The 143,534-nt window shown below is 41.5% G+C and overlaps 8 protein-coding genes across 16 annotated transcripts in view; 5 read left to right on the top strand and 3 right to left on the bottom strand.

Moving 5' to 3' along the window:
• klhdc8a (kelch domain containing 8A) overlaps positions 1-14,710 on the top strand; it is a 22,927-nt gene extending 8,217 nt beyond the window's left edge. Inside the window, exons 4-8 of the mRNA XM_072451673.1 lie at positions 1-62; positions 1,062-1,280; positions 12,864-12,965; positions 13,584-13,732; positions 14,501-14,710. The exon at positions 1-62 is cut by the window's left edge and continues 103 nt beyond it. Coding sequence (XP_072307774.1) covers positions 1-62; positions 1,062-1,280; positions 12,864-12,965; positions 13,584-13,732; positions 14,501-14,554 — 586 coding nt within the window. The 3' untranslated portion in view covers positions 14,555-14,710. The remainder of the gene's footprint in view (positions 63-1,061; positions 1,281-12,863; positions 12,966-13,583; positions 13,733-14,500) is intronic.
• Positions 14,711-23,466: 8,756 nt separating this feature from the next.
• slc41a1 (solute carrier family 41 member 1) lies at positions 23,467-36,035 on the top strand. Its single transcript, XM_072451669.1, has 10 exons — positions 23,467-24,507; positions 28,540-28,647; positions 30,947-31,018; positions 31,639-31,783; positions 31,863-32,009; positions 32,668-32,815; positions 32,892-32,971; positions 33,055-33,189; positions 33,290-33,438; positions 33,515-36,035. Exons 1-10 carry the CDS (start codon positions 24,022-24,024, stop codon positions 33,698-33,700), a joined length of 1,656 nt encoding a protein of 551 aa, XP_072307770.1. The 5' UTR covers positions 23,467-24,021; the 3' UTR covers positions 33,701-36,035.
• Positions 36,036-37,701: 1,666 nt separating this feature from the next.
• Positions 37,702-41,324, bottom strand: LOC140366286 (EF-hand and coiled-coil domain-containing protein 1). Its single transcript, XM_072452954.1, has 9 exons — positions 40,703-41,324; positions 39,917-40,334; positions 39,673-39,807; positions 39,249-39,316; positions 38,740-38,881; positions 38,561-38,663; positions 38,061-38,159; positions 37,921-37,990; positions 37,702-37,841 (listed from the first exon to the last, which is right to left on the bottom strand). The coding sequence occupies exons 1-9, from the start codon at positions 41,274-41,276 to the stop codon at positions 37,702-37,704; spliced, it is 1,749 nt and encodes a 582-aa protein (XP_072309055.1). The 5' UTR covers positions 41,277-41,324.
• A 6,737-nt stretch (positions 41,325-48,061) lies between these two features.
• etnk2 (ethanolamine kinase 2) lies at positions 48,062-56,158 on the top strand. Its single transcript, XM_072451663.1, has 8 exons — positions 48,062-48,364; positions 49,573-49,710; positions 49,799-50,061; positions 51,586-51,728; positions 52,481-52,564; positions 52,714-52,874; positions 53,129-53,202; positions 53,500-56,158. The coding sequence occupies exons 1-8, from the start codon at positions 48,218-48,220 to the stop codon at positions 53,570-53,572; spliced, it is 1,083 nt and encodes a 360-aa protein (XP_072307764.1). The 5' UTR covers positions 48,062-48,217; the 3' UTR covers positions 53,573-56,158.
• A 313-nt stretch (positions 56,159-56,471) lies between these two features.
• On the bottom strand, positions 56,472-88,609 carry sox13 (SRY-box transcription factor 13). Of its 4 annotated transcripts, none has more exons than XM_072451662.1 (14): positions 88,435-88,609; positions 70,872-71,061; positions 70,549-70,636; positions 68,522-68,608; positions 67,082-67,254; positions 66,924-66,992; positions 65,877-65,979; positions 64,343-64,413; positions 63,644-63,809; positions 62,603-62,694; positions 61,139-61,238; positions 60,157-60,324; positions 58,963-59,179; positions 56,472-57,965 (listed from the first exon to the last, which is right to left on the bottom strand). In XM_072451662.1, exons 2-14 carry the CDS (start codon positions 71,058-71,060, stop codon positions 57,695-57,697), a joined length of 1,794 nt encoding a protein of 597 aa, XP_072307763.1. In that variant the 5' UTR covers position 71,061; positions 88,435-88,609; the 3' UTR covers positions 56,472-57,694. The 4 variants fall into 4 exon arrangements, with proteins under 4 accessions (XP_072307763.1, XP_072307760.1, XP_072307762.1 ...); XM_072451659.1 differs by lacking the exon at positions 88,435-88,609 and adding an exon at positions 78,435-78,550; XM_072451661.1 differs by lacking the exon at positions 88,435-88,609 and adding an exon at positions 78,435-78,550 and having other exon boundaries at positions 60,157-60,267.
• A 20,488-nt stretch (positions 88,610-109,097) lies between these two features.
• Positions 109,098-111,748, top strand: snrpe (small nuclear ribonucleoprotein polypeptide E). Of its 2 annotated transcripts, none has more exons than XM_072452809.1 (6): positions 109,098-109,137; positions 109,210-109,264; positions 109,488-109,514; positions 109,592-109,654; positions 111,045-111,123; positions 111,584-111,748. In XM_072452809.1, exons 2-6 carry the CDS (start codon positions 109,211-109,213, stop codon positions 111,637-111,639), a joined length of 279 nt encoding a protein of 92 aa, XP_072308910.1. In that variant the 5' UTR covers positions 109,098-109,137; position 109,210; the 3' UTR covers positions 111,640-111,748. The 2 variants fall into 2 exon arrangements, with proteins under 2 accessions (XP_072308910.1, XP_072308911.1); XM_072452810.1 differs by having other exon boundaries at positions 109,126-109,144.
• A 488-nt stretch (positions 111,749-112,236) lies between these two features.
• Positions 112,237-118,112, top strand: cdc42 (cell division cycle 42). Of its 3 annotated transcripts, none has more exons than XM_072451656.1 (6): positions 112,237-112,347; positions 114,095-114,228; positions 114,338-114,410; positions 114,492-114,601; positions 114,701-114,898; positions 116,631-118,112. In XM_072451656.1, the coding sequence occupies exons 2-6, from the start codon at positions 114,124-114,126 to the stop codon at positions 116,718-116,720; spliced, it is 576 nt and encodes a 191-aa protein (XP_072307757.1). In that variant the 5' UTR covers positions 112,237-112,347; positions 114,095-114,123; the 3' UTR covers positions 116,721-118,112. The 3 variants fall into 3 exon arrangements, with proteins under 3 accessions (XP_072307757.1, XP_072307759.1, XP_072307758.1); XM_072451658.1 differs by lacking the exon at positions 116,631-118,112 and adding an exon at positions 115,721-116,161; XM_072451657.1 differs by having other exon boundaries at positions 112,268-112,365; positions 114,115-114,228.
• Positions 118,113-126,753: 8,641 nt separating this feature from the next.
• Positions 126,754-140,159, bottom strand: wnt4 (wingless-type MMTV integration site family, member 4). Of its 3 annotated transcripts, XM_072451655.1 has the most exons (6): positions 139,679-140,155; positions 129,465-129,546; positions 129,208-129,361; positions 128,537-128,668; positions 128,310-128,452; positions 126,754-128,110 (listed from the first exon to the last, which is right to left on the bottom strand). In XM_072451655.1, exons 1-6 carry the CDS (start codon positions 139,858-139,860, stop codon positions 127,640-127,642), a joined length of 1,164 nt encoding a protein of 387 aa, XP_072307756.1. In that variant the 5' UTR covers positions 139,861-140,155; the 3' UTR covers positions 126,754-127,639. The 3 variants fall into 3 exon arrangements, with proteins under 3 accessions (XP_072307756.1, XP_072307755.1, XP_072307754.1); XM_072451654.1 differs by having other exon boundaries at positions 128,310-128,668; positions 129,208-129,355; positions 139,679-140,159; XM_072451653.1 differs by having other exon boundaries at positions 128,310-128,668; positions 139,679-140,158.
• Between the last annotated feature and the right edge of the window lie 3,375 nt (positions 140,160-143,534).

Genomic DNA, 143,534 nt, shown 5'->3' with positions numbered 1-143,534 from the left:
CATGCCCACGCCGCGCTACGATGCTAATGCTAACCTGCTGGGAAACAAGCTCTACGTCGCAGGTACGGACTTAGCATGAGAAGCAATGCAACGGGGTCCACTTCTTTGGCAGTTTGAGTGATGTAAACCAAATGTGGCCCAGGATGGGACGAGACCCGCGATCGGATCCACGAGACGACATCATTTAATAAACAAATTGCGCTCATATTATTTATTATTTCAATTATTTTGTATTTATAATTTAATTAACTCTTCTTTTCATTGGTACCCTGTCGAATAAACAATAAAAATAGAACAAAGAAACACATGATTTCCCGATAAAATGCAAACAAAACATCCAATAAATCAATCAATAAAATTAAGAAATATCTAAAAACACACTTACTAATGCAAAATGGGATAAAATCATGCAAAGCAAAAGCACAGGAGCAGATAGTCTCTAACCAGCGCGTTGAGTTCTTTCAAAGGCTTGAAAATAATTGAATTGAAAAAGTTGTTGTGTTTTGTTCCATAGCTCGGGTGCAAACCTTTCCCCCTAGCTCGGTGCGACTGTAAAATAAAAAAATGTCCTGAGATCTTAATCAACAAATCGCTGATGTGATGTTCAGCAAACTTGTTAAATAATCAGGCAAAATCCCACTGAGAGCTTTAGAAATAAACAAAATACTCAAAAGGATACTTGAGGACTCCAGGATCAACTTTGAGGATAAAATGTTCTGTTATACCAAAATAGAATGTGTTGTTAGCGTCTTGACAGTGTCTAATCAGGTGTGCCGCGATATACCTGAACACAACCGGCACGGAAACAAAGCAAGAGCAGCTTCTCTGTATCGACACAGAGAGTGAAGTGTAAAAGGTTAGCTGCAATAAGACAGACTACATGTGGGAGCGAGGCAGATGGCCCAGAGTAATTGAATATGCAGCGACGAGGCATAACAGAGGACGGCGCTTATTAGATGTTTGGAGCGAAAGTCACAGAGGTCATATTGTGATAGTTTAAGCCATTCAATTTAGAAGTACATTCAAAGTTTGACGATCATTCTGCGACTTCTCTTATTCAGGCGGGCGTCAGTGCAAAAGGCCAGTGAAGAGCTTGGAGGTGTACGACACGGAGGCGCGCAGCTGGAGCACGCTGCCCGCACAGCCCTGTAAGCGGTCCTACGCCGGGGTGATATGGGACCCCATGGGGAGGCTCTGTCTGCTGGGTGGACTGAGGCAGGGGGCCGGACATCAGAACTCCAAATTCACCAAGAACGTCAACATTTTCGACACCAACCAAGGTACGTGCACTGAAAGTATTTTTGCCTTAAAGGGCCCGAAGCATTTAGGTTCCCGATAAGTTATTTGTAAAGTCTGAATTTGTTCTTCTGATATGGATTCCTCCGACCTAGAGAAATGGTGAGTGTCAGTCCATATGCAGATTAGTTTGTTACAATGAACTCAGAATATGGATCTTAATCTGATCATATTTGACTAGTTTTGATTCATTTACCGTCTTTTTTGGATTATAAGTCGCACCAGCCAAAAAAATGCATAATAGAGAAGAAAAAAAACATATATAAGTCGCACTGGAGTATAAGTCGCATTTTTTGGGGAAATTTATTTGACAAAATCCAAGACAAAGAACAGACATTTCCTCTTGAAATGCAGTTTAAAATAATAAAAGATTAGAGAACATGGTGAATAGGTGTACGTATGCTAACGCTAACACCTTCAGCTACATGACGCACAGACAGAACTGTGGTAAGTGTTTGGTATGCTAACGTAGCATATTAACAGTTATTCAGATAACTATAGCATAAAGAACATGCTAACAAGTTTACCAAAGCATCAGTTTTACCCCAAATCACTAAATCTATTACATTATTCTTCCTCTGTGTCACTTCTAAACAACTCCACAAACTCCAGAGGTAGAGGAAGTGCAGATTCTTCTGAGTCGCTTAGAGCCTAGAGCGCCCTCTTGTGGTTGCCAGGGTGAAAATAACCAACATGTGGTTGCCAGGGTGAAAATAACCAACATGTGACATGTGGTTGCCAGTGTGAAAATAAAGAATAATATCACATATAAGTCGCACCCCGGCCAAAACTATGAAAAAAGGTTTGAATTATAGTCCAGAAAATACGGTACTTGATGGACATAAATTATGACGCATTTCATAATGTTTCTGACTTGTTTCAACATATTGCCTCATTTCAAGTTAATTCAAATCTGCCATTTTGGTGAGAAAATTGCACCTCATATTAAATATTTTCATACCCTCTGGCAGACTTTCCTTTTTCAAACTAACTGATTTTGCAATATGAAATTAGATAAATCCTCTCAGCCATATTTGTATGTAAAGATGGGTGTCAGTCTTTGATACTGCTTGACACTGCTTATCCAAACTTTTAAATGCACATTTTTAACATTCATTGATTTTTTTTCTTGCCTCATTTCACATTTTACCAAAAAAAAAGAAGATCAGAAAATAGTAATCAAGCTATTTCTAATGTTTGAAATAGTTTACTAACTGTTTTTCATGTTTTAAGACTATTTATGTACTGGTCAGAGAAGTATTGGCGACCAGCCGTATGCGTGTGTTTAATGTGACGAACGCTAGAAAAACTAAGAGGAGTTTGAAGGAATTTTGGGGGGGGATTTATTTGTAGACTCTGCGACAAGTGCTCGCAGCTAAAATCCATGCGCCATCTAAAATCCATCTTTTCACTTGCATTTAGCTTCAAATCTAAAAAACTCTCAACATGTATCTTTTATCCGCGACAATAACGCACTGTAATTGTCTTCACTTTAGCCTTGTGCAAATCAAACCTCTTTCTTTGTCAAAACGCTGTAATAATCCAGTCTGTTGTGACCACTTATGTGATACCATGTGCTCATGTTGGGTTCAGGACTATAGTTTTTTGATAATTATGAAGAGCTGTCTACCTGACTCAATGATGGGGCGGGGCAGGTCCGATTGGTGCGAATGAATATTTATACGCTTTCTCAAATCAGCGCTGATGAGAGTAGCACTATGGCGTTGCATTGATCCATTATGACTGCGTGTTTCAGTACCGATCCCTCAGATAACTAGATTATACCATCAAAACTTCTCATAACAAAAGTATTAGAATATTCTGAATTCATGTTTTTTAAATGCATCATTCCTTTTGTGAAGTCCAGAATGAACCTACCTCTTGCTATTATAGTAAAGTCTCTGTACATTCATGACATTCTACAAAAAACAAGACTTTAAATAAGATAAATTGGTTGTTTTTTCTGCATTCGTGCAAAACTTGCTTTCCAGATAAAGATAACATTGAGACCGATGCTGCAGAAACTGAATGAAACAAAGTACAATCCAATAAGCACAGAGGACAGTCCCGTATTGGTATTTTTTTTCCCATTGTCAGTTTTTACAACAAATGCATGCCTCTTCATTTAAGCAAAGAGAAACCCGTGACAGAAAGCAACACTGACTTGACTGTGAAAAATGGCTTTCTGCTCAGACAGCCTCATTCCTGTCTTAATTCTGCTCAGGAGCCCGCGCCCGGCCTCACAATAGAATGACTTATCCTTCCCTCCGCCAAAGGCACCCCCGAGTAACAGGTGAACAAATTGAGGAGGGACCGGAAGGAGATATGGGGAGGAGAGAAATCGATAAGTCATTTTCGACAGCCGGCTTTTCGCATTCACACATCGGGCGCGCTTGGATGGAAGACAAATAAAGCAGAACATGAGGGCGATAATGTTAATGTATGGTAATGGAGAGAAAGTTTGCCTATCCCGGTGCTCGCATACCTGCACACACCGCCGCGGATCCGAGCGCGTGCACATCCGGGGGGTCGGGGGCGGCGGGCGGGGCGAGCGCAAACCCATTCCTCCGATCTAATTTGGCGGAGATGAGATGGGGAGATGGGCTGCGGGGCGAGGGGGAGGGAGGGCCAGGGAACGAGCGGCGCTTTAAATTACAAGATCCAGAGACAGATTGCTTTATTATCCATCTCCAGCAATATCTCGGCACACACTCGCGCAATCAGCTGTCACACGCACAAAAAACACTTTTCCATTTCAGTTCTATTACATATGACCGGTATAAGGACGCTCGCCTGTTAGACTTCTGCGGTATTGTATGTCGGACATTGGCCAAGCGAGATGGACAAAAGTAATATTGGAAAGAGTTTGACTCGTATCAGTTGCTATCAGCGCGGCAGGTTTAGTGATATCTTTCTATTGTTGTCGTTGCGGTTTAATAATCTGCCATTGAGAAAGATACAAAAGTAGCAACTCCAGAAAAGGTGTCATTTCAAGCTTATGTAATACGTATTAGAGTTGGGTCCCGAAATGTTATCCCACTTTTTTGGGCCGAATAGGTTGAACAAGGAATGTGATTAAATTGAATTGAATACAAAAGGAAAGCTACTCAAGACATGTTTGAAGGCGATTTACAATACAGATAATGCGTAATATTGTATGTCCATGTTAAAGGACACACATTATGCAAATTATATGCATCAAAAACATATCTGGAGTTGTATTTAGCTTATTTCATTTTTGCATTTTACTCTTGAGCCTCAAAAAGCACACAGTTTGAAATTTCAAAGGTCTTCGGCACTGTTTTTATGAAGATAAGTTTGTTATCTTAAGTTTGGGAGCAGGACCACACCCCTTTCACACCCCTTCCTGTGGCTACACTATTTAGTCATCCAGGTCCCACACATCAGCGTTCGTGACTTTGTGCCCCTCCCTCCCACCCTCTTCTAATTACTCTAATGTATGTCGGTATCGAGGCCCGGGAGCCTACAGCCCACATTGCCAGAAGCCCCAAAGCAGCATCAGTTCTGTACATTCGTGTTTTTCATGTTTCACGTATGTTAATGAACACTTTGCGTCGTAGCTGGGGTTGTGGTTCTTGCAAGTGAAAAGTCCATAAATCATCACCAGACTCATTCTGTGCATCTTTGACGTCAAATCGCGTTCATCGAAACAGTGTGCTTACAATCGCATGTTGGAGGCAAGCTAGCGTTTGTTTATTGCCCCATGGTTATGCCCTCTGCTGCCAGTAGATGAGTATTACACTGATTGTGATGAAGAAACGCAGAATAGTAAATTATGTGTAGTTTTCAATACAATTTTTTTTATTATGTGTTCTAAACCTTTTTTGTTGCTGTTGCTTTGCCTGGAATGTTCCACAGTAGGGCATTAAGCTTACCTGTCCCCATGAATACAAACAGGAGATGCCACAATGCCAAGGTGCAGGTCACATCTGCGGCGAGGCGCCCCCGCTCACAGTGAGATTGTATATTTTTTTATAGCAATACATATGAATAAAAGCAAGATGGATGCCCTCAATGCCATACAGTGGAACATTCCAGAAAAAAGCAATAACAACAGAGACAAGTACTATGCGACCCCTGTACAGAAAGATTACATAGTGCACCTTTAAATCTGATTACATCTGTACTGTGGCGCTTTAGTGCTTCAAGTGTGAGTGTTCTTTTGCATTGTGCTTTTTGCCTTTGTCTCCTTCAATTGATAATTCAAAGTTGTTATATTTTTTATTATGCAGTAGATTTGAGTGCTCTATAAAGCGCATTCTGTTTTAACTAAGTCTGGTCTCTGAAGAAAATGCACACCTTTTGTAGCTCTCCTCGCTGTCTGCTCCCCATCTGCCACTGCACTTTATCATTTGGAGTTTTTTTAACTCAAACAAGCTCGCCGCGGTGCTCCAGATGTGCACTGTCGTGTCGGTCGTACTCGTCACGGCGTTTATCTCGTCTGTACTGTAAAAGCGGCGGTATGACAAATACACGCGTGTTTACAGAGACCACCAGACACGTTCACTAATTAAAAGCCTCGGCGACGGAGGCTGAGTGCAGGCAGGAGAAACCACAAAGTATCTGTCCCCTGTGGCTGGACACAAGCTCACACTTTCATCTTTTAGTTTTTAAATCACTTCTACCAAACGTGGCCTAAAAGCAACACATATTGGCTATGCAATACAAACGGGACAATGTTGTGGCTGTTGCTCAATTAGTCACGCATGCAAAAGTTTTAGGTTTGATCCCTGTTGTTACCGCTGCGTATTGTCATCGTCCTCGGGCAAGACTCGACACCCAGCGTTCCTTTGTGTTGATAGTCGGGGGGTTTGTTGGAACAGCAGAAGCTACAGAGGGAGTTGACTATCTACAATGAGCGTAGACGAGAAAGAGACTAATGCCTTCATAATACAAATGCTGATTGTTATCAATGCTATTTTTATAACGTCAATAGAGAATTCATCCCAAAAAACAATCAAATTATCAGATCTCTGGTTGTAATAATAAAAAATCGCACATATACTGACAAACAAAGACAAAAAAGAAAAAACAATGTGCACTCAAAATAAGTACTGTTACCGTGTTTTCCGGACTACAAGTCACACCGGACTATAAGTTGCACCAGCCAAAAAATGCATAATAGAGAAGAAAACAACATATAAGTCGCACTGGAGTATAAGTCGCTCTTTTGGGGAAAATGTATCACTAAATCACTAAACCCATTGAATTTTTCTTCCTCTGTGTCACTTCTAAACAACTCCCCAAACGGTAGAAGAAGTGCAGATTCTTCTTCTGCGTCGCTTAGAGCCTAGAGCGCCCTCTTGCACTTGTCAGTGTGAAAATAACTAATAATATCACACATAAATTGCCTGAAGTACTTTACAGGAGTAGGGATTATTTTTGGTACCACGCCACCCTTTTGTACCACAGAAATAATATCAAAAATCTAACCTACCTCACTTCTCAAAAGTGTTATGTCATAGACTTATGAACGCTTCAATGCCCAAGGGCCCCGGAGGTTCAAGCCTGTATTGTATAAGTTTACGTAATGAGATAACTTTGGCTTTTATTAATATATGTGGGTGTACTTACTGTCACTGGACCACTGTGAGCGCCTGAGACAAAAGCGGAATCCGTGTCCTTTTGATAGTTTTAATCACGGAGCGGCTTCACAGAGGAGCTGGGTGGAATTACCCACACATACTACAAAGACTGCCATCCCTCTCATCTCATTGTCAGCCCTTCTCTCACTTCACACTTCCTCTGTCTCATTATCCGCTTCTCTTCGCAGTAACAAGCATCTTCTTTTTATTCTCAGACCAAAGAAAATCTTGGCATGAGTACTAAAATGAGAAAATCCTTTTAGAGCAACTGAGACTGAGGATTAAGACTGTAGTGTTTTTGGAGCAATTGAAAATAGGGGAAAGTAGGGAAAGTAAAGAACGTTGTTTTATTTGTGTTTGTTTCTGTTTCTCTGTGTTTTTTTTATTTTTTTGTTTTTTTACTCCATTGGTTAATCTGCCTGTTGATTACACCCATTGTTATTAATGGTTATGTTCTATACATTGATTGTAAAAGCATGCGACTGCATCTAATGTAGCCCCTGAGTAAAGCTAGCTCAGTGGATGAGTCTGACAGGTTTCCCCAGTGGCAGTGAAGGATGGGTTAAATGCAGAAGACAAATCTCATAGGGATCAGTAACGTCTACTTTTCCCTAATATTTAAAGGATTACACAGACAAGGAAAAAAAGCAGAAGTGAATGTAAAACAAGCTTATTTGGATATATTTTAGAACAATTCATTATAGTTGTGACACGCTGTAATTTTACATTTTACTGGTCAATCACTGCTTGCCTTGATTGCCCTGATCCTTACATTATCCACCCAACCAACTTTCATTTTAAATTATGAATTGAAAAGAGCAGCAGAGAAGGCACAAAAATGTTGTCGATGTTGAGAAAGCTGGATAGAGGACGGCATAATCATGGAAGAGGAACAGATTTGTGATGAGATGTGAACTTTGGCTTTTCGTATTGACGCTGCTTTGTCCTGTTCTAACATTTTAAAGAGGCAAGGCAAATTAAAGTAACACGTCGTCCTCAATCAATCTAGAAAAATCGCTGCCAGCTACGTTCCATGCACGTGTCTTTAACATGACTTAATAGAAATGGTTTGTAATAGTCCAAGCCGAGTGCCGAGACAAACCCGGCTCTCAAAGGAAATGCGTTCTGTTAATTTGTGCTGCAGAATACACTGTAGACCTCGTTGCTGCAGTGGCAAGTTAAAGTAGCACAGCGTCTCCTCCTGGAACAAAGCATGCAACATTCATGAGTCTCACATTAGATAAGAAATGCTGGACTGCATCAAGAATGACTTCAGGGATCTTTTAAGCATTCAAATCAATATAAAGACTCTTGCATTTTACACATCTTGAGAACTACAAGAAGAAATACATACTAAAATAAAAAGTATATCACATTCAACAATTAAAAAATATATGTGTTACGATTGCAACATGTTTATTCATATTGATAGCGACACAGAGAAAATGTGTGGAATATTGTATAAGATTCAAATATATACTGCACCATAACTATATCACCTTCCAATTTCAACACAGATGGTGATTTAGGTCAAACGGGATGCTCCCTTTTGTGTTTCCGTCCTCAATATATTAACAATGAATCGTGCCCCAGCTTAAGTTGTGATCAAAGAGGGTGAATTCCAAATATCCTTTTCGTTGCAAACACATTTTTGACTCTAAATTTCCATGAAAATGTGCAATTGATTTTGGCTGTCAACAGAGCTTTCATATTGCCCCCATGTGCACTTTTGGGGTTCGTGAAATTAAACCTAACTTAAACTGTACTTTGTGAAGTAAGTGACCCCGGTGCCAGTTAAAACTCTGTGCATATGTAAGGAGCGTTCACTGTGCCGTGCATTGTGGGTGTAGGGCTCAGACGGCTGCTATAGCGACTGGGATGTGACTGGAAAGCCGGCCTGCTGTGATCTATGCTTTGTTTGCCTGTGCGCTAAACAAAACACAGCTCTCCATTACGCATTGATGCAACATGCAGCCAGTGATTCCAATCGGGCGATCACCTTTTCTGCCTCTCTCTCCACTTCTCTCTGTCTCTCTCTCTCTCTCTCTCTCTCTCTCTCTCTCTCCACCTCCGTTTGTTCCGCTCCTCTTCTCAGCCTCTGCCTATTATTTAAGACCAAAACAATAAATAAGTAAGATTGAGTGGGAGCAACAGCCAGGGGAATACGACACAAGGGCGAGAGAATGAAGGAGAAAACAAAGATGAATATATAGCAGAAGCACAATGAAAGAGGAATTTGGTTTGAAAAGAAAAACAGCCACAGAAGGGAGGAAAAGAACAAGATGTTATGGTGTACTTTTTTTCTCCTCTGAGTGGATTTCTGCCTGTTCCTCTCAGTCTAATGAAGTTATCGCTCATCCTTTGTCACAATTCTCACTATTGCGTTCTTCGGGAAAACCTGGCGAACAGAGATTAGAAGACTTGCACATAAACAAGGGGAGGAATAATGCATTTTAATATATTTTTATCTTATTTTGCTTCATTTACTATTGTTCAGTTATACCAAAGCTACAGCACTATTTAAATATTCGTTCATTTTTTACCGCTTGTTCCCGTTAGAGTTCGCAGGTGACTATCTTTGGAAACTGGAGCCCATCCTACCCTACTTTGGGCCTTAGGCGGGACAGTCTCAGTTGGTCACAGGGTTAACACAGAGAGGATTTGCAGACTCTACCCTGAGAGATCATGTGATGTTGGTTCGGCCCGGAAATCAAACTCACAAGCTCCAATTGCTGTTTTTTGCCGTTTAAAAAGGTTTTATGTTGACTAATTTGAAATAATGTATTATAATCAATGTATAATGAGGTTTGGTTTGTTTCCACATTGCCGAGACATTTGGATTAGAGCCAATGAACAAACTTGGTCAGACGCAGTATTAAAGAACACAATGCTAACAGATGCTTTGTAAGGACGGCAGTCGGGCTGAAATAACACAAAGTACGATTGGACGCGTTAGAGTAATTCATTTGAGAAGAAATCTACTAGATCTTGTATTTTCTTAAGGTAAATGTATCAAAAGGTTGGACATTTCCATAGAAAATGTTAGTAGTTTTTCTGAATTAGTACAAACAAACACTAAAATCATTGCAGTTTAAAGTTAGAAGAAAGGATGAATGCAAAAGTGATTACAATGGCCCGCTCAGTCTATACAGTGGCCCTAGAGGGATGCTTGGTGGAGCATATTCCTCCTCCACAAGTATCTTTTTGTGCTGACAAAGACAGAAACAAAGCATGTGCCTCCGTTCTGTGCCATTTTATGAAGATTAAAGCAGCAGTAGGTTGCTTTTTGCTGCACCGCTGCACACAGCCCGTTCCTCCAAGGGTCTATTAAGGGAGCTGTTATGTCTTTTTTGTTTTTCCTGTTTTACTAATCTCTTTTCATTTTTGGATATAAAATAAGTATTGATAATCTCAAAAATAGCAAGTTTTAAATATGATCTGACAAAATAAATGTTGCCAAAAATGTGCTATGTATAATACAGTATAGGGTCCACCTGGAATATTATTGTTTTTCCTGGAACATTACACAATATGGCATTGATTCTGATCGCCTCCATGGAGACGAGCAGGTGACACTGCAGGCTAGATAGAGATCAAGTATTCTTCATTGTAAGAAACATACTTTTCAAGGCGATTTGTCACACAATGTAGTGGAATTATAGCAGAACTAAGCAACTTTAGCGATAGAGCTTCCCCTGCAGTTCCCTTGTGAAAATACATTGTCAAAGAATATACCCATAATCTTTTTTATTTAAATAAGTTTCCCCGGATAGTCGTCTTCGGGTCAGAGACAGCAGGGGGAGACAACGGACACTTTAATACATACATGCATATTTAACCGCCAATGGGGCTTAAAAAGACTTTCAATAAGGTCAAAACATGACTTAGTTCCCCTTTGATACAAGACAGATATGTTTAATGCCATATGATGTAACATTCCATACAAGGCAATAACTTTTCCCCCAAAACAAGAATAGCTGTTGTGTTAGTAACTAATTGGGAGTAGTTTTGTCTGAATATGAACATTTCACAGTGATTTTGATACTAAGGAAAATGCTTGATTCGTGATATCGATTTTGATGCGGCATCGTCAAGGTTCTAGACAATGGACTGACATTTTAAACACAAAATAATTGCACTTTCTTTCTTGAGTAACCCCTGTGGTTTCATGCTAGTTCCGAGAAAGCTCAAGATCATTCTAAAGCTGTTCAGTAAAGGTCACAATTTGCCCCGTGAATTTTCTTTTCTTTTTTTAGTATCAATACCTCAAATGCGTATCTAGTTTCAACACTAGTTTCAGTGTCGATTATCTGATTTTCATTCCATTTGACAGCCCTGATTGGCTCTAAACACAAACACGTCCGTGATCTGTGGACGGCGTGGCATGTGTGTGCTCGTCGCACACGCAGGACTCGTGCGACACCGGGTCTCATTTCAGTCACGGCCATGAGCTCTGTCACCGACGACACTCACGGTGAAGTACATCTGGCGGCTGCGTTGTCGTCTGGCGGTAGACATCTTCCAACACGACAGCCCTGACAGCGGAAAAACCTACGTGTTGTGATTCGCGAAGAACCGATTTTCCCAGTTTGATAGAGTGCGCCGCGGAGTCGGGAGTGATGCATAAAACACACTGGAGGTGACAGATGTGGCCGTGTGATGAATGGAGCCCGGGTTATTGCGGAGTTTTTTGAGTTTTGTGAAGTTTGAAATCAACCTGCTTCTGTTTGTGTCTGCGCTGTAAGTGGACTTCTCATTCGTTTCGCTCTAGAGGTGGGCGATATGTCGGTACATTTGGATAATGTGGCAAAATTTGTTTTTATGGAGTATTGCAAAATTTGCTCAGAAAGGGATAATGGTATAAAGTGATTTTTCTGCACTTTTATGGTTAATTTTATGGTCCATTCAGGTTAAGACTTGAACCTTAACCATGACACTTATAGACACATTTGACCAGATTCTTGATGTGGAATGAAAAATATCAAGATATGCATTTTTGTTCACCCACCCCTACTTCAAAGAGAATACATTTATGTACTGTCAACATCATCTGAATATATTACCAAGTGATTTAGGCTAGCTTCTATCCCTGTCTTCTGATTTGTGTGTTGACCATTCAATCAATCAATCAATCAATCAATCAATCAATCAATCAAATCTTACTGCGTTTATTCCCATGAGAGTGAACAGTTAAGAAGACAAACACAAAAAGACCATTTTCTGTAGCTCAGTAGTTGCATAATCAAGTCGACTTTTGATTACCGTATTTTCCGGACTATAAGTTGCACCAGCAAAAAAATGCATAATAGAGAAGAAAAAAAACACCTATAAGTCACATTTTTGGGGGAAATTAATTTGGCAACATCCAAGACCAAGAACAGACATTTCATCTTGAAATGCAATATAAAATAATAACAGATGAGAGAACATGGTAAATAGGTGTACGTATGCTAACGCTAACACCTTCAGCTACATGAGGCACAGACAACAAACTGTGGTAAGTGTCTGGTATGTTAACGTAACATATGAACAGTTATTCAGATAACTATAGCATAAAGAACATGCTAACAAGTTTACCAAAGCATCAGTTTTACCTAAAATCACTAAATCCACTGAATTCTTCTTCCACTGTGTCACTTCTAAACAACTCCACAAACTCCGGAGGTAGAGTATTGTGTTAATAATATCACGTATACCGCCATACTATGAAAAGGCAACTTATTGTCCGGAAAATACAGTATTTGGGAGTGTGTTTCAATCGGTCACAAGTATTAATGACCATTTTTCAAGTCGCCGTTTTCAGGACACAGGCTTGCCTATGAATGTCACTCACACACGACCTATTGTACTTCAGATAATCAGCTCAACAGTTTACCCAATATTCCATAAATTTGCGTGCGTTTTCATTGTGAACTTTACCTTGTCCAGTGCGGTGCGTTTCATTCTCGTTTGCGTCGGCAGGTGCGTGGCTTAAGTCGGAGGAGACGGTGGCCATGAAGACGAAGAGGGCTGATTTCGCCGCGGCTTATCTGCGCGGACGGATGATCGTGGCTGGAGGCCTGGGTGAGTTATGAGCGTTATGAGCTCGCACGGCCGCAACCAATATAGCATTGAACAGAAATGTTTACTCACTACTTCTGTTTATTTGATTTGCGCATGTTTCTGCAGTCGACCTGTTCAGCTCCTTCTGCTTTTAATGTTCCTAAACTTTCACAGACTCGCTTTTGACTTTAACAAGTTATCAGTATTTAACGATTGCAACTATTGGGCAGCACGGTATAACACGGTATGATGGTTGGACTCCCTGGTTGGAGTTTACATGTTTCTCCCTGTGTCTGGGTGGGCTTCCCCTGTTCCCCCCCCCATCAACCTAAAACATGCACAATGGGTAAAACGGGACGCATTTCCTTACACAATGAAGGGCACAATGAAGTGTACCTTATTCATTTTGATGTCATACAAACTTCCTCAATGCACTGTGCCACTGTGCCACATTCTACAGGAAATAACAACCCTCATAACTGGCCTTATAACATCCTATGGCAAGCCAATGACAACTGATGCATGCGAGCGTTGCATTTAGTGCCAGTGAAGTCTCAAGGTTTTTATAAATGCACCTTTTTTGGCATTAGATTGCGATCGGAAACATTGTTATTACCGTGAGTGTTTCCGTGTGATTAGGCCATGAACCGTCAGCGCTGGACACAGTGGAGGCCTTCCACCCAGAGCGAAAGAAGTGGGAGAGACTGGCTCCCATGACCTTTCCACGATGCTCAGCTTCATCCATTGTCATCAAGGATCGCCTTCTGGTGGTGGGAGGGGTTAACCAGGTAACCTTATTTAATACGTGAGCTATTTGGGATCAGCGAGTGTGGATCTCAAACGACCTTCGTGTTGAGAATTAATGCTCATAATCCCACCATAATGACATCCACCTTTGTTATGAAGAAGTGAGTAATTGTATTACCCGACATGTGATGCTCCTGTTACAGAAACTTGCTAATGGTAGTAGCTGTGACAGATTTGATTCCAGTTTATCAAAGCATAAAGGCAAAGTAATGCATTTGTTATGATATGTGCTCAGTATTAGATTGAATTCACTAATCATCCCCATCGCTAATCAACACCAGACAGAGACGAACAACAAAATTAATTTTCCACGTCTCCACTGCAGCAGAACTGATACAAGGTGGTGTGCGCGCTGAGACACAGGAGTAAACCAAGAATTCCATATTATGAGGGATTTAATAAGTATTTTATTTTTCATATTTTACATCTGGGTCATGTATGATTATTTATTTAAAACATATTTTTTTAGTCACGTCTGGTACAACATATTTGTAGAAGAATAACGTATTATGTGTGTGATTATTTGTCGAAGAATAACCAATACAAATGTTTGAAGCGTTTATGTATTCATGGTGTGACAAAAAGATTGAGGAAAAAATACAATACAATATGTGCCAAATTATGTGGCAATGGCACAATTACATTTTATAACCCTAACATCCAAGTGACCATGTGAATAGAAAAATAGTATATAAACCTTGTTAGTCCAGCCTTTTTGAGTTGCCCTGTGTTCTTTGTTCTGTTTCCAGGTTCCCAGCTCTGCCCATGAAATTCTTTATGTAAAGGAAGAAGAGAACCTGTAACATGAAGTGACTGACAGCCTGAATGCATCCAACCAGCAGCTCCTCTGTTCATGTCCCCTAAAGCCACCTCTCCTGCTTTGTACATCCTCACAGCCCAGAGAGGATGGGGGCGTGCCAATGCAATGACATGTTACAGGTAACAGTGCCCCCTGCTGGGCAACTCACTGAAGCACACAAGGAGGAGCTGGCTCTTTCTCAATAGTTGTAGATGTAACGTAACACTCCTGAACTGTATGTTGTAGTGCATTCATGGAGACTATTTTGTAGCCTATAACTCTCAGCATATAGAGTTAATAGCACATATGCAGCCCTCCTCAACTTTTTATGTTTATTTGTGAACCATCTGTGTGCTGTTTTGGAGCCTGAGTCGTCGCCATATGAAAATAAAGCATATGTTTCCTGATAACTTTCCTCTCCAAGCGCACAGTTTTATAAATGATTGAAGACACAAGTGTTCTAAATTATTATTATTATTATTATTATTATTATTATTATTATTATTATTATTATTATTATTATCATTATCATTATTATCATTATTTAAATATTTCACCGTTAAGATGGGTTTATGTCAAACTGACATGTGATTTGTTGATAAGATAATACATTATGCATTATGTGTGTTGTGTACAAGAATGTAATATCAAACCCTATTTAAAGATGCACCCATATCATTTCTGTTGGAGGGTTTGTCACCCAAAGACTTTGTCACAAACCCAGCTCGATTAGGGAAAGTGTTGAATGCTGATTAAAGTGATTTAATAAATAATAAATGTAGACAAATTATTATATTAACGTTTACACAACAAACCTGACTCTACTGGAGCATTAATGAAGCTATAGGAAAAAATATAGGGCACTGGTTCTATCTAATTGTTTTATGGTGGGTAATCGATAGCATTAGCATCAAACACTGCATCTCCTTTTTACACCACCTGTTTGTCACCATGGAGATTTTGCATTGAATGTTCCACAGTCAGACATTAAACTGATCTATCTTACACTTGTTTAATAACAGATGTTTTTAGCACTCGGAAATCATTCTTACTGAGAGCAGGGAGGCTAAGCCCAGTCTGTCTCCATGGAGTTACATAACTGTGGGACTTGTCTCCATCTCCATGGAGACAAGGTGGCACACCCTCCACCAGGAAAATTCCATTGTGCACCTTTAAAGATGGGGTGGATTTATGAGAAAACCATATACCATAACACCATTTGTCTGAAGTTGCTGATAGTTAATAGAATTCTATTAATATGCATGAAAATATGAAAAGTTAAGTTTGCAAAGTAAATATATAGATGCGTATCGATTGTAGTGAAACAGACATTAAAAGTAAGCACATTTTGAATACATGAGCTCCATTTGGTGTAGTGTTTTTGTATCTGTGACAATCACTGTGCAATCAATGTCATCCATAATTGTAAAAATATATGTATAATAAGAAGAAGAACAACAACTTGTGTAGGAACTGGTTGTTTTCACATTATTCTTCAGCAATACACTTATAGTGCTGTGAAATGTGTAGTACTAAAAGTTGCCCACAGTTTCCCTCGAGTCGCCTATTGGACAAGTGTGGGCCAATATTGTGGCACATTCAGTGTACAGCAATTCAGCTTCCAAACTTTCTTGTAACTCATGCCATACTTTCTCACAAAACTTGTACAACTCAGAATATTAAGTGATATTCTGTCCAATAAATACAAGGTGTTTGTATACTTGGTGTCCTGTTTCCCGGCCAGGACAGTACGGCTCAAGCATAGCCCCTCTCTGGAGGTCTGAGCAGAAGACTTGTGTAAGACCATGATTACCAGGAAGCACCTGTGCCTCCGCAGCACGCCGCTATTTTTACTCCTGGACCAAAAAGAAGACTATTTCCTTTCAGTATTGTCAGCCACGTAAATACAATATGAATTTTTGCAGCAAAATTGCAGTATTTTGCATTTTATTATTATGTCAAATAAATGTGTTTCCTTTCCCATTATTGAAAACAGGAGTGGACTGCATATGGTCTCAATACTCAATGAATATACATATTTGACAACCTACTCACTAACTACCTTATTTCATACTGTACATCAGAATAAAACTGTAAAATGTGTTGATGATTTCTACCTCTAGTAAAAATCCTCTCATCCATTCAAGTCTCTTTAAGCTTACCCATGATTTCCGCTAGGTGGCAGTAATCACACTTTGGAAAACACTGTGATGTCATACCAGCCATAGAAATGATCAATACTGTTATGGTTAGACATCATTCATAGCATAGAATCAAAGAAGGTAACTGGATTTTACTTCACGGTTGCAAAATAATGTCACTTTTTGCAGCAAGGTTAAGGTTAAGCATCCTCTAGTGTCACACATGTTACATAATCAACCGTAAGGCTCTTTGGATAATAGTTTTTCCCTGTATAATCTGGTTACTGTAATGCTGCATGCCCTGGAAAAGTGATACGGGACACAATTGCAGAAAGTAGTAATGAAGCCTGCGTAAATTCAGCCTGGAAGACCTAACTCCACCCATCTACGTCAAGGCCACCATGGAAGGACCCCTCTCCCCAGCGCCATCATCGCACTCAAGCGGGCACCCGCCTGTCCGTCTGCGAGAGTCACATCCCTCACTTCACCATGGACTCTCCCATTTTTCTGTGCTTATCCCAAAGAGGTTATGCAGTTTTTCCTGACCAAAGAAGTAGGGTGAAAGGTCAGGGGGCATCTGTACCATGGCCCTCGCACCTGCTCCTCATCCCCAATCAACGCTCCCAGTGACTCCTCCCCGCTCCCAATCAGCGCCCAGGCGGTCGCATTTAAGCGCTCAGGCAGATGGCTCGGCCGCTCAAACCGTACTGCGACCCACCACCTCCCCAGCTCCTCCTCTACATTCCCCTCATTATCTACCACCACCAGTCTCCAGGCTCTGGGGGAGACATCTAATACAAATAGATCATGGAGTGCCCATGATTGCAACGTCTTCCGCCGGGGTCTGAGCGCAAAATAACTCGCGAATAAAGCTTGCTAAACAGTCCATTCTCTTGGTCTCTTTGTCTCTCCAGGGTGAAATAGTTTAAGCAGTAGAGAAAAGAGTAAATAGAGTTTGGATTTACTGTAAACCTGTGTAAAGTGAACATGGCAAAATAAAAGTGCTTTACCAACATTATAGAGTGTCTATAGTTTAAAACTGCGCTGGAGAAAGAGTTATATTGTGGGATTTGCTGTTTAACCGTCAGATCGTGGCTTATATCTGTGCAATAACAGGAACCAATGAAACAAAAGCTGACACAAAGTTCAAAGTCTTGTCAAAGTCAGTGGGAATAAACAAAAGAGAAGTACGTTTTGTCCACACAATAGCTTTAAAAAGTGGTGCCATTATCCCACCCAAAAAATGTGATTGTTATCGGTTGAAAGGACTTTAAACTGTAAGACGTGTGAGGAGCCGTTCAAGGACAAATGATATAAAAGTTCAACGTTTGCGAGTCACAAGTTTCCCTGCTTTCCATTCCATCTGAAATTATGAGCATTCAATAACGTGAACCTGTTTAAAAAAGACTCAAAATAACATACTGTAAAAACTAAAAAGCAGCTTAACCGTGCTACACTTTTATATTTGTCTATTTAAATTATTCACATCGTTTTTTGAGTGGTAATTGTACTCTTCTTACTCTGGTGTTGTACTTAAAATGCCAGAACTATTAGTTGACAATTCTATTATAAGCTACATTTTCCTTATATCTGTTGTGCAATTTTTCTTTGATGGGCTGAAAGTCTTAGACCGGCACCAGAACCTCATCTTGAGACTCCACTTCATGCACTGTTACTTCAGTTTTTTGTTTTTTATTTGCTAAAGGTGCAAATGTTTCTGTATCTGGCTGTATCGTTGCACTTCTATTCTCTACAATGTATAATAGGCAGACTTCAATAAATATTGGGAAATGCTATAGTCTATTTAGTCTGTGTATTGATTTTTTTGTGTATGTATTTCGACTCCTGTTCTAGAGAAAATGTTCAGTTTCCAAACCTCTTATATAAGCGTATTTGCACAGTCTACATTAACAGAGTGTAAAGGCTTTGGGGGTAAGTCAAAATACCGTGCAATAGATGACAGAAGAGACTTTTTGAAGCATTTCTCTAAATAGATGCTGAATCCTATTTTTTTTCTCAGAGCCTTTATAGAGAACCAGTCACAATGTGTTTTATATGGCATTTCAACTGTTGAGTCTAAGTCTCAGTCTAATTTAAGTCATATCAAACTTGCTTATGAAAGGAAAGTAGTGTTTGGCTTTTTCCTGACCGAAGACAAGTGTCCAGGCAGTGAGGGTGCAGTGAGGGGGCAGTGAGGGGGCAGTGAGGGTACAGTGAGGGGGCAGTGATGTCTGCTCGGGGTAATGGGTGAGCCATGCAGATGTGCCTGAGGTTACTCTTCACCTGCCCATGGAAACACATACAAATCCCCTGTTATACTGACACGTCCCAAGGGTTGATGTTTCAAGTCCACGTTACACAGTTCGCCACTCAATAAGTAACCTGCGATTATAACATACTCCTGTCCGTCCACTGTGGTCCTGCAAAAGTGGACCGTCTCTATTATGTCAGCCTTGGGTCAGAGGCCAGCACACTTCCGTCAAAATTTTCATCATTTTAATATAAATATCTGAAGGTAAAGCTTTTCTTGTTGCTGTTTTAGATTGCATTAAAGGTGCGCTATCAGCATCAGCTCAGCATCAGCAAAAAAAAGTGTATTCAGTTCACAAATGTAGAAAAGGAGCGATCAAACAAGAATGTATTGTATTTTATAGATTAGAAAGCGTTTTGACTGAAGCCACTGCAGCCTGTCTGAAATATAAATAGTCTGCTCAGTCATCCTCTCTGCCCTGGCCCAACACATGAGAGATTAAACCATGCCAGTCGCATAATTCCAGCCACATGATGCCGGGTATGACGTTGTGATAGGAAAGAGTTGGCAACAATAGCTCACGCTGCACTGTGACCATCACCTGCAACCAAATCCCACAGCAGCACAAAGGCCTGGAAAGAGTGTTGCACCAGAGCAGCGCCGTGAGTCTGAAGTATACAAGATAACCTTTTATTTCAACGTACTATGGGGCAAGAAAACCCCGTGACCTTGTGCAAACGCTGCTCTTCCTTTTGACAGATACAATTCTAGGTTATGAGTTCCTTAACCACACAAAACATGACTACAAAGTGATGCATACTGTGTCCCGGCACAGAGCGAGAGGGACTGGAGCTGAGAGACTGAGGAGAGTGTGTGGACAGCCATTCATCCTGAGTTAGGGGAACACATCCAACTCTCCGACATTCTTCCAGGCTCAAAGAAGCCCTGGGACACAAGTGGCCCAAAACTGGCAGAGAGCGCCTGACGTTGCCAGGGACAGCGGCTCTACCCAGGCGCTGCTGGGGCCCTCGTGTTTCAGGCTTTCCTTCTCACCTCACTTCCTGGTTCAGGAGAGGGCGCCAAGAATATTGTAGTGTTCTGAAATAACTATGTTTGATGTTGAGGTCTGGACGGGTATTGTAAATGCATCTGAGGAATAAGTACAACAGCTTAAGCCACTTGCTGTGGGGAAGATCTATAGCACACATGGGCTGGTCAGCAGGTCTCCACTGACTGTGTCCTTAATCATGATATTGATATTAACCTTCAAATACCACCTTGCCATTGAGATGAAACAGCACCTGCTCAATAGGAATCCTCTTAGCCTCAAATCTGCTTAAGAACAACCCGTGAGTTTCTCCCTGACAGCGTTCCAGCACTCAGGCCTGGCTGTAGCATTAGTTTAAGAACATTCAATTTGTTGTAGGATGCTGATACAAAATAAAGGAAGATTTTACCATGAAGTGATTAATTAAAGCACTTAATTAGGATATACATTTTCACTTATGTAGCTCATATCAGAATGAATAAAAACTCAAAGTATTTTTATATCGGAAATCTTGTGGTCTTTAAGTGGTGGATGTGACATATTCTTTTTTCATTTGCCAAAACGTCATCGCATAAAGTTCAAAGGAAACTATGAGCCTCATTCCCCCAAGCAATGAATATATAGAATACAATAAAAGCATGACATATGACATGTCTACATCATGTGCTGTGATGTCATGTGCACACATTGACCCTGATAAAGATGGATGGGATTAAATTGGAAACTCAAGTTAACTCAAAGGTTTTGATACAAAGATGGTTTGGGACTAAAGTTCAAACTTTACTGGGACAGTTGTAGGCCAACATTTATTTTAGATAATAGATTTTCCTTGTAAATAATTTACACATCACCGTACATGAGTACAAATGATGAATCTTTTGCTTGGTTACATGTATAATGGAATAAACTATGAGTATTCCATATATTGTGTAACGTGTTACTTTAGTAGGCTACCGGTAATTATATATATATATATATATATATATATATATATATATATATATATATATATATATATATATATATATATATATATTAATGTCCAAAATTATCTTACAGAAACATGATGTGAAATGCAAACATTTTATAGGGAAATATTATTCAATCCAACCTTTCTTTTAAATCTGAAATCATTCAAAGCACTCTCTAGTAGTAGTAGGCGCTCTCGTACCCTGGTGTCCCGGTAAAACTGATTCACAAGAGTCAGTGTCACTGTGCGAAAATGCATCCACTTTAGCTGTTCTCCAAACACAAAAGGGATGTCTTCATGTGTGTGCACAGGCTGCACATGCAGCAGGTTTGCATCTCCTGGGACATTATTATCACTGTGGATGTGGTCGCAGTATCACTGGGGTAGTGAACATGAACATGGATGTGTGAGACACTGATGAGAGGGAAGCAGGCCTATAACTGCCTTATCATGGACATTTCTTACAGCTATTTGAGTGAAAGTAAGTCTCAACATAAAGAGTGAGCTCCACATTTAACTGCAGTCTTCAATGTTAAAAGCAGGGAATGAATTTGAGGTAATACATTATTGGAACAAGAGAAGACCCCATAAAATAAATACAAGAATACTGCAGGCTATGAGTGAAATATTGTAATGAGGTGAAACCCGACATGACCCTGTATAATACATAGAACTGTGGAGGAGAAGAAGAATTAAAGTGTGCAGTACATATTTGAGTTAATGTGTCACCATGTTTCCTCTTCAGGGTGTTACTCAGTCAGCCTGTAAGTTCATCCATTGAGAAATCTCGGGCTATTGTTAAATTAAAACTGATGGTTCATGAGAGTAAATAAGCAGCTTGTGGAGACATAAGTTTAACACATGGGACAGAAACAGAGGCTGAGCCGTGAGGGCCGGAGGAGGGAGGGCTGTACGTCAGTGCAGAGTGGAGGGAGGGCCCGCCTTGTGGATTCGTGGCCCCCTGCACCGGACGGTGGTACCGTAGATGCGCAGGAACAAGCCTTGTGGAGGGGGGCACTGGCCTGTGCAAGGTAACGGCTCTGGGACGAAGCAAGAGGGAGGGTTAACCATTAACTGCAGAGAAGTATTAAGGCAGCTGTTTGGAGCCGGTCCTTAGAGCGTGTGTGCACCGGCTTCCACTTCTCATCCGTCTGGAGGCTATGCAACACCGACACGCGTGGATCCAGCTGCGGACACTTTACTTTACTCCAGGTAACTACAACTGCTCATTTCATACAGTCACACATGTTAGTCCAGGCATCCACAGGAAATGTGACATTTGATTGAAATAATGCAGTGCTATAGCTGGCAGATCATGTCCTATAACGTAACAGGCTTTATTCTCATGTGTTCAGCACTCGTGGGCCTGTGGCAGTGACACGGACCCCAGCCGGTGCTGGGACACAGGGCCCTCTGGCCCCGCTTAAATGAGCAGTAGAATAGAAAGGAGAGCTTGCCTATTCAGCGCTGACCAGGGGAGCACTAATTTACGCCTTTGCTATGTTGAGTTCGGCCGGTATCGGTCTTGACTACTAAGCAGAGGATTGTTTCAGCGGGGAAAAGCCGAGGCTGCGCGCGGATGTCGCAACATGCGGCCAGCGCAGCGTCAAGACGCGCGGTTCAGTCGGAAGCACTTCAGGCTGTATTTCAGTATAGGACGTCCACGCGCTTTAGCAGGTCAGCGCGTGTGTCTGTACATCCTAATGCATTAGAATCTTCTCTTTTTTCTGTTGCCTTGTTTCTGTGTGTTTTTTCTTCCAAACCGCGTTTTTGTTTGAGCGAAATAGAGAAATGTTCCTTCCGGTTTAACGTGTTTCAAACTTCACTGTCTTTACCACCGGATAGAATAAGAAGACAAACACTATGTTTAATCCAATAGTTGATATTAATGATTAATGCCTCTGGTTAGTATAAGAAGCAGGTCCACAGTTTTATTTTTAAATGACATTTGCCTTTGTGAATTGGTTGATGATATTATTGTCACTTTTCCAGAGGATATAGCGGCATGTGTTATAATAGTCCCCGTGTGTTTCACTTTATATTCTTCTTCTTCTGTGTGTTGTTGTTGTTGTTGTTGTTGTTGTTGTTGTTGTTGTTGTTGTTGTTTTATGGCGGTTGGCATCCGAGTGTTGCATTACCGCCAGTGTCAGACTTTATTCCCCTACTGTAGTTTGACTCACTGTGACTCGTTTGCTTTGTGACATCACTGTCACTAACTAGTAAAGCTTTGGCTTTGTTCTGTCACAAAGCAATTTAAAGGCTTTGTGTCAGTATAATAAGTTATGTAATATTCTTTTTACTTTAACTGTATTTTTAGTGACGAAACACAAACCACCGTTAACAACCAGAGAAGAAGAAAACACATTGAATGTTAAAAGGGGCATCAGTTATGGGAGAAACTGTGAGACTGAATCACTCAAACTCTTCATCGGCTGTAGTTTCCAGCCTGACAGACCTATGCTTCAATCAGACTAATTCCAGACCTTTTTTTTCCAGGAGACTTCTCCATGTGTTCGGAGGCCAACTTTTCCGCAATTTGGTAATTCAATCCTGTAAGCCTTTAAATATCTCTTGTGAGGACCTCCCAGCGGCCACGTGCTGCAAGGTGAGACACTCCCTGTCGCCCATGCTCACGGGGCTGAGAGCTGGACCAGCCTGTCAGACCAATCCACATCTGACTCGGCCCGGGTTGGAGTGACTGCAGGCGATTTCTGCTTTTGAGACCAATCTTCCTCTCAATCTTCATGCCTTTTTGTCATTGTGGCCGGCCCAACCAGTGGATCTTGCAGTGAATGGAGAACTTACTGGTTCTACTGCCGAAGCACCGCCAGGAACACGGCAGATGCTCAACTGCATGTGCCTTACAACAGGTGTTTTTCCACAGAGCCCTCTCTGTCAGAAGTGACCATCTCGACCATTAAGCTTTTTAATGGGATAAATCCGTTTGAGTCGCCAGGTTCAAAACCAGATCAAAGGGCCAGAACCATCCTCGAACTGTCAACGGGCTGAGAAGGTGAGCGTGCCATTTTGATTTAGCAAAAAGTTTCCCAAAGGCTTCCGCATGGTACTTTGGTCGAAAGATCAGGACAAACTCCCCGACATGGACATGTCTTCTGGGGCCATTGACGTGAAAAAGGAGGGAGGCGCGCTGACACCAGCCTACCTCAACTCTAACTGCTCAGTCCACCCGGTCATCCTCAACAAGGACCCTGACGAGTTGGCCCCAGAAACGGGGGACCAGTTTGAACTCAAAGAAGTCACATCATTCCCTGAGCGAGTCAATGAAAATAAAGAGGATGAGGAGAAGTCAGACATTGTGGTGGCCATGGAGTGCCTGGCCAATGCAAAGGGCCAGCGGGAGGAGGATGCTTTGTTAGAAAATGCCAGCCAGAGCAATGAGAGTGACGACATCAGCATGGACCAGAGCCCCGAGCCCTCAACACCCCTGAAGGAGACGGCCTTCTCCATCGGACTGCAGGTGGTCGTCCCTTTCCTGCTGGCCGGCTTTGGGACAGTGGCAGCTGGGATGGTCCTGGACATTGTACAGGTGGGTCATTCACACTTCCAAACTAAACGTGTTCAGTTATAATGGTCAATGGCAATAGGTTAAGGCAACATGATCAACTTCTTTGTTTAGTGGATGCTTTATTTGTTTTATTATCATTTGTAATTCAAATATATCTGTATTTACACAACTGTATGGTAGCATTTAAACTTTTTCATCCATAGTTTTGGACACTGAGAGACATTCCATCACATTAGGCACAGGTTAAATAAAGCATTTAGCGTCGGCTCAGGTAAACTGGTTGCGCGAGCGGTTTTATTTACACGTATTGTAATTTGACACATCGATATACGTCTGTCTGACATGTCTCATTGGCGTTAGGAATAGGGGGTAATGTTTGTACTGATATGGCACATTTCTCTATTTATTATATGGAAATAATTACACGTGAGAACTGTCGGGGACGCGAGCACAGTGTGTCCGGGGCCAGTCCCATGGAACAAGCTGTTGGTGACTAAACTGAGAGGTCACGAGCGTGTGATGAAGATAAATCCGTGAGTGTCAGCCGGCTCTCAGAGGCAGAAGTGGCACTCTGTGAGGAGCGGCTTCCAGAGGGGAGAGTGGCTTTTGCACACCTGATAAGACAGCCCATAGCGTCGGACAAACAAACAATAAGGGTGCATGGCGGCGCTGAAGCCTGTGTCACCGTGTGGTTAGGTATTCTCACTAATCCAGGAATGCAGAGGTTTGAGGTCAAAAGTGTTCACAGTGTCTCCACTTAGACACCACGCTGCTCCGGTCGCTCCAGTTTCCAAAACACTAGGACATTTTGTTTGGGATAGTAAAAGGAGAAGTTGCTGTGCCCACCGTTACACTCCAGCCCACTGCTAAATAAGCCCCGCTAGTCATGCACTTCTTCTCTTTGAGTCAATTTCATAATTATTATCTATGTTTTATTTGTTTGTATTCTGTTAAATGCTTCTTTTTCTGTTCTGTAAAGCACTTTGAATGACTGTTTTATGAAAATGTTTGCCATGTCCTGCCTAAAACACATGTTATTACCCGGTAATAACTGCTCTAATCTTCCTGACCTTGCAGAAAAATAATTATCTAACTAATTTATCTGTTGCGCGCGCTTACTGTCAGAGGTGGGTAGAGTTGCCAAACATTTTACTCCAGTAAGAGTACCGTTACTTCAAAGTAGAGTAAAAGTACAAAGTAGCAATCCAAGAAATAACTCTTTAAACATAACATGTCATTTTAAAAGCTATTTCTGAAGCACAGACACAAATTGAAGAAACAAGATCTGGAAACACTGATCATTTAATATTGTCAATGTAAATCAATTGTGACTTTTGTAGATTTACTCTGTGGGAAGAGGAACCAAAACCTTTACTCGTAGTGTACCTTTACTTCAAACAAGCATGCAGTTTTGGACAGTCCGAAACTACTCCAAGAAGAACTGTTTCAAAAAAGTGTCCTTAGTAAATGTAACTGAGTACTACATACCTCTTCTTACTACTTTAGTTGGGTCTGACCTCCTTATAATCTTTGCAATTTAGTCTGTAGTATCAGCATTTCACCCTGGAGAGACTCAGACACAAAAGCAGAAAAGATGTTTTAGCGAACTTTATTGCAAAGTTTAATTGGCGCTCAGACCCCGGTGGAAGGCGTAGCGATCATGGGCACTCCATGATCTGATTGAATTAGATACCTTCCCCCCGGAGCCTGGAGACTGGTGGTGGTAGATGTGGAGAGAAGGTAGAAAGAATAATAGATACAGAGGAGGAGCTGGGGAGGTGGTGGGTCGCAGATACGGTTTGAAGCGACTGAGCCATCAGCCTGAGCGCTTAAATGCTGCCGCCTGTGCGTTGATTGGAGCGGGGAGGAGTGACTGAGCGTTGATTGGGGATGAGGAGCAGGTGTAGGGGCCATGACGCGGACGTCCCCCGTCCTTTTACCAATCCTTCTTGGCCGGGAAAAACTGCATAACCTCTTTGGGATAAGCGCAGAAACCTGGGAGAGTCCATGGTGAAGTGAGGGATCTGACTCTCACAGACGGACAGAGTGGGTTCAGACTGGTATGGAGAACGGAGGTGTCCGCAATTGTGCTCAGTCTTGGCAGAAGACTGACCTAAAAGTATACACTCACAGCAAATGCCACCAACACACATGAGACTCAGAGGTTACTTCAGCCAAAGGTTGCACATTTTGAAGAGCATGTGGTTCTTTGTGAAATATTTTGCCTCATTTGTGCTATAGAAAGACCATGACCAAGAAAGTTAAACTGTTTGCATTACTGTCAGTTGCTCCTACCGCCCTCTTTATGTGTTTGCCTCAAAATCGACATGTTGCTGTGTCTTGACCTAAAGCACCCAAATAAGTCTCAGCCTCAAAAACAAACCAGGAGGGGACCAGTAAACAGGAAATCATAGTAGACACAAAGCTTTGACACCACTCAAGCCTCTGCTACCCACTAGACACTGTTTATGTCTGACCACATCCACTTGGAGGCTTCGTGCAGGAGCCACTGTCAAACCAGAGCGTGGGCCAGGTCTTTGCATAAGGTCTACAGCTACTCAAGTGAAGAAGACACCAGTCTTCTACTAACTGGTGGTACAGGTTTCTGATTTGGCATCTGAAAAAACGATTAATAATATATGATCAGCTCATCACAAGTGTAGGCCTTCACGATGAGAGTGACGCGGATGCACTGGACACTTTGAATGTTTGCGATCTGAGGCTTGGCTTATCTTTCACTATCAAACATCTGTCTGGAATGTGCAGGGTCACATGTTAACTGTGTACAATGTTAAGCTTTTATAATGTTCACATGTTAACTGTTCTACAATATAGAACACCAATTATGTCAAGTCATTGTAAATGTTGTAAATTGTCCTGAACTAAACTGTTTCTACTGTCAAATGTAAATGCATCAAGTAGCCTACTGTGCGTGACATGATACATATTAAAATATGTGTTTATTTGGGTTTAAAATGTTGGTGACTGCTCACAGAGGTTAGCCCAAATTCCACTGCTTCTTTTGCAAACTTAAAGTGCAGATGACACCACCCTCTGTCCTGTGACGTCCGTACCAACCGTGATGCTGCCGCAGTCACACTTGCATTGCCTACCATCAGTTTCAACTTCCCACTCTGAAGGGCATGTACAGTCACCACATATAAAACAGGGACATGTTACACAACTGGGCAACTTGACCCTAGCGGGGCGTACATACCAGAGCTCCTATAGGTCTGCATACAGAGGGGCTGGGGTTGACCAGTCAAGTTCTTAGAACGGAGGAGGTGGCCATGGGAAGGGAGGGCTGAGTTGGCCTTTGGCCAGCAGTCCATGGAGACAACAACATATATCACCACAGGGAGCAAAGAGGGAGATGGTGCCGAGGCCGCAGTAGAGAGGCACAGAGGAAGGCTGAAAACATGTAACACTGAAAGAGAGGAGAGCCGCGCATAAGACTGCTTGGTTGACTTAACATTTGAATGAGCTGTGCATAGTTTAATGATGTCAGGAGTGCAGCTTGTAGGACAAAACTACTAATACAAACAGTGGAGAAAGTGGAGACAGGGTGGGCATCACAGTCTCACACGTCACATTCTCTTTTTCCACACACTCTCCTTCTCAGTCCTTGTGTGTCATCTTGTCTGAATATTGATTTAGCTCAGAGTGTACTGGACAGTAAGTGCTGTGGGCCTGTGAGACCTGCTCTAAAGACCAGCTGGACTATATCAATTACCTATGTATCTACAAGCGCTTAGTGTTTGGCCACTGCAGACCACAAACCTGCAATCTGCACATGAACTCTAATCTGCTCATCTGTAGAATATCACAGATTATTAGGTCTTCTAATATTTACCTCCAGTATTTATCTCTCAAACTAAGCAGCTGACTGTGTTCTGTAACTTTAAGTGTTTGTATTATTTACAGTACAAGTATAATGTTGCAGGTGCTGTAGGTCTCTCTGTAGAAATGCTCTGTGCTTGATGGTCCACTCTGAAGAACAAGGTTGAAGACATCATACTTATTTTTAATGTTTAATGTTTCTGTTCTGTGTAGCACTGGACCGTGTTCACGGAAGTGTCCGAGGTGTTCATCCTGGTCCCGGCACTGCTCGGTCTGAAGGGAAACCTGGAGATGACTCTGGCGTCTCGACTCTCCACAGCGGTGAGGCTCAAAGTTAGCACCATCTTCGGTGAACGTTACCCAATCTGAGTAATACAACCCCCATTCGGGCTGCAGGGGTCAGACTTTGTGTAGCCACAGGTAAACTGGCTTTTGAACACACTTGATCGAAACGTCCCGCTTTGCATTGACCATTGTCTTCACCTGGGCTCCCGGAGGTGCAAAAACTAGTCCTTCATTCATATTCCTAAATTCTATACATATATCTGTGGTTAACTCGCCACCAAACCGGCCTCTGAACTTATTTCAGCATTAAGGTTCATTACAGGAGAGGGATACAGAACTCACCACTGTCAGTTACACTCTAAAGTAGGATGCAATCATTTGATGCAAGAATAGAACAACACTGCATTTTCTTTGTTTATAAAACTCCCATTGAAATTGTGCCTGATTATTAAACATGTTTCCTGAACTTCAGGACATTTTTATTTTACTGTTGAGTCAATACTACGTCAGGATAAAGGCCTTCAGATACTTTGCTCCCTGTCTGTGGAACAAATCACTATTTAAATTAAATTATTATATGCCTTTTGATCATTTTATAAATGAAGCTCTGGTTAGGGACTATGTGCTCGTGCTCTTGTTTGATTTTATCCCACATTGTATGTGTAAGTGTGTTTTTATATATTTGTTAAAACATTTTTTTTATTGATTTATTGAATGTTTTATTGGCATTTTATTTGACTATCCTGTTTTTCATTTGTGTTTTGTTTTTAATAGTGTACTCATGGAAAAGAGGGAGTACATTTTTTTCTCATTGGCTTTTCCCTTTATAAATAAATTATAAATAAATACAAATCTCCACATCAGCGCCATCACAAACACATTTGAGTGACTAATGGCTTCTGGTTTTTGGATTTGCTAAAGATGTACTTGTAAAACAAGTGGACATAAGCACGGCCTCTCCTGTCAGGCAGCTTTACCTTTCCACTTGGGGCAGAGCGTTTTTAAGCTTATTCCTGTTTCACATTGCTACAGGTAAAGAACAGAGTTAGTTAAGTGTTCATGTAATGCACAGCAATCCTCACATTCTTTCCACTGGCTTGTGGAAAACAACTGACAAAGCTGATTAGCATTGCTAACTGTGGCCCACAGCATGGGTCCACAATTACCCCATTTGCACGAAAACTCTCATTTTCATTGGCAAAATGAAAGGTACAAGTGTAGTAGTCTATGAAATCTGAATGCAGTGCTTTTTAAGTAACTGAATACATCAAACATCATTTACAAATTATAATTGAGTATTTCTCACGGATGTGTTGTAAACATAGTTTATTTTTATACCCAAAACATGATGCCATTGTAAAGCAGGTCAGAATCAGAATCAGAAAAGGTTTATTGTCCATGAAGGAATGAATGAAGGAACTTTCTTTGGTGATTTGGTGCAACATAAAACAATTAACAATAATAAAACAACATTTATGAAATCAAAAAGCGCCTTCATTAAAGAAAAACAGTTAAATCTACTAAAGGATAAAAGTAAAAATAGGTACACAGATTTACAGTTAAATTTACAGATGTAGTGCAGAAATTGAACAGTGCAGTGAGTGATTGATTTAATTATAATTAAAGTGACAGGTGTTTAAGAAGTGGATCATAGCCTCCTTCCCTTTTATTAATAAATTATAAATAAATACAAATCTTCACAGAAAATAAGCACATCAATCTTTACAGCCTAGCCTCCTATTTTATATATGAAAATATATATATATATATATATATATATATATATATATATATATATATATATATATATATATATATATAATCAATCAATCAATCAATCCATGGGTTTCAGAATGATGAAAACTTGAATGGTGAAGAGTCCTGTTAGCTATAGGTGCAGCACTTCCTAAAAAGTGAAATGTATGAGATATAATAAACATACAACAATAAGTAGTATTTTGGTATTAAGCAGCAGAATATGTATTTCAATACAAAGCCAGTATGTGATGGATGTCCAGATGCTGCAGTTCCTAATGAGCCGGAGCAGCTTCTCTGTTAGTGTGATGGTGGCCGGCTGGTGGATCAGTGCTCTGGACAAACAGTGAGCCACTGTAGCCACAGCCACTTGAGCATCAGACCAGAGCGTGCGCGAGTGTGCCAGAGGACAGATGAGATAAGTGCTGCTGGCCGCATCAAAGCATCTTTGTCCTGAGAACTGTCATGTCATTGTTCTGCCGTCTGAAAAGCCAACAAACAACAAACCGGCCACTGACACTGGTGAACATGGACGTATGCATGCTGCAGTGTCTGACCCATGTGTGCTGCTCTCTTCCAGGCTAACATCGGCCAGATGGATACCACCAAGGACATGTGGAAGATGATCATGGGGAACTTGGCCCTGATTCAGGTAAAAGAGTTCTTCTGTGGAGTCTGCTGTATAATATGTCCGCTGCACAAACCTAGTTACACTCTCAAATGAAGTTAGAGCAGGAATTACATAATGACTTTATGCTGTATAGGCAGATTCATGATTATACTCGATTACACGCAGAAAGACCGCTAATAGAATCTCCCCTCCACCTTTATAATTCAAAGTAACGGGTCATAGGCCTCAAATCTGGGATTTAGGGTCTCAGAATAGAACAATATGATCACAAACTATACCCAATATACTTGTTTGTTTACAATTAGTTTAGGCAGAGTTTGACACGGCTTTACACAGAAATTGTTGTTGTGCTTTCCAACTCACCCTCTTGTCCTCTACTGCACGATTCCATCATGTATATGGTCATCTGTTAAGTAGTCCTCTGATGTGCTTTGGTGTTGTAGTTATATAATCTCAGCCTTAGTTCCGAGAATACTTTTAGCAGACTATTTTGGGTCAGCACGCAGTCTCGTGGGGTCATGTTGCTGCTCTTATTACTCTGTGATAGTCTAAATGTGTAACACTTGAAGCAGTAAAATAGCCAGATGGGTTTTCCATAATGCCATCACGTGTCACTTTACTGAGCCCGTGATACTGTTCAGGTTCAGGCCACAGTGGTGGGCTTCCTGGCGTCCATCGCTGCAGTGATCTTCGGCTGGATCCCGGAGGGACACTTCAGACTGGGCCATGCTGTGCTGCTTTGTGCCTCCAGTGTGGCCACTGCTTTCATCGCCTCTCTGCTGCTAGGTAAGTCTACTTCTGCAGCCATCACACGGCTGTAACATGAGGGAGAGCATGCATTCACTCTAACACTTATGTGTCTCAGGTCTCATCATGATCGGAGTCATTATTGCATCCAGGAAAGTGGGCATTAATCCGGACAATGTGGCCACACCCATCGCTGCCAGTTTGGGAGATCTGATCACACTGTCCCTCCTGGCTGGGATCTCCACTGGACTGTACAAAGAACTAGGTACAGACATGAACGTGTCAGGAATCACAATTCAACATTTCTACTTAAACAACAATGTATAATATTTATAAAAAATATATACTATAGTTTGACGAGCAAATTTATGGACTTATGCTTTAACACATTATTTGTCGGCCACTATAAAGAAAGGCAGCTTGTAATACTGTGTGGCTACTAAGCTGAACATGTATTTCCATCACAATTTCTTGTTTTTCTTGTTGATTTATGGTTGTTTCCCTTTGTCCACTAAACATTGTAATTTCTCTGAAACCACAAGCATACTTATGTCTCAGACTTTAAAAGATTGAGACCTAAATATTAAAACTCCTCCTTCGATGCAGGAGAACTCATGCCACAGCGAGGCCCTATATTGAGTTGATTTGGCTTATTTTGGTTCAGACACACAAAAACACAGCTGGTGTCTGAGTCTTTTGCACATTCCCTCGGTGGTCTGTCTACTTATGAGGCATGAGGCACATTCATAGTCAGCGTAGAAGCCATACTGCCTCCAACAGGACAGTTAGTGAACTTATCTAATTCATGTATTTACATTTGATTTATATAACATAATGGAATAAGCAATGAAACAACCATACAAATATCTGAACATCATGACAAGTGAGTTGTTCATGGCTCGTATATGATCTGTTTCTCACAGAGTACAATGACTACGCCAATCCTCTGGTGTGTGCGGCATTTGTGGCCATGTGTCCGCTGTGGATTTTTATAGCCAGGAAGACCCCGTCCACCAGAGAAGTGCTCTACTCCGGCTGGGAGCCTGTGATCATTGCCATGGCCATCAGCAGGTACAGTGCAGCGAGGCCTGTGGCTTCAAATCCAAAAGTCATCAGTTTGCATAATGAATACATTTTTTTTTCTTAGTGTTGGGGGTCTGATACTTGACAAAACCGTCACTAATCCAAACTTTGCCGGCATGGCAGTCTTCACACCTGTCATCAATGGTAAGTGGCTTATAACTTCAATACAACAATGTAACTTGTAATGTGACAAACGAGTCTGTGACTGTGGGTTTGATGTGTCCCAGGTGTGGGGGGAAACCTTGTAGCGGTCCAGGCCAGTCGGATCTCTACATTTCTCCACATGAATGCTTTACCCATGGGGGACCCAAACCCTACCCCCAGGAAGTGCCCTACACCATGCACTTCTTTCTTAGGCTCCAGTGAGTGGGGAAAAACTGTTTTTTCTGCATTACACACAAAGTGAAGTATCGGTACAAGTGACTACATGTGAAATAACTTGTTGGTCGTGTTTTTCCTCAGCTGTGAACTCCCGCTCAGCTCGAGTGCTCTTCCTGCTGGTTGCTCCCGGACACCTTGTCTTTCTCTATACCATCAACTCTCTAAGGGGTGGACACACCACACTCACGCCTATCTTTATCTCCTTTTATCTGGCTGCTGCCCTGCTGCAGGTACATGTGTGCTTCCTAGCTCATCAGCCACTGTCCTTGATATTGGTCTCATGGCTCATGTGCACTTGTGTTTCAGGTGATCATTCTGCTCTACCTAGCTGACTGGATGGTACACTGGATGTGGGGGCGTGGGATGGACCCTGATAACTTCTCCATCCCATACCTCACAGCTCTGGGTGACCTGCTCGGGACTGGCTTCTTAGCCCTTTGCTTCCACATGCGCTTCTTCTTAGGAGACAAGGACAGCAATTTGGGCAACTAAATGCACGGATATGCACAAATAATACATTTAAATAGATGGGCTTGCATGAGAAGCAACATTGCGGATGCTTTGATTAGACCTTCTCACAAAAGGGCTTTTCTTCAGCAGGTCTCTGGTGGAAGTGCGCTTCCGTAGTGCTTCTTTTGAGGATCTTTATGATATCAGGGCATTTGACTGCACTATTCATGGCAGAAGCCACTGGGTCCAGCCCACAGACTACTTTTTATTTGTTTATGGCCTTTTAATTGTACAAAGGTATGATGTTGATTATGTTTTGGGCAAGTCTTCATTATTTTTCAATGGGGACAGAAGCCTATCTCTTTGAATAATAACATATGGACAGGGAATGCTTAATCACCAAGTGCTATATCTTTCAGTAGAATTCTAAGATGCAGGAACTGACGCTCACAGTTTTCTGGTTGAGTTGATTATAGCTATGTACCACAGTGGACAAGGCACACCAACCATGTTGGCGGAGCCTAAATGATTTCCTAATGGGATTTGGAGGGGGAAAAGTATTTTTTGTGTTATAATCATTGTCAAAACTGTGGTGATATCTTAATATGAAGATGGTTGTTACTGTAATACCAAATTTTTCTTTTGTTTCTTTAACAATCAGTGCCACCCACTAGAGGTTTAAATAGATTAGAACACCCCTAAAACAATAGTGTTTTGTCTTTGTTTAAAACAAAAATAACCAAGCAGACGTGTGGATACTAGCATGTGTAACAGATACAGTGGTTTCACTGGTTGGGAACATGGTGTTCTTCACTGTTTGTGAGTGCTGAAAGGGCACAGTACTTAACAGTGTCACAGGCTGTCCCACCTGAGGACAGCTGTAGTCCCAGGTTACCACCAGGGCATGTGTTCTCTTGCGCAGAGCAGAGATCAGTGCTCAGCCTATAGATATGTTTCTGTCAACTGACAAAAGTCAGAGCCAACAGAATTTCTATGCAATTTTCTGGTGCGCCTTAGATGGTATGTTCCATTCATTTTGCATTTTGGCCATAAAGGCTTAGCAAAGGTTTTAGTGGGAAAACTGTAATTTAAGTGACTTCCATCTGTGGAACTTCCTGGTACCAGAATGTGTGAGTGAGTGTGAGGCAAATACATTCAGTGGCAGTGAGCGAATGTTACAGCCATTTACCCGACTGTACCAAGTACAGCTTTAGGCCCAAAGGCAAAGTCTCCTTAGGAGAACTCTGCATGTGATGCATGGTTATAAATACTGCACTGGGCTGTTTTTATGGGGCCAGAAAAAAGCATGTGCAGGGTACATAGTGTGAATGTGCGAAACTTGAAAATGTTCTCTGAAATCAAAAGAATGTTAAAAAAAGAAAAAGAAAAAAAAAGTTTTAAATAATGATTTTCTATTCCGTTCCTTTATTCTTTCCTTTTTGTCTAATCTTTCTAATTGTGTTTTAAGATTTCATGGAAAAACTATTAAGACTCAGACATAAGATACACTATGTACTGTACTATTTCATCTGGACACTAGAGGACGCTGCTGTGACACAAGTTCTCTCCTGTGAAAAGTCAGCTGCTTCAGTACTCATAGACATTATAGACATTATAAATACATGTGTTAATATGCAGATCTCTATATGGACTGGGCTCATGTGCACTTCTGTTCATCACTGACCTGGAGCCAGCATTGCGCCTCGGTCCGTGCATAGTTGTTAATACTTTCAATAAGAGGCAAGTCATGCATTGTCTATTTATTTTTGAAAAGCACACAAAGCAATTTGTAAATACTATATATTTATTATATATATGATGTTGTTTATTTTGACTTTTCCTTTGTCACAATTTGATTTCTGTTCACATTTCTTTTATAGCTGTAATGTTTGATAAAGGCCAGTGGCGCTTTTGTGGTTGCTGTAATAGATTAGCAAAAAGGCTAATGACTAGCACAGTGCCTAATACCAATCTTGCCACTCATGCACACTGTTCAAAACTATGGCCTTAACCCGTCAGTGTCCTCCCTGAAGCAGGGCTCACCACAGCGTAGCATAGCACTGATTACTAATAGGTGTACAGTGGTTTGATTATCATATGTAATATTGAATGTTGTAATGATCAAACAGCTGTAAGTAAAAGGTTTGATTCAAAATTACTTGGACCAGCAACCACGAGTCTTGGTGAGGTTTTACAAAGTAATGCTCTTTACCAGTGTACCACTTCTGCCTTGTTGACCCCTGAGCTTGAGACCCCTGCCCCTAAACTAGTATTTGACACTGATGTCAAATGACCATGTGGCCTCTTGATGCAACTACAAATGATCTTTCTGCAGGAATTTGTAAACTGCTGGAAATAAAATTGTATTATTTCATTATCCATGTTTTGGTCTTTCTTGTAAAGTTTCTTTTTCATTTCAGTATATTGTGTACTTTTCTCCCACTGTCCTAAGACCTGCATGTGTTCAGTAAATCCAGTGTTTTTTGCCCATTTTCAAGTACACTCGATCTATAGCACACACTTGGTTCTCCAGCTGCCCCCAAGAATAAGCAGGAGATGGATAAACATACAAATTTAATAATAAATATACAATCATTATACAGGAAATACTATACAGTGATATAATGTATAAGGCATGAATGTCAAGGAACAGCAGTCGGTTCCACATATTGCATTACAGAGGTGGCTGCTCCGCAGGAAATAGGAAGTGCCGAAAGGAATGAAAAACTTAAACGATTCATTTCCACCGTCAAAGCCATAATCATCATCATTTAGATAAACTTCAGGGGGGTGATTTGATATGCAGAACATGCAATGACTCTTTGCAGGATCATTTAGTAAAAATATTCTTTGAAAAGTTAAATCACCACAGAGTTACACAACTGCTAATATACTGTATGATGCATCCTCGTTCTATACATTGATGATGTTATAATTGCAGATAGGGATATAGGGATTGGCTCTTGGATCTTGTCAAACTTAAAGCTCAAAGCACTTTCAACTGACAAGAATCACTACTTTTATAAGTTATTGTGAAAAACATAATTTCACATACAGCCTGTTTTGTTTCACAGGAATAGGCCATGTAATTACAGAGATATTAACCATAAAACAGATCCAAATATCAGCCGTTATTCCACCACAGAATTCTGACCTGTCCTCAAACTAATAATACATTTAAGCATTCTATGTTTTTTAAGCATTCTTAAGTCATAATTAACATTTATAGATCCTTGTAAATGCTAATAAGCCATAAAAAGATACATGAGAGCTTTGAAACCCCTTTTACTACATTCAACCATAACTGACTTGTGCCAAACTCAATTCCATTCATATATTTTACAGCTTTTTATGTACATTTTGACAATTAAACCTTTTATATTGTGGAGTTTCATTTATATCATTATTACAGTCCATGCTTCAAATCAGGGTACTGCAACTTATTCATGCTCTTAACTTACAATATTCTACATGATTTATTAACACAAGAATATGTTTTTTTAATTGTGATCGGCGCTTGATTGAACATTGGCAACAATCTGATCATTATCTGATTTCTGGAGGTACTAGATTATTCAAATGTGATAAAGACAAAACAAGAGTTCTTTTAAAATCCATTGTACCGGTACTTTGTCTTCAGAATACACTTACTTTACACACGACACCAATGTTTTTGAGGATCAAATTTCTCTTATGCTGTTAACACATGCCAATGTGTTAACAGCATAACAGCAAATTTGCTTATCTGATTATTCTACTTATCTGGTTGTATCTTGCGTGCCCCTATTGAGCATAGTCTATACATGTTTTACTATTATTATTATTATTATTATTATTATTATTATTATTATTTTTACTATACATGGTTTTATGTTGCACCTTAACGCTGAAGCATGTTCCTAGTTTGTCATTCTAAACTGGCCATTGTAAGGTACTCACATGTTAAATATGTCTAACAAACACAATACTTTGTTAATAGTGTTCCTTATTTTAAAGCGGTGCTGTAAAATTAAACATGATCTCTTATTATTAAGTGCTAGTTGTTAACACGAGATGACGAGCGAGCTGGTGCTGTTGTTCTGACATGGGGTGAGCCCTGTCCCTGCATCCTCCGTCATCAGGAGCTCAGGTGATGACAACCGCGCGCACAACGCCTCGGCCACCTGCAGCACCTGGGACGGGCCTGTGACATGACAAACCACAACATATATAGAACAAATCCCCCAAAACAAAACACAAAATGTCCCGTGCGATGTAGTTACCGTCTCCTGTCCTGCTGTACACGTCTAAAGTGTCCAGGACGATCTTCCCCAAGGCTCGACCGGAGACGTTCTATGGACGACCACACACATAGTCAAAGTGGGAACTTTAAAGTGCAAGACAGTTCCAAAAACATACACACCTTGTGACGTAGTTGGAGCAAAAGTGTGAGTGCATCAGTGAGCTTTTCCTCCAGTAAGAACAACCTCTGCTTCTGCATTTGATCCCCTGAGTGAGGAGCCTGTAAAAACCATGAGGATCTTGTTATTTCCTATTGCTCAGTGGGTTGATACGATAAGATAAGATAAGATAATTCTTTATTGTCCACACATGGGGAAATTTCATTGTTGCAACGCAGGTAGATACAGAGGTAGATACAGAGGTAGATACAGAGGAAAAGGACAGATAACTTATAGGAAGTTTAAAAAAACACTCTTAATAGAAGATCTCCTATAAACAAAAACTCCTGTAAACAAAAACTCCTATAGACAAAACCTCTCATTTCCTAATAAGGAATGGAGAAAAAATAAATAAAAAATAAAATAAATAAAATAAAATAATATAGTATAAAAATTTGTAAAATAAAACAGCTAGTGTAAGACAAGATAATACTAATGACAGGCATGTTAACAGTAAGTTTACCTTCTCTGGTGCATTGCCCTCCTGGTTTTTCTGGCTCAGGCTGGATTCTCTCTGCTGCTCTCGGCCTCTGGAGCTGTTCACATCTCTGTCCTGACTCTGACATCTGAGACAAGAGTTACATAATGTTCAGCCAAAGAAAATAAACCACTGATCGTGTGTTACACCAACCGAGAGCTGACCCTTTTCCACAGCTGTGTATTCTACTGCAATGCCCCCTTGTGTCCAGCAGGCAGCGCTGTCTCTCTTCTGCTCCAGCTCTGTCATCTTCTTCCTCATCTGAAGCAGCTTTGCCTTCCACAGCCCTCTGAAGACACTCTGCATCTGGAACATACACAATACAACACAATTTAAATATGTATCATCTGTATGTATTTGTCTATATTATGTTGCTATCTAATCATTTTCTGATGTTTTATTTGCTTCTAAATAAAGAAAAAACATTCAATGGTTTCATATTTCGTTTATTTTCTAACCACTCCTTGACTTCAGAAGACTTCCTTAAAGCTTTAGACTACTGAAAGCATGTTTGAGCCAAAAAGAGTATTAGTTCAAAGGAAGCACACAGAACATTTGCCCTCACAACACTTTACTTTCAATATTCTCAGCAGGGAGAAGGAATGGCTTAAAGAGGAATGAAGGACAATTGTTAAAACAAACATGACATTTTAGAAATAACCAGGCCACAAACCGGTCATCTTAGAGTCCTCAGCACCCAGTGGGTGAGCCCAGTCCTGGGTCAGACAGCTGCAGAGAGATCTGTGGTCAGAAAGTGACATAAGGTTTCAGTGAAGCCTTTGTTTACAAATATTATTTGTATGGTGTGTTAATAGAGCCACATGTTCCTCATCTATCCTCAGACTTCATATAACCGAGGGAAGAACAAAGGGCCGTGCACAGACATACAAAGGAACTAGCTGAATTTAATGTTGTTGTTTTTTTTACTTGTAACAATAGTGTCATAAGAACAATGTGACTGGTTTGCATTGACTAATAAATTCAAAACAGCTCTTGAATTCAAAGTGCAAGTCTAGTGCTTGGGCCCAGTGTGAGCCAGTTGTGTGACCAGTGTGACCAGTGTGAGCCAGTTGTGTGACCAGTGTGACCAGTGATACCTGTGCTGCTGCAGCTCTGTCTCCAGGAGCCTGATCGTGGCCTGCAGCTGTGGCACACTGTGAGCCTGCTCCTGGATGAGGCGCACTCTCTCCAGTCCCACAGTCAGAGCCTCACGAGCCTCCTCTGCTCGACGCCTGCTCCACCCCACACACATGACCACCCCATCAAAGACAGTCTGAATTCAGTCTAAACAAAGGACTTTCCAAACCCTCTGTTCATTTAGAAACAGAGGTCATTTCTCACCTGATGTGAGCGTTCTCCTTCCTGAGCACTGACTCCAAAGCCTGTAGCTTGCGCACCTCCTCAAATGCCCAGCGCAGTTCCTTCTCCAGTCGCTCGTTGAACTTCATGGCTTCTTGTAGCTGACCATCCCGGGATGAGCGGATGAGCTTCAGCTCCCTGACCACTGGATCTCTGGCCTCTCGTCTCCTGATCGCAGTCCCACCGGAGCCTCCCTTAATCCTGTGAGTGGGCACTAGTTTTCCCTGGATGAAGCTGATGGAGGAGGGGGTGGACATCCTGGGCTTGATGGTGGTGGGTGAGGCCAGGCTGCGGGTGCGCTCTCTCCTTAAGGCCACCTCCAGAGCCAGGCAGCGAGCATCACTGCCCTGCAGCGCAGAGCGGAGGTCCTCCACCAGCTCCCTCAGAGCAGATGTCTCATCTGCAACAGTCAAGAGCATTCAAATGTGTGAGAGCAGGTGCTTTTTACTGACGCCATATGGCAGCAGGTCTGCTGACCTATTGTTCAGGTCAATAGTCAAATATTTCAATCAAAGAGATGGTCCCTACGCCTACAGCGTTAGCCTAAAAGGCACTTTAGGCCCTAAATGAATCATGTCATGTTATTGGTCTGAAAATGGCAATGGCATTTTTATTGACACATGCACTAAAACATCAGCATGACTTCTAACTCATCTGAAGGACTTAATTTGGCAGGATAACAATGTTATTTGGGTTTAGGTTTATACACAGTCCTGGGACTGTGTTGAAGAGAAGATAAAGAAATAGTTGATAGAAATAAGCCAGTACCTGCCTCTTCGGCGCTTGTGCCTCTCGGGCTTATGGTATTTCCAAACTGCTCACGTGTCAAGTCAAAACTCACACACTTTTTTCGTCTCGATCGTGGCCACCTTAGTCGAATATCTCTCTCTACGAGCTCAGTGTCCTCAGTGACGGGCAAACGCCACGCGCACTCGCCACGACCTTTGCGTGCACCGCGCACTCGAAAGAATCCGCACAGGCGAGCGTGAAAGTCTTTAAAGGAGAGCTGTGCTGGTAACTCCACGCACAGATCCTCATGCTCCTCATGCTCCTCATGCTCCTCATGCTCCTCATCCTCCTCAGTCCCCGCTCTCAGCCCCAGCACTGCGCACAGAGCTGAGAAGTCTTCTGCGCTCACGGTGTCCTCCCGGGAGGGACGGGCCAGATGGTGGAAGACCTCCTGGAGATACTGATCTATGCCTGTAGCGAGGACCACTATTTCGTTGTCCACCCCGGGGTCAGGGCGGTGGTAATGGGCCAACGCGCTCCGTAACCACTCACTTTTACGCACAGCTCGTGGAGAAGGCTGGATACACCGCGCGGCAGAAGCTGTGCGCTCCATGCGTCCTCCTGGAGCAGCAGCTTCACAGAGCAGATGGAGCAGGTATGAAACACTCCACTCACAACAGAGAGTTTGCACTGCGTGAATGTCCTCCCGCCCACCCGTCCTGCAAAGACCCACCCGTCCTGCAAAGACCCACCCTCTAACCGCAACAGACCGATCAGAAGACAGGTTGGGTTAAGTGGAACCGTCTTTGATATTTGTTGTTTTGAATGAAATGCCATAGCCTTAAGTGTAATGTATTTTTACTTTTAAAAAACACAAAAACACTGGATGTCTAATTTACGCCAGAAAAATACATGTTAGTATTACACTGAAGTCTGTATTCTTTCTCAAAAACATGTTGGTCTCTAGTCAGATTTGGGGGTACAGTATTAGTATAAGGTGAATTGTAAGTTACAGAAGTGCAGGATCACGTGACTGCCCCACTTTACCCATGTTACCTGACCATATAGAAGCTTTTGTGTATTTAAAGTCGGGTTTCTAAGTATTATATAAGTTGGGTATTTGGGCATGGCACTTGAGTGCACTTGGGCACCATGTGGGTCGTGCAGTATGGTCCAGGTACGTACCCTCCCTTTAAACTGAAGCCCATGTATATCAAAATCCACTTCAATATATTTATAAGCAATCCGTTTTCGAAGTACATCAAAATTTTAACCTCACCCATCCAGAAACGATACAAATCAGTCAAATAAAAGAACGGAATTCTTAAAATGCCTGGATAAAATGAACACACACAACTCACACAGAGATAAAAGCTAAATGATAAAAAAAAAGAGAGATCTAAAACTCCCCACCACTGCATGTTTGAAAAGCAGTCTTAAAAGCATGTAAAAGCACAGATAAATGAGACTGTTGACAGGTTGATTCACAGTTCTGAGGTATAGCACACGCCTCACATCACACACTGTCATCCACTTCCTGTAACATGAGCCCTACCCACAGGACCTTTACCTGCCCATGGATGACTCCTCAGTGCACCTTCACTCACCTGCACACTCTCAGTAACAAGAACACATGATAGAAATAGAAGCAAAAATGTGCACAGAATCAATCAAAACAGATAGTTGAAGAAAATAGCTATTGGTAATAAGTCAAAACATTGTTGGCATCCATTTCAAGAGCAGGGGAATATGCTGAGAGCTGCAGGCTATCTCCAAATGAATAAACATGAAGAAAGATTAGAGCTTTGTCAAAGAATTAGAGACAATGTGACCAGACCATAACCTTTAACCAAATAATAATAATAATAATAATAAGATTGTACCAATTCATGTTCATTCAATAAATCTTTTTTTCTATAATTTAATGATCCACAAGGGACATTACTTGAGCGTAATGGCTGAAAGAATAGAAACCTTTACAGGAGAGAAAAATACATACAAATTAGAATGTATGTATGATGAAAATATGTAACTATAAATCAGGAAGTGAAAGAAAATATAGTGCAAATATTAACTATTGCAATTAATTTAAACCAACATATATTGTAACCAATACCTGACGTTTCGTTAACCTGCTGTGTAGTCATGTAAGCGTAAGAGTCATGTGACGAGCTCCGTCAATGTTATGTCTTTGTTTTGGTCTTGAGTTTGTACAAATGTGACTCATCTGGGCTTTTACCTCGAGCTGCCTGTATTTGGTTTCAGTACTTTGTACTACAAGCTCATCCTTTTTCACACAGGCCTCACCTGAGCACAAGCCATAAATTGTGGTCTAGAGATACGATAAAGTCGTGTTTCCTTCTCTCTGGCAGAGACATGCAGAGGCAGGCAGAACCCTCACTCGTGGAAACTATGCTGCCCCTCAGGCCTCTGGGAAACCTGGAGATGACACTGGAGGTCAAGGTGTGCTCCAAGCTGACCAGTTACGATCATCATGACAGCTTTATCCATAATGTTACATTTGCACCAAACACTTATTTATCTATTTATTTATTTTTGTCCCACCAATCAGTCACACACCACATTCATGGGCAAAGTGGGGGAAGTGTCTTGCTCAAGGACACAACAACTGTATGCACAGGATTCAAACCACCAGCCCATTTGAGTGGTTGGCGAAGCACTGCTACCATATTATTTATTTATTTATTTATTTACAGTATACATTTTCTTATCAAGATAGAACTTCAACTCATGCTTCAGCAAATCAGTTACTTCAAGCTGAATGAGATTTTTAGCTGAAGACCCTCAATGTTTTGGACACATACTGCACTGAAAACAGTAAACAGGAGATTTACACAGAGACCATGGTTCTATGGGAGACCCTCTTCTAAGATGCACCCCTGTAATACATTACATTTACTTTGAGTGAAATACCCCTGCATTACACTGGCTTATGTTGTGTTTGGGGAAACAGTGAGAGCGAGTCCTCCAGCTGCCCGTGCTCAGAAGAACAGATCTGGGGGGCGGCGGCGGCGGGGGGGTGGGGGGTTGCCACGTGGCCTGCAGTTCACCTCAGAGGGAGGGGAGCAGTATCATCAGTAAAGATGCGAGTTTGGTGTGGTCTTTGTTGGTGACCATATGCTCCCCTGAGGCTGGGCGGAAGAGAAATGGAGCCACAGCTGGAGAATACATATTATGAACATGTTTCAAGCGGAGACAGTGAGAAGGGCGACTGTCACTGCTCATCCCCGACTGATCTCACCCAGTGGGAGGCCATCTCTCCAAACAACACCACATATTGAGCAGAAGTCTGTCCTTTGATGTGTTGAGCTCGTTTTAAGTTACATTTAACTGTAGTACCTGCAATGTCCTGCCAGAGAGCTTTGATTACATTTCACACTTTTAAAGAAAGCTTTTATTGTATGAATATACGCAGCGTTAAACATGGACAAAGTGTGACTAGCACATGTTCAACAACAGAACACTGCGTGGGTTCAGATCGAAGAGACAGTTCATGCCAATGTTGACAGCTCCATGCAGCAGAAGGACAAAGTGTCTGGTTGGATCATATGTTTGCCTGTGTTTTGTACTGTAACGGGCAAATCCAGTTACTTTGAACAGCCTCTCTCTGGCTATGTGTACTCAGGTGTGTCTATGTGTTTGAGCTCTGCAACAATCATCGACCTCAATCTCCAGGATACCAGACTAAATACAGACCAGAAATGCTGATAATGTGGTGCATGGATGTCATTTCTCCTTCTCATGCATATTTCAATGTTTAGTAACACAACATAACAGTGGACTTTGCTGCCTAACACGTCCGGACAAGTCGTCTAACTCTCTGAAGCATTTAATCCAAATGTCAATCCCTTTTGATGCGTCCATGGATACACAGACACAAAGCAATTTACAGCGACACAGTCAGATTATGGCAGTTATTTGAAGTAAAACATGATCCACGGTGTTTCCTCTGCAGTGTCTCAAAAGCGCTTGAGGCTCCATCTGGCAGAGGGTGTGTTTCATTTGACCAATTACCCTATAGGTCACTAAAATCAATCACTTTCCAAGAGCGGCGAGCTGGATTGCTGCAAGATAAAATGCTGTGCAGTGATACAAGTCAGTTCAACTTACTGAAACAGAATGAAAGTTGACCAAAAGATTCAACTCTAAAATATTTTTGCTGAACAACACCGCATAGAATAACTATAGTCGCACCTTTGTTCATAGTTTTGTCCGGGGTGCGACTTATACTTATATTTACACTTTTATACTTTTTTATACTCAGGAGCGACTTATATGTGATATTTTTTGTTATTTTCACACTTGCAACCGCATTTCATACTCCAATGCAACTTATATATGTTTTTTCTTCTCTATTATGCATTTTTGGCTGGTGCGACTTATACTCCGGAGCGATTTATATGTGATATTATTTGTTATTTTCACACTTGCAACCACATTTCATACTCCAGTGCGACTTATATATGTTTTTTTCTTCTCTATTATGCATTTTTGGCTAGTGCCAATACTCCGGTGCGACTTATACTCTGGAAAATACGGTATAGTGTCCGGCATGGGTTACTAACAATTCATGAAGGACTTTTACAGGTTAAAATGAGATCCAATTTGGTGCAAAGAAATCCTTGGTCTACACATAAAGTCTTTTCATAGTCTCAGAGGTCTGCAGCGCGTCCGATGGCCAGACGTCCTTGAACGACCCCTCCCTCACTCAGTTTCGGCCCATAAAGCACGTTGAGCCGCTGTGGACATCTGTCAGCGCAGTGGTGTGGCCCCCTCTCGAGGTTGGCGCATCAACAGTGTAACTATGCAGCTTGATAGATGAGTGTGAGAGTCAACACGGGGCCCGGAGCGAGGCAGAGGGGACGTATCGGACGTGATTTGTGTGCGTTCCGAATGTAAACGGCGGTCTATTGTGCGCCAGTGTAAACATTTCCTCATTCCCGAGATAGAGCGGCCCTACCTTTGAGCTGTCCCACCTGTGGATGGGGGTCAGGCCTGAGACAAAGTGCACAGAAAGTAGGAGAGGCACCAGAACTTAACCAGCAGCTGCATTTCCTCATACTTTCAGTGCAGAGACAGAAGGGGTGTGAGCGGAGGAGGCATGTGTCTACAGGTATCACAGGCTGGGGGCAACACATTTTCAATAAAAAAAATTCTACCAAAGAAATAATCTAAGGCGATGTTTACATGCTCCGTATCTGATTAGAACTGTGGCGAGCTCAAAATGGAATGGTTTGGCACTCGTTATTACGCTCCTGTTCGATTCTATGTCAAACAACATGTTCTTTTTCTGTTTCTGCATCTTTCTGACTATATAGCCTATACAAAAAATATGCAGTCCATCAATAGTCAGTTTTTAATTGTGTCTGAACCTGCTTTAAAGTAACCCTTGATCACAGGAAAGGCTCAGGTGATTTCCCGCTCAATAAAACGTAAAACCATCAAGTGCTTGAAACAAGCCAAACATTTGTTCCTTGGGGCAATCCTCATTGTAGGATTAAACAATAGGATGCTTATTTAGGTTTTACTCTTGTATAATGTATAGCCGACAATTAAAGGCTCAATATGTGAATAAAACATAAAACAACGAACAATAATACAATTATAAAGTATAATAGACTAATAATAATTCTGTATTTTTAGCCTATCCAAAGTCTGACTCCACTAATTGCTTTGTTATTTAGCCGACTGTGTTCTGTGGGGTATTTTGCCATCCGTGCTGGGATCATGTTGGGAAGTATAAATGCAGTTCTTATTCTTTTGTTGTTGTTGTTGCTGTTGTTGTTGATGTTGTTGTTGTTGTTGCAAATGAATTCAAGTTTCCAATACATTTATTCTTACCAAATATGTCTCTTGTCTTTCTAATCCAATCTTTTGCAACATTTCTAATTGCTGTAGGCTACTGGGTGTTTAAGACCAAAAGACAGTTTGCATGTTGTAGAAGAATTATCACATTTATGATTTGTAAAAAATATAATAAAATAAAAAGAAACAAAAACACTTTAAATATGACTTTCTACAGCAATTACTTTAGTGATTTGACTTAAGTAATATTCTTAACTAGATAATGTGCAATGGCTGAAGCCATTGTGAGTGTCTGCATTCTTGCGTAAAAGTACTACATGTGTGGAGTAAAGACTTTACTCTTGTTTGGCTCGAGCCATGGAATCAACATTGAGGATGAGGAGGAAGAGGATATTCTAACGTGCATTGAACTCATTGGATTTGAAACACCAAAGTAATGGGAGGCAATGTAACACTTGGATACCAGCCGCCATAAAACAACAACAACAACAACAACAACAACATGTAGTTTAGTTGTGTAAAGAAGTGTAATGTGCAAAATTTGTGGAAAAGGTACTGCGTTTGTGTGAAAGTACTGCATGTGTGTAACACATGTGTGTCAGAGTACTACATGTGTTGTTGAAAATGTTCAATATTTGTTGAAAAAAATTCAGCCTTCCTGCGCAGACGCCTTCCCGCCCGCCCATGTTTTCTGCTGAGTTTTGCGGCATTCTAATGACGCTCAGTAATTCACAGTTGATGATTGCGTAGTTTGCTTGTTGTTTGTCCTGACAAATTGCAAGATTGTGCTGAACGCAGACCTGAGCAGGGAAAATGGGAGAGAGAGCCTCGGTGACCCGGCTGCACCCCTCCTCCCTGTAGAGACGCTTATGCTAACGCTAATGCATTAGCGTTAGCATTAGCAATTTACTTTTGCAAATACTGAAAAATATTTTGGTATGTAAAAATGTCAAAAGCAATAGCCTCCCTAAGACGGTGAAAGCGATCGTAAAGAGGTATAACTTGTTGAAATCGGTGAAAGTGTCAAGGAGTGGAAACACGTAAAAAAATCCTCAAGAACATAGAGCGTCTGCTTTATGACATCATAAGCAGACACTCAATGAGCTACTTTTATTCATGTGTACTGTACTTTTACACAATAAATGCAATGTAGTACTTTGACCACTCTTCATGTCAAGAATTTCTACTTGGGGATTAACAAAAGCAATTCTGAATGATAGGAGACCAGCCTCTACACTGTGTTTACATTATTACTAATTTATTTCGGCTGCTATACTATTTCAGGCTTCCGTAGTTGTCGTTTTAATGGTCAACATTGCTCGTGTACCCTCTTATACTGCCCTCTACCGGTGGCCCACGATCACGAGCGCGAGTAACATTCGGAGTACATCGGGTGACTTCGGAGGCGCTCGTGCGAGGGGCGTGGCCGGGGCTCCGCCAGCGGCACAATCGGATGATCCACGTGTGGGCGGAGCCAAGCAGGAGGAGGAAGTGGACTCGCTGCTCCAAGAAAACCGGTCACCAGCAGCAGCAGCAGCAGCGTCCGTAACCCGGCTATACGCGCACTTCTCCGCCGCCAGAGCTGTCCACGGGACCCACCTCACCGCCGATCCTCCACCCGCGCGTACTTTACACTCCCCGTTCGCGTCCGGGCAGCGTGTTTATGCCACAAGGGCTAAAAATATCCGCCTTCTAGGACCTGTTGGAGATTAGCAGCTGAATTATACTATGGAGACGCAGATCCATGTGCCCGTAGGGTCTCCGGCGATTACGAAAATACCGATTTATGTGGACGAGCACGACGTCACGGAAGGCGCGCTGAAGCTCATAAAGGAGCTGCGACCGACGTGGGACGCAAGTGATGTAAAAACGAAGGTAAATGCCCCCTGAGCTAGCTGTGGTGGGCTAAGCTAAAGCGAGAATGACAGCTCCGCAGCAGCACCTGTGCAGATGGGCGGGCAGTGCACTTCCGACGGGGTGCATTTCGTCCCAGTGCACTATCTTGTAGGATCCTAATATGAACTGTTATCGCTCTCGCACCGCTGTTTTAGGCACTGGGGATTTCCTTGTGAGAGATTTAACCGAATATAGCGGTGCCAAGCCACGCTGTCATCCTTCAGTGTCACGGGGCAGCTGGCGGTGACGGGATAAAACAGAATAGACACTGACTTTTGTCCTATTTAAAGTTAAAACAATATGTGTGACTATTAACATCAGTTAAAAAAAAAAAAGGATACAAGTGAAGGGAATAGACGTGCAGATTTCTTGGGAAAACGCTGTCTGTTTTGCATAATAAACCTATAATGTTTTTACAGGGACTTTTTTTCCCCTCAATGACCAAACAGGCTGTGTCCTGCAGAAAGGAGCCTGAGCTGAACAGCCCTGAATGGAGGGTGCTTTAATTCAACATGCTTATTGCAAGTGCTGATCTAAAAAGAGAGAAAACAAACCCAGTCTTTTATAGTTTATACACTGTTTTGGATCACAGCAAGACGTGTTATGTGATAAGGACAACTGCTCTGCTACACCAACACTACATGCCAATAACAACATTGGCATGTTGTTATTAGCACGTTATCTGCTGCCAATAACAACGGGTTTCAAATCTTTCCCATAGTATACGCTGACCAAGCCCGGTTTCCATGATCCATTCAGAGTTTTTGAACGCCGCCAACATGGCTGGATGTTTACGTCTGTCTGGAGGCTTATTTCTGCACGCCAATGTATTGATGACTGGTTTGAGCTGCATATTGTGAGGAAGTAGAATGGGTCAGTCATGTGGTGGCATAGGCAAGCGTGTGTGCGGTCATAACAGGGATGCCTGCCCGCCCATCTTTGTGGTGATTTGTGCGTGGAATGTCAGACACGTGTGTGGGTGTCTGCGCCGGATCACAGTTCAACTACATGCATTTAAACGTATATATATTCAAAATACACTAGTGTCCCTTTACCTGAGAGATAAACTACCTTGGTACTTTGAATACAATTTAGAAGGCAAATACCTCAAATCTCAAACTATGCAAAGTTCTGTTTATAGGTGTTTTCCAAATCTCTAATGAACTATTATTGTCCATCTGTTCCAGCTCTTCAAAGACGGTACTACTAACAAGCTGGTGGGCTGCTACGTGGATGACAGTCCCGAGGATGTAGTGCTGGTGCGAGTTTACGGGAACAAGACGGAGCTGATCGTGGACAGAGATAATGAGCTCAAAAGCTTTCAGGTAGAGAATGACTATGGCTCTATGCACACTTTTATCGGCTCTTATCGGGCCAATGTTTAACCAATACGCACGTTCTATCTATCACAAGGTACTACATGCAAACGGATGCGCGCCGCGACTTTACTGCACCTTCCAGAACGGCATCTGCTACGAGTTTATGGAAGGAGACGCCCTGGGGACACAGGACGTCCGAGACCCGTCGCTCTGCAGACTCATAGCCAGGGAAATGGCCCGTATCCACGCCATCCACGCGCACAACGGCTGCATCCCCAAGCCCAACCTGTGGATTAAAATGCGTCAGTACTTCTCATTGGTGGCAACGGAGTTCACCGAAGAGGCGTCTAATATCAGGTGAGCTCCTCTGATGATAATGACACGGATGGTTGACTGTCGGAGGCCTCGTTTCACTCAGAGCCTTGTACAGTGTTATCTTATAGTCATGGTTTGTTGGATAGTTGATAGTTTGCGTTATGTTGCAATATGTTACGTCACATCATTCAATATAAAACCAGAAAAGACCAGTGAAGTCTCTTATACACGAGGTGGCTTCCTTGAACTCTGTGAGAAGGGTCCAGACTCTATATCAGAGGTAACAGAGGTATGCTGACTGCTTGAAAACCAGGGAAGCTGCTTCTCTGTGACGTGAGGATTGCATTACAGTGACGCTTGGCTGAAGTTGCTGAGTGGTTTATACAACTCGACTCTCCTGTGCATAGTACTATGTAAATGTCCAGTACAGGCTTGACATGAGGAGTCTGTGGCATGCGGAGGCCGAGTGGATGTTTGCTCTGCTCATCAGAGCCTGGTCTCTCCCGGCGACAGAGACAGCTACACCGTATGTCCGACTGAGAAGTGAAGGCCTGTTCTCTAAAAGAGACATTTTGTACTTTTCCAACATACTTCTATTGCATTATAACATAAGTAGATTATCATTTTACCCTTTGTTAATTGTAAATCGCAATTCTGATATAAAGCAGTTTAGTCGTAGAAATGGGTCCATTGCCCCGCCCTTCACTGGGGCTTTTTACAGTGACAAGCAGAAAATGGGAGACTTAATACAGAGATGTGGGCATGGATAGGGGGAAGGTGAAGACGGGTATTTTTGGAGCACTCAAGCCTCAGTTACAGGGAAAAACAGGATTAAACTAATGATGATGAACACTCTTTGTATAATATGTCTCCTTTTTAAAAGAACGGTCCTGTGTGGTTCTTTTGACGAAATGCACTCTGTAAACTTGTAATCAGCAAGATGATGTTGTTTGCTTGCTGATTGTACAAATGAGCTGCTGCAATAAAATCATTTCCTGAAAAGGATTAATAAAGTATATCTAATATCCTCAATAGCACTTTTCTATCTGGATGAACTCTGTTTTACTTTGCCTGACTGACTGTCACTTACTGTATGTGGATTAACTCCCATAAGCCCCTGGGCTTTGCTCAAGGGTCTCTGTCTAGTTAGTCAACAGTGAGTTAACACTTTCGACTCTGCCCTGAAACAACGGTGAGGCTTGAAACCTCTTGTTTCCACAATTTAAATATGATATCATTACGTTTATGTATCTGCCTAATGCTTTTCTCATTTTAAATCACCCAGTGGAGCATTTGGCTTGAAAATGAAGTCATAATTCTTGACCATTTCCATAGTTACTTGCAGGTGGCTGGATGCCTGTTGTTTTAGCTGTGACCCTGGGACCCTGCACCCCACAGAGCCCTTTCGTCTGTGCTAGTGGCCCTCATCAGTATTCAGTATATATGTACTCTTGTCGTAATGGCCTCACCAATATTACTGTACCAGCACGTTGCGTTAACCAAATGAACAAAGAATCTTTGCCAACGTCAGGAGTTCTCCAATGCTCGTCCTCTTGTGTCATCCAGAATCCAGCAGGAGGTCCCGAGTCAGGCCGTGCTGGAGCAGGAGATGGCGTGGATGAAGGAGCATCTGTCAACACTGGGCTCTCCTGTGGTGCTGTGCCACAACGACATCCTCTGCAAAAACATCATCTACAACAGCAAAGAGGGTGGGTACTTCTCATCACGCCAGAACACCGGCCCTGTGTGGAGAGCGCTGTGAAGGTCTTTATTCTATAGATGAAGTAAGGCTCCCGCTCGCCCAGTGCATTCTGCTGTTTAACCTACCAAAACTCTAGAAGTGTGAGTTTTATTATTGTTAATGAACCAGGGATCGTGCAGAGAATGCATTCACATTCAAGAGCGTATGACGGGCATTTACGATGTTCTAATTTTGGTTTATCATACCTGTTGCACATATAGAATTATAGTCTTGCACAAATGGAGCAGGTATATGTGGAGAAAACTTTGAAAAATCATCTGTAGAAAAGGAGAGGAAGTGACATCACACTAGGGACACTCATTCCAGTCAAAGTTTATGCATAATTTACAAAAAGAAACAACTTTTTTGACTCTCTAAACATTTATTCAAGAAAATAAAGTTGCTCTCATACATTTTTATTTGTCGAATAAAAAAAAATTAGACATTAGATGAGTTTTTGCCCAGGATTCGCGGGGTCATTTCCTAGTGAGATGTCATCATTTACAAACAGGAAGTGAAATTATAAACTTAAAAAGTGCTATTCTATGGTACAGTATCCCCCTGTTTTTTCCATTTTTTTTGCAACGTTCAAACTATATTTACCCTAACTGCATTTTAGTTCCACGAGTTGCCCTGAGATCCGTCATAGGCACCTAAAGAACAGATGTTCCAGGTAGCGCGTTATGCTCCGTCTAAGATTGCTGTTTTTGTCTTTTCCAGGTCACGTACGCTTTATAGACTACGAATACTCCAGCTACAACTACCAGGCCTTCGACATTGGCAACCACTTCAACGAGTTTGCAGGTTTGTTCAAATGCAGCCCAACATTTCCAACTGAACCTGAATTTACATATTGCATATTTATGTCAAAAATCCTGCGCGTCTCATCCCGCCCGTGTAGCGTGTGCGCTTTCCCTCCGCGCACTTTGCTGACTGTTTTGAGCGTATTTCAGGTATGACCGAGCCGGACTTTGGGCTCTACCCGGGCCGGGAAATGCAGATGGAGTGGCTTGAAGTGTACCTGCAGGCCTACAAGTTCTTCACCAATAAGGGCGAGGAGGTCAGCCAGAAGGAGGTGGAGACGCTTTACGTACAGGTCAACAAGTTTGCTCTGGTAAGTCGGGTCGAACTAATTGACAGACTGTTTTATCGCTTTTACATTTGCTGAATAACCACAGAAGCAATACAGAGTGACAGTATATTTATACACATGGATTTCAACACATATTCACATTCTACATGGTTAGATTTTACTCCACAATATTTGCCACATATAACTTAAGTGTGTGTGTGTGTGTGTGTGTGTGTGTGTGTGTGTAATCGTATTATTGTTTTGTTATTGATGGTGGCTTCACATGTTCTGCCCAGGCATCTCACTTCTTCTGGGGCTTTTGGGCGCTTATCCAGGCCAAGTACTCCTCCATAGACTTTGACTTTCTCGGGTAAGTGCATGTCTGTGGTGAAGTGGTGTGTGTGTGGGGGGCCCCCTCTGTGAAGGCCCTAATTTGAGTGAAGCTGTAAGTGAATGGTGTCTGTCAGTAAGCGTGAAAGCAAAACCCCAAAGGCACTATATACATTACCTTTCACTCGTCTCCGGCGCACGTCCCGGACACACACCGTTACCGTCCCGACCTCCGTCCCGCGCCTCCTCTGGCTGAATGTTTTTAAGTGCTGCATCTCGCTGAATCTTCTGACCAAGTTTGTATTAGTAATTGTATTTTTATCTTGTCTTTTTCCAGGTATGCGGTGCTACGTTTCAACCAGTACTTTAAGACCAAGCCGGCAGTGATGGCCCTCCAGGTCCCAGAGTAAAAAAGGGCAGAAGTAAGAGACTTGACACTGAGGGTCAGAGATTGTATTTGGACTTTATGATTTGGACCAAACGCTGTTTTTTCCCCCGGCATTTCTTCTGCAAGTGCCACATTTAATTTCTCTGTTTCTGTCAGTTCAATGTCAAGTCTTCAAATGTTTTCGAGAGTGAGTGTCTGGTTGAACATGTGTTTTCTAGTTGATCTAGACTCTAGACCGATCTGTCCTGCACTTCCTGTTTGGGCAGCTGAAGCAGGCGGAGGGGAAGATCACTCTAAACTGACTCGTCTGTACTTCTGTGGTACAGGTGCTAAACCAGGGGTGTCCAAACTATGGCTCGGGGGCCAAATGCAGCCCTCAGATTTTCCTGGCTCTTAGGGCATTTGCACAATTGGGCCCCATTATCTGAGAAATACGTTTACAGCAATTTTCATAAGTCCTCATCCATCCTAACCTTGATTACATTTGGGCCGTACAGACCTGAGATGAAGGTTCAAAGCCTGAAGAAAGGTGTGACGGCTCCGTGACCCTTAAAATCTGAGTGTGGATGTGCGGCCCCACCAGGTAAAAGGGTCTGGACACCCCTGCACTAAACTGTCCTTCCATCCTGACAGTGCCTCTTGGCTTTGACCAAAACCTGCGCAGATTCTTCTGTGTCTAGTTTCTTCCGTCTTGGGAAGTGTCAGTAACTGCTGGTTTATTGCAGTGAATAAGACTCTTTTTTTTGAAAAAGACTTTTTTTTGCTTTAGTGCAAACCGCTGCTGCTAACAAATGTGAAGTCTGAGCTTTTTACCGTGCACAAGAAGGAAATGATCGATGGTCCAGTTTGAAAAAGTCACAATCGTTGGTCTATTTACGGTAGTTAACTTCAAAGCTATAGATTCCACTGAGCCGAGATGATCCACACGCCAGGCACTGCTCATCCACACCATCCTTACATGGTTTTGAAATGTAGGGAATTTGAAATAAGATTGCAAATTGTTCTGGTTAGATATACCTTTTTAGTACTAACAGTAGTTGCCAAACGCATGTCCCGCATCACACAATCCCCCATAAGGGATCTAGTCGGTCCTCATCATTTCAAACACTAGCATTCAGCATTTCAGATGAGGCTGACACAGTCAGTGCTGTGTCTCTGTGTCTCTGCCAGTCACAGAGACACAGCACTTTCAGTTTTTGTGTCCCAATTTGTTTTTGAAGAAAATCCGCTGTTTCCGAGTCTGACTGAAGAACAGCTTGACTCTGTCCATTTCGTCCCCGGACTGTTTTCCGCCTACTTGACTTTTACGGTCTCTCCACGAAGCGCTTGGATAACCTTTTTCTCTGAACGGTTCCACGGCTGTCGGAAAATCCCAAGCCTCAGCCCTGCAAACGCATTGCACCCCAGTTTTATCTCTTTATTGATACGGAAGAGTTGTGCATATGGCTGCTTTAAGAGAGCAGCTAGATAATACATGATTTGATAGAATATTTTGCCTGACTTGGTTAAGTAGTACAATAAGCAAAATAAATAAAATAATTTTAAAAGTGTATGACCAGCTTCAACCTGTCATCCGTCCAATGGTCAGTCTGTGCCTGCAGGGAGCGACACTGAGCCCGCAGCCTTGTCTTTCACTGCTAGTCTCAAGTAACAGGACATTTTTAATAATTCACATGTTTCAGGCTCTAGAGCAGGACATTAAAAGACTGACAGAAGGACAGTAGCTACTTCTCAGTTCACGCACATGAAGAGTGACAAAACGTGCTTTATAGAATGAGCTTAAACGCACATTTCAAATACACTAAGAAATCCTTCTGGCCTTTGTAAACTATGAATGCCCCTTTCATAAGTAAATATACACTTTATGAATTGGGCAAGAGTAGGATGGATCATAACACTAACTTAAATGTCCATATATGGAAAAAGAACGTTTTTTGTAACTCATGTTAGTTCAGTGGGAGCATTTATTTGTACGAATATGAACTCATTTTATTGGTCTAATAAGTTTAATCTCAAATTGCATTCCGATTCTCAAGTTTCCTTTTGCTTTGCACTGACAATGAGGATATTTCAAGCGTGAAACATTATCATGAAATCAATTTGATTGTGAATTAATTTATCCTTAAATAAGGGATTTCCTTTGTGCAGAAAGACCAAAAGAAAATGAAGTTACTGGAAAAATAATTAAGATCAATAGATTAAGCAAATCCTAGTTGCTTTAAGGTAACGTGACATTCTTGTAGCTGAGTTTCTGTACAAGCCATTGAAGTGCGTCTACTTGAAGTCTTATGTGTTGAAGACGGTTTCGATTATACCTTTTATTTATTGTGTGATTAAGTTAAATTTCACAATTTACGGTCTAAACTCTGAAGACCTCTGAATTGTTTTGCAGTTTGTTTGTCTGAGAATGTACTAACTTGATAAAACACTGTATATAGAATAGTTTTTATGCTTTGACTGAACTGGAGATTTGTGAGGTGTGAGCCGGACTGAAGGACCATGTAAATACTGTGAAGTACGGACTGCACACTGGGCTCACTTCTCTACGAGTCACAAAGTAACTTATTTAAGGCTGTCACTAAATATTTACATTAAAAGTATGAAACAAAATATCTGTCATTGTTTTGCTTTATTTGTTTCTTTCAGTGTTTGACTTCAATAAGAAAGTGGCCGAGAAAATGTAATGAAACACTTCACAATCAAGAGTTATTGAGATGATTTTTGTTGATTGGAGCCCTTGTTTCTAAAGATGTGACATGTATTATAAAAGGTATAAAGATAATCTATTCATTTAGACTAGAGCACAGATCTTTCATATTGGTGCTTTTCCAGTTTCCCCTCTAACGCCACAGGCTTCATCATCAGAAACACATTTTAAATGAAACTCATTTTAGATTACAAGCACAACACAATGACACATCCAGTGTAACACAACCAATTTATTGGTTTTCAAGGAAAAAAACAACTCTGAAATCAGAAATGTACATCTTTAAATTACACCGGCTCTTATAAACAAAATATAGTCTCTGTATTTACATCAGCAGGGGTGTGACAGGTGGCTCCGGTCGCATGTCTCCAGTAAAATAACATGACAGTTACACTATAACCAGCTCTAGATATAAAGGCAGACTCTACTGAGCCCTTAACTAGCTTGACATCGGGTTAGTATTCACATTGAACCTTTGATTTGACATGCTTTTGTAATCAGCATCATGATGAATCTTAAGTGAAACAAATGGTTCAGGAGTAGCCAGCATTTTTCAAGTAATGCCTTATGCATATCTAGATATCCTTATCTACTGTCCTTCCGGTGAATTGGTCATCACAACAGTCACATGCACTACTGCATACAAATGAAACATGTAGCCAACAAATGTTTGTGGGTTGTCCACCCCTTATTCAGTCTATAGAAGTTAACAGCTACTGTAAGAAATGTTCAAGGGAAATCTTGCCAAATAAGACATTCCCTCAAATGTTGGACATTGTGTGCATCAACATGACAGAAAACAGGTTTGAGGTCAATCAGTAAAACACAAAGAGCAAACAATTATAAAAACACCAACAGAGTGATACACTAGTACAGCATTTACAGCACAACAGAGGAAAAGAATTGTGAGGGAGACTAATACGCCTTTTAACTCGACCTCAGATCCAGCAGTCAACAATTACCAGTAAGTGCATTTGGGGGAAACTATCTGTCCAAGCCACAAGAGAGCAGCATTGAGGTGACATTTCTTCATATCAGAAAAGTGACACTGCTGTTCCAAAAGGGTAAGAAGACCTATACCAACACCTTATATTTTTACACTATTCAGCCTTGTGGCCATGTAGCCTGTACAAGGGCCTAAATTAAACTGTTATACATATATATAAGTGATTGTATGATTGTCTGAGTGAATGTCTCTTAACTGTTAGCCCTGCTGGTTTTGAGTGGTGCTACAAAGTGCAAACAAAAAATGTGAAACATAAATCTTTAACCAACGCTTAATAGTGAAGAGTAATAATGCAATGTCATCAAATTGGAATATCATATTGTCTGTACAGGTAAAATGTTTAGTTACAAAATCTCTAGTTACAAAGGTTAGCACTTGCCAAAGGAAGTGCCTCTTTTTCCCTATTTTATACAGTTTGACATGTCCCTCTCTCAGTCTGTCAGGAGCACAAGTTCTCCCTCGCTGCGCTCTCCTCCGTCACTCTCCTCTCCCTCGCTGTAAGGGCTGTGGTCCCTGTCCCGGGGCATGGGAGGCGTGGGCTTGGCCTGAACCTCTGCTCTCCGTCCTGCAGAGGAAACCTGAGGCAGGTAGTGCTCCAGCAGCGCAGGGTGGAAGGGCATGGTTGCCACAGAGACGGGGCCAGTGCCCGCGTGGAACTGGCCTTCACCGTGCGGGTAGTGGATCTGCTGTGGCTCTGTTTGGCTGAGAGGACAAGATGCATAAGATTTCAAGTCTTTGTAGTGGCAGCATTGAGCTTGGATACACTGTTGAAGGAAGAGGTCGCTACTTCAACTCAAGGTATAATTTGATGTTTAAGTACTTTAGAAGATAATATAAGATTATATTTGAAGATAGAGATTCTTAAAGGGGGAATCTTTTCAAACTAATGCACAAATCCAAAATTGGTATTTGGGTATATTAAATGTGTTAAAACCACTAAATGTTAGATCTATCAAAACTTGACTGATTAGTTTGAGATGTATTTATTTATTGACCTTCATTGAACCAGGAAAGTCCCACTGAGATTTAGAATCTCTTTAGGTGGACACGGGCAGAACGTGCAAACTCCACACAGACAGGCCCGAACCAAGGACCTTGTTGCTGTGAGGAGAGAGTGCTGCACCACTGTGCCGCCAGAGATAAACATGTTCATCCCTTTACTACTTCTACCAGAGCTGACCCATGAAGTCAATGTAAGAAAGGTACTGCTCTGTTTCATTTCAGTTCAGGCCCAACTAGAGTAAATACACAAGAGCACACGAAATACACTCCGCAAAACACAATTTTATTCTTGAAAATTGTCAATTGAGTTTTTCTGTTGTATGGCATAACTTTCGAATAAAATGGGTCAGTTGCTTTTTTGCATCTAATAATTAAGTATTTTCTCTTTCATAAAACCCGGAGGTAGTGCTTTGGCAGTCCACCGCAGTTCCTCTTCTCTGCCTGAAAAAAGCTGCTCTGACGCCACTTGAAAATGTGTTTATTAATTATGTGTTAAAGGTTAGTGTGAGCTAAGAGCGAGTTTTGATAGATACAAATACTTTCGCCTTTCACGGTTTGGAAATAGAGTATACTTGAAATGGTTACAAGTTCAACCGTCATTCAAAATGCCAATGTTGTAATGAAATATTTCTACACGTTCATGATACATTTTTAAAGGGAAAATCGATATTGTTATTTATAAAGAGACGCTCATCACCTGTGTGTGTACGGGCCCCTCTGCTCCTGCCGCCGGCTCTTCATCATGGCCTTGTACTCTCCGACCCTGAGGCGGCGGCCCTCCACGATGCACGTGCGCTTGGGCCGAGGCTTGTACTTGTAGTCGGGGTAACGCTCCAGATGCTGCCTGCTCAGACGGGCCTGCTCCTCATAGTACGGCTGCTTCTCTTGGTTGGACATGGACTTCCACCTGGAGCCTATGGGCAACAAAAACACAAGATAATCAGCCCAGGAAGGTGGAAAATGTGTAAATGTAACAGTTTAACTCAGAAATAAGAGTTTTTACCATTAGATCGATCCATGTGCTACTATAGGGTTCACTCTGTTAAATACATTTAAACCAAAGTCTGCATGTTTGCATGACTTTGGTTTGCATGTATACGTCTTCTTATATCAGACGATCATCAAAACCCCCTTTTTTTCCATTGACAAACAAAACATCTGTGAGCAAAATTGTGCTAATGGTCCCTTTCCACCACAGCGAGTTGCACAACATTAAAAGGGGAATTGACGTAGATTCATTCAGCGTAATTAGGCTGGATGTGTGTGTGCATGTCTTCTGTGTGCCGGCCTGAATGGTGGTTGCTCACGAACACGAGCGCCGCACAATAGAAAGGAATGCACATGTTTGGCCCAGAGAGAGCCTTGAGTGTGTGCATGTGTCTGTGTGCGTGTGTGTGTGCCTGTGCCTGTGTGCGTGTGTCTGTGTGCGTGTGTGTCTGTGAGCGTGTCTGTGTGCGTGTGTGTCTGTGTGCGTGTCTGTGTGTCTGTGTGAGCGTGTGTCTGTGTGCGTGTGTGTCTGTGTGCGTGTCTGTGTGCGTGTGTCTGTGTGTCTGTGTGAGTGTGTGTCTGTGTGTGCGTGTCTGTGTGCGTGTGTGTCTGTGTGTGCGTGTCTGTGTGCGTGTGTGTCTGTGTGTGCGTGCCTGTGTGCGTGTGTGTCTGTGTGTGTGTCAGTGCGCGCGCGTCTGTGTGCATGTGTCTGTGTGCGCGTGTCTGTGTGAGTGTGTGTCTGTGTGAGCGTGTGTCTGTGTGTGTGTGTGTCAGTGCGCGCGCGTCTGTGTGCATGTGTCTGTGTGCGCGTGTCTGTGTGCGCGTGTCTGTGTGCGTGTGTGCAGGAGAGGCAGGTGGCTGGTCCGACTCTCGCCTCGCACCGTCTCAGAATAGAGCCGCTCACCCAGGATCTTGCTGATGGAGGAGTTGTGCATGTCGGGGAAGGCCTGGAGGATCCTGCGCCGCTCGTCCTTGGCCCACACCATAAACGCGTTCATGGGTCTCTTGATGTGGCCTGAGGAGGCAGACGGCCGCGCCTCAGAGGGGTAGGTGCCAGGTGCCGGCAGTGCTCCTGCAGAACAAGGCTGCAATCAAAACCAACGCTCCAGACTGGGAGAAAGTGGGCTCGCACAAAAATACGCACGCCATATTTGCCCACAGGCGGCTGTACGTGAACTTCCCCTGAGATGAAGACTGTTATATTTTTGATCAAATCTTTCATTTTTTGCATCGTGTGGAATGACTGCAGATTGAGGGCAAGTGACACCTGACAGTTCCACCTTGATTGTTCGAGATGAGCACTACCAATAGCAAATATACATGTTTTTTTTGTTTGTTTTATCAGCCTGACACCAAATAAATAGTAACATTTAGTATGATATAAAACCGGTTTTCAAAACATTTCAAACTCCACATTTAATAGAAAATAGAATGTATATATATTAAAAAAACACTTTCTTTATGTTACCATGTGGTCTTATACTAGACCTAATAAAACTCAAGATCATTATTTTTTGGATTGATACTTTTGATTCTTGTTTTAGTAATGTCCATCTACTTTTTATAACACTATACCAAGGAATTTTATGTTAAATGCATCCTTTCTGCAGTAATTAAACACTTTCAACAATTACAATGAAGCAGAAAAAGAAAGAAAATATTGAATGCAAGTGTGATTTAAAGACATATTTTTACATTTGTTTGATACCTTGTGACACAGTTCAAACTAGTGCCACCTGCTCTAGTTGTGTCTTGGTAAATTTGAGCTATGCTGATGTGTGGATCTTAACTGCACCAGGAACTGGCTAAGACACAAGAGGAGGTTGCACTAGTGATGAAATACTCATACTGTACACAAGTGTGTCCCCTGGGGGCGCAGGACATACCCTCAGAGTCGCTGCTGTGGTGCTCCTCAGTGGTGGGCTGCCTGTCGTCACAGCGCTCACCGTGAGCTATTCTCTCACTCAAAGGGGAATCTTTGTATTCCTGCACATTCAAACAGGTGAAACAGTCATGTGCTGCACACACGTTCACACCGAGGCCATTTGAATGTGGCGCACTGTAAAAGCGATGACCCATTGATCACAGGCAGGCATGTGTCGCACAGAAGCTATTTAAGGTAAAGGACTGGCACACTTGGCATATCAGCTGTGTTTAAATGGAGACTAGGGCTAGATGACTTTGACAAAAGAGAATTTCTAAACTAGTATACAGGGATGGCGCTGTAAATGATTATTTATTCCATTGGTGGAAGCACACTGCCAAAACAGACCAGTCTAGTCTGTGTAGGTGTTAAAGAGCAGAAGACTGTGTGTGCAGCAGAGAGAGGACAGGCTGTGGACAATGACACAGGGCAGGTGGCTCACTCTCTGCCACCAAGGCTTTTGTGGCTTTGTGAAGCTGCCACACAGCTGCTCCAAGAGCTGCAGCTTCAGCTTCAGCCACCACAAAGAATGAAAACTAAGACCAGAATAGAAAGCAAGGAGCAAATCAACCAATACACTACACAAAGCTCTATGTTGTACCAAAGAGAAGGTAAGAAACTACATTAAGAACGTATAATCAAACATACAGCCACACATTTACAACTAAAGACAAACTAAAACATCTAAATTAGCTGTCAGTTGCAATATTTTCATCATACTTAATTATTCAAACGTAATGTAACTTTTCATATACTGTGTATCGCTACATTGGGATATTACTTCTTTTTATTTTTTTTATTAAAGAGATCTTTTTATAAAAGAGATCTTCTACTGAGAGTGTTTTTCAAACTTCCTATAAGTTATCTGTTCTTTTCTTCTGTATCTACCTGCGTTGCACCAATGAAATTTCCCCATGTGGGACAATAAAGGAATATCTTATCTTATCTTATCTTACTTGTATGTGTGGCATGTATAATTATATCAACTGTCACTGTCCTATTGATCGGATTGTTTGTTCTCAACATCTCAAACACTCCTTTTCAGCGGCGTTAATGCTGCAAACCTATTCTGTAACCAAGACGCTGTGTTAGCGCGGTTGTCCAGGACCTCCCTGTACGACAGAGGATCCTAAACAAACAGCTGTCTCACTCGAACCCCAAAATGGAAACCCAAGATGCCAAACTTCCGTGTCATTTGCAAACAACTCTCTAAACAGTATCAACTATCAGCTGTTGTAATGGACTTGTGCTTGTTAATGACACGGCTCGTACTAAACTACAACCGTTAAACCACTTCCCGTAACCCTAAACTCCTGGCGAGGCTAAATAAACTCGAAGAATGATGGATAAGATGTCAGATATGTCCATTTACTGTCTCCAGTCCTACTTATAGACTATGTGAGAAAGGCGGGAGATGGATATTTACCATCTTTCCACCGCCGTCTTTGCCGTGGTTCCTCAACAGCTGCTGAGCGTCGTGGATGGCCTGCGTCACAACATCACCTTCTCCGAGGAAACCTGTCGGATAAAGAGGATCGGGGGGAAAAAGGGGGAAATATGACTTTGAGACATGAGAAAGGAAGGCGGATGTGATTGTGGAAAGCGTAATCGGGGACAGTGTAGTTTTTGTTCAAGTTTGTTTTTACTGTTTGAATTAAAATGCTAACTTGTATGAATGCAAGGTTATTACAAAATCATGAAAGAAGGGAATTGTGACCGGCCTATTCTATTCAATTCAATTTATTTTGGTAAAGCCCAAAATTACAAGAGTGGTTGCCTTGAAGGGCCTGGGTGTAATGTTATATATTCATTTCCAAAGCTTAAACACAATAATAATAATAATAATAATAATAATAATAATAACTCTTCCAAAATTATAACAATAAAACATGGCTTGAACTGCACTAGATAAATTCCAAATAGATCTGTTATGATAATTACTATATTGACTCATAATTCAGTGTAGAAGAGGAAACTATTTGGGGCTTAATATTCATGTATCTTTTCCATGTACCAATGGGGACGTTTTTCTACACGTGTTGGTCCTACATGAACATTTGGCTGTAGCGGGTTGAATAATTAACATATCTATTACTCATTACTGACACCAACTAGCTAGGGTCTACTTAAGCGTTTCATTCTGCCATTTTATACCACAGTTTTTTTTTATGATATACTCAGTTAGAAAAGGGTTACTGGGATTATCCTGCTTGCAGTAGTTTCATTATAATTATATTTTCATTCTGCATAACATCACACTTCAACTTCCAAGTGTTATCGTGACAGGGCTGATTCCAAATCCAACAGACAATAGATAATAGATAATAAAGTTGCTCTTCCTTCTTCAAGGTTTAGAGCAAAGCGATCATGTGGCTACACTGGACTTCTCTCTATGTGTTGGAATTCCCATGTATCAAATTGTATTAACAAGATAAACCATGCGACTGCAGTGTTTGTGTCGACTCACTGAGGGTGGCCCGCGACGGACTGTGGGAAACTTCTCTCGGGTGCTCTCTGTGTCTGTAGGGCCCCTGCAGCCCCAGTGCGCCCAGCTCCAGCGCCTGGGGACTGGGTGTCTTCCCCAGATCCATCCCCTTGGGTTTGGACGTCAGGTTCAACGGCTGACTAGCTTCCTAAACATACAGTGAGAGCAGATGAGCCGGGGTGGGGCCGTACACACACACACACACACACACAATGAGGATGAACCGCGAAAGGGCAAGGGCGTGCGCGTATTCCAGTCATGAACAGCAGATCTGGCATGTCGGTGCACATCTGTCACACCTTTGTAGCATTTCTGTCCTTTTGTCTTGGTGCTCACCTCATCCTCTCTTCCCTTTTGTTTACTTAAGCTCTGTTGGTCTATCTCCGCTTGAGAAGCAGCCGTGCAAACAGGACACACTCGGCGCGCACACACATACACACACACACATATACACACACTTGTCAACCCTTTGAACAGAGGGTGTGGTGTATTCCAAAAGCTTTCAGCTCCAAAATACCAGAAAACTACTATTATCTAGTTTATCTGAGGGCCTCTTTGACACACACGCTGCTCCTCGGAAACGCTCGCCGCTGTTCCCGTTTGTTCGCATTAGGTTTGTGTGCATTAAATGTGTATATTATGTGCCTCCGAGTGTTCCCGCTGAGCCGTGATTGTACGTACCTGTCTGTATGAGCCGCTGCCTCTCTTGCTGGGGGCCGGGTGGGGCAACAGCTGCATGGGGTAATCCACGGCTGCACAACAATGACAAAAGGCAAATAAATAAAAATAGTCTTTTGTCCGTGGCAGTGCAAATGGAACGACTGTTAATTACTAGTTTGGTTTAGTCATAAAGGACAAGCCGTCATTGCCGCTCAAAGCAAGTTATGAGGGTTTATCTTTCTTAAACCGTTTTAATAAGCAAAGACTTTAACATGAAGCACTTTAGGAACGTTCCACTGAACTCGTGTGACGCCGTGACCGAGATCGCGTTCTGTCAAAATGTCATTCGTTTGTCCCAACAGAAAACATAATTGTTAAAGCTGCACTATGTAACTTTTCTGGAGGAGAGTCCGCCACATGCTTTTCTCCGTGGAGATGGTGCTGCTATTTGCCAAGAATGTTCCACAGTAAGGCATAAAACTCCAAGGAGACAAAGCAGGTGAGCCCACCAGTCGGGTCTGATCTGTGGAGAGTAAGAATGCATGTTTTTCAGGTATTTTGAGCAATAAATACTTTCTGTTGGGACAAACGAGTGACATTTTGACAGGTTGCGCTCTCAGTCACGGCAACAAGGGCAATGGAACATTCATAAGTACTTCTCGTTCAAGTGTTTGATTATTAAAATACATTTTTAAGTGGCCATATTGCTTTTGCTAATCACAATATGCAACTTCAGGAAAGGACACTTACACCAGTTTATGAATGCTCAAAATCATTACAGAAATCCTGATCCCCATCATTATGTCAGTTGAAACAACATAAGCTATAGAAAACCTCGGCACTATTCATTGTGATTTGATTGTAATCTTAACCTCTCCACATTTGATAAAACTCTTTACTTCTTTATTCTACACATAAGGATACTCTTCCAAGCACAAAACAGCATTTGTTAGAATATAAAAAGCAAATGAATGGCTAACCTTAAATTATGCCTACGATGTTTTAAAGACCGGCCTTGTGAGTTTTAGTTTTGAAAAGAAGAGAAGACGAGGTCAGAGAGAAGGAGCTTTTAAGACATGTGAAAGGCTGACAGCACAAAGCTATGCCTCTCAAAGCTTTGCCCTTTAGAGCCCGCTAACTGTACAAGAGTGAAAGCTACCATCATCGCTATTGTTCAACTCAAGTCTACATTTGTGTCTCACCAATGCCTTTCCATTATATATAAAGTAGGCCTTGAGTTGGAGTGTGCCAATACGCGCTTCAATATGAATTAAGACGAGAAGACAAGGAAGACATTACAAAGAGTAAGTGATTAATGGCTGTATTTGATGGCAACAACATTTCAGACAGTTTTTTGGCACTCAAATAAAAGAAACATGTTAGACGAGTTGAATGTTTGTGTTCTCACACTGAAGACATAGAACTTGGGGGAATAATAAAATGTATTTGAAAACCATAAAAATAGAAGATTAGACGAGAAGATGTTATGTTTTTATATTCGCACCCAGGATATAGCACTTTTAGGCCAATTAATCATGTGGAGGGGAAGACTCACTTGGCTTGCACGGGATTGGCTGCAACGGCAGGGTCATCTGAGGGTCAGAGGTCACCGCGTTTGGGTGAAAGGCCGGGATCATGACGTAGGGCATGTTTACCTGCTGAGAAAAGAGCGGACTCCTCAATACACGAGCGCTACAGCAGTTTGTAGCAGGGAGAGAGAGAGAGAGAGAGAGAAGGGAGAGAGAAGGGAGAGAGTAAGAGGAGGACGAGAGAGTAAGAGGAGGACGAGAGAGGAAGAGGAGGACGAGAGAGGAAGAGGAGGACGAGAGAGGAAGAGGAGGACGAGAGAGGAAGAGGAGGACGAGAGAGGAAGAGGAGGACGAGAGAGAGGAAGAGGAGTGAGGGAGAGAGCAAGAAGAGGGAGTGAAGGAGAGTGAGTGAAAGAGAGTGAAAGAAAGTGAGAGAAGGGAGAGGTGAAAGAGAGGAGACAGTGAGAGGAGAGTGACAGGAGAGAGGGAGTAGAAAGAGCGGGTGTGGGTGAGCGAGTGTGAGAGCGGGGAGATATCAAGAGTGAAGGAAAGAAAATGTGAGGAAAGAGACAGTGAGGAGAAGGGAGAGAGAGAGAGAATGTGAAAAGCGAAAGAGGGATGAGAGAGTGCAAGGGAGAGAGAGTGCAAGGGGAGAGCAAGAGAGCAAGAAAGAGAGAGAAAGAAAGAAAGAAAGAAAGAGAGAAAGAGAGAAAGAGACAGAGAGAGAGTGAGACAGAGAGAGGGACAGAGAGAGAGATTGCCTGGCCATCGGTGTCTCCTACTTCCTGTTCGAACGCAGGAGGGTCTGGGACCAAACCCCAGAGCGCACTAGGCAACCGTCCAGTTTCAGGTCGTTCCAATCACATATTCAGATTAAATTTTATCAGTGTCAGTGCACAACAAAATCGAATATAGTGAAGACAAGAGTACTATTCCGGATCCTACGTCTCAGAGAAGTATCGCAAAAGCATGTTGTGTCGTGGCAGGGCCAGGCAAAGAGCGAGAGGAGAGCGAGTGAGAAGACATGAGCGAGAGAGGAGAGAGGAGAGATGGAGGAAAGTGTGAGGCCTGACCTGGATCTGCTGCTGGAGCAGGTTGATCTTGTGCTGCTGCTGGATGAGCTGCTGCTGCTGTTTGGCGATCTGACCAAAAGGAATGAATTACAGTCAGCTATAAATGACACAACGGTTGGTCAACAGGACACGCGCTCGTTCCGTGCTCGTGCTCGAACCTGCTCCTGCTGCTGTCGGGCCAGCTCCATCTGCTGCTGCTGCTTCTCCAGGAGCAGAGCGGCCATGTTCCTCTGCTCCGAGTGGGCCCCCATGAGCTGCTCCCTCAGGCCACTCAGCTGGTTTATCATCATCAACAACTGCAGCTCCTTCTCCGCCAGCGACTCGGGGGTCCCTGGCATAGGACACAGGGGAGGGTTTAGGTTTCACTTTTGACACAGACATGACTGACAGAATTCATTTTCCAAATACAGGAGAGTGTTTAGGATCGAACCTTCATTTAACCTTCTTGATTGGGTGAGACTATACTAGTGTATCAAACTTCTTAGACAACACATTTCCCTATCTTATCTCATCTTGAACACAATTATATTTTGCTAAACATTTTGCACGTTTGTCCCCAGTTTTACAATTTTTGTAACGTTTATAATGTTACTTCCTGGTTGGACATAATCAGCAAATATGATATTCCACAATGGTTACCAAGCAACCATACTGAAAACAAGAGCCAAAATCCATATAAATTACACAATAGTTGAGATTTGACAAACAATAATACAATATAACACCTTTATTTTGTTGAATTATTTTGTTTAAACTGTCAGAAAGGTGAGTCAGTTAGGGTTTTCAATGGCACGTCGCAGATTGATGACATCAGAGGGATTCCATTTTAAATCTCGGCTTTCAGTGCTTTCGCTACTTCCAATGATTTTTAACATATTTTTCAAAATGCAATTTAACTGAATTAAAACAATGATAAATATGTATCACCGGTGCGATCCCACCAAACTAAGTCATAATTAAAAAAATCATCATGTGGACTTTAAAAATAGCTAACGACTAATATACAGGTTTTATTCCAGGCTGTAATAAATGGCTGCAGTCCGCTGAAGCACTGACATAGATTTGGTCACGTTCACTTGGGGAACTTATAAAAATCAACTTTTTTTCAACTTGTGCCACAAAGACAACAAATTATGATGATTTTAAAGCAATATCCTAAACAAAACCGAGACTTCCCAGAGCAGCGATCTCAATGATGTGCTTGAGTCTTTTTAATAAGAGAGGTCCACAGTCAGTCTTCTGTCAGAAAAAGCACTTGGACTATTTTGGACAAATATGCCTGACTGAACATTTATGTCTATGCTTTATGTATATGCTACTTATGTCTGTATGTCACCTCGCTGAATCATGTTCTGTTTATTTATACATATTATATAAAAGTTAGACAAAAAAAATGGGTTTGAAATTCAACAATGAATTTCTTGTGTGTTGCCATGCAATATCTATCTAATGTTTCCTTCAATCATTCACAAACAAGTGACACAACATTGCTACGATGTAAGATGTGAGAGTCGATGGTCATCAGTCAGTGCATACTGCTTACGCTCTTGTCTCTCTCTAGATGAATTCCATCGATTTTGTTTTGTGCAAAGACCAACCTTTCAGCGGTCCTCCTGCTGCTGCGCTTTTGTCCAAAAGTTTCTCCTTCCAATCTGTGTTGAGCAGCTTCTCAATAGTGGGCATGACTGAAAGAAACAACAAGGAAATCGGACCTCAACGTGATTGCACAAGCACCAAGCGGCGGGCACTGGGCAGCAGCGTGTACAAACACATGCCGCCAAATAAAGTCCACCTGACACCACAACACACTCGCACCTCTCTGCCATCCTAATGGGCCCGAATGAAGACTACATTCAGAGGCTAAGGTCTGTTTGTGCGTCTCAGAGAAAGTTTGAGTGTTTGAGTGGATCAATATTTGGACAGAGAACAATCCAAGGTCAGCCGGTGGAGAGAATTTTCTAAAACAATTAAGGCGTGGAGTGCCAGTAATAGAGAGGAGGGCAGTCGGAGTGTCAGAGGAGCAGCCTTTCACGCGGCATGTAAAGAACTGAGCAAAACAAAATCACACTGCACTCATTCAGTCGCCCCAACAACAGCCATCACTTTCAAGCATTGATTTGACACAGGCTGCATTGTCTAAGAGTGAATAGCGACTGAATGTAGCTTACTTAGGTTGCATGGAAAAACATGGATGAGACTTATGCACAATGGGCACATTTTAAACAAAAGTCCCAAAAGATGAAAGTCTGACATACGTAAACTGTGCGCAATACTATACTTTTTGGCTACGAGTGTCGATGTGAATCATGCTCGAGTTCTAGATCATTGGTTCTCAAACGTTTTGATGGGTCGCATGATGTTGATGAGTGAATGAGCGTTTTGATGCTGCTCCTCTTTGCAGAGCAGAGACAGACTCCTTTCTGCCCAAGTCCAGTCCCTCCACATATATACAACAACTACTTATTCTCAAAATATTTCAAGCTGAAAGTCATTTCTTTTTTAGGGATAAGATGAGCCACAGCTCCATGCACGTGCTCTCGCTCTTTTCTCCTCCCTCTCTCTGTGCATCAGTTAATTATTGGGGTGTTTTGAAGTTTTATATTAGTTTTTCCTAAGAATTAATGACCAATATTAACCTGTGTGGGTTTCACATTGAACCTATTTGAGGGGAGGGAGCTGTGCAGATGCAGGGAAACTCGCCACTGTCTGATGCAATGACTTCCGTGCTTCACCCGCTGCACTTGTTTCTTCCTCCCTTTCCAAGACCAAAACGAATTACGGCTGTGATGGTTACACTGCAGAATATATGCTAATGTTGTAATGCGTTTCCTTTCCGTGCTCCTTCACCGTGGACAAGGACTGACCCGCACACAGAACACAGCGCCGTGGACAAGGACTGACCCGCACACAGAGCACAGCGCCGTGGACAAGGACTGACCCGCACACAGAGCACAGCGCCGTGGACAAGGACTGACCCGCACACAGAGCACAGCGCCGTGGACAAGGACTGACCCGCACACAGAGCACAGCGCCGTGGACAAGGACTGACCCGCACACAGAGCACAGCGCCGTGGACAAGGACTGACCCGCACACAGAGCACAGCGCCGTGGACAAGGACTGACCCGCACACAGAGCACAGCGCCGTGGACAAGGACTGACCCGCACACAGAGCACAGCGCCGTGGACAAGGACTGACCCGCACACAGAGCACAGCGCCGTGGACAAGGACTGACCCGCACACAGAGCACAGCGCCGTGGACAAGGACTGACCCGCACACAGAGCACAGCGCCGTGGACAAGGACTGACCCGCACACAGAGCACAGCGCCGTGGACAAGGACTGACCCGCACACAGAGCACAGCGCCGTGGACAAGGACTGACCCGCACACAGAGCACAGCGCCGTGGACAAGGACTGACCCGCACACTGCCCACGCAGCAGGGAGGACAGAGCGATTAACGGTGAGTCAGGCTGTGACTTTTGCCCGCCCTTAATGTTCCTTACTGTGCAAATACAATGGGATAGTTGCTTCACCAAATGCAATTAAGTCAAAAGCTTGCCCCAAACCAAAAATAATCTTAAATAAAATAATAAAGGCCATGAGCGAGTGAGGGAGTCATCTGACCTTCCTTGAGTCCATCTTGTCTCTCATGAGCGTCTTTGAGCACTGTGGGACTCTGTCTGTGGGAGCGCACTGTACCTGGAGACGTGTCCTGTAAAACAACATGTTATTTATTATTTGATTACCACTAGTACCAAACATGTTCTTCAATAATAATGCCACCCCTGATTAAAACAAAGTGATGTAAGGTGATCGTTTTGAAGAGAACCCACTCATTTACTCTTGATACTTTCCTTGACATTACACATTTCATAAACATTTTTTATTTAAATCAAAATTTGTCAAAGGAGGCAATATTATTTTGAGATATTGGTCCCTTTACGCACTTGTTTTACACAAGGTGAGTGCGACAGTGGAGGAGTTGGCAGGTGTGTCTCTTGGGGGTGGCCTCGCGTCCACTCGGGGGTCGGGGATGTGTTGGGGGGCTCTTCCTGCTCCATTTTGACACCCACAGCCATCATGGTCCTGTCCCCACACGAGGGGAGCTGCAGCGCCGGAGGACTGGGTTCAACCATTCTGTAAAAACACACAAGGCGGCTTTCAGGTGGGCGGGAAGCGCTCTGGATGTCTGCCATGCTTATTCAGATTTGTGTCATTCACCCATAGCAAGAGGTAAAGCGATATAGCTGGTCATGTCGTTCATTTCCATTAGGCGAACAAACAGTACTGGCTTTATCGCAGACAAACAAATTATGGTCTCACGCCATAAGTTTAGATTTGATTATTGATTTTGAGATTTTAAAAACGAATATATACTAGCGATGCACAGATACCGCGGCCCAATATCGGCATCGGCCAAAATCCACGTCATTGAGTAATGTTGGTATCAGCCAAAGGCACCGATATCAGTCCGCCGATATTACGCTCCGGTAATGATTAACTCCGCAGTTTCTTTACAGAAGTCAAAAGACCCAGAAATGACAAAGCTTTAAAAGCTCGAGAAAAGTTTTAGGCGAAACGTGTCATTAAATATAAGCACAACGAATTCACTCGAACCCGCGATAAATGCAGTGGTTTTTTCATACATTGTTTGACTAGTTTTTCCCCAAAACAATCACAGTCACACTTTAAGTTGCTTCCTTCAACTTTAATGTGAGTGGTTTTAAGGAGAGAAGGGACTGAGTGTGAGGAGGAGAGACTCTGCTGCAGTTACAGGAAGAAACACGATGAAGACACACGGACCGGAGAGGTTCAGAGACACTTCAGTCTGATCATATAAATAAAACAGGGAATTCACAGAAAGGAAAAGTGTGAAGGCTAATTTTACTTTTATAAAAAAAAAATGATACTACAGCCTTCAGCTTGCCTATATCAAACATAGAACTCCAAACACAATATTGGCCTAGTATCGGTTATCGGCCCAAGCTTTTCCCATAACATCGGTATTGGTTTAAAATGTCCATATTGGTGCACCATTAAACCAGAGCAGCACAAAACACTGACAGAATGTGTTTATTGTATCATTATGTCTCGCTTTTTTTACTTTTAGGAAAACAAACCATAATTAAAGCCGTGTAGAGGCGATGATGGCTCTCGCCACCCGTACACCGGTTTCGAGGCCAGTAAAGTTCGACGTGAACAAAATTGCTGACTCTGCGTCTTTTCATTATCAAAGGAAGATTAGAAAACGAAAATCATACACATGTACGAGGAAAAAAAGCATGTCTCACCTTTCTATCTCCTAAATGATGTCCGGATCACAGTTGCAACTCTCATTCCGGTTGAGTCAGTCGTGAAACAACGTCAAGGGGCGCCTATTGTGTCTGCATTCTTGCGTAAAAGTATTACATGTGTGTAGTAAAGACTTTATTGTTTGTACTTTGTTTGTACTTTGTTTGTACTTTATTGTTTGTACTTTATTGTTTGTACTTTATTGTTTGTACTTTATTCTTTAGAGCTTTATTCTTTAGGTTTATTCTTAGGCTTTATTCTTTAATCATCCGTCACTGTCAGGCCATGTCAAAATAAAACTCCTTCTGTATCTGTAAAACACAGAGGCCTTTATTTTGTAAGAGTCACAGGCGATCCAGGCACCTTCTGCACTGACCTGAGCAGGGAGAAATGGAGAGAGAGCCTCGGTGACCCGGCTGCAAACCCTCCTCCCTGTACCTCCGTCACCTAGCAACAGAGACCCGCCGCTAATGCTACCGCTAACTCTAATGCTAATGCTAAGCCCGCGACACGAGAAGAAATGTCCCATCAAAATACAAGAGGAGGAGGAAGTGAAGGCATTAATTGCGCCCCTGCTGGCCAATTGTGAAAAATACACTATATCTGTAATGCACTTTTTTCATGGCGTCTTTAGGAGAATATAACCCATGAGTTTCAAACAAATCAGACAATGGGTAGGGGGCGCTATAGAGTAAATTTGTTACATGGGTATTCATTATTTCCAATCAGACCATAGTGCTTATATGCACGGAACATGCAAGAGATGGGGAACGTATTCGTGAGCTACTTAGCGCAAACAAGCGCTTTACATGGGGATGATGATTCGCAGTAGTCATCCCCATGTAAAGCGCTCGTTTAGTGCGCACTTTTGCACGGGCTTCGGCCGTTTACAACGGTAAATTTTCTTCCATTTTCCTACTACTAATTAGTATGCATGGGCCGTGCATGAGTGGAGGAGTGCGTTAGTAAGTGTTTGGAAGTGGAGGAGCGCTGAGCGCTCGATTTTCGCACTTTCGCATCCGTGCTTTGCACGTCCTTACGGAACTAATAGGCCTCTCGCCAGCTTGTGGCGCTCGGGCCTAATAATAAGAAACCAGGCGAGAACAAAGACTCGAGCATTCCGTGGAAAGAATTCCACTCCATGGCTCGAGCCAATTACAGAATTATAAGACTCTTCAGAAATTGCTTGATTTCTCTCCACTTTTCAGCCTCATTTCATTCAAATGTGCTGTCCAATAGAGTCTACTTCCACTACATAAATATTCTGTACTTTAAACCAATAATCAAGATGATTTAAAATGTAGTAAAGTAAAGTAAAATAAAGTACTTTCAGTGTGGGAGTGGGGAAGTAATAGTGTATTTTAGATGAACTCATGCATGGATTTCTCTGTGATGCCATGAATGCCACTAATTTAGGTCACCACCAATGTCAAGGTCAAAGGTCATGTGGTGAAAGTGCCATTGTTTGAGGTTGTCTGAAAGGTGACAGTGAATAATAGAGGGCTAAGGGGGAGGTCTACCCACATCACCTCAGTGACCAGCAGGGCAGGTAGAGAGAGGTAGAGAGATGTAGAGAGAGGGAGAGAGAGGGAGAGAGAGGTAGAGAGAGAGAGGGAGGGAGAGGGAGGGAAAGGGAGAGAGAGGCCACACTCAACTGAGCCAGTGTGCGTGTTTGATTTCCCAGTTTGATTTCCCAGAAAGAAAAACACAGCAGACAGCCGAACAAAACAACACAACACACAAGGGCAAAAAGTGCACATATATATATATATAAAGAGGCAGAAAAAAAGCCATTGTTGGAGCGGGGGAACAAAGGAAGCCGGGACAATGGGGCAGAGGCTGACAAAAGCCGCGGCCGCAGGAAACAGGCCGGAGAACAATGGTAGAGGAATGTGCCGATCCGACTCGGGAACACGGCACAAAAATGTGAAGCGCCACACAGCATAATAATGATTAAACCCCCTCCCGACTATAAAAGGGACACTAAACAAAGGCACCTGCCTGCAGAACCCAAGGCTCCTGGCTCACTGAACAATGTTCAGCTTCACTATGAACTAAAACATCTCCAACTGTGTCCACTGAGCAGGCATGAAGATCCACCTGTTGAAAGTGAGGGCTTGTAGTACAGAGCTAAAATGCATATTTACATGTCTCAGCACTGATCAAAACTCTAAGACTGTAGAATCATACTAGCCCCTGAATGTGTTCTTTATGTACAGTATGAATGCACATGAATGTTCTGAAGGTTTTAACACTTCATGTCCTCAGCAAAGAGAAAACTACTCAAGATGGTTCTCATCAAAACTTACAGGATAAAAAAAAATATCTCATTTAATAATAAGATATTCTGACAATCATTTCATGCAACTGTGCTGTGCAATAAAGTCTACAAGCAAAAATATCAATATTTATCAATAAATCAATATGTTGTCCTCCAAACCAATAATCAAGATGAAAAGTACAATTACTTCAGTGTGGGAGTGTGTATTTTAGATATTTCTCTGTGATGTGTTCCGACACATGAATAACAGTATTTGTTTTGCCAGTGAATTAAATACAGCACTCAGAGTCCTGAACCTGTTAAATACATCTGCAACAAGAGGAGCCGCTCACATTGAGCTGCTGCAGCTGCCACCACCATCAGCTCCACACACGGCCCAGCATTCTGACTTCACCCATGAGCAAGGCACTACAGCTTTAACATATTATTATGCTCAAAAGTGTTGAGTGTTAGTTTATGTTTAAAGATAAAGCATCTTATGGCAAAAGACAACTGCATATGTAGGGACAATATGTATCTCGATACATGGGTCCCAATATCGAATCGATTTTGATAAGTTTTGGCTCTCATAAAAAATAAAAACAGCTCCATGGGATTTGTGGTCATTAAAATAATATATTAAACACCAGTTATATTACCTTAACTTGAAGCTAACATTTCAAGGGCAACATTTCAACATTTAAGGCCCAAAGTCACTGGGATAAAAGGATGTCACAACTATTGGGTTCATCGATAATGGTGATTATTCACGTCACAATATAATCGTGAGAACCAAAAAATAATTAAGAATAATCATGACAGTTTTATCTTTCAGAAAGTTCATTTTCATAAGGCTGGTCACAAACCTGAGGAACAGTAACATGTCAGACCATGCGAATGAAAGAAGATTTCACTGTTTTTTAGTCCCAGTCTCAACAATCATGAATAATCGTTAAATCGACTACAAGTGGTAGAAAACGAATGAATAACATTCCAATACATTGCAGCATGATATTATTCTATATGTGATCAAGGATCAGTTTTTAATGATTTACCGCTCTGAACTTTTAACCAGTAAAACACTTGTAAATATACTTAGTATGGGCTGCTGGGAGAAATACACTATCAGACTGCAACGTAAAATAAAAAGTAACAGAAAGATAAAACTCACTGTTAAAATATAGAGACGTTTACTTCCTGAATTTGCGAAGGATGGCACAGCTTAACCTTTTCCGTTCCAAACCAAAATATATGACAACACAGCGTGCATGGAGCAACACATGCATTGAGCGTGTATCAAACGATTGCATATTATATTGAATATCGTTCCATGCCTAGTACATTAATATTGGATACTGTATTTCATTTTAAAATAAACCAACTTAATTATAGGTTTATATAAACTGCGTTGAAGCAAAGGCATGCACATGAAGTCATGGACACTTCCTTCCTCATAGTGTGACAGGTGTCTTGGTGGTAATCACTGATATATAGTATAACATATAGAATGGCTGTTCTCATAGGGACAGTGCTGCTGGCCAGGGCACCCGCCTGGCAGCGGGTGCCCTGTCCCACGCTGCAGTTATTCCTGGGGCCCTCCACGTTCCACAGGCTGAGAGCGGAGCTGCCACAGGTGGCTTTCACACGCCTGAGCTCTGCGTGTGAGGTATGCTCAGAATCTGAGTGGCCGCAGGCTGCTGACAGACAGGAATGAGTTAAGGTGCATGTGTGGATGTGTGTTTTACAAGCACAAAGGCTTTCTTTACAACAATACTTTCAGCATCTTAGCTTGAACAATGCAAGCAGCCAAGGTTATCACGTACCTCCACAGCGTTTTGTTAAATACACGCTCCTCTCTGAAGCACCCATGTGGAACCCAGCCTTGCCTGCACATGTATGGGCTTCTAAAAGTGCCCTTTGAATAGAGCTTTCCTCAATTTGTGAAAGATCACTGGGGCCCGTTCATACCACATACAGCAGCTTTTACTGGTGCTCACCACAAGCCAAGGAGAAATAAGTGTTCAGAAGGCCCTGATGCAGCTGTGCCCAGTATCAAGAACAAAGTGACCAAAAGCTGCTATTTAGGACTCTTGAAAAGTAATATACCGGTACTCACTTAAGGGGCAAGTGCTAACCTTAAAATAGGCGAGGTTTCAGGTTAATGTAGGTCATGTACTACATTATTTCCGTATCAAAAGGCTTGTTATCAAAATACATAAAGCACACACTGATGGACGGGGGCCAGACATTTTCTGTAAGAAGGGCTAAGGGGATGCCGAGATCTTCCATGTGGATGTGCTCAATTAACATGGTGCCTAAAAGCTTTTAACGGCTCCAAGTTTCCCCCTTCCAAGTTTGCTTTGCTGTTCTAAACGTTATTTGAGCATTTTTGGTAGAGATTGGAGGACGTATGAAAAAGGGACATAAATGTGGGGCTTTGGGGGAGCATTGGCCATCTTAAGGTAGGTTCATGCTTGACGCGTCCGCAAGGTCCGAACTTTCGTAATATTTCGTGATGAGGGGGGGGGGGAATCCACTACGATATGCGGACGGTTTCGCGCAAAAAATCTCATAGCAGTTTTCTCAAACTTCTACTGTAGATACCGCATGAAACTTGCGCAGACAATAAATACTGCCAACGTCTTCTCCGCTGCACTCCGCACGTCTCATTTCTGTGTGGGAAGTATAATCCAAGCTTTAGGGGTGACTTGCGTCCCTACAAGGCTCAGCCCCTGGATGAAGGGTGACCGAGGACATGCCTCCTATGATAAACATCTCTTTAAAGCACTAACAACGGTGAAACCTTACACTTCCCACGGCACAAGTAGACTTCCCACAAAACCTTCAGTTAGCCAACAAGTTGTAACATGTAAATGGTGACATTTGGCCCAAGGGAGCTGCCAACCTGAAGCCTGGTGTTCATTCTTTTGTTACCTTTTCTTTCATTGTTTCCTGATTCTCAGCACACTCTTTTCTTCCTCCTCAGTTGCTGACAGGACCAGCTTGCTGGGTTTATATGGTCCTTGCAGCTCCCCAGCTCTAGCCTGGGGCCCGGAGTGCACACTGAGAAAGCCACTTTGAGCAACAGGAACAAGTGAGACATGTAAAGAGCGTCGCTTGGTCATAAACAAATAAAGGCATTCTCATTGTCAGCCCTGAGACTGACAGCTGCAATGGCAGAAGGTTCCCTGCAGGAAGGTTTCAAAGCACCGCACTCAGCTGGCTGTCCATTAAAACTGACAAGATTTTGCACCTCGATCTTAGTGTGTTTCCAGAACCAGTTTGCTTGCACTTTAAAACATGGCCATTTGATTTCCTCCCATTCTGTTTGGTAGTAAACATGTTTGTGGCAGAACAGCAACTATTTCAGTGAGTTTCCCCTCATGTTAAGACAAGTGTATACTGAAGCGTAAACAAATGTTTGTAGATAAATTTCATACTGTGCTTTATTTGAATAGAAATGATAGAACAATGACGAATGCCTCTGTGCCCACGGGCCTGGCACTGACTCTGCCGTACATCACTCAGCACATTTCTTCTGTTTGGCTCAAGGACACCTGCACAACTCACCTGACTCTAGCTGACTAATGCCATTACCACGACTTGAATGTGGCATGGAAGGTTCTCAAATCCTGTGCTCAAGTTAAGCTACAGCAAGTAAATACATAAGCAAACCAATACAGTCATAAATTAAGTAATAAATGAACACAATATGTTTTAGAGTTGCATGATAGTTTGATGTCTGTGGATGACAAAAGTGTTTTGGTGTTTAAGAAAATGCACAGAACGAAAAAGTAAACGTGTCAGTTACTGGAAATTGTTTGTCATATTATTGGTTTGACAAGCTTTTTGTCCAGTTGCCAAAAAGTTATTAGGCACATGTTAATTAAATTATAATTAAATATATAAATAACTATTCATTTATAAAAATCATAAGATGGACATGCAGCAAACTAACCTGTTAAGGAATGGCCGCGCAGAGATCCTAAAGTGCTGCAGATCCAGTTGGCAGGAGCTGCTGACACAAGTCATAGTGAATGCTGTGTGTCAGTGAAAACGCTCGTCTTTACACTCTGCACTCTGACCCCCCCCCCCCCTCTCCTCCCCGCCCCCCTCCCCATGCATAGCCCGTGCATCTCTTCACCAGAGCCATATACAAAGCGCCTCTTCAAATCCCGTCTCATTTTGCATAACAAGCATGCACACAGTAGCAGGTTCCCGTGTGCGGCCCAGACTGATGAAGATCGCCTGCCATTCTAAACAGGTGTGGAGCCAGCAGCAGTGATAAAGCCACCGTCAAAGAAATGAATAGGATGTCATGCATTGATCAGAATCATGGTGTTGTTAAAAGGTGCCATTTGAATGAAGCAAAGTCTTTTTGTCTAATTTATTTACTTTATATGGAAAGTTTAATATGGAGAGTATTTTTTTCTTTTTCTTTTTTTAAACATTAAAAAGGATCGCAAAAAGAGACAGAACAGAAATGTCTTGTATTATCTTCCAAACAAAGATAACAAAAAGTTATATTTACGTCCTGTTCTGGTCTGGTTTTGTGCAATACTTGAACCTTAATCAAGACATTTACGGGCACTTTTTCACACATTCCTGATGCGTTGTGAAAAATATCGTCTGAATATCATTATCGAGATCGTGCAAAACAAAACAGAGATCCCATTTTTGTCAATATCGCACACAGCTACTCCAGTGTCAAAGCTTAACACGGTCGACTCAAGTCAAGTTGTTCAACAGCTCCAACAGCAGGAGCACTTTACTGAAATGCAGCCGTTTAGGTGTCATTATCATCATCAAACTCTTAACTCTAACCCAAAAACAAATAAAGTGCGTAAAAAGTGCCCACATTTTGAGCTCATTAAGCTTCAGCGTGATCTTAGTGCTGCCGAGTCTTAATCATTGCTCATTTAGAAACTACGGGTACGAGCTACTGCATCTTTTGCTACTTTATATCCCAACGACGGCAGAAACATCGCCAAAAAGGTGGAACCCCAAGTGGAGTTTGGTTTTACAATGACAATAATTAACTCATGGGTTTAGTGGGGAGGCGCCATTACTCATATTTTAATTAAGATCCAAGATTCAGTCATCTCCAGTCGTCACAGATCAGTCTTTTTAATCAAAATGTCTACAGCCAGTCCTGGTCAGTAAAAGCATGTAGTTTAGAGCAGAATTCAAAGAGATTCTTCAATTACTTGTTTGTTTTTTTTAAATAACAAACTCTTTGTGTTCAGGAAATTAATATTGAGTCTTCTTTATTTGGCTTTATTAAATTAGACTGTTAAAATGTTGATAGATCAATGAGGGAAAGAAAAAAAAGCTTGTTTTTTGTGGTTGTCATATCACCCACCATTTTTCAGTTTACCATTTGCCATCGTAAATCTTTCATTCTGATAAGGATGCCCTTCCTTAAAGAACCACAAATATGTTATCTTTCTTCTCATGTCAAGTGCTTTATAATTGTACAAGCACGGTGCATTTAGTCAGAATCGTGCATGTTAAAGATAATACATGATATACACTCTGTAAACACGCTGGATTGTAGCCATGTTGTCCCGCACTCACTTGCATCAACACCGGAGACAAGGCGAGCGAAGTGTCTTGCACAAGGGCGCGACGACAGAACGCACTTGCCCCACTACGGCAACACAATAAGAAGTTTTGATCTGACAATATGGTACAAGATCAAATCTTCTGTCCGGTTCTAAAAAGTGAGGTCAAACGTTTTTCTGTGCTGCAGCCTGGCGTTTCTTTATTGGTGAGGTCAGGGAGATGTTGGAGCGCGCACACACACACACACACAGACACACACATTAACACACACACATACACACATACACAAGCACTTGCAGAGGAGCTGAACAAAGCGCTGCCTTGCGTTGCTGACTGGGCCTCATTACAGAATGAGCTCTCAGGGCCACAGACACAAAAGCCATGCTCTCCTCTGCCTTTCCTTCCCCCTTTCTTCCTCTGTTCTTTTGGCTTTTTGATGTCAAGGGTACTGAACCATAATGCACAGTCCGGAGAATAACCTCATCAAGAACACATGCACTTTCCCCTGGCTTTATTTCACTTTTTTTGTCTTTCAAATGTGGCGCATGTTGTGGTGGCTGTGCGGGACGTCACACAAACAACCCGTGTTGAGAAAATTGCTGATGGACAGATAAACACACAAAGATGACCAGGAAACACTTTAAGACAAAAACTGGTTCGTCCTAAGGACAAGTTGCCGACTCAAAAACAGAGCAATGTAGTTTATTCGATCCAATGCAGTGAAGAAAGCTGTAAAGAACGTTACATAGGTGAGACCAAACAGCCTCTACACAAGAGGCTTTATCAGCACAGAAGAAATACAAGTTCAGGACCTCAGAGTGCCGTGCATCTCCATCTTGAAGCCTCTAATCACTCGTTTGAAGACGGTGAGGTGAAGGTTTTAAGCAGGGAGAAAAGATGGTTTGAAAGAGGAGTCAAGGAAGCTATTTTTGTTAAAAAAGAAAGACCTTCTTTAAACAGAAATGGAGGGCTAAGGTTTAATCTTTCTGTTATCTATAATGGAATACTGAACCCCTGGAAAGGTAGAGGACCAGGACCAGGGCATTTAGATGCTAATCAGGTACTCAGGGTGGTTGAGCCAGGGTCTCACAAAGACAAAGAGGATTCTAATAGCCCATTAAAATTCTGAATAGGCTAGCTCGGTAGATACAAGGGGGGAGTTTCTGTTGAAACAAACAACTCTTTCTACTTCAGGAAGGCTCCGCCCAATGGGCGGGTCTTACCACAGAACAGTATTAATATCAGAGTTCTCGATCTAAATTCTTTTATTGACAATGACTCTTGGATGAGAGTCGAAACGTCTATTTTTTCTAACTGAGTCCAGATGACTACAACTGAAGCTTTTTCTACTATGGAACACGCCTGGACGAATGAGGGATTACACCGACATATAACACAAAGATGACATTTTACTAAAGTTTTTCCTTGTATAGTTGAGGGACTGTCCCAAAATGTACATTCTGGATCGTTTTGCACACGATGCCAAGAGCTGGTTGAAAGTAGTTGTATATAGTTAAGTTTGATGGGTACTGGTAGAGCACCGCTTCAATTTAAAAAAAAAATTGCATGATAAATAATATGTTGTTAAGTAAATCAGACCTGTGAGATAAATCACAATCAAATTCAAAACATGCTCCAAAAAGTATGCAATTCCTGTATTAGTTTGGCTGTTATGTCAGTCTTTTTTCAAATAGTATTGCGACACTGAACAGATTATTGATCCAAAAAGTAGAACTTGTGTATATGCAAAGTTAATCTTGTCCAATGTCAAAAGAAATGTTTATAGGCAATACAAAATGTGACCACTATATAGTACATACCGTATATACAAATTTGCATCTACAACGAGCTGCAAGCCCTGCACACAATACACAAACTGGCAATGTGGGTAAAGTGTCTTGCTCAAGGACGCAATAGCAGGCAATATGGAGGCAGTAGGGATGATCAAAATGTCAATATAGGAGGTGGGCAAAATAATGATAAATAATAATAATAATGAATAGATAATATTGTCAATTTTGTTGTATTTTTATATGCACAATTTGAACATTGAGTATAACGTTTACAGTAAAGAATATTACAAAAACAGCTTCATTTGACTGACATTTCATAATCAAACCTCAACTAACAAGTCTAAAGACGATGGTTTAACACATTTTTGTTGGACGGTCATTCTGTCGGAAACATACAGATATTCTTTTTTATTCTCCGTTGGTCTCAATCTGTTATCTTTTATCATATGCTCAGAAAATGGGAAAATTGTAAGCAAAATTGCCTTTTGGCGTATACAGCACTGTTTAAAAAAAAGTTAACAAAAGTGCATAAAGAGAAGGAAGCCGTGTAGATTCTTATCACGAGCTGCGCGGCTGTGTGCGCGCTTTGTAAGTAAGATGTATTAATAGGCTGATGACACAACTGGCCCTTTACAAAGCACTCTTTTTTTTCTTTATTCCGCTTTTCAGAGAGACACAGGTTAAAAAGCAGCCATTTTTCCCTTTCATGCCCACCCTCCACATCTCCCTCCTCTCCCCTCTCCACAACAGGCTCTGAAACAGGTCGTCTATTGTGGCAACCGGCGAAAGGCTACTGTGGCATTTATCAGAGAGGAGGAGGACGAGGAGGAGGAGGAGGAGCGGGCCAAGACAAAACACACTCCCAATAAAGAGATAGGAGAAGAGGGGGGGCGGCGAAAGGAAGAAAGGGAAGAAAGGAAGGCCACTTTTTTTCTCTCCTTCACAAAGCCCCTCCATCCCTCTCTCTCTCCCTTTCTATGACCTCCTCCCTGGCTGCTGCTCCTTGAGGCGAGCCCGCACAAAGGAGGCCCGACCCGCACAATGCACTCTCGGCACACTTTATATCCTCAGCCCATTCAGTGCGGCTTCTTCTCGTGTGTGTGTGTGTGTGTGTGTTAGTTAGGAAATGACTTTGTATCATTTAGTCACTAACTGCATCAGAATAATGAGCCTATTTATTTCAAGTCCTTGCATTGCATTCATCTCATGTATATTGCAGGACAAATTTCATCTCTTTGTTGGGACAATAAAGTATCAATCAGATTAAAATGAAGGGAATCAGGCGTTCAGGTCTACAAGAGGCATCTTCTGGAGTCTGACCAATCAAAAAAAAAAGCTTGTCCAGACATTTAGGACCAAAAGTTTTGGCATGTTAAAAATAATGTTTGAAGAATTTGACACAGAGTGGAGTTTTACAAGGCACTGACAAGAAGAAAGCCAGAAAAACAGACAATTCTGTTCGTTTGACAGGATTTTTCAGCTTGTGCCTGTCTTCATTTAAATAATGGTGTTCAGAGTGCAATATGATCAAACTACAGATAAGTTATCATGGCCCTCAGCCACGTCAGAGGCGGTTTTTACTTTTTATCACTTACACTTACTTATGTGTGTGTGTGTGTGTGTTATGTAGTTTGTAATGGCGGTAGTGGGGGTCCGTGTTTGCGAAGGGGCCGCGTATCGGAGGCGTCGTCATGGAAACGCCTTTGAGCAGCAAGGAGCACAACAGGTGATTGAACCCAGGGCCCGAGCAGCGGCAGGAGGCGCGTGTGCGTGTGCGTGTGTGTGTGTGTGTGTTACGGACACTCACGCCGCAAACAACTCCCGACAAAGCAGCTCCAATGAGCCGGTGGTCACGTCTGGGGGCCACACACACACAAACACACACACAAACACACACACACACACACACACACACAAACACACACACACACACAAACACACACAAACACACACAAACACACACTGATGCTGCAAAGACGCTTCCACGAGGAGAAGTTGAGATGTCAAAATTATTTGGTTGATTGATGACTGTGATGGGTCAGGTCGCAGTATGAAAGTGTTGTCGCGATACAAACATTTCAACTTGATTTTCTAATGAGGCGTGATACTCGGTGCGGAGTTTGATACAATGATGGTAAAAAAAAAAAAAATCTTATAGACTTTGTCATCTGAAAATTTCAAGAGCTTAAAATTCAGATCACATTTTGTCATGTGTGAGTGATTTTTGTTTTTTATATTGATACTTAGTTATTAGTTGGGATGTGACAATGTCAAATTTGAGTGAAAAACCACGATTTAACGATTGTTACTGAGACTGTTAACGTTTCTCAAGTTTGTGATCAGCTTTATGAAACAGAACTGTCTGAATGACAAAATAAATTGACAAAAATCACAAAAAGTATATTAATATTAAAGTAAATATGACAAAACATGTGATAAAAGTGCTTTAACTTTCTGTATTTTTTAAACACTATATTTCATTAAAAGCATTTATAATTTTTATTGTAAAATAGTCACAATTATATATTTTTTGGGTTCTTACAATCATATTATGACCTAAATAATCACAATTTTGACATCCCCAGTTCTTCGCATTTGATTTTCAATACTTTTGAAAACCCTACAAAAAAAATCATCAAAATCATAATTATCACAGTATTGCAATGTTTCTTTGCACAATAACCGTAACTCGAGATCTCACATTATACATTTATACTAAAATGATTATGATCACAATATTATGATACTGGCTCATAACCAAACAAAAGTAAAACCATTTCCTTTTATTCTAATGCATTGGATTCAAACTTTCTGAATAACATTATCAGTCAAACATATAAAGCACTACACATTTAAGTGTACTTTTTTGGAATATAGAATTGAAATGGCTAATTTTGCTTCTAAAAAAAGTTATTATATTTTTTTACAGTTACTTTGTGACCTGAATAATCATGATTATTGATTAACCAAATATTCTTGACATCCCGAATGGGCCAGAATATGTGGGTTTTTACGTTTCTGGTTTTCTTGTTTGTCAAGAATTGGGAATAGAGCTGTGAAGTTAATACATTTTGATCAAGTTTCCAACAATATATATATTTTTGTCGTCCTCGTTACCCTCGTTACCCTCGTTACCCTCGTTAACCTTGCTAAATAGGTTTTAATCTCAATGGGTTTCTTACCTGGTTAAATAAAGGTTAATAAATAAATGACAATTGTTGTGATCTTTTCCATTCTGAACGTTTAAGAAGTCGTTTCAGACACTGGATACGCTGCGTTGTAAAACCTCTTCCTCTGCGTTTTGATGGTCAGGTAAGAACGCTCCAGAGGAATTTTCAAGTAAATAAACTTTCATAAACCCCATAACTTATCACTTATCATTATCATTATTTATCACCACAGTTACAAAACTATTCATTCATATTATTGGATAATAAGGGGGAAAATGTGATTAAATATCGTTGGCATATTGCCCAGCCGTAGTTCACAGTAAAGCTGTTGCTCGTCGAGCGGTAGGACAAAAGAGTCTGAAATAATGACTAAATGACTGGCACGCACTGTGATGTAATGTTTTTATAGTCCTGCCCAATCACTTCGGGCAGATGTCTCACACTTTTTAAAGAAATATGGAGACTGCATGTGTGTCAATGCAGTTAGGAAATGACTTTGTATCATTTAGTCACTAACTGCATCAGAATAATGAGCCTATTTATTTAAAGTCCTTGCATTGCATTCATTTCATGTATATTGCAGGACAAATTTTATCTCTTTGATGGGACAATAAAGTATCAATCAGATTAAAATGAAGGGAATCAGGCGTTCCAAATGAACACTGAAAGCCACATAATACATTGTAATACAAATTATTTCATGCAAATAATTTCAATAAACGTACAGGTTTAGCAGCGTATTATTTGAAAACCAATGCAAATATGTTAATAAACAACGTTCTGGGGTCATTTGCCAGTGACCACACAGGACGTGCAGCTTTTTCTTCTGTTGCGACAATTTCAGCCTTGTGTTTGGGATGACAACACAGGAGTTTTGTTCCAACCATGTAAATCAACCAGGAAACAAGCAGCCATGAATCAATAGAGCGTTTGTGAATTTACATGAGCAGAGCTGAAATAAACAAATGAGGTTTTGAAGTTTTCTGGTTAGAAGAGAGAAAAAACAGAACAGTTGCTGTTTCACATCATCATGCAAATGTACAGGTCAGGCCCAACATAGAGGGACAGTTGGGATCTATTTACTATTGTTTTTCATATTTCAAATCAATTATTCTACATATTTAAAAAATAAAATAAAAGATTTGTGCATTTTAAAAGGTTATTTTATTTAAATTTGATGGCTTAAAATAATAATAAAAAATGACTTTTTATTATTATTTTACTTGCAACTAAGGCTACAAGATTAATAGTGATCAAAATGAACTTGCACTTTCTATTATCACAACTACAAATAACATGACATTTTGAAATATTTAACATAATAATTTCTTCTGCAAACAACAAAATATCCAGCAATATAAAACCTCAAAAATCCCTCTACAAAAATGTTCTGACATAGTATTCTTGTATAAGTTTAGCCGTTTATATCCGTCTTCTCTTGAGCGTCGATGCTCAGAATGTTCTTAAAATGTGCACAGAACTGAACAAACAAATCTAAAAAGGCATCTAATCGCAAAGCTCGTCAGAAAAAAGAAGAAAAAAAAACGTTCAGCCAAACTTGTAACTAACTTCTGATAATTTAATAAAACAAAACATACATATCGTTTTCCCACAAAAGCAGTGCAATACGCAATTTGCCGGGCCTCGGCTCCAGCCCTTATACAAGACATTTAAGTGCTATGACAATGAGGCGTCCTGTTCATTCACGTCCGCAACAATACGTCCCGCTCAGTGAGGCCTGTACGGGAACAGCCAGCAGGAACAAAGCGACGTGTACTTAATGCACTTTTGACAAATATATTGCCACAAAGACGCACATACCTCACAACAAAAGCCCTGGTCCTGTGGCTCTATGTTTAATCAAACACACCTTACTGGGTCCTGTAGGAGCATGCATCTGCGCTCCTCACGTACGCACATCAGCAGGTTGTACCACCACAGTCGATTTGGGCGTTAGTCATTGGGTTCGAGTCTTACCCAACCGATGTAGCTGGCTTATTAGTTTATTGGTATTAAACAGATTTATATGGAGAAGAACGCATGGAGCGAGTGAGGGAGTAAATTAATATGCGCATTTACAGACAAATATCCTTGTTACTAGACTTTTTCTGTATAAATATTTGTAACTGTGTGAATTCTTGGCGATCTTTTGGTTGTGCCAGTGCAGTTTGGGTCAGATACGGGGTCTTTTCCATAGAGAAACGTATTCATTTTAACATCTTTTCGGAGTTTGAACACATGGAGCAAGTGAGGGAGTAAATTAATATTCGCATTTACAGACAAATATCCTTTTCACTAGACTTTTTCTGTATAAATATTTGTAAGTGTGTGAATTCTTGGTAATCTTTTGGTTGTGCCAGTGCAGTTTGGGTCAGATACGGGGTCTTTTCCATAGAAAAACATTAATTTCAACATCTTTTAGGCGTTTGATCGATGCACAGGGCACGCATTTCTTTAGTCGAGAATGTCTTTAGTCAAATGCAGCTTCTATGAACCGTTCTTATCACGATTAAAGTCATTCTAAGTCACCCAAGTTGTGTGAGACAAGGGAAACACAACCTGAGCAAACCTGTGTTCAGAAAGATAAGCACTGGACCGGGTAACTGAAAATGTGGACAGAGAGAATGATGGACAATGCTGCGTGTGAGAAGATGTTAGGGAGGGTGAGGGTAAAAGATGAAGTGCTGACTGAGCAATAGGGCAGGTCGTTTGTGTTTGCACTCGTCTGAATGCCTAACTATGGATGTTCTGTGAATGTAAGGTTTTTGCTTTGTTTTGTTGTGAAAAAGAATAATCAAAAAAACATTGCAAATTATCATGGAAACTAAACAACCGTGACTTTCCATTCAGAAGATGGAATATTTCATCTAATTATTTGTCAGAATGTGATCATGATTTTAAGACTTAAAAATAATCGAGAAAATGTAATAACCACACCACAAGCAGCTTTTTAAAGACGCCCATGTAACTTTAGTCCACGGAGCAATGTATGCAAAAGTGTCGCTTTTCTACACGCCTTGTTTTAGTTACGTGTGCAAGCCATTTTTCACCAAAGACTTTATAAGTGATAAAGTCGTATGTAGAGGCTTGAAATGGCAAGCAACAGTGGGATTGATAATTAAAGGTGCACTACCCAACTTGTCTGGTCCGGCATCAAACTGATATTACTGATTTATTTGTAACGTTCCATTAAACAGACTGCATTAAACTTATTAAACCTGCATTCATCAGTAACATGTGTTTTATTCCTTTAAAACACCTTGAAATGGTCCCTTCGTCTGGTTTAATGCCGTACTGTGGAACATATGAGGCAATCCTTGACACGCCACCCGAGAAGTTACATTGCAAATTTAAGATAATACAGCTTAAATAGTCCTAGTAATAGTAATAATAGTGTAGAACAGCGGTCCCATTAGTTCAAGCCACTTACTTTAAATGTGAGGCGGTCCTGTAGCTGAGTGAGGCTCTTTATTCATCTGCTTATTCTTCTGCAGTGGCCTCTCTACAAGAGGAGACAACGTTTTACTGAACTCAAGCCACCTCTCGTGTTTCCTGTTCACGCTGAAGCCTCACTCACTTCAGCAACAGGTGGGTAATGTCTCCAATAGCCCTACAAAGCACCAAGTAAAGGTGTTAAGACTCCACCGGAATCAAACAACATTGACCCTTTGTGCTTCCCGTAGAACAACATCACTTTTCATGGCTAAGTGCTCTTTCATGTGCTGTTTGCATACAAGACTTCACTTCTATCTTTCATTAAGTGTCTTCTTTTTTCTCACAAATGAACCAGGGCGTCTATACGTGTGCGCCAGTCTGGATAAAAACCATGACTGATATTATTCAAATAAAGTTAAGTCCGGTATCGCTGATGCACTAAGATAAACAAAGCCCTTTTACTGCGGGACAGTAATTCAAAAGGCACTTGAGCTGCAGGGTAAAACAGGGTATAACAGATGTATTTAAGCTTAGCGCTGATCTCAGGGCCGTGTGCAAATCAGCCTTTCACAGATCAATAAGCGCAATGAGCCCACACACTGCATTTCAGCATTTATAACCTCTATTAAAGATGGTGGCATACGTTTTTCAGGAGGTATTAAAAAGACCCAATGACAAAGAGGAAACGATTGTGCTCTGAAGAAGACCCAAATTATGCAGGATTACTCAAACTCTAGGTTTAGGTCACGATACTGCATTAAAACATGGCTAAACATGTTCAGTAATCAAACCACATGTGAGCAATTTAGATGTGAGCAATTTACTTTGAAAGATTAGAGGTGATTTTGAAAAGTGTAGCATCACGTAAAAGTATTAGTACGGTAGTAGTGGGAGATAAGAGAGAAAGATGCAAAATATATCGAGTCTCTATATTATGATAATCAGTAACGGTTATGTTAGAATTTGACTAGTCAAACGATTATTTATATTGTACATGAGACTTTTTGAATACATTATTGACCAAATAACTGTTGAAATATAGTTACTGACTGCTTCTAGATGGAGAATATTTGCAAATGAAAAAGTTTTATTTATGAAAATAGGGCATTTTCTGACATTTTTATTCAATAATCGCCCTGTTTTTGTTGTAAAAGGGTATTTTTGTATGTGTTTTAGAGTCTGCATAGTCCGGTTAACAATTACACTTACTTTTGAAAGTTAGGTAGTTACAACGTTGCAGCCCCAATAGTCTCCAATAACAATAAAACAATGTAGTGCAATTTTTCCAATAAGGGTGTAAAGGATATTACAGTTCCATCACAGTTTGTGCAATACTTCAATCAAACCCAAACATCTACCGACTTATTTTGGCACATTTCTGACAGATTCATTTTAATTAATAAGTAGATGACCATTTTGTTGATCATTTGTATTCGCCTAATGCAGTAAAGTAGGGTCATGACAAAACATTTCCAATGCAGTTTCGATATTAAAGGTATAGGCTCCATACTCTATACAATTTTCAATACCACAATGATCCTTTACAAATGTTTTTTAGCTCTAAATAATCCTACTTTTAGTGGTCTTATATTGGCTGTGATAAAGCTCAAGATCTTTGTCTAGTTTGTGATCAGGGCGGCAAATAACGACAATTGTGCCGATCAATTCTTTCAATGAATCACTTAGTTTAGAACACAAAAGGCCAGTGAGGAAAATGTTTGTTCCTGAATTTGACCCAGATGAAGATCCTGGTGGAGCACATTCATGGGCATTTACACATTTTCCACATTTATGACTCAAACCAATTAGTCATAAACTTCTTTTCTCAGCTCATGGCATGTTTTGGAACCCATGTGTCGACCTGTTAACGATTACCCAATAAAAAAGCCCTATTTGTGACCTTTTTTATTGATTATTACTCAAATGAGTCAGTAGTTTTGATAGCCTTTATTTTATTTTTTTTCTGTTTCGATCTAATATTCGATATATTAGCCTGTGCAGCACTTGCCTCGTAGTACACCCTCGATGGCTGACCACTAACCGGTGCAGTGTTTTTAAGTCCACGTGGTCGGACAATATTCTGGAGCGTTATTTTACACATCACATGGCTTTCCACACCATTGTTCTGTGCCATTGGCCAGGCCTTGCACACACCTACAGTACATACACACAAGCATTGTCCATTGTAGAGTTTGTCTGCTCCAGAACAATGGTAGGAGGATACGGGGGTCAGGAGTAGACTGATGGACACAGGAAGCACACACACACACACACACACAGAGACACACAGACACACACACAAAGGCTATAGCTCAGGTTATGGCAGCTCACACTTTTGAAGAGAGAGTGCAATATTAATAAGTGCATGAATCATGACCATGAGCGGTTTGCATTGAAGATATACATTATTAATGGACTTTACAACACTTTTATGTACATGTTTAAAAACTTTTATGCATGGATTTAGCTTAGTTTATTTGCCAACTGTAGTTTGAAAACCACACTGGAAAACATGTGCAAAAAGCCAAGAGTGCACAACCAAACATTAAAAACAACCACATATAAGTGTAAAAAAGGCATAATAGAGAAGAAAAAACATATATAAAAGTCGCACTGGAGTATAAATTGCATTTTTGGGGCAAATTTGTTTGATAAAATCCTAGACCAAAAACAGACATCACTAAATCCATTGAATTCTTCTTCCTCTGTGTCACTTCTAAACAACTCCACAAACTCCGGAGGTAGAGGAAGTGCAGATTCTTCTTCTGCGTCGCTTAGAGCCTAGAGCCCCCTCTTGCGAAAACTATGTAAAAAGGTGTAATTTATAATCCAGAACATACGGTAATCAAACAATGGACATAACAAAACACTACAACATACCAATGAGTGAAAGATGCAGTATCTGGTTTTGCGACATTGAAAACTGAAATGAATTTGGTGGAAAATGAAAGTCACAGTACAACAATTCAGCAACTAAAATAATCAGATTAGTTATAAAGTTAAGTGGTCGGGTTGAACGGAGAGAACGGTGGAGCGAGCAACTAATCAGAGGCGAGATTAGCACTCAACCATGTAAACGCCGGTACGGGCCGTGTCACCTTTGCCCCCGTGAACCCGTTCACCTGCGCCACAGCATAAGACGGAGGATAGGAGAGGTCAGAGGTCAGGCAGGGTATGCAAAAGCTCCCCTCGATGCCATTCCTTGTCAGATAAGACGGTGTTCTACAAATGATTCTACGCATCTCGTCTCGGTCGGACCAAAACTTCAGACAAAAGCTTTTTTTTCATGATAAATTAGGATTTATTGACACTTTGTTTGTTTTTTTTTTACTTGGAGGTAACAGACACACCCTTTGACACGTCGTTAGCATTCACACATTTTTGAGCACGTGCACAGCTTTAGAACAGGTTTTGTATAAGACAAAGTGACGCATAGTGGACCACCAACGCTCAGTCAATCCTAGTGACGTTTACCGCTCTTTGTTCCGGGTTTGCAATTAAAAGAACTGACCAGCGAGTGATAAAAACATGGTGAAGAAGACAAAGTCAAGTAGATGGGTTTGTGAAATAACAGGTATACTACAAAAAAAGTAACTAAAAAAGTGTAATATATATATAAAGCTGAAGTACCCATCTTTTCCCCTCATAAATTCTAAGTACAGCGTAAAAGCAAACGTTTGTGGGGTAAAATTCCGACCACTAGTACACGCAGTCTCCACCTAATTCAACATCTATCTTTTGTATCTTTAGATGATTGGCTGTGCAAAGGATTCCGAGCTTTAAAAGATTCTGGACATTTTAAACTCCCAATTTAAAGCACTTTACGTCCTATTTTTTGCTCATGATTTTGGTCAGGTAGAACGACCCCAGAGCAAGTGGTCAACAGATGAAGACTTGCCTAAAAACGACTTTTGTGGGCCAACTCAAATGTCAAAAGACGGACGACACCAAGCAAACACAAGCCAGCAGCACTTCTGTGGACATAAGACCAACTCGACATGATCTGAAACTCATAATTAACGGCATCAGTAACATGGAGAAGAGCGGCGACGGCTCCGGGCGGGGGGGTGACGACGACGGGACCGAGGAGGAACGGGGGAAGATTGACAAGACTGAAAGGTCAGGGACTCCCCACTGACGGGCGGCTTTGTGCGCAGCCAGTCACTGTACAAACGCACACGCATACGCTATAGGCTGAATGTTCGTAATCACCGCCACAAAGACCACAAACTAGAGACAGCAGAAGCAGCTCACCTCTGCACTGCCCCCCCACCAACACCGTGACTGCCCATTGGGACCCTTCGCCTTACAAGAGACGGGACAAGGTACGCCGCCGGTCACCAAATGGTCCCCAAAAATGTAAAATGTGGGACTAAACGAGACTAAACACTGAAGTGAAAATGCGATTCAGCCAAAAGAATTGAGAGGCATAATGTGTACTTAAAAGCAAAATGAAACAAAGTCAAATTATTGGCTCGTGTCATCAAACTCGCGGCTCACAAAACGTTTAACACCACACAGTATGTCACCCAATGTGTTCACACCTCCAAGTTTAAGCCGTAGGAATTTAGAATCGACCACGGCCTGACTTTAACCGGGACCAAATTAGGTTTTGGGAAATGATAAATGATTTTAAACAAAGACCGAGCGCAACATAAGAGCGAACTAGGGACGTCACGATATCATGGTTTAATGTTGCGATTAATGCGGGACAGTTTTAGAATGATTCACGATTATTGGTGCTATGACCAAACAACATCGACATCCTTCATTTGTCTTCATTCACAAGTCTAATTCATTACCATTCCTTTATGAAATCAAACTTTCTGAATGAAAAAGTCATGATGCTGGCACATAGACACACGTACTAGCACTTTACATGGATAGATTTGCGTTTTTTGGAGAACGGATTGATCGGAAACTAAAACATTGCCCTCACGATCGATCATTTTCAGTTCTTTTCCCACTTGTATCGAGACCTGAATAAACACAATGATCAATTCACCGGGTAATCTTGACATCCTGGAGCAAACACGCCACTGGTTTGTGAATCACTGATCACATTTGCATACAAGGATGGAAGTGAGAAGTCAAATCAACAGTCCTGTTAATCTATAGATACTTTAAAGAACAGAATGGTACACATCTACAAATCAATCACAGCACACTGATAATAATAAGGGAAAAAAAAGAGTTTACATCGGTTTTTAAATGTCAGCTGTCAATCTGCCTCCATAGAACGTCAGAGTGGTGACTTTTGGCTCTTATTCTGGGTGAACCTGCCCTCACCTGCGAGGATGTGAAGCAGAGGGAGAACCTAAAGCACACGCGATGACATGTGTGGAAATGTCCTGACACAGTGAGGAGACGCTCTTAACTCTGCACCGCGTCCCATCCACTCCAACTTGAGCCAAACTTCCAGACACGCGCGTGTTTTCAGGACGCGGCGGTTACTCACCAGTCTCGGTGCCAGTCCCGACTTTTGCAAATCAAGGGAAGGAAAAGAGGCAAGAAAAAAAACAACAACAAAAAAAACTTCCGTTCTCCTCCTCCGACTCTCTCCCGCGTAATTGCTCACCACATGCGACGCGCGGTGAGTATTTGGGGGGGGGGGGGGGGGGGGGGCCCTTCGCAGGAACAAGTAGCAGAAGCCTGGGTTGTGGGAGCGATGACTCGGACACTTGACGCGCGCAAACCGCAAAAACAAACCGAAAGTGTCGCCCGTGTTGCGTCAAATGTGTTGTGGTTTCTCTTTTTTTTTGTGGGGGGGGGAAGCTACGAGGGCTGTCCCGGCACTTCTGTCGGACTCCCGGTGTCTTGTGCCGTGCGACTCTCCTCCACTCGCCGTCAGAGCGCACTCATTGGCACTCGCCTCCCACTTAAAGGGAGCGCGCCGCGGAAAGAGCCGCACACGCAGAGCGCGTCTGTCCGGAGACCGCGCGTGATTCTACAGGACAGCTGCAAGACGCGGGACACAATCTCCACCACGAAAAACACCTTGTTGTGTTATTTACACCAGGTGACGTGCGGTTATTCTGGTGAAAACATGGCTCTATAGGGTTAAACTTGGCGTTATATATAGGCTCAGTGTATTTGACATTAAAGCAACAAGTGCTTGGTTCTAATGTGTTTGTGTGTTGCCTACTTTGTGCATCTTTGGCCCTAAACTACTGCAGCCCCCGCAAAGTTTCCACTGCAGTGACATCCAGATGAGTTGAGTCCAGTTTAAGGGTTAAAGTATTAAGCTCATGTTTGGGATGAGTGGACTTCTTCAAAGCATTTCAACTAGAATGCTTTGGAAACGTGTTAAATGCCTGCGAAATGAATGTCCCATAGGCATGATTAAAAGTGCATTATGTAACTTGTGCAACTCCCGCTTGTCTCCATGGTGATGGTGGTGTTGCTTTGCCTGGAATGTTCCACAGTGTGGCATTCAGCGTATGTCGTCTGCATGGAAACAGCAGACGACAACAGACCAAGTTACTGGTCAGATCTGTGGAGAAGCGACTCTGCTAGTTAGAATGAATGCTTTTCGAGGGTATTTTTGAGCAACAGAACATGTGTAATGTAAAAATATATGTAATGCTGTGCTGAGGAACACTCCAGAAGAAAAGCAAAGCAACAAGTTACGTACTGCACCTCAAACATTTTGTATTTCTTATAGTTTAAACTCAAGGCGACTGTGATTTTAATCAGGTCAACCAAGAAAGCCTTGCCTGTCATTTTCACATAAATGGGAAATAGAGTGTAGTTCAGTTTGAATGAATGAATGGTTGTGTGAAAGAATGACAAAAAAGATGAATGTAGCTGAAAAACGCTGAACGTTTACAAGTTTATTTCATCAGCTGTTCATTGCGGAACATTTTCAGTCAAATGTTTTGGTCGATGTGCATTAGGCGCAGAGGGAGGCATCGGAGAAAACCAGGCTTTGTAGAAAAGAGAAAAAAAGAGAGAAAGAAATGTGCCAAAGAACAAGTGAAGACCTCATATGAAGAGTGAAGAAAGGGCTGGGCAAAGAAAGACGTGTGGAGGTCATGGGAGAGCGCCCGGTAAAGTAGATAAAAGGAGGTGCGGCCCTGTGGGGACGGGGGAGCACAGAGGAGAGGCGAGAGGGAGAGAGGAGGGCGGACGAGATGAGGGGATTGAGGAGGTGAGGAACGACGAGAGAAGAGAAGGATAGAGTTGAGAGGAAAGGACAGAGAGGTAGAGAGGACCTGGCGCTGCGTTGAGAGCTGATGTGCCATTTCTAATCCTCCCTGTTCGTGGCTTTGTGCCGTGGCCCAGCAGGAAGTGGGAGCTGGGCAGACAACAATTAACAAAAGAGCTGTGAAGAATACAATTAGCCATCAATGGCCAACCACGGGCCTTTGTGCCTGTCGCCATGGAGACGGCACAACACCACTATAGCCAGATTACAAAACCTCTCCTGCACTTCTCCCTTTTCTCCCAGTTTTACCCTTTGATTCCCTTTCCTTTGACACGGCGGAGTGATCGGCCCGTCACTGACATGCAGGCGCTTGGATGTGTTCAGACTTTACAGCTTTATCTGCACTTTGTGTCACACGCCACAACAGTTATTACGGAATTAGATTGTAAAGCTATACGAGTGGATTATGTGGAGAAAATGCAAACGTCACACGAGCCCAGAAATCAGAGCTCTGAGTGAGAATCTTGCTGTGAGTTGTTGTTCTTGACTTGCCACTCGGTCACCCATACCATCAGCCAGAGGTGGGAAGTAACAAAGTGCAGAAGTAAAAGTACTGTAATACGTACACAGTATGGTTAGGTATCTGTCACTTACGATGGATACTTTTTACATTGACTTCACTACACTTAAGAGCAGGTGTCCATACTTTCAACTGCCCTCCATTTTAAAACTAAATTGAAAAGTAAAAAGTATTTTCCTTAAGGTTTGAGACTTACTAAATGGCCAGAGTGACATTCTGCCTGAAGATTTTGAGTTAAACACGTTTTTTTTTACAAATGTATACAAATAAAAATGACTAGATAAATTCATTTATTGATTAATTCGCTTCCTTTGACCAAACATCAGCACAATTCTTTATCGACATCAAACATTTGACACTTTTGTTCATTAAATCTCTGTGAAATGCTTATTTTTACTTAAAGTACTTATTTTTACTCAACGTACTTCTAGTAAAATCAAATGAATTTACCATAAAAGTACCCAACATCCAAATACAATTGAGAACATAGCCTTATATACATATACATAGCCCTTGTTTCTATGTGTCTGTTTTGCGATATGCACAATAATGCATCAAACAAAACAAAGTACTACTTGCACAGTACTTCATTAACAGAATGAGCACTCAGGTGGGATGCCCTTTCCTGGTCTGTGTTTCAATGCAGCAGTATCACCACGATGCCTCTGTCAGTCTCTATAAGTTTGTTGATCATGATTTACCACAATGTTATTTCCTACATTTCATAACTCTAAAGCGTTCCATAAAAACTGCATACAGAGCACACGAGCAGTCCCAAATTAGAGGACACAATTTTAAATCAAAATGCAAATAACAAGAAAATTGTCTAAAGGTTTTATGGAGTGCTAAATTATTACAAGAAGGTGAAATCTATTTACACTATGAAATGGGCCAGAGATGTATCATGGAACGACAGTGGGAAATGAGCAATTTTCACTGTTAAGAGCAAGCTGTGCCCATTTAAAATACTCAAAAGGTTATATTATACACCTTTTCAGCAGTTTAAGACGAGAGCAATAAATTACGATCTATGTACAAAGTGTCACATGCCTGAGGGAAGTCTAATGCACTGTCAGATAATCCAAGTTTCAAGGCAACATGGAAATCATCAATTTATGCTTAATTCTCAATCAATCATTTTCAGTAAATATGATAAACAAGTGCTAAATAAATCCTGGAAACTGAAGAATTGAAATATATCCTCAACTTTTCATACATATATAAAATTGGCGGACAAAGACAAAGGTGTGTTGTGGAAATATCCAGCCGCAGATCGTTCCAATTCTCACTTGAATCAGAATTAGAATATTTAATCAAAATGCAATTATGCTGTTCCGCCTTCTCTTAGAAAACTTCCAACAATGCATGGGAACAATAGAGCGTCTCATTCTTGGAAGGGCAGAGGCAATGTAAGGGTGAATTGAACGTCAGGTAGGGCTCAACGTTACTCAGGTGATATATAATTGTGCTCCACCCCAAATATTAATAGCCACGTCATCTCTCAATTGTCCTTTTTGAGCGGCATCCAAATAAGCAGGTGTGAACAGCTGCTGAAAAGCCATCCTTCTCTCCATTGTCAGGCTCCATTGAGATTTTTTATATATATATATATTTATTTTTTTACTGTCCGTTCTTTTTCCATGTGATTATGTGATTTTGTTAATGGGATGAATAGCGTTGTTGTTTGCGTCACCTATTCAAAACCCATGCATTATTGTCTCCAACAATGTGCCTCAACAATGGAGTGAAACTGCTGAATGACTGCATTCAGCTGCCAGCAGCAACATTACAGCTGATTATTTTTGATCACATACGGCTCGCATCCATCTGCCTCTGTTGTGGCTCCAGAAAAGTCTGTTGGTCTGATAGCAACAGGTTTTCTTCACAATTAAAACATTATATAAATATCAGTTTGAAGTGGAGATAGTGTCACAGAGCCAGTAAGCGTATAACAAAGAAATAAATCAGGAGAGTGTGCCAAGGTTCTGCCAACAGTAAACCGGTTGTGTTATACACCTGAGCATTGTTTGTGCTGCAAAGAAGTTTTTGTTTTTTGACACGCAACGAACTTGCTTTTGCCCAGAGAACATGTATTTATAGCTTCAACGATATGGGTGCCATTGCTGGGAATGATTTCTCCACAACAACCACAAACCCCCATGGCAAAAAAAAATCCAAATATGAATAAATCAACAGTCAGGAGTCAGTCATCTGACATCATCTAACCTATAGTCCAAGTCGTCAGCTCTTGAGTTCAAGTCCAAGTCACTGAACTAAAGTTTGAAACACTCAGAGTCACATAAAAGCCAGTCTACGCCTCAAGTCTACTGTCACTTTCCTGTGCAAGTCAAAATACATCAATCACCATCGAGTCACAAAAACAGAAAAACTGACCTAAAACTCGACACATTTCTTATGTGACTCAGAAATGAATGCATTTTTCACCAAATTGCAAAGCGTTATTTTCTTTTTATCATCTATGCAATCAATTCAACAAACTATGACTTGATTATTTTCTGAACACTGGCCTCTGCATACTTCAGTGGTTGTTATTGCATCAATGACCCCTGAACTGCAGTGTCAGTCTGTGCACAATACCAGTCAGATGATGATAATAATAAAAACTATTTGTTCTGGCTGCTCAGCATCACACATCTCCACATGTTGGACAGGAGCAGCTCATTTTCATGCAGACCGGTGGCACTTTGTAGCAGGCAGTGTCCAGGTTCATTATCATGTAGTGACTGGCGCTGTTTGGTGTTTGCTGGTGGACAGTGAGAGCGGCTGCAGTGCCAGTGTGGACAGAGGTGTGTGTCCAGCAACATTTGTCCTGTGAAGTGCAATTTCCAGGTTACTTTTTAGCCCACATTTTTGTTTCCACCATCTCCCAAACCTATTTAAATCACATATGAGAATGTTTGTAAGTCAGAAGTTTGGAAAAGTTTGCCACCCAATGCTTGTTCATCCATAGACATCTTGACAGATTCCATTGGCCAGAGTGAATTTGTGTGATCCAATGCAAAATAGATTTAGCACCATGGATGTAACTATGGAGCCTTATTCACCATGGTCATTTGCCATGTTAAAGCAACCTATTACAAGCATTTTGTAAACTGTTTCTACTTCAAAGCCCAGCAATGTTACATTTCAGCAAATTAATAGATGATAACAATATATTTTATTGTTCAAAGTCACAGTGAAAAACATTCTTGCTGTGAGCCTCTCCACAGACCGGGCTCATAACTTGACCTGGTAGAGGTATGTCTCCAGCTTCAAGACGAGACATGTTGCTGCACCACAGTACAACATTAACTTGTCAATGATTGGCTGAAGATTGAACAATGAGGTACAACTGAGAGGAACATGTAAAATCAAGGGTCAGAATGAGGTTCTGCGAGCTCTCACTGGACAGGACTGACTGTCCCACTTTTATGTGGGCTTAGATCTTTGACCTGCGTGAATCAACGCTTAAAGATTATCATAAATATTTCATGTGTTTACATTGTGGTGTACTTTTATTGCAAATAATAATGTGGCCATAATGCCGCTGTTGGTGGTGTTTAGTCATTTGTCTGCCTGATATTTTGAAGTTTGAATGAGAGAAACCACATCATAACTTGCAAACTTAACATAATTTGGGGTTTTCAGTAAGGCATCGAACCACAATGACAGTTACTGAGGCTTGTATTTAATCTTCATGCAATATGTTCTGCCAAACAAACCTCAACTGAAGTCCAGCAGCCACAGACTCTTCCTATGTGCTACTTGGCCCTCTGGAACCAGATCATTCAGGCTGTCTCCTGTCAGCTTTGCATATCTGAAATATCTGACAAACTGCAGCATGCAAAGTCCATCATTAAAAGAATACACTGGATTAGGGTTAGAATGCACACATATGCCACTAAATAATGAAGTTACTGTCTTTTAATTTCAGCTTCATCAAAAACGAAATGTAACATGACTATTCATCCTAAACTGTTCTTTGTCTGCCAGTGTGAACAATTTGAGTGTGACTTTTAAAATGTTGTGACATAAAGATGCCCTTGAGTTTGTTGGGTCACACAAGTGGTTCAGAACACAGAAATAGACACTAGTGACTCTGGACAGAGAAAAAGAAGGCCCCGATTCTCAAAATATGTCCACTATTGGGTCACCCCAGCTGGCAAAAGGGATGTGCTATGGCTCTCACCACAATTTAGCATACAAATATTTAAACTTTTACATACAAATTGATTTAGATTTGAGACAATATGGACATCAAACTGCCAGTTAGTCTGTCATGACTTTTAGGTGCTTGTCATGTTAACAGGATATCCCATATTGGTGTGACCCATAAGATGTAGCCTAGATATGGGATGCACGGTGCCAAGCAGTGAGGCCTTGTGAGCGACAACGCAGAGATAAACACTGAGAATGATTCTGCTGAGGCAACACAGTATCACGGCAGAAGCACAAATGTGGTTATGTGTGCATTTATACAAATAAGTATATACTATCAGACAGCATCGCACACCGCACCCGGGTAAATGACACCATTTTTTGTGACCGTGTGTCATCTCGCAATAGATGCTCAAATCCGATAAGCATTAAGTTTGCATTATTTCTGAGAATTAAGTACACCGCAGGCCCCTGTTTTCCGAGACCTCATCCGCCTAACACAGCAAAACAACACATATGCCGGTGTTAGCATGTCAAGCCAAAGCACAGCGGCTTTTTGCAAACACTACACTATAGACATAGTCCAACCGCAGTGACCCGATTGAGAGATATTCACATGCACGGTATTTCAAAAGAAAGTCCCTCGGAGATGAAGCCGTGTCGGCAAACACTATCTGATGAAAAGTATCAACATGGATGGACACTGCTTCAAACTGACACACATCACGCTTTTCGGGCACATTTCTGTCCCTCTTCTCCCCCTCCGAGGTCCTATAACTCAGTATCCTGTTCCACTGTGGCTTCCACTGATGAGGAGCAAATAACCAGTCCAATGAAGCGGCCTGCTCTTTTCAGCCAGAACACAAGACAGTGCGGCCTCTGCGGGGGCACCGGTTTGAAGGTGGGCTGTACAGAGAGGGGGATTGAGGATCAGGCAGGGTGGGGGAGAGCAGCACTGGCCCACACAAAGGCAGCCCTGAAATAGCCCCTTCGCACAATGAGACCTGCCACTCTGTCTATGAGATAATGTCTAATTGAAAACACTGCAACCATTGTGCTCCTGTCACCGGCTCTATTGTCCAGATAGCCCTCTCCCCCCCACCTCTCTTTTTCCATTGACGCGGCGCGATTGTTCCTCACCATTGTGGCAACCCTACTCTCTCCCTCTCCTCCGCTGTCTCTCTATCAGCCCCTCTCTCTGTATTGTTATAATTTCATTACTTATTTGTTTTTTGTTCCGCTTCTCCTTTCACTCCCCTGTAGACCTTTTGTTCACCATATTTAGGCACTTCATTGGGATCTGCTGTCCGTGCATGTGTGTGTGTGTGTGTGTGTGTGTGTGCTGCTCTGTGTCTCAGTACAAGCAGGTGTCAGTTTCACAAGGAGATCACAACAGGAAGCCAGATAAAGCAGAAGAAATAAAGTCTCTACAGGCATCACAAGTGGACAGAGTGGTTTTATCCAGCTCTAAACTGCACAATATGAGAGATGAACTTGCTCGTGGTTGTCCTCGGATATCACCAAGACCACAGAGCTGCCCTGGTCAATCATAGTGTGTGCTGAAACAGCCATTGTTGACATTGCAGCAGCATGCGTCTGTCCAGAAGATAAAGACAACGTATTGCCTAACGACACACATATCTAGACGGTATCAGGGCTCATAAATCTTGCGAGTGCCAAGGCCGGCCAAGTGAAGGTGAGCAGCAGTCATGAGCAGCAGTCATGAGCAGCGGCTTGTACGGGACAAACCTGTTGCTCTGTCGCATGTGATGGCTTTGAACATCTGCAGACGAGCTCATCTGAGGTTGGATTATGCAAGCACACAAATGCGCAATTGTGTATGCATTTGTTTAATTAAATTCACATGCTTTAAAACAGCGGTGTCCAAACTTTGTTCACAGAGGGCCGCATTTTGAAACGTATATGAAGCAGAGGGCCACAAACAACACGACAATGTCAAATTTGAAAGTGAATGCTTCATAATTTTGCATTTGACATTGTTTCGATGAGCCTCCACACCTTTAATAATACTTGGAACGTTAATATTAGGTTGGTATAACATCAAAATGCTTGAATTTTTCTAATTTTACGGTAAAATTACTACTTTTTGATGATTGGACCAACTTAGCAGGAAGCCAGAGGGCCAACAGAAATTGGTCTGAGGGCCGCATTTGGCTCACAGGCCGTAGTTTGGACATGCCTGCTTTGAAATGTATACAGCAGAGTGTTTAAATTGCATGGCTGATAGCAATACAATCAAAAGTACCGGTAGTCACATACTTTTACCATCCGAAACAATACATACTAAGGCGAGGCAGTGATCGCAATGCCTTGAAGCAGTGGTTCTCAAGCTATTTCTGTCACAACCTCAAAATAACAAGTGTTGGCATTCGTGACCCCCAAACATAAAAAGTAGATGACCCCCAAGTGATAATGTACCCTCATGTTTGATTATAGTATGAGGATATCAACCTAGATAAATGATTTTGGTTGGTCAACAAATAATAATCTACATTTGAAGGGTGCCAAATCTTTCTAAAGACAATTTGATCAACGTTTCCCCCATATCATCTGGAGACCCTCTGAAATGTTGAGAACCAGTGCCTTTCAGCACAGTAAAGCGGTTCAGTTGACAGTTTGTTCTTTTGATGCTTTTTACATGCAAAACCTATAGGTGCGTATCACACATTTCCTTGTGCGTGTTCCTGTGTTGAATAGAACTGATCTTATTCAACTTTACAGAGTGGAATGATCTCTAAACTGCCCTGAAAAAGAAAAATCGATAATTTGTCAAAATAGAGTTAAGACCAGAAACAGCTTGACATATTTTTTTTTGGTGATTAGGTAGGTCATTTTATTTACATATTTCGAAATTTCAAAATTTTGTTAAATCTCCAGACTATGGCATACAAATTGAATGTGTCAGTGATATGAAAGAAAAGTGCAGTAATTGCAGATGTGAATGCTAAATGCAAATGTTTCACAAGACTCATAGTTTCAAGCCAACTTTAAACTTTTTCTCAATTTGAAATGCTGCACGAAACAGTATTACAATTTTAGAATTTTGATTTGACTTCAATACACTCTATGTTTCCTTGTAATAGACTACCGGTACCTGAAGGTCAAAGGTCAAACTGTGGTAATGGTTGTTGATAAATGCACTTCACTTCAGGTAGTCTTGGTCTATACTGAATTGTTTTGTCCCTGAAACTTTTACATAAGAAAAATATTCTTTAATGACAATGTAACTCTTGGTTACCTTCTTGTGAATTTCAGGATTTTGTGAGCTGTATTTTCCCTCAATTTCAAAACACGTGTTCAGTCTTTTCTATATTAGAAAAGGCTTCACTAGATTTCATCATGTCCCTGAATATAGTCCATACGTTGTCATTTTTAATCAAAGGTCTTTCTCAGCATATGTTTTGCTCATGTTCTTGCTGTTGTTTTGCTGTTTAGTGAGTTTAATTCGTTGTCATATAATAGTATTTCTGCTTTATGTGGCTCTACTCCCTGAAACAGCACATATTCTGTTAAAATGTTTTTTTTGTCAGACACTCGTCAGGTGAAGGTGAAAGTTCCTTCATCCTGACTCATAGCTTTCTTCTCCCTGGCACCAGTGCACTTGTTACTTTCAGTACAGAGGAAAATAAATTAACAGGCAGGTTACTTCTTGCTCTTATTAAAGAAAGTGAACCAGGATAGTTTTTAGTGAGGTACTATGACATAATCATGAGATGACCAGTGTTACTCTTTACACATTTAAGAGTTGAAAGGGAAACTGCTCTGAAAGTAATGAACCTTATCGTTATAATGAACAGTTTCACAAAGACTTTAGAAATGCATTTTATATTAACTTTAAAATGTAATTCTACTCCTCAGTACATTTAAAGGCTGGTGCAGAAATTCACACATATTCTCCTCAGGACTCAGGAGTCACAGAGTTGACAGACGGCAGCAGAAAAGACAATGCAGTATTGTCTGTGGTCCTCACAGTGAGGAGAAAAAAGAGCGCTGCATGAACGAGTAAAGCCACATGTCACGAGTAAGAGCAGTGCACTGAACAATGCTAATTATCACCTCTGGTAAATTCCTTTGCACTAGTAATAAATCAAACACTAAGACCATAAGAGTCCAGAGAATCTGGACTATTAACACAACACAAGGGCAATGTAAACTGAAATCACATGGACCTTTCTTTGTGTCTCATTAAATGCTTCATTAGTTGTGTGCAGCAGTTTTTCCACAAACTACTGCTCTAACAAATGTTTAATCTACTCATTTTTTATTATTACATCAAATATAAAATATATTATATACCTGTGCAATACCTGTAAATAAGAGTGTTCTATTTTGTTTTTATTCTGTTTACTTACCTGCTAATAGTATTACCTAGTCTTGTGCTAGCTATTTTTACTTTATTTTATTTTATTCTATCATCATTATTTTATTATTATTATCTTATTTTTATCTTTATCTTTTTATTCTATTTTTTTATTTATCAATTTTATTTTATTTCCCAAGAGTTCCCAAGGGTTCTATTAAGAGTGTGTTTTTTAATTTATTTATTTTTTTCTTTAAACTTCCTATAATCTGTCCTTTCCTCCTGTTTCTACTGCGTTGTAACAACAAAATTTCCCCTTGTGTGGATATTAAAGGATTATCGGATCTTATCTTATCTTATCTGATCTTATCTTATCTTGATTTTATCCTTCCCAAAGTTGTCTGTTTCCAAGTGTGCAGGGACTTCATGCCCTTCAAAAAACAAACTTACATTTATTTAGACTTGGGAAGGGCAAAAATAATAAGGTAAATATACTGTATATCATTTTTGAAATGGTATGGCATGACAATCTATAAATTACTTTCCGATGAAGACTGAAACAAGATGGCACATTTTTGAGTAACATAGTTACATAGTTGAGTAACTGTGCCTAATGCCCGCCTCTGGCCCTGTGTATGGCACTGACCCGTTTCATGTGTGCGCCAGCTTTGGCCAGCAGGTCCCTGGCATTACAGCCAAACAGGATCACAATGAGAAATGCCCCCACATTTCCTTGTTTTCATAAACACCATTTGAAACAAAAAGCTCTTATCGGACCTGCGTATTATTCACTGTGTTAATTGGAGGGAAAATAAGTGCATTGTGCATCTTGACTGTGCTGTTAAAACAAGATAAGAGCGCTGTGAGTAAGTCTGAGGCCATAGCCATAGAATCAATTGTTTAATAGAGAAAGTGTGAACAATTTGGAAAGTGTTTTGGCCCTCTGGGTGAGGCTGGCATGGCTGCTCCAACCCACCTGCGAATCCCCTCAGAAACTATTGCCCCTACAGTCCCAATTTCTCATAATCACAATAAAAAACAGAACCCCTCTGATAATAGACACTGTGGTCCTGAACATTCAACTTTCCTCGCTTATTTGTTTTAAGAAGGTTTACACCACACACACTGCTAATAGTACACACTTATAGTCTTTCATGCACTTTTCAGTCACACTCTTGTGGCACTTCAAGCCACAGAGACGTGGCTGACAATGTGCACCTTCAGCAGCTCCGACCTCCATCTGTCAGTCCTGCTCTTGGTACTGTTCTGATAGTACATGAGTGCACCCTGAATATTACTGACACAAATACAACTATTTGCTCCAATTAATTTGTTCAGAATAATTATTTATTCAAAGCAAAATTATTTCCTTGGATAGAATTATTGAAGGTCCAGAGACAACCACAAGCCGTCATCTCAGTTTACAGCACAACGGAAAACTGTCAATAATGGAATTGCACCGTTCAAACATGATTACACATGTTTCTATAATTGGAGTGCATGGGTAGAGCGCAGGTTGAAGTAATTGAATAGCATCACAGATCACTCCGCCCTTTACACAAACAGGCTTTGTCTATACACTCAATAGAAGAGATAAACTTGTCAGTAGTGTTTGTTACAGTCTGTTGGTTCAATGGGTGATACCATCACACTGCAGCACCACAGACTGCTGTCATAACGTATGATGCTCACAGACTATCAACCACGATCTGGAGTTGATGTCCATGCCACACATATACAGCACAAATTAAATAATTACTCCTATATTACAAAAATGTGTCATTTGTTATCAAATGAGAGACGAGAAATGAGAGATGCTGAGAACCAAGGCATTTCATGGCAATCAACCTAAAAGTGGTCCCAAAAAAACAACTGATTATTATATTTCACTTAAGATGTATTAAACACAATGATACACAAACTATCTTAACCTACATATATTTTACTTGGTGGTATTCAGAATACAGCTATTCATATCAAACAAATCCACTGCAGTATTTTATTACTCAATTTAAACATAACACCAGTGTTATAACTTGATCACTATACATCCCAATGTGGGCATTTGTTTGGTTGTGTAATACTCTAATTGTGCCTGGGGAACTTTAGAAATAAAAACTGCCATATTTGTCCATGCATATCCTGTCAGTGAGAGGCAGGAAGCAAAGCCATGCAGGGCCCTGTCTGGTTCTAGCGGGTCATGTCAGTCAGGTGGAGGTCAGCCAGGTGAGTCAGTCTGGAAGAACAAGAGACCCCCCTCCATCCGTCTGCTTTCCCTTCCCCTCTGAACAATCGCCACCGACAGGAAGAGGAAGTGATGTCAGGGGCAGGCCACACAGATACCAGGCCAGTGGCAGAAATAGCAGAAGAACGACATGTGGAAATGAGAAAAGAGGGAATAGTCCATCACAAGGAGCAGTCAGACAACTTCCTGTTTGGGTGTGTGGCTGTCTTTACAATTTTCACGCAACTAAGTACTTTGATAGCAATAATATATCGACTGTAGTGTATTTATTTGATATGAGTGGCTGACCTCTCATATGGCATTGACAATGTGGTCAAATGCAAAGTTTTAATACAGGGACCTTGAGAATGCGCAGTCTCGTCTAATCTTGAAAGCTGTAAGCGAGGCTGGTCATACTGAGACCACTGATAATGGAGGTGTGGTTGTGTCTTTATGTAAGACACTTCACACACCTTGCCTGAGTGTTTGTATTTTAACTTTGAGCTGGAGAACAGGTCAAGATTTGATGGTGCAATTTGCTGTTGCCAGATTGCAGATTAAAAATAAAACATAATTATTTTGCTAAAAAGCCACATACTGGGGCTTTAATGCTTAAGATTAATATGGCAAGTGTGTTGAGCCCTAACAAATTGTAAGTTCAACATTTTTGTGGATCATATAAATTTGGGTTATTCTTTCAAAAGCAGTAAATCTCCCTTATGTCGCTGGCCCTCAATGTGAAATGATGACATTATCAAAAGAACATGAATGTAACTTATCGATTGCCTTCCTTATTGCCTGGCCAGTCGATGCACTCTATGCCAGACCCTCCTGCATTTGAACAGAAAGTGAAGAACAGAATCCCCTATGCCCATATGTGTTATAGCGGTCCTTTATATTTGCTCCTGTGAGTTACAGGTAAAGTGGTGAGACTGCAGTTGGTCTTCTAAAGCCTGTGCCTGTGAGCCTCTCTCTCGCTCCTCCTGGAGAATGTGAGTTTGCAGTGTGGCATTGAGCGTCAGTCCATTCTTGCAGTCATAGCAGCTATAAAACCATGTGGCACCCGACAACGATGCCTGGCTCACTGGCAGCGTGACGGCCTTCTGACATGTGCCCAAGGGTTCCATGGTAACAGGACACCAGTGCCTATGCCACGGAGGATCCTTGTGTGTCTCCTGTCCTCCACTTGTGGACTCCTGTCTGTCCTCGGCTGCTAATTTCCCTCACACTTTCTGGACAAACAGCAGGACAAGTCTCTGTTATGAGTTATTAATACTATTGTTAACTGCACACTCAAGGCTGGCCTCCCTGACTCAGCTCATCATGTTACAGATATATTGTGCACAACAGACAAATAGCCAATGCTGTTTTATATAAGACTGACTATTAATATCAGAGGGAATGCCTTGGCCAACTATGGTAAAGGCCAATTGTCATTATATCTGGACTCAAACCTGTCTAAAGGCCTATGTAAATAATTACAGAAGCTTAAATATATAAATATTAAATATAGCTTAAATATATTGTGTAACCTTATCCATTAGGTTAGGGGGTTTAGATATTGTGGGCTTACATCCACAAACCTGTGCATGTTTGGCGCCGTTTGTTTAAAATGTGTTAAATGAAAGTGAAAAGACACAGCTCCATCTAGAGTTTGAGAACTGCAAACATTCACTAGCCACTTGTTGAACCTTAAATTGGCAACCATACACTGATGAATCTTCAGGCTTGTAGGATTGTTCTGTGCTCAAAAGTAATACGATTGGCAATCAGACATAGGCCTTTGGATTATTTGTAAAAATATAGGCCTATGGTCATTGGTCACCAGTTGGGAAAGGCTAGAAAGATAGGATTGTAGGCTATAGCTATCTTCCTTGATTTAAGGTGGTAGGCCTATTACAACCTTCTCAAATGTCTAAACCGCTGTACAAATTTATTTGTTCGTCTTTGGCTATCAATAGGCTTAATTGCAGCCACGGTTGAGCTTTCACCATTGGCCTATATTGACAAAAAAGTCAAAATTGTGTGCAAATTCAATCTATTTCCCCCCAAGCATGTTAAAAGCTAATCATTTGAATATCTAGAACACATAACAAGCAAATTATAGACTTGTCTTCTTCTTCTTTGGTGTTTTATGGCAGTTGGTATCCAAGTGTCTTTGTAAAGTGCATAGATACCTCCGGCCTAGAGGTGGCGCTGTCCTTTATCGAATATCTTTACACCGGAAGTCTTCATAGTCCAAGGCTCCGCGCCATTGAAGCAAACAACGTGAGAGGTTCGTTCACGGATTAAACGTGCAATTTTTTGACATTTGTACTAACCATTGGTCTTTATTTTTAGGATGGCGTACCGAGGACAAGGGCAGAAGGTGCAAAAGGTTATGGTGCAGCCCATTGTATCCTTTCAGAGATCTGCAAACGCTAAACGAATGAAAACCACTGTTAGCAGCTAGGCTATTGGCGATGCTAAACGCGTTCATTCAGTCATTGTTTGTGTGTAAAGTGTTTATTTATGAAGACTGTTTTCGATGTGTAACACGTATTAACTCACAATAACTGGTTTCTTTGCGTACGAGCTTCCGCTGTCGTGTATTTAATTTCCATGACTGTATTTGTCAGAACCTTATTTTCCGGTACCTGCAAAATGTAAGTACTTGTTGAATGTGTTTTACCACGATGTTTTGGCTTTTGCAGTCGAGTTCTAGTGTTTTTGTTTGTTGCAGCGCTCGCGGATCCAGGTCTGGCTTTATGAACAAGTAAACATGCGGATAGAGGGCTGCATTATTGTAAGTTCACCCCTATTTATCCATTAATTCTAGTCATGCGTCTGTGGCCTACACACGTTGCACTGGATTACATATTATTTACATTTTTAGATTAGATTTTAGACGTAATGCATCCAGAAGGCTGACATGAATTGTATGTCAAAGAATAAAGTTACTTGTTACATTACAGGGCTCGCGTGTCAATCATATTAAATAGTAATATTGCTGTAAAACTATAATATAATCAGGATCAAATCTACAGTCTATAAAACCAGTTCAAACCATACCTTTCACTTGGCAAAACATGAGAAAATGTAAAGTGCTATCATGTTATGTGGCACAATGTTTAAATGTGGTCCTATGTAAATCTAATTACTGGTAGAGTAAAATTAGCCTTGCTATTGCTCTGCCTCCTCAGTCCCCTGCAGTGAATTAGTTTATTTTTTACATTTATTTGGTAAGCTGTATTGTCTATAAAACTGTCATTTGTGGGTCTTTTTGTCTTAATAATAGATAAATAATAGCCTAACGGTTAACGTGTTGTCAGAATAGCAGCAAAAAGTATTTATCCAGGGCTGTTTCTGTAAAGGGACAATAGTGTTGACGCTTTCATTACTGCGGTGCAATATCAGTGGACTGGTATCTGCATCGGTGGATGCAATACTGGCTGATTGTTGCGTCTCAATGCAAACCTTGTTCAATCTTCAGTTTTCAATCAAGTTTTATTACAATGTTTTATTTATTTTTTCCGTATGGCACATGCACATACAGAGATTACAATGATAGGATTAATCTGGCTGAACTTGTGCTTATTCTCTTCACACACTGACCGCCAGAGTCCTGCAGGTTTCATAAACTCCAGAGAGGATTTATTAACCCTAAAATTAAACCCAGGCCATTTTGTAAAAGGTAAACATTTTAAGACAAATGAATCCTGGCATTGTCACTGGGTTGTGACTAATAACTTAATAAAATAATTGGTTTAGTAGTAAAATGGAGAGTCGAGCTGTGTCTGTCAGGAGGAGGAGGAGGGGCTGCTGCTGGGGTCAGAACCAGCACAAACTTAGTCAAATAAACTAATATAAGGCAAAGTATAAATGTAAACACACGTGCCCAAATGAGACGTATGATTGTTTCCCCCCAAAGATTAAACATTTGGGGCTATAGACTATTGGGATTTACTGTATTTAAAAAAAAATAACATACAAGTTTATTTCCCCCCCCCCAACAAAATCATATCGAATTAGCGACTCATTTAGTGAGACAATTTAATTGTCCCATCCCCATGCCCCACTTAACTTGTACAGGATCATAGGATATGTGGGTCTTAAATACATTTTTGGTCATTTTTACCTGTCTTTCAATTGACAGACTGATTTGTTTTTAAAAAAAGTGAGATTTTCTTTTCTAGGGCTTTGACGAGTACATGAACCTGGTCCTTGATGATGCTGAAGAAATCCACATGAAAACTAAAAACAGAAAGCCACTGGGTAAGTTCTAATAATTTTGAATATTCAAGTTTTCTAAGTCCATTTGAAAACCGTGTGTGTGTGTGTGTGTGTGTGTGTGTGTGTGTGTGTGTGTGTGTGTGTGTGTGTGTGTGTGTGTGTGTGTGTGTGTGTGTGTGTGTGTGTGTGTGTGTGTGTGTGTGTGTGTGTGTGTGTGTGTGTGTGTGTGTGTGTGTGTGTGTGTGTGTGTGTGTGTGTGTGTGTGTGTGTGTGTGTGTGTGTGTGTGTGTGTGTGTGTGTGTGTGTGTGTGTGTGTGTGTGTGTGTGTGTGTGTGTGTGTGTGTGTGTGTGTGTGTGTGTGTGTGTGTGTGTGTGTGTGTGTGTGTGTGTGTGTGTGTGTGTGTGTGTGTGTGTGTGTGTGTGTGTGTGTGTGTGTGTACATTCCTCTATAATCTGTAATAAAAGTTGTGCGTCATCATGTTTGTTTTTCTCTTATCAACAGGGAGGATCATGTTGAAAGGAGACAACATTACTTTGCTCCAGAGTGTCACCACCTAACCTGGAGTGATGCCAGCATTTTTATTTTGAATGTGATTTGTATGTGAAGTGTGACATTTGTTAAATTCCACATTGTCACTTTTTGGAAATAAATTTGATTTCGTAGGAACATCCTTGTCTTTCACTATATCATAGATATGGGCTGTATCGAGATAATTTGCTCTGTTCTTTTCACATACTGTCATCTAGTGGTAGTATCATGTCGTTGCAATTCTTGAATGTAGGTCAGACTGCCACAATCACTACATGCATGCTGCTAATACATACTATTTACAAAACTAACAGATATACCACTGGGAGTTTTATAGAATTGAAATCCATCTGTTTTTGAAGGAAAAAAATGAAGCGAGGACTTTTTTTTTTTTTTTTCTTCAATTCTTACATTGGTCAATATCAATGCGATACTGTTTTTTTTTTTTTGTAGATCCTTTACAACACATTTCATTTCTAATAACTCTAATTCTAATATATCAATATAGCTTTGTGTATCCGAAATGCTTCATCACCGCCAGACTTTATTCCAGCTGGCCTTCTTCCACGTCAGACAGACTTTATTCTTCAGACTTTATTCTTTAAATACATTGGCCATATGGATGACGTGATTACGTCGTTATCCACTCGACGCTACGTGTCCCTGTTCTGCTGACTGGGAAGCCCCTAGCGCGGAGCTGCCAACGCCCGGCGTAAAGACACAAAACACAGGATTCGGTGAGGATTTTCAAATTTGTATGTGACTATTACGTGTTCATATCAATTTTAGACATCATTTAGGGATTAAATGGAACTGTTTGTTGCGGTTAATGTTGTGATCGGGAGAATGCGCTTGAATCTCTAATGACCGCATCCTCTGAGGAGCTAAACTGTTAGCTTGTATGCTATCGGTATAGGACATTAGCTCATGTTTGCAAATTAATCTGAAGCATACACTGGTAACGTTTGATTAGCATTAAGTTACATTCATACTGTATTCAACTCTGCTTTTATGTGCGTGTCATCAGATTTGGAAGAACGTATAATTTTTTCTGTTCGTCACAAAGGTGCAGTTTTAACCGTGAGCGAAAGAAAAAAAACAAAACGATTCAAACTGGTATTAATTAATCAAACACGCATGATATCTTTCCACTGTAATAACAGCATGAGCGTGAGGGATTCTACGATGGGCCCTTTTTAAAATTGCGAATTATATCGGGGTTTTTACAGCCGGCAGGAAATTAGGCCAAGATGAGGCCGAACCGGAAAAACAGTCGGAACAAAATCCCCCATCGCCACAGGAGCAGCCCCCTCGCGTCCTGTACTCGAGCTGCCATCATTTACACACACTACAGGTTTATTATCACACGTTTGAACCGTTGTGGTGAACCTGTTACTCGTGTTTACATCTCATCGCGAGCATTAAATGACACGATGGTTTGTGGAGTTGTGTCCCTGGTCCTGGGGGTGCATTGCTTTCTTTTGCACCCCCAGTGAGAAAGACACACATTTGTACTGTAGTGTAGATCACTGACATTGACGACGTGATGCATCCGACACGGTATCAGCTTTTTTTTTTCCTTCTCCCCCCCGGACCACTCTTAAGCTGTGGCCTGCCCTACAAACACAAATGCGTGGATTAAAGTCTGGCACCGTCACTGCAGCGGTGTCCTGGCTGTGGGTGAATGCTGCACAGAGCCAGGGGCCTTCACTGCTACTGCTGCAGAATGTTTTGTTTTTGAGTTGTGGGACTGGCCTTTTTTTGCACATAGTTGGAGAGGTATGTGGATGTAATTGTTGTTTTTCCAGAGGTCTCAGTTCTCTAATGGTTTTGGAGAGCAGCAGTATTTTAACATGATTCATGTTTCATTTTGTAGACTGTCCAGATCTTGATTCTGTGCGTGCGTTGGTTGCCTGAGGTGCAAAACTATTAATTAATGGGCTGTTGTTAGTGTCAAGTACCATGTTATTACAATGTTGTAGATTTTCTTTTTCCAGAAAGATTATGTACTTCAAGGTAAAAAAGAAAGTTTAGTCCTCTTTTGATTCTTGTTTTTATATTTTCTGGCTGTGTTGGACGAGGCTGTTGGAGTGTGAGGTTGGGAAAGAGATGGCACTTATTGTGTAAATTCATCTATAAAAAGTATTTTTAAGTTGATTATCTGGACTCGACAGACTCTAAAACGCATAAGAAAATATATTTTATAGCAAAGGCGGCAACTCTATCTTAACTCAAATTCAATTCAAAATGTCAAAGAATACGTTTCCATCAACAATACTAATACTACTATTCTAAACAACCTTCAATCACCAATATCTCTAATGCTTTTATTTAATACAAATGTATTTAGAAAGTTCTAATATACAATCGATACAAATATTAGAAATAATCAATCTTTTTTTCCACCCAAACATGAACGTTTATTTTTTATTTTTCATCAAATAGGAATGATTTGTGATTAACTCTCGTTTTCTCTCCTCTCAGATCTTGAATGAGTAGTGAAGACCGCAGCTATGCAGACCATCAAGTGTGTTGTTGTGGGCGATGGTGCCGTAGGTAAAACCTGCCTGCTCATCTCTTACACCACAAACAAGTTCCCCTCTGAATACGTCCCTACGGTGAGTCGCTCGACATCCGCGCGCCTCCATAACGCTCCAGGCTTCACTTTGTGTCGACCCGAGTCCGTCATGATCTTTCTGACTCTTACGCTTGTCTGTCGTGCTGTAGGTCTTCGATAACTATGCTGTAACTGTAATGATCGGGGGAGAGCCCTACACTCTGGGCTTGTTTGATACAGCAGGTATGTCTTTCAGCTCAATTCTTTGGCAAAAGATGTACCTCTGCTGCTGTAGATGATATATATATATATCCGTTTATGCAGGTCAGGAAGACTACGACAGACTACGGCCCCTGAGTTATCCCCAGACAGACGTCTTTCTTGTCTGTTTTTCTGTCGTTTCTCCCTCCTCCTTTGAAAACGTAAAAGAAAAGGTAATGTGTGGTTTGGTAACCGGTTTTCTTTATGGTGGTTGGATCATGTGTTTAATGCCTAAATGTAATGACATTCTGTGCTTTGTCCTTGTCAAACAGTGGGTTCCAGAGATCACTCACCACTGTCCAAAGACGCCTTTCCTGTTGGTGGGGACACAGATCGACTTGAGGGACGACCCCTCCACTATAGAGAAGCTTGCTAAGAACAAGCAGAAGCCCATCACTCCAGAGACGGCAGAAAAGCTCGCCAGAGACCTGAAGGCTGTGAAATACGTGGAGTGCTCAGCCCTCACACAGGTACGACACGCATTACACGTCGCTTCGCTCCTTCTGTTGCTAAGTCAATGAGCAGTAAAGAATACCACAGTCTCTCTGCACGCTGACTCGTGCCCAGGTTCTAGTCATAGCAGTCACAAGTCTATGCTGTCTTTAAACTCCTCCTTATCCAGAATAGACCACTAGGACACGGTTTAAGAATAATGCGCTGAAGAGTTGGACTAATGCATAAAATGCTCTGAAAATTGCTGTCAATATTTTGTTCTGTTTTTTTTTTTTTTTTTAAATAGTTAGTCCTTTTAAACCGTACTGAAATCCAGGTCCATCGTTACTTTGTCTTCTAATCTTCTAAAATAATCTTTGATATTGGTATTACTACAATTCAAAATGACGAAAATGATATTTGCATCCTGCTCCAGCCAGTAGTTTCTCTCTTCAACATGAATTAACTTGTCTTCACTACTGGACTCCTTCTGGACAGATCAACAAAGTGTCCAAATGTGTGTTTGAGCGGGGCTGTTCTGGATGGGATTGTATGTCTTTCTGTGTCGTTGATAATCACATGTGTAGAAGTACAGAGTAATTACATCACGATGCTAGTCTGGAAAAGGGAACAATGGCACTAATGGAGCTGAGGTGTTGTTCAGCTTCTCTGCTTCTTCCTTCCTCCACCCAGCCCCTCCTCACAGAGCTGCCAATGTCATTTCCTGTTTCCTTTTCAGGATCTCTCCTCTTCATTTAGTATTCAAGAACATGCTCTGTTTAGTACTATCATGTCATGCCCACGTTGACTTTGTCTGGTGTGCTAACTGCGTGTGTTGTCTTCCTCTCCTGTTGCTGTAGCGAGGGCTGAAGAATGTGTTTGATGAAGCTATCCTGGCTGCCCTTGAGCCACCAGAGACCCAGACAAGGACCAAATGCTGTGTTTTTTAAACCGCTTTCTCGCTCTTTGAATGCACCGCTGTTCAAACTTCGCAGGTTCTGTTGATGGGCCATCAAACGGGACTGCTCTGTTCAGACTTTATGCACCGAGGTCTGTGACCAAACCGATTGTGGCGCATGGCTCTGACTACAAATCGTCTTAAGAGAGAGCGTTGGATACAACTTCTGACAGTCATTCAAAATAAAGCTTCTTTCCATTCCCAATGTTTTTCCTGATTTGTCAGCAGCGAGGTATTTTGGTTTGTTTAACACTTATGTGCCATTAATGTCTGGCTACATATTGTCACTTCAAACTTTGGCTGACTTCAGATCCATGTGAAATGAATAAAAGGATGTGTTAAACTGTTTACGGGTGCAGTGTTTTCTCAGACACAGTAAGTACAGTAGCTCTGGCTCTTGGCACTGCTGGTGGGCCTTGCTTGTTTTCAGCACAGTGCAGCATTGTTTCAAAAGTTGTGGTCATTTCACATGACCGGGCTTCAGGGTAAGCTGTGCCGCCTGGGACACAAACACAGTAGGCAACAGAAAGGTTACAGTTGTGTAGGGTCACATCTGACATGGCTTCAAACCATTGTTCGTTTGGCTGTAATATTTCTGTCCCTTTGAGTTGATCTGCACTTCAGTGGTTTATATTCTCCCACAGGCTGTTTACTTTTCTGTTGTCACTCCACGCACTCCTGATGACGCTGACTTATGTTCCCCCTCTGTTAAAGCTGCTTTTCTTCCCCTTTTATTTTTAATTTGTGCTTTTACCTTTTTGAGTTGTCCCGCACTGTATTGAGCTTGTTTGTTTGTATGTTTGTGTCCACAGAAAGGCCTAAAGAATGTGTTTGATGAGGCGATATTGGCTGCACTGGAGCCCCCAGAGCCCAAGAAGAAACGCAAGTGTGTGCTGCTATGAGGCTCCTCCCCCTCCCTCTTACAGCCCAACACCACAAAACACACACATGTAAACACACACCACCATCCACGTCCACTGACCCCGGCCCTCTCTTGCTCTGCTAAGGCTCGTTGACAACACTGAGAAAAAACACCCTTCCAGCTTTTGGATATTTCTCTGCAATAATACGTTTGTAGTTATGAGTTTGGTACAGAGATCGCTTCTCTGTTGCAATGACGCATTTGGGATCTATAAACCAAGCCTATAGAAAGCTTAACGTTGATTCCAGATTGCGTGTGGAACAATTAACAGGAAGAACCCAGTTATGATGTTTTCTTATAGCCATTGTAAAAGATGTAGACTCCTGTCTTCCTGCTGCCACCACGCCGTCGTTCCCTTTGGTAATGAGCTGTCCCCACATGCTTACATTTTGTTTTGCCAACTTTCTTTTTATCGCATCCTCCCGATACTCTGACGCTTACAGAGGACTGTTGAGATGACTGCGGATGTGTCCCCACAAGCTGGTAGACATTGCCATACGCAGACAGTCCTATTGCGTTTAGTGGTGGTACAGCACAGACCGTATGTCGAGTGTGCTTTCTCTAAATGCACGATTAACGGTGGGCCCACGCGGCGGTGACCACACAATTGGCCTTTTAGCTGCAGGGAACTTCAAACAGTGTTAGCAGATCAAGTGGTGTGTTTGTCATGCTTTGCCAGGACCAAGGAGTCACGCTCTGGCCTCATAAAGCAGACAGAAGGAGTACAATTGTGGGATCTATGAACAAACCTCATGTTTGCACAAGCAGACCACCATTGGTAGTTTCATGCTTTTTATATGAACTGAATTACTCCACCATATTTCTGTGCCCGCTCAGAATGTGGTGCCCTGTTTTAGAGTGACCTGTTTCCCCTTCCACACATTGAAGAGTGCTGCCTTGGTCTCGGTTCTCATGATAGGATTTACAGATGTAATTATAATGTAAGATGGCACACAATGTTGATGTAGGCTCCAAGTATTTTTACCAAAATCTTTTTTTTTTTTTGTGCTGTTTTTTTTTATTTTATAAATATATAAATATATATTAAAGGTTTCTTTGATTCCTTTTACTTCTAGTTGTAGGATCTCAACAGAACTCTTAAACCTGCCAGTTTACTATGAACATTTCTGATTGGCTTAGTCAAATAAAACCTCCAATGGCAGAAAGACTGTTTGGTAAAGATTACATGTGATTGGTAGGTTTTTGTCTTCTTTACCGGTGGATTTGAGTTTAGTTGATCTCCAGCCCAAGGCAGTATCATTATGATAACATGTAATTGTTTTTGGTGAAAACCAAATGCTTTGTCAAAAGTCTTTGTTCTTTATATGCATTCTTTTAAAAAAATATTAAACTTATACCTTAATTGCCTTTACTACGTTTTGTTGTACTTTTCTGTCAGTTGTCTCTTTAAATGTTTGAATTAGTTTTGTTTTTGTGTGTCTCATGTATGTAAACAAACATCACTTTTACACAAGTTTATTGACCCTCTAATTAGGTCAACATACTGTAAAATTGTAGCTCTTTGACTTATTCTCTAAATTCAGTTTTCAAAAAATCAGTGGAGATTGTGAGGTTCCAACTTTAAAACATTGTTTGGATTGTCCAGTTTCTCCTTAATGGGCTGTGGAACTCACATAAACCTACAGAATGTGGCTGAAGCCGCGCTGTGGCCTGTTGCTAGACACTTTTGGAGTCATTTCTTAGTTTTAATTTCTTCAGATCAGAGTCGGTGTAGATGGAAGGAGGCGGTTATCCGAGGGGCACAAGTGGAGGTGATGGAGCAGCAGACAAGGACCCACAGTAATTTAAAACCAAATCGAAAATTCAGTAACTTGGTCTAATTAATACTTTACTCTATAGCGCCCCCTACCCTTTGTGTGAAAAAACTCAACGTTATCTGATTTGTTTGAAACTCATGGGTTATATTCTCAAGACTCCATTTCCTCTCGTGCCGTGGTATTAGCATTAGCGGCGGGTCTCTGTTGCTAGGTGACGGAGGTACAGGGAGGAGGGGGTCTAAAGGCAAGGCAAGTTTATTTGTAGAGCACATTTCATACACAAGGCAATTCAAAGTGCTTCACACAGCAGGAAAAATGCATTCAAATCACAAAGAAATTACAGAAATACAATAAAATTAAATTAAAAATTATCAATCCAACTGATTTTCTAAACTAATAAAATCACAAACAAAAGAGAAGAGTGCAAAGAAAAAATCCTTTCAGTCATATGCGCAGCTAAACAAAACTGTTTTTAGCTTAGATTTGAACATTGTCAGAGTAGAAGCCTGTCTCACATCTTCAGGAAGACTGTTCCAGATTTTTGCTGCATAAAACTGAAACGCAGATTCCCCATGTTTAGTCCTGACTCTGGCACCAGCAGGAGGCCGGTCCCTGAGGTCCTCAGAGTCCGAGATGGTTCATATGGCACTAACATATCCAAGATGTACTTTGGTGCTAGGCCATGGAGAGACTTGTACACAAGCAGAGCTGCTTTAAAGAATAAAGTCTAAGAGAATGCAGTGTCGGGGCAATCGTGATCAAAACTCGGTCGCTGGGTCAGTCTCCAGTCAGTCTCCAGTCCAGTCCAGTCCAGTCCAGTCCAGTCCAGTCCAGTCCAGTCCAGTAGACTCACGGCTGCCAAGCGACGACATTAGTAGAAATATCAAAGCCTAAAGAATAAAGCCTAAAGCTTAACATCAAAGAAGGAGGAAGATGAAGAAGAGTCAGTCCTGGAATAAAGACGGTCGGACTCTGAAAAAATGAAGTCTAAAGAATAAAGTCTGGCGGTAATGTAACACTTGGATACCAGCCGCCATAAAACAACAACAATAACAACAACAACAACACATGGTCGCGCGGGTGGCGAGAGCCATCATCGCCGCTACCGCGGCTTTAATTTGTTTTTTGTTTACAAACTAGATATGGCTGAAAATTGGCACGGAAATTCAAACCCGTAAGCACAATATTGTAAAGTTTGTACTTAAGTGGTAATCTTTATGCCCCTATGGGATTAAAATGTCTATGAATTCACAGTGTCTTATGTAATTCTATGGATGGAAGTGGATATAAGGGCCGATTTGACAAGTTACTTGTTTCCATTTAAAGGCCTATTTTGAGAGAGCAAATTGACCAAAAAACTAAAACTTTAGTTTTGTCTGTAGTATCTGCAGCATATATAAGTCCATAGTTTGAAAATAAACTGCAGAAAAATTATTGTAATAATTATCAAAAATATTTTGTGACTTAAATACATATGGACAGAGTTGTTTAAACACAATCAAGGATAATAAGTTGTAGTAGGAAACGAAGGTTTGAGACTTACCAACTTCAGCCAGTAGGAGGTGTTGTAGACCTCTCAACTCTTGGACAGTTAAGCATTTTAAATGTGTAATGTCCTTCATTAGCTCACCTCAAAGTGTTCTTCTGAATAAACTGGCCTATTGGTAATGGAATGCACTTAGACAGAATGTCAGAATAAAAATCTCAACGATATTGAGGTTCTTAAAGATAAAATGTTATGGCCTGAATCATAAGTGACACTGAGAGGGAAGAATGTTGAGTTCTGATGAGGGAAATGGACTAAAATACTGTGAACATGCTTGAACGAAACTAAATTTCAGGTAAGTTAGGCTACGTTTTCGTACAATGTTTACCATCGAAGTGGGTTAAAAGCCCATCAAAGTGCATACGGCTAAGGGTATTTTTTTGAACATATTTAAAATTGTAGATATGACATTATTGACTCTTGTTCTTCTGCTCCTGACACACAGGAGATAGTGGAATGTTTGTGTATCAATCAAGCCATTTTGAATCGCAACACTGGATTTCTATACAAATGGGGCCCCCCAAAAAGCATTTTGCTAAGAGTCCAGGCAATTCTCCAACCGGCCCTGAAATACTCGCATCTTCACCTGTACAGATGTTTATCTCACAGCCCATGGAGCGTCCGGGGCAGCGCTGTCCACTGCAGGTATTTAGACAGCGCAGGATGACAATGTTTAATAGATACATGTTGCGAGTGCTCTCAGCCATACACTGCCCACACAAATGTCCAGGTGTGAAGAGACCACTCTCTTCACACCATCAGATTAACACAAATCTTCCCGTTGACAGATATATCAGTTGGAGACCTTACAAGAGCTCCACAATAAAGCCAAGCATTACAGGCCCCTATCAACACACACTTTCACTGATGTGCTGTGCTTCTGCCTGCTCACTAATCCAACGTTCTCATCTGCCAGCTCAAGATTCAACAGCCATCAGAAACATGTGTGCTGCATGTTTATTACATGAAGTAACTACCGTATTTTTCGGACTATAAGTCGCACCAGCCAAAAAATGCACAATAGAGAAGGAAAGTCACACTGGAGTATGAAATGCGGCTGCAAGTGTGAAAAGAACAAATAATATCACATAAAAGTCACTCCGGAGTATAAGTATATAAGTATAAGTATAAGTATAAGTATAAGTATAAATATAAATATAAGTATAAGTCGCACCCCGCCAAAACTATGAAAAAAGGTGCGACTTATTGTCCGGAAAATACGGTAATAACATTTAACAGTGTTGAGTTGCAAAGCCCGTTGGATTCTGAACCTTATTTATTCATTCAGCATTTTAGTGTATTTTCTGTAACTTTTCACCGAGTTCCACCTCAGCACTGCTTGGCCAAAGGAAAAGTCACCACCAAAAAAAAGGTCACACACTCTTAATATTTCGTTTAGCTTTGATTACAGCACACATTAGCTGTGGCATAATTTCAATAAGCTTCTGCAATGTCACAAGATTGTTGTATTAATTTTTCACCAAGATCTGGTTTTGAGGATGGGAGAGTCTGACCACTGCACAAAGCCTTATCCAGCTCATCCCAAAGGTTCTCAATGGGGTTCAGGACTGTGTGGTGGCCAATCCATGTCTGAAAATGGTCTTCCACAATTCGAGCCCGATTAATGCTGACATTGTCATCTTGGAATATGCCGTGCCATTAGGGAGGGGAAAAAAACATTGATGGAATAACCTGGTCATTCAGTATATTCAGGGCACGTTCTTTGGGCTTGTAGAGTAGGCACAAGGCATAACGGGTGCATCACTTCACCTGCCTCTCGTCCCATCACTCTGGAGCATGGTAAAGCTGCACTCATCAGACCATACGACCTTCTTCCATAACCCCAGAGTCCAATCTTTATGCTCTCTAGCAAACTGAAGCCCTTTTTTCCGGTTAGCCTTACTGATGAGTGGTTTTCTTATGGCTACACAGCTGTTCAGTCCCGATCCCTTAAGTTCCCTTCTCATTGTGAGCGTTGAAATGTTCTTTACTTTCACCGCCAATCATCACGATCATTCAGGATTGTTTTCCGACCATATTTGTTCCCGGAGGACGATGGTTCCCCACTATTCATCCAGTTTTTAACAATGCATTAGACAGTGTTTAACCCAATTTGAGTAGTTTCTGCAATCTCCTTTGATATTTTCTCTGCTTGATGCATTTGACCCTCTTTTCCACAACCACAGGATGTGTCTTTCAACATGGTGGTTTAAGAAATGAGAAGTTACTCATTGCATCATCTGGGGATAAATCACTTGTTGTCAGCTGAAAGATAAATGAGCCTTGTACCTATTTGCTATTGTCGAATCCAGTTGGCAACTTTTTGTTTGGCCGGGCAGTGTATTAACAGCATTATTACAGAGGGAATGACACATAGACCTGGTGTTATGCCCCTGGACTTCACAATATCTATAATTGCTAAACAAGGACTTCCCCAAATGAGGAAGACAATTTGCATGACATTGACACTAAATGAACAATCTCTTAGCATCTTTTTGAGCTTTACCTTTTCTTTTTTAACAATATTTATATTTGAGCTCTTGATGTTGGATAATAATAACTAGGACTTATATAAAGTACCACATGTTTCATTCTTTCTATTATTTATTGCAGCTCATGTTTTAAATTATATCACACGTTAGTTTGCTGTTTCATTAGTTTTTTGAGATATTTTCTGATGCTGCACATCCAAATTTGTTACGGTGGCAGGTCTACTTTGAACTTTTTGATGACGATTAACCATCGTCGCGATGACATCAAAGCCAGTTAAACAATAAAGGCCCCGTTAACGTCCAGAGAGCATATTGTTTCCCAGAGGATGACGAGGATGATGATATCTGTGTGGCTTATCCTGAGCTGCTGTTATTCTAGAGCTGTAGGAGTCCTGATGCCTGCTCCTGTCCTGTGTGTGTTGCACAACATGGCTGCTGCCTGAGCCAGAGCATCAGAGACTCCAATGAAAAGCCCAAACAGGTGAGGGGGGGTGGAGGACAGAGAACTGCAACTGTCATCACAAACACAAACCATCTGTCTCATTTGAGTAACTTGTTTTCTTTTAATATGAGAAGTATGCTGCAGAGATCTAGGAGTTTGCAAGAGGCCTGGGAGGGCTAGGGCTTTTGACTCTCACTGAGAGCATTAAGATCTGCACATTGACCAGCACAAGTTAACTCCATATACTCAGCAATGTCAGGTATGCACCATCACCTGAGGTCCCACCTGAACTGATATAGGCCTATAGGACAGGTGATTTATGAAGAGAGGACAAGTCATTCCTGTTGATCCGAGGCAGAACTTTTGCATGTGATTTAACTTCCACAATTTATACTACAAAGAGGACGTTTGTGTCTGTATAGCTCACACAACAAAAAATACCAAATTATGTTGTATTCATAACACGAGCCATATGGAATTGTTAACTGACAGAAAAATAGGTTTACAAAACAATTTATGAAAAGCATTACCTCCCATCTCCAGATGGAGGCAGTATTTGACTTAGAAGTGTGTTGTGTGCTTTGCTTATGTACTCAGCAAATTCCATGCAATGAATATGTGTAATTTACTCTTAAATAAGAGTATTCAATAATAAAAAACAACACTTTTGGACAGAATGCATTAAGAGCAGCTATGTTGAGTTGCTTGCTATTCACACACGTCTGCAATTTCTTGTAACTTTTTTAATAATTTTGACTTTGTTAGACCCAAGGCCAACCACTGAACCACTTGATCTGATTGGTTGAGTCCACGTGCACAACATCAGCAGATCACAGCCATGTTTCGACTGGCCCTGATCCCCAGAACAGTTTGCCCAGGAGCCCTTTGGCATGGTTCTTTTAATGGTAGAACGCATTTCCATCCACTGAGCCAGGCTTTGGGTCCAGAGGCAGAGGTCTGCTACCTGAGCACCCAAACATATCCATTTTATTTCTATAAATAAAACCATACCTGAATTATACTTTATTATCATGGAGCTGATAATGAAGCTGAGCAATTCAGTGTCTAACATGTTTAGTAATTACAAATTTGTGGGGCAGTGAGACGAGTAAACAAGAAACTACCTCCAGTTTATTGTCAGTCTTTTCTGCATTTGTTCACTTCTCTGCACCTCTACACCTGATTGTACCGTCATTATATGTAATGCAATGAGTTTGAGTTAGATGCATTTTGCACAAAAATATCTTCTTCTTTGGTGTTTTATGGCAGGTGGTATCCATAAAGTGTTACATTACCACCAAAAAACGAAAGAGAAAGAGCTCTGCGCGGTCTGCACTGAAATAGACATATTTTTAACTTAACACAAGTGTTGTGTTGCAATTAGCAGGAATTAGCTGATGCTAACGTAGATGGTTAAAGTAGAAAGGTAAATCTGTTAATAAATATATAGCATATCAATAGCCAGACGAGCCAGACGTTTTGCAAGTAAATAACTCGGAGGGTCTACTTTGTTTAAACGGACCGGTAAAATTCATTTCTGACAGTGGAGACACTTTCAGACCGTGCTGATCCGCTCCACAGTGAACCAGTGGAAACACGCCTTTATCAAGCAGGGATATGGAATTAATCAGATTTGAATCAAGATTGAGTTTCAGTCTTGTCTAATCGTCAATGATAAACCTGGGTCTTTTATTGAGAGCTCTACAGCCAATCCTCTGTCAGCAAAAGCATGTAGTAGTTCAGTTCTTTTTTTTAAATGATTAAGTCTATATTGTCACTCAGCCCTACTGCAGGGCACGTTTTGGACCCACCTTACTCACTTCACCAGGCCATCATGGTGCCTTGATTAAACACAGATCCTCTGAGAAGAGGAGGGTGGATGTAAGTCAAAGATATTACCACGCCGGAGCAGGAGGGCACTTTGATATTGATAGGGACAGATAAAGCCTGTGCCATGTGGTCTGCATTTTGCCATAATCCCACTTTTAGCCCAGTGTTCCTGCCTCACTTTCCTCTTCAGCCTCCTCTGCTCTTCTACCCAAACACACGCCCATGGAGCGCCAGTCCTGTTGCCGTGGGAAGCTCAGCGCACTATCTCAGTTCATGCAGTCCTTGGTGATATACGGAGCATAAATTGTCTTTATTGGTGTCAGGGGTCTGGGGAAGGACCTCAGGGTGTAGCGCCGTTTACCTCACACAGACAGTACAATGCAGCACACGCCTCACTCACATACTTTATTAGAATATCATGTAGAGTAAATTATCTGTTACTGGGGAAACGAGTGTCCCCATAACTTTTAGTGTGTCGCGGTGCAGAATGAATGGTAATGATTGTTGATTGTCCTAAAACATATTACATTTGTGTTTTTAATAAGTATGTCAGAAGAAATTTTATTGCAGCCTTTTTATTTTTATTTGCTTCCCTAAACATATTATTTTATTTTATTGGTTTGAACGGGGAATATTCCACAACTGCATTATGCAATCCTACTTTGATAGATAACACATCTGACTATTATCTTTTTATTGCCTATGAACACTTTATTATTTTTTATTATCATTGAGATTTTAGATTTTTTAAAGTAAAAGTATCACATTTTCTAACTAGAAATATGACCATATTTAAGTACCTTGTCAAAAATACCTGTTCCCAAATGTAGCAAAGTAAAGTTAAAACGCATTATCTGTAATATTCACTTTAAACTATACTTTTAATTTTGTACTTTGTTACTTTGCACAGCTGCTCTATTCTTCCAAAGTGCATCGTAGCGTTTCTGGTCAAGCATCAACCAAATATTACTTTGTCTGGAATGTTTAACAGTTGGCATTTAAGTATCTATCTTTTTATATGTATTTATTGTAATTATTGCAGATGTTTTTATTACTCAAACATACTTGAACAACTATCTTACTGTGAGCAGGGTTGCATCTCAGGTCTGACCTTTACGTTTTGATATAGAAAGTACGTTTTAAGCCACATCGTGCAGCGTCCCATCACAATGCACACGTAGACACAGTATGTAACCTGAAACAGTCACACAGAGCACCTTTAATCAATAGCTTGACTTCAGTTTAACTTCAGAACCACACATTACCCTCAAATTATTAAAAGTGTTCATTCATTCATCTTCCACAAACCAAAAGAGTGACGACAACAACAGTTTCTCATGACACAGCATATTATATTCCAGATCAACGTACATTCATAGGCAGTATAGTCTTCAGTGTATACAGATCTACAGTATGACTCTATAATGGTACAACGGTTTATGGTGGCGGTACAGGTTAGCTCAGAAAACAATGCAGTCCCGATAGTGGCACGAGTGTTTTTTTGTTTGTTTGCGTGTGTGTGTGTGTGTTTGTTTGGATGTTGCTGTATGTGCGCTCTGAGACAAAGTGCTTCAGTCGTCATGCTCCTCTAACTGACCCCCTGGACTCGTGCATGTTTTTTGCGTTTACTGCTGTTTTGTGTTTACTGCCGTGAGCCTACTAAGCCTTCCCACATGCTGAAGAAAGTGGACGGATCAATCCAAATGTGCATGCTATAGGGTCGCAGAAATATACCCGACTGATAAAGATGAGGGGGCTGCGTCGATGTTTTAAAGACAGTATGACATAAGTGAATTTAAATAAAAAAATCCGGTGTGTAATCATTGATTTTCTTTCCCAATCTTAGTGAAACTCAAATCTCCTTCATTCTACTGTCAAACGCATTTGAATTGGTTGCGATACAATGATTATAGTATAGTCTCTCAGTGAGGATTTGTGGAATATCTGTGGAGAGTGGCCGATCCTCAAGTTGTACCCAGACAGTGAGCTTTTAAACAGCTACAATTGTTCACCTTTTGTCCATGACTGTAATTGGAAAAAGACTATGGAAGACATACTTGTTCTGTTTTGGGGACTACATATTCTTCACTCTCTCAGTTTCTTTGCATATGCAACAGGGAGATCTAGCAGACTTTGAAATATGGCAACAATATGTAGTAGTAGAAGTTGTGGGTATAGACAATTGTCAACTGCATATGTATTCGTGTGAAAAAGTAGAGCAGCATTAGGGCAACAAATGAGACGACACAAAAACACAATTTTTCAAAATCATTCATCAGTCATTCATGAAACTGGAAGCAGATCGCATCTAGTTCCTGTGCGAAAATTGCTCTTCGTTGCCTGAGCCTGATCCGGTTTGGACTCAGTTTTCCCTTTTTTGGACATCCATTCTCATAGTGTCTCAAAGCAGCAAGTACAGAGGGCAATGGACCCTCCTCTTAGATACACCCCTACATGTTCTGTCTATCTTTTATCAGGGCTTTGCGTCTGTGTCCTTCTTCACTCTCCACGAATAAGTTAAACAATACAAAAATATGAAGCATCAACAATGACATGCCGATGTGAGAGTGGTGGAGAAGACACAACATGAATGAAGCTCAGGAGAAACAATGTTGTCCAAGTTGCGTCAGACTAACCACATGCAGACTGTTTTGTTCTAGGCATGGCAATATGCTGGTCCAGTCTAGTCCGGGCTGATCCGGAGACCCACTGCAGGTGGGACGGGGCAACTTCACACATGCTCCCCGCTCTGGCCCTAAAGAGGTGGGTCTATGTGGCGTTTGTTTTTTTCAGAAGTACTGTCTTTGTCCATCACCGGCAAGTGTTTATCTCTACCATTTTGCGACACTGTTTACATTTGACGTAGCAGCACCAGTGGAACTTACAGCTGCACCTGTCCACCACCTCCACCTCCAGAGTCTGGAAGCCACGCCCACAGCACATAAGTTCACAGCCATCAATGGCTTTGGATGTTCTGTTGCACTGTCGGCCTACAGTACCGAACATGCCTGGTGTCCGTGGGTCGTAGTCACAGAAGTCTGGACTGGGGTCTAGGTAGACCAGGTCTTCGTCTGTGTGAGGTTTGAACTGGGAGTTCCGTGGCACCAGGAGTTTGGTGGAGCCCACTTTTCGTTGCTCCACCTCAGTGGCTCCGTCAAACTTCTCTTTGATGACGTTGCCCACTTTTCGGAATGGAGGCATGGCTTTCCAACACGTCTTGACCTCACAGGAACCTGACACACCATGGCATTTGCACTCCACCCGCATGTGAGACAGAATGGCCTGCAAAGAGCACAGAAGGCTATCAGTATCAAGATGTAATGCAGGGTACTTTGTATGTGACTTTTTATGTCACTAGTATAATAATGTACACTGCTTCTCGCCATAATTTATAGTAAGATGATCTGGTGGTCGTAAACCTCTCTAAAACACTTGGAAAACAAATGCTGCACCCCCCACAGATGGACAACCGTTGGTTTACCTTCCTGCCAGCCTCATTGTTGTGCAGGTTCATGAGAGCCCGACTGGACGACTGGCCTTTGCCCCTCTCTCTCACATCCACAAAGGACTGAGAGAATGCCACTCCGTAGGCGATGTTGTCACTGCAGCCGGACCACTGGAACCCTGATGAGAAACGGGCAACAGTGACCTCCCGATCCCGAGTCTGCAAATGTGTGTGTGTGTGAGGAAAGTGTGGTACAAACGTACCTTCTGGACTGACTCCGTGCACATTGTGGTCACAGCCACATTTTTCCAGCTCCCCGCTGCTGCAGGCCCGGGTGACCGCAAACGCCACACTGGCTGCTGAGATGGCATACACAAAGGCTGCCTCACGAGTGCCTAACACACACATAGCACAAGCAGACAACATGAACAGCAACATACAGTTAGACTCATAAAGAGTTCATTAAGCTCTGGGAGGGGGCAAACAGAGGCCCAATGTTTATGCAGGAGAGGCAAGAATCAGCTTAATGTCAAATGCTTTCTAACTCTAATAGTGATTAAGAATATAATATTAAAGTCCTCACATTATCATTTTGGAAATAGATTTGTTCATTGCAAACCACAGCACACCCATTTTCAAGACACATTAGATAGATATTAACAATTATACATTGTGCCTTTCATCTTAACTCTAGGGATGCTATATTTCTTTAATGATATTAGAAATAGTATCTAATATTAGAAACAATGCTCAGGTCTGCTCAAAAGATGCCATAGGTGCATTTTTTGTAACGGTTACATACTGCTCTTTCTATTGTCACATTTAAGTCTAGTGTAAAAGCCCATCATGACAATGAAGAGTGGAGGAGCTTGTCAGAATCTGACCTTTTGTAAATGTCTTAAGCTTAATAAGAATATGCAGTGGTCAGTCCTACCCTGTGTGACCACTTTGCCGAACACAGGCATGCTCTCCAGGGTGGAGCAGTTCCACCTGCGGTTACGGAACTGGTACTGACACTCGTCGATGGCCAGCTGAGCACCACGCCTCACAGCGTCCATCACCTCCACACTGCGCTTACAGATCTGCACCTGGCCAACAGGGGGCAGCACATCAGCTACTACACCAAGGTCACTGCATTGAACTAGAATATGGGACTGATATTTACTATGAACCAAAGAAAATAGGTTTTACCTGTCTTTGTATTAGGCCTCGTAACCTCTCGCATGTCTCCTCATCCCTGATGCTTCCCACTGACGAGAGTTTGGCAAGATACCTGCAGGGGAGAGAAAGTGTCTTTATTTAACCGTAAGAAACATTTGACACAGAATCGTAAGTGAAATTAAGAATTGAACTGAATAATTCAGGTGAAACACCTGCAATGCATGTCTCCCTGAGGGATGAGGTGGCTGAGGTGGCTCATGGTACTGCAGCTGCTTCAGCAGCAGGTGAACAAATGAGTGAGGAGAAAGTATTGGCTTGAGAGGTGATTGGATCAAATGAGAAAGGGGCCGGCTGTGATGGGCTGCCCACAACAGACAGATGATTGGTCATCAAGGGAATGAGAAAATTGAAAATTGATGCATACAATTTATAATATAAGTGACTTATGGCCAGTTTCAGACAGGCCTCCTCGTCCTCGTTGGTTCTCATGACATGTTGAAATGTTGTGAGCAGATGTTGGTGATGGAACACAGAGAGGACAGTGAGAGGCTCTTATCACACAGCACCTTTGGGCCAGACAGGTCAGCTCACCTCACTTTACTTCATTCCTCCACTATCACCATCCCCAACCCTGCTCCCGCACTATTAGGTAAATTAAGTTTTGTAAAACATATGCAAACCCCTTTCATCAATACAATTATTCAATCTAAAACCATTTATAGTGACTTGTGACAATAACAGGTCACAGAGCTCTTCCCATCCTTTCACCCTCTCATCTGCAGCCCTCAGTGATACAGATATGGCCTCCTCAAGCACTTCCCCTTCAGACAGTGTGGTTATTCATCACTCACCGCTCTGATAACACTGTATGACACCCCACTGTTCTGAAAACATCCACTGTGACCTCATTGTCTCCCTATTTTCTGCTTAATGCTAGGTACAGTGCATGTTTGATCCTTGAAACTATTCACTATTTTATTGAACTGCTATATATATATATATATATATATAACTATAATTCACTTTATGCTTCGAATGGTGGATATGGTTATAATGCAATTTCTTTATACTATTTAAAAGGGTGTTATTCCTGCTTGTATAATTTTCATTACGTAGATAAACATAATCATAGATAGCCTTCAAGATCTGGAAATGTGCCACAAAATGTGAACTGGGATCCCGGGATATACCGTCCTGGAAATGCATCAGAAAATAGGGGCGAAATGTCCCTCGTATCTCACAAAACTCTTTTAGCAGCCTTCAAGATGCATCACACCATCACAAGGCACATCTGATGAACACAAAGGCAGTGGCAGAAACTGGAAAGCAGTTTGACCAACACTGCTGTCTGACCAGTAGAAACATCCATAACTCATTTTATTTTCCTTCTTTTGTTGGATGACTATAATATGACCTTGGGAATCTTGAGCCTTTGATTGGAGCTTTTCCAAATGGAAAAAAAAGCTTTGATATAAGTAAACAGCAACTGGCCAACCCTACACACAGTGAGACAATCTGCCGGGGCGCGTCCCACCGTGGCCTGACATTGACCCTGGGCACATCTCATAACACTGGATAAGAGCTCGTTCAGGTGTGCAGCATGGGAAACACACTAGACCGTGCAAGTGGGTTTTATCTGTTCAATTGGCACATTACTTCTCTGTATTTCCCAGACGTGGTTAACAAAAATATCTCAGCTACAACGGACATAGCAGCACTCGCGCACTCATCTCTGGCCCCTGATGATTGCGTGCCTAAATCCCAAGGGTCTAAGCCTGCTGGAGCCAGTGGAGTTGTGGAGGCTGCCATATGTAATGCAACAATAACACAGCAGCCTGCAAACTCAACCAGCGCCAGGTGGACGCTCCTTCTACCTCCCAGCCAGAGCCCCCCACGGCACCATGGGAGCTCAGAGAGAAAGGCTTTTCCAAACAACGATGAGACTCATGCCACAATAAGGCATATATATATATATCTACAGGAAGACAACCGGTACCCTTTCAAAGATGTTTTACATAAACACAGCACTGTTTCAGTCTCTGTGTGAAAAGACTGTATACACACGCTGGGATGTTTGTTGGGCTCCCTTAGAAACAGGCAAAAAGCAATATTGTTGCATATGGGGTACATGCAGATGCTCTTCAGGTGTAAACTTATCGGTAGTAGACTAAGTAACCTTGCAGACAATGAGATGGAACTTCTGTTTGGATGACACTGGACTTAAAGCAATACAAGTGTCAGTTGAGCTGTGTTGGTGACATCTATGTGATGCATCTATAAATGTGTCTTTGTTTCCATTTGTTTTTCTGGAGTATTACAATACCATTTTTCAGTAGTTACAACAAAGATGGATTTTCTAACTTTTTATTTGTTCAAACAAGCCATGTGAGGTAACTGCTGTTGTGATTTCAGTCTATAAAAAATGTAATAGATTTATTGTTAAAAGCAAATTATTTTTCAAATAGTCTATTGTTTGCAGGGCATATACTTATATTTACACCTGAAGTGACACTTGAGGTGTAATATTCCCAGGAAAGAGGAGAGAAGTTGAATTTTCTCAAAACATATATTTTGGTCAAACAATTTTATCTTGCAAGTCACAACATCATTATTTTGGAACTCTTGTTAAACCAAGGCATCCTCAGACGTCATTGTGGGGTCTGAAATGAGGCCTTAGGTATTTTACAGACTACACAGTTGGCCCAATGGGATAAATAAAGAGCAGCTTGTCCACATAAGTCTGCAGCCACTCACATGTAAAATCTGAGATAGAGATGATGACCTAACAAAGACTAACGCATTACTGATTTGAAAAAGTTACTAGTACTAGATTACATGGGTGCACAAAACTTGCGTGTTATGTTCCTCGTTACCCTTAAAAAGTAATTTGAGTACTCTAACACGTTACCAACTAACGCGTTACCCCCAAATCTGGTTATCCAACAGTAGAGTTGAAAGTTTTATTGTTAATCAAATCTCCTGAGTCATTATATGATATTAAAGAGGAACATTTGCGCCAACAAAAGGCAGTCTTTAATTGAATAATTTTGCCAAAGCACAAAGAGAGATTGGCTGAATTGGGCAATCTTTATAGTTTATTGATTGCATGCAGCAGCTGCTTATACGTACATATTATCAAAATCCACAATAATGGTGACATTTTATTTTGATACAAATATGGTTAAAATCACTGTCCCCAAAATGTATTTTAGGCAAAGGTTTGTAAGTCAATAACTTAATCTTAAAGAAGCTATGTCCATTTGGTTAGAAGCCAAGACTTATAAGATCACCAAATTCTTACTCAAGTCCTATAGAGAAGACACATGAAGAATGAAACCCCCTCAGAGTCCGAAATTAGCCCAAATGACCCAAGTCCAACCCGGGTTCTCCCTCCAAAGTACAACACACACATTTCCCTTTCTCTCATTGAGTGGATGCAGCTGACAGTAATGTGCTTGAGAAGGTGTGTCAGCGTCAACAAACTGTGGCAGCCGCTCTTTATACCTCCATCATCTAGTGTGTATTTACTATTTATATGAAAATATCCTGGTGTTTGCCATTCCAACTCTGAGCACACAGCCAGAGAGCCCACTGGCGGCAAATATAGCACGGATGGTTAATGCTAGCGGAGAGCTACAGCGACAGTGGCCAGCTCAGAGGAGGACACAGTTCTGGTGCCCTGTGATGCACAAGGGTTTGTCGTTCCACTAAAAAGGAAGCTAAGTGTTTATTAGGTTTGACAGGAACAAATAGTGAGCAGTCATGTGGAGTCCAGCAGCAGATTCAACACATTCATAAAGCGTGACCCCAGCTAATCTTGTCTGCCCCATAGCTGTGGTCGCCTACTACTGTATATTATACCTGCAACTGCCTGTAGAGGGCCATGTTCACTCACTACGGAGAACCACGAGCCTACTCTGTCCATAGAGCTGCATTCAGTTAAGTGATACATTACAACTTACCTGTACTGCCTTTCTAAGTGAATGTACGGGTGTGCTGTATGTATATCTGAAAATGCAGCTTTTACATGTCCTGGCAAACTGGCATGGGTTCCATCATCCCTGAGCCTGTAGCAGTAACACATTAGGTTAACTATCAGCTTTTACTTTACAATAAAATACTTCTATTGCCTTGTGCATGCAAGACACTAGGGGGCTTCAACTTGTTATTACATGAAAGACTAATGAATGAATCATAAATGAATGAATGAATGAATGAATGAATCAGTCAATCAATCAATCAATCAATCGATCAATCAATCAATCAATCAATCGATCAATCAATCAATCAATCAATCAATCAATCGATCAATCAATCAATCAATCAATCAATAGATACACATCCATCCATCTATACATACATACATTCCCACATACATACATACATACATACACACATTCATACATTCATATATTCATACATTATACATTATACTGAATAAATGGCTTTATTCAAGATGCCACGTCATTTGATCAGAAAATTAGCATTTAGAGCTGTAATATTAATAAACTAATTCAACATTTTGTGTCAATGCATGTGTTAATATAAGCTTTAAAAGTCTATTTTAGCCTGGTCTTCGTGCATCCTATTTCCAGAGAATATAGGTAAATGAGTTGAGCATACAGTGCTTGTGTGTCAGGGTGTATTTATAAGCTGTTGGCTCCACTAGAGCTCATTTCCCCCTAAAAATAACACCCTCTGCCAACGCCACTGCCATCACGGACACACACAAACGGACACATTCGGCTTAAACTCACGAAGAGCCATGAAATCTATCTTTGACCTGACATTGTGTGAGGTGCCAGATATGTAAATACAATGTATTTTGTTCTTGATGGTATGTTGTACTGTAATAAATATTCACAGGAGCGGCAATGAAAATGCATTGTGTTCTGCTGTTGAACTAAACAAAACTTGTCGGCGTAAACTGTAATTTTAGCAGTGTATAATTGTGTCGAAATGACTGTTGTCGCTCTCAGAATATAGCCTTTTAAAACTTGGGAGAACCATGAGGAATTTGTTTTATATTTTGCCCACAGTGGACACATTTAGCAGAAAACAATATCCGAGCAGGTGCACAAGCAAAATTGCAGATCACAAACAAAATTAAAGAGTAAAGTTGGTATCAGTTCTTCCCGGAGTTGGCGGAGGTTTGTATGGTGCATTTTGAGATCAAAATAAGCTATCGTCAAAAAATGCTGAATTGTTTTTTCAGGACTTTTTGGCCTGTTGGCTTGATTGGACTGTGGCCTGTGAACTCGGGGTGAGACAGGGGCAGGACATGCAGCAAATTGTGGGAGCCAGATTTGAACTCATGACGCTGCAGCCTGCTATCTCCTCACCCACCAAGATGTTCACATTTCACAACAAAAATGTCTTATGTCTTGATATTTCAAAAGTAGCTCTGAATCTATAACGATGGAACAAACAAGAAAAGTCTGAAACCTTTGAAATGAAGTGCAATGTGAGGACTTGACTACATCCCTGTAGCAGACTGCTGCCGCGCGCTAAACCCCTTGTCTCTCATCTGTCAGCAGCTCTGCAGTCTCCTCACATCGCTCTGTCCATACTGTTCCAGCGTCATCCCTCAGATTCTCTGTGGCTCCACGGTACATGCTAACTGTACCCAGCAGTGACAGAGGCTCTGGAAATAACGTGTGCGCTGGCGTTCTATCATTGTGTGCGCCACGCGTGAGAGGCGCCAGTGTGCCAAGGTCTGCTTTCTCTGGTTACCCATCAGCTGCCCTCCACTAACCCAGGTATGCCATACAGGTCTCCACACTCACAGGAAGACTATCAAGCAACAGGATTCAACGATATCATTTCAAGTTATACTGTAAATGTAGTAGGTATATTTAGATAATAGATATGATTGCAACCGTTCATACCTATATTGTATGATTCATAATGATAAAATTGATATATTAATGTATAAGTTGGTAATTAAGGGGTAGAAGCAAGTTAATATCAAGTTAGAATTTTCTTTTGGATAAAAAAAATGAGACAGAGCCAAAACTGTCTATTGTTCGTCACAATTATTCCAATACAAAAGGACCCAAGTCTTCTGATTTGGGATGTAAAGCATTGATGCAGAGTTTTTAAGGGGCTTAGAGATAGTCACCCCCAAGCCTGAAGGTTGGCAGTTTGATCCCCTGCGACACTAATGCAGAGTCCACTGGCATGGCACCTCAGCTTCCCTGCCTGAGTGAATATTATAATTACCTTATAATTACCTTTGTCATGTGATCTAAATGAAAATAAATAATGTTTTGCTCAATCTTTATTTTCCTGCGCTCCAAATGCAATTAATCTGAAAATCCCTGTTTCCAAAATAGCCCGTAGTTCATTACCTACTTTTAATCCAACTATTTTTTCAAACAGTGATACACATAATTCAGCAGCGTCGCATGGGCATTTAGGCTAAATTTTAAAACAAAACAAAATCGCTGTTCACATAGTTCTCCATAGGTGGGGCAGCATGGTCCGGCTGCCGAGCTGGGGAAATTACTTGAAAAAATGAAGTTTGTTTAGTTTAGTTACTTTGCTTAGTTACTGCCTCAGGAAAGAAGGTTGGTTACATTACTTTTGGATTACTTTATTTTTAATATTGTATACATTAATCAAATATGTGCTTTTTGTTTTTATTAATGATCTTTGAAAAGAGGAAAACGAGTTTTTAAAGTTTTAATTGTCTCAAATGGCATGACAGCAGCTATAGAAATGGATAAGAATGCTCCCAAACTGCTGATCTCTGCCTTGGATGTGTGAGCTGACTCTAGAAGGGTTTTTCTGTGTCAGCTCATTCAACCTGCTTCTTGTTTAGGCTTTATCCTCACAGAAGCAGACGCCTTTCTCTTCCTACGCATTGTTGTTGGTGTCACAAATAACTACCCGAGAATTTTGTTAGTAGCTGTAATCTAATTGCAAGTATTTATTACTCAGTAATGCGTTACATTACTAAGTTACTTCATAAACTAATTTAATTACAGTAACTAAGTATCAGTAACTTAGTAACTAAGTATCAGTAACTTAGTTACACTCAACACTGTGCGGCAGTAGAAATAACTTCCAGACTGTCTGAAATTTCCTGTAGACAAATAGAAATTTGAAAAAGCACATCCTCCTGAATAATCAACTGTGTCAACTAAATTGTACATTTCACGGTAAAAATGAGCACATAATTTAAAAAATATATTTTTATGAACAATTTTTGTAATGAAACCACCTGTATTTGGAATGGTGACATGTCATTATGTATTTTAATATTTTTTTGACAACAAGCTAAGTTAATATTAATTGTAGGAGTGGGCAATATCCCAAAAATGTAAATCACTATTTTCTTGGCGCCAGATCACAATTTTGATTTCATCACAATTCATGTAAATGTAAAAATATTTACAACAAAAGGCATCTGCTTCTCCGGAAAGTTTACACCTCATGGCATTGGTTAAATCCACCTGAGCATTTCTGAGGTTGACCAATAAGAGCGGTGGGTCAGGAAGAGTGTCTTTGTTTGAACATAGAGCTACATTCAAACGAAAACATGGCAATTGGACCAGAAACACAAATTGTCACAGGAATGAGATCACCATTCGATTTTCAATATTGCCCAGCCCTAAATGTAATGTGTACTTTTGTACTCTGTGCACCTGCCTGGGGACGACTGCAGATGGAACGAAGCAACTAAATCTGGTGCAGATGTTTACAGTGACACACCAAAAGGGCAGACAGAAAACTTTTTTGGATCAATATATTAAGCATTTTGAAAGAATAAACTTAAAAGTATGAGTGATTGATTGATTGATTGATTAATTGATTGATTGATTATAGCAGTAAAAAGCATAATATGTCTTCGTTAAAGTCAAAAGTTGGTTTCTTGTCACCTTTAGCATGGGGGAAAGGCTTATGACACAGCTTAATGTCGTGAAAATGTCAAATGCAAAGCTAAACAGCACGAGGCCTCCAAATACATTGACACTGTTTCATAGGTGGACGTGACTGTGGGGGCGGGGCAACACCCACATGTGTCATTTATCATTCCAGAGGCTAATTACTGACTGCGCTCCAATGGTGAGGGCACACAAACAAACACTATCAGCACACGACCAGTTGTACACAATAAGGCTGTCTAACCAGTCAGAACAGGGCACTGACTCAGCACAGGGACACAAGGACAGGAGCTGGGGCCAACCAAGGGGGAATTAAGTGGTTGTGATACAGACAGAAAAGACCAATCTTCCTCTCTATAGCACCGTCTAATAGCCTCACCCTTGATACAAAATGTGTTCTGATACGGGCAACCACTTATGTATTTTGGAGACCCTTCTGGCTCCAGACCCAACAGCAGCAGGTCTGCTCAAGCGGTGATTTAGAGAACTTGAACCACCAGAACTAAACTAACAATTATACACTGTGACAAATAGACATACATAAGCCATTTTCTGGACGGATAAAGTAAAAAACAGAAGAAATTACTGAAATATACCGTATATTTACAATTATGTCAGTGTCAGTTCAAAAGCGGTTCCACCAAATGTGCCACACGTTAAGTTATTTTTCACTTTCTATGTAAAAAAAACAAACAAAAACATCTAAAGTACTTAATGATTCACGCCTAAATGTTTTTTTATTTAATAATGGGGCGACACAGATGAAGTGTGCGAGTGAAGAACACACACAATTCTGAACAAACAGGTGTAATCACGGACATTGTGACACTAATCCATTGACTTGTTTATTTGTCCCAAGTTTAGTCATAAACTGCCAAACCAGCTTGCCTCGATCCGTGCCATTATTAATGTCTTTTTGATGTCTGCCTGCCCTTTATGTGAGCCTTCTGTGACTAAAGTGAGCAAGGTAATTCATCTTGCCTCTTTTTTCTATATCAGTGTAAACTATCAGTGAACCCTAACCTGTTTGCATTCAAGCACACTAAATTAATCCAAGCCAAACCACAGAGTGAACGAGGAGAGTCAACACAACATTGTGTTTGAATAGACATTTGGAACTGGGCACATTAATAGGCTACATCGAAGTTTTAGCCACAAAACACTAATAGGATAATGGCAATAAAGAGCAATCACTTTATGAAAGATGAACGTAACCTACACTTGGGGAATTAGTTGGTGGTGCAATCCAAGACTAAAGTCGCCCATCTTCCTAATACAAAGCGCTCCTCTCACAGATATGTGTGTGCATTTGAGGTAAAATACTTAGTGTACTTGTGTGTACAGTGCTCCAGACCGGCAGAGCGGCCTGGCAGCCTGCAGCCTGCCCGTACACGCCCGCTGCTGCTGCTGCTGCTGCTGCTGCTGTCACCACACCTTCAGCACTAAACAGCCCCATTAGTGCGCGCTCAGCGACACTCCACATGCGCACAGTCACAGGCAATGCGCACTATTCACTTCTGATCAGTCTGTCAGCAGTGTATCAGTCAAGACTGCAGTGTAAAAACATTAGGTAATCCGCTCACAGTGCCTTTAAAAGGGACTTGTCTCAAAAACAGCACAGGACGTTTGGAAATATAGCTTTACTTTATATTACTGCCAATTCAATTTCTGCCTCGCTCTTGCGTCACATAGTTTTGGCCCCATCATTGGCATCTTTGGAATACGAGAGGGAAGTGTTCTCAGTGGGAAAGAGCGACACTTGTCACCGTGCTTCAGGTATGAGAAAAGACTGGCAGCACAAAATGGAGCTGAGGCCGCGAAGGAATGCGCAAAGCCACCTAACCACCTTCCACAGGCTGAGCAGGCACGCACATGCGGCCAGTGCCCGGCCCATGAAGGCAGTGACAGAGCTGACATGTGGGGCACAACATGTTACTCTCCTATTATGTTGGTCTCTCTGCAATTTTTTGTTCTTTATGAACTCTATGCCCACACAATGTTACTTCTGTCAGATGAAGTTCCTACAACCGGTTTAATCTTTGTGCCTTTTTGCTACCCAGCCATGTGAGAAAACGGGAAGAGGAAAAGGGAAAGTAAAAAATGACCCTGTTAACAACCAATAGCATGACGCGATTACAACATGCGTGTGCATTTTGTAAACACAACATTACATCTCATTACTATGCACTTTGCAGGGTGTTTGTGTGTGGTGATGCTGTGAGGCTAACTAAGAGAAAGTCGAGGTTAATCGTTAATTGCGCTCGAGGTCGTGAGTGACACGGGGAGGAGGAGGTGAAGAGGAAGAGGTGAAGAGGAGGAGGTGAAGAGGAGGGAAGTCAAGTCAGAGAAACTTACAGCCAGTTGCTTGCGTTGGCCGAGATCAGCGCAAAGCAGAGCATCAGGGCGCAACGCAACATATATTCCCTGGTCATCTCGGCACAGGCAGGATTATCCTCAGCACAGAGGGTCTCCAAGGAAACAGTAACACCGCGGACTCTTAATCCATACCCCCGCATCCACGGATGTCCCGTGGACATGCAGTGGACTCGCACGGGGAAGCGCCTCGCCTCCCTCGCGCTCAACTCCAAGCCGCTCCACGCGCGAGGATGCGCTCGGACGTTCCGCCACTTGTTGCTTCCTCTTGGAGAGAGAGAGACGCTGGACAGTCCACTCCGCTGACTGTGAGTCGACCCCAGCTTGTGATGAACAACTTTCACTCCCGATGAATGGAGAAGCAAACTTCTGTCAAAAAGATGTGCACCTCACGTTGCGCTCCGTGAAGTCCGTGCGTCTGGCAGCGCAGCAGCAAGTGTGTGCGCCTTTAGCAGAGGCTGAGCGGGGGGCGGCGCGACACCGAGGTACAGCGCAGAGGAGCCGGGATGAGGAGGCGGGTTCACTGCGAGTGTGTGTTTTAGAGCCCCCCTGGGAGGATGCAAGAGCGCAGCCATTCACTCCGGCCTGGCTGCACCTCCCTCCAACACACGCATGCACACACACACACACACACACACACACACACACACACACCGCTGTCACACTCTTGGCCAAAACTTTGTGGTTAGAAAGGTGGCCTATTAAAAGACTCCTGTCAAACGTGTGCATTAGATAGCAGCAATTCACATGAATGTGGAAAATATGCCACAGCTCAATGAGAGTATGACTGTTTGAGAGGGTATAAAGTGACGTTGAGAGGCCCTTTCAAACCAACAGCTGACAATGAATTAATTCATTAATTCATCCTTTATTTGGATGCCAGTATTTTAAGAGCTCACTATCCACTCTTACATACATTTGCAGAGCAATTTAACAGCACTTTATTAACACAGATTTCTTCTAATTTAGTAAAAAACTAAATTACAGTGCCAATGCTCAAAAATCCTCCTAATTAAACATCTGAACATACATCTTGCTATTTTAGTTCAGAGGCTGAAAAGACCATGTCAGGTTAGGGCAGTTCATTTTGCTAAAGTGCAATACTGTCCAATACTTTCTCCCAATACCTTAGTGCAATAAAGAGCAGGTGAATGATGATTAGTGAAAGCAGAGTAGTGTAGGTGGCTAGGTTGCTTGGAGATGGGCTGAGGAAACTATACTTTCATTATAGTATATTATGTGTTATGTTATATTATGCCTGTGGGAACATTTGTACACTCTATTTGACCCATCCCTCTTCCAGTGCCTCAGTGCACCTGTCAGGAGCAGTGCAGCGCCCACACAACTCCGGCCAGGAGCTTGTTAGATGGAGAATTAGCCTACTGGAAGGATTTTGGGTTAGGGATGAAGAAAAAAATTGGTTCCAGGAGGAAAACATGCATGTACGGGCAGAACCAAAGCCTTAGACACCCTCAGAATGGAACCTGGGACCTTCTTGCTGTGGTGTGAGTGCCATCCACTCTGCCACCATGTTGCCTAACAGTTGCTGTTGAATGGAAAATAAATTATTCTTCTGTGGTAGAGAGGACACACACAGTTTATTTGCCCCTCTGCTGGACCAATAGGGGGAGATGTTGAGTAATATCACAAAAAAACACAAATCTGGGACTATACTGTATTAAACATGCTCACATATATTTTATTAAACAGGGTTTTTCCATTTGAGGGTTAAATATTACTGCTGCTTCTATTAAACTGAGTAGCTTCATACAACAAATGTAAAATGTCTTAGTGTCTTTCATGCTTGGTGTTCAATAACACACTAACTAACTGTTAAAACGGCCTTATGAGCTTAAATGTATGTGAGAGTAAATGTATTTGTTTACATGGGAGAAATGTTATCTCGCGCACACACACACACACACACACACACACACACACACCAACATTAACTCACGTGAAATAGATTGTGGCAAGCGGCTGAATATTGGATCATATTTTTTCAAGATGTTGCTCTGTCCTGGTGTACAGTAGTTTTTCCCCTGCTGTGAGGTTAAACTGGTGACAGCACAAGCCAAAATACATTTGGACACAAGTGATCAATTCAGGAGGCAATCAGAAACAAATGTCTGAGTGTGCCCCTCTGCATTAAGAACACGTTTGTCTTGGCCTTTTAGCCTGCATGTGTCAAATGGGAAAATTTCGAAGGTACAGTGGTCAGGTTTAAACTGGTCACTGAAGCACATCTGCTATGAATGCATTCTGACATGTTAGACTTGGAGACTCGGAGGTCAAACATAACACACACAACAGAGAATCTTTGTGGAAATAGCAGCAGGTTGCAAAATGGACGGATCATTTCTTGAACACTTTATGAAAAACATCATATTGTAATCTTAAATATAATTTAAAAAAAGTGTCAAAACGTCACTGCACACTAATCAAGCATTGTATTTTGACCAGTATAATGTATATTTTGGGGAAAACATTCAGCATTAATGTCCGTAGTTGTGAGAATGTGCGAGAATTCTTGAAATAAATGCTGCATTCGTGGTTCGACAACAAAGTCAGTGAATCCCACAAAACTACAACTGCAAGTTCTACAAATACTGAGCTTGTCTGACAATTGTTTGGTGTGGTTCTTGCAGTGGCCGTGCAGTGAGAACGCTCCACATGTCTGCTGTTTTCCGCACCGCATGCATTCGGCCTAACTTTGGCACGTGTAAATCATCTCTGAATTCCTTTGGAGAATGCCAGGTTGATAGAAAGATGGGGTCACCGGAGCCTGACTCAAGGACTTGGCATCTCAGTGACCAAGTGTCCCCGTGGCAACAGCGCAGACATTCTAAGGAAGCACAAGTTTTATGGCCGTACTATCGCCATGGTAGCGTTTACTCTCTCTGAGCCAAATTCAGACGATGTGGGAGTGGTTTGACACATTTTACACTTTTTACAGACTCCCGTTTTAAGCATGACACTAAAGAAATAATGACATCTTGGTGTTGTACCAATTTTTGTTTTTGCCAGAGTCTCTTTCTTGTTCCAAATGCTAAAACGCAGACACCATACTAATTTTCAACTGACAGAGGCTTTTGTAACACCTCAATTCAACATCTTTTCATTTCTAACATTACAAAAATGATAATTGCAGCGGTGACAGCCACATAATGCGCTGGAAAACTACTTTTTAATTGCTACCTTGTGTTGGCAGCAGAAGCACCTCCCTGTGCAGAGAAAAGAGAAAGAGGCTTGTGTTTTTTTTTATCAGTTGGCGCTTAATCGATAGTTACTGATTAGCCCGGGTTGTTGCGGGTCAAATGGCCTTTAGCCTCTTTCGCCTTCACTTTGTTTCCTTTCCTCATCCTCCTCTTGTCTGGAGACTGCAGCGGGTTCGGGGCCGGAGGAGTTGTGTGTGTGTGTGTGTGTGCGTGCGTGCGGTGTCACGAGGTTAGGCCGGTAAATGAACAGCTGAGAGCGGCGATCCAGTGTGTATAAAAGCGGTCCAACTGTCATAACAAAAGACACACTGACAGCAGGCCACGTCGAGACAAAGAGGAGTCGAACGCCCCCCGTCCCAAAGATCTCTGGACTCATAGACGGACCCCCAAACCTCACAATGGTGGAGAGCAGGGGACTAGGAGCGGTGAGGTCAGGTTGGGACTAATGAATGGGCCAGAGGGGAGCCATCACTAAGCCTGTTATAGGAGCACAAGAGCACGAGTGGGCCCAAAGGTGCAAATGTCCTTCAGCTGTAGGACCAAACCCCAGACCAAACTTTGTTCTCTATTAATCTCAGTTCAATATTAATGAACATTGGGGCAGCTCTACAACACAAAGC

This window comes from Eucyclogobius newberryi, unplaced genomic scaffold, assembly GCF_026437365.1.
Source record: "Eucyclogobius newberryi isolate DKJ021-1_F unplaced genomic scaffold, fEucNew1.0.hap1 SCAF_19, whole genome shotgun sequence".
Classification (NCBI taxonomy): Eukaryota; Metazoa; Chordata; class Actinopteri; order Gobiiformes; family Gobiidae; genus Eucyclogobius; species Eucyclogobius newberryi.
The sequence above is the reverse complement of the archived record's forward strand: the minus strand, read 5'-3'. Positions and strand labels throughout refer to the sequence as shown.

Excerpts from the sequence above, each read along its gene's own strand:
- slc41a1 (XM_072451669.1), top strand. The coding sequence starts at position 24,022 with ATGGTACTTTGGTCGAAAGATCAGGACAAACTCCCCGACATGGACATG. Across the intron at positions 31,784-31,862 it reads CATCGCCTCTCTGCTGCTAG|GTCTCATCATGATCGGAGTC; the intron begins GTAAGTCTACTT and ends TATGTGTCTCAG. Across the intron at positions 32,972-33,054 it reads CTTCACACCTGTCATCAATG|GTGTGGGGGGAAACCTTGTA; the intron begins GTAAGTGGCTTA and ends GATGTGTCCCAG.
- LOC140366286 (XM_072452954.1), bottom strand. The coding sequence starts at position 41,276 with ATGGAGCGCACAGCTTCTGCCGCGCGGTGTATCCAGCCTTCTCCACGA. Across the intron at positions 38,160-38,560 it reads AGGGCAATGCACCAGAGAAG|GCTCCTCACTCAGGGGATCA; the intron begins GTAAACTTACTG and ends TGGTTTTTACAG. Across the intron at positions 37,991-38,060 it reads TGCTCCAACTACGTCACAAG|AACGTCTCCGGTCGAGCCTT; the intron begins GTGTGTATGTTT and ends GGTCGTCCATAG.
- etnk2 (XM_072451663.1), top strand. The coding sequence starts at position 48,218 with ATGGAGACGCAGATCCATGTGCCCGTAGGGTCTCCGGCGATTACGAAA. Across the intron at positions 51,729-52,480 it reads CATCTACAACAGCAAAGAGG|GTCACGTACGCTTTATAGAC; the intron begins GTGGGTACTTCT and ends TGTCTTTTCCAG. Across the intron at positions 52,565-52,713 it reads CCACTTCAACGAGTTTGCAG|GTATGACCGAGCCGGACTTT; the intron begins GTTTGTTCAAAT and ends AGCGTATTTCAG.
- sox13 (XM_072451659.1), bottom strand. The coding sequence starts at position 78,508 with ATGACTTGTGTCAGCAGCTCCTGCCAACTGGATCTGCAGCACTTTAGG. Across the intron at positions 71,062-78,434 it reads GCGCGGCCATTCCTTAACAG|AATGGTTGAACCCAGTCCTC; the intron begins GTTAGTTTGCTG and ends GTGTTTTTACAG. Across the intron at positions 66,993-67,081 it reads CCCGACAGCAGCAGGAGCAG|ATCGCCAAACAGCAGCAGCA; the intron begins GTTCGAGCACGA and ends CCTTTTGGTCAG.
- snrpe (XM_072452809.1), top strand. The coding sequence starts at position 109,211 with ATGGCGTACCGAGGACAAGGGCAGAAGGTGCAAAAGGTTATGGTGCAG. Across the intron at positions 109,515-109,591 it reads TTTTCCGGTACCTGCAAAAT|CGCTCGCGGATCCAGGTCTG; the intron begins GTAAGTACTTGT and ends TGTTTGTTGCAG. Across the intron at positions 109,655-111,044 it reads GGATAGAGGGCTGCATTATT|GGCTTTGACGAGTACATGAA; the intron begins GTAAGTTCACCC and ends TTTCTTTTCTAG.
- cdc42 (XM_072451656.1), top strand. The coding sequence starts at position 114,124 with ATGCAGACCATCAAGTGTGTTGTTGTGGGCGATGGTGCCGTAGGTAAA. Across the intron at positions 114,411-114,491 it reads GGGCTTGTTTGATACAGCAG|GTCAGGAAGACTACGACAGA; the intron begins GTATGTCTTTCA and ends CCGTTTATGCAG. Across the intron at positions 114,899-116,630 it reads AGTGCTCAGCCCTCACACAG|AAAGGCCTAAAGAATGTGTT; the intron begins GTACGACACGCA and ends TTGTGTCCACAG.
- wnt4 (XM_072451653.1), bottom strand. The coding sequence starts at position 139,860 with ATGTCCACGGGACATCCGTGGATGCGGGGGTATGGATTAAGAGTCCGC. Across the intron at positions 129,547-139,678 it reads GCCAACGCAAGCAACTGGCT|GTATCTTGCCAAACTCTCGT; the intron begins GTAAGTTTCTCT and ends TCTCCCCTGCAG. Across the intron at positions 128,669-129,207 it reads CGGCAAAGTGGTCACACAGG|GCACTCGTGAGGCAGCCTTT; the intron begins GTAGGACTGACC and ends TGTGTGTGTTAG.